At 43.6% G+C, this 143730-nt stretch overlaps 4 protein-coding genes and 3 non-coding genes across 21 annotated transcripts; 1 reads left to right on the top strand and 6 right to left on the bottom strand.

The window, feature by feature from the left end:
* Positions 1-23856: 23856 nt before the first annotated feature.
* On the top strand, positions 23857-121803 carry SPMIP11 (sperm microtubule inner protein 11). Its single transcript, XM_028165768.2, has 4 exons — positions 23857-23995; positions 119181-119303; positions 121109-121253; positions 121683-121803. Exons 1-4 carry the CDS (start codon positions 23929-23931, stop codon positions 121729-121731), a joined length of 384 nt encoding a protein of 127 aa, XP_028021569.1. The 5' UTR covers positions 23857-23928; the 3' UTR covers positions 121732-121803.
* Positions 36356-56540, bottom strand: KANSL2 (KAT8 regulatory NSL complex subunit 2). Of its 6 annotated transcripts, none has more exons than XM_057556662.1 (10): positions 56421-56491; positions 55603-55845; positions 54625-54803; positions 54002-54116; positions 49543-49710; positions 49169-49331; positions 47949-48045; positions 43848-43999; positions 38946-39065; positions 36356-38256 (listed from the first exon to the last, which is right to left on the bottom strand). In XM_057556662.1, exons 1-10 carry the CDS (start codon positions 56474-56476, stop codon positions 38125-38127), a joined length of 1425 nt encoding a protein of 474 aa, XP_057412645.1. In that variant the 5' UTR covers positions 56477-56491; the 3' UTR covers positions 36356-38124. The 6 variants fall into 6 exon arrangements, with proteins under 6 accessions (XP_057412645.1, XP_057412646.1, XP_057412641.1 ...); XM_057556663.1 differs by having other exon boundaries at positions 36361-38256; positions 55603-55861; positions 56421-56540; XM_057556658.1 differs by having other exon boundaries at positions 36369-38256; positions 43746-43999.
* LOC114237645 (small nucleolar RNA SNORA2/SNORA34 family) lies at positions 38477-38613 on the bottom strand. Its single transcript, XR_003623184.1, has one exon. It is a non-coding gene; the product is annotated as a small nucleolar RNA SNORA2/SNORA34 family (small nucleolar RNA).
* On the bottom strand, positions 40193-40324 carry LOC114237646 (small nucleolar RNA SNORA2/SNORA34 family). The gene has a single exon (XR_003623185.1). It is a non-coding gene; the product is annotated as a small nucleolar RNA SNORA2/SNORA34 family (small nucleolar RNA).
* Positions 47722-47858, bottom strand: LOC114237644 (small nucleolar RNA SNORA2/SNORA34 family). The gene has a single exon (XR_003623183.1). It is a non-coding gene; the product is annotated as a small nucleolar RNA SNORA2/SNORA34 family (small nucleolar RNA).
* CCNT1 (cyclin T1) lies at positions 65035-94642 on the bottom strand. 2 transcript variants are annotated; one of them, XM_007179264.3, is made up of 9 exons: positions 94216-94642; positions 90178-90259; positions 83766-83894; positions 81556-81616; positions 79866-79928; positions 77649-77694; positions 76317-76480; positions 76082-76152; positions 65035-66963 (listed from the first exon to the last, which is right to left on the bottom strand). In XM_007179264.3, exons 1-9 carry the CDS (start codon positions 94374-94376, stop codon positions 65557-65559), a joined length of 2184 nt encoding a protein of 727 aa, XP_007179326.1. In that variant the 5' UTR covers positions 94377-94642; the 3' UTR covers positions 65035-65556. The 2 variants fall into 2 exon arrangements, 1 of the variants encoding a protein (XP_007179326.1); XR_450755.3 differs by lacking the exon at positions 76317-76480 and having other exon boundaries at positions 66824-66963; positions 94216-94641.
* A 475-nt stretch (positions 121804-122278) lies between the features above and the next one.
* ADCY6 (adenylate cyclase 6) lies at positions 122279-142486 on the bottom strand. 9 transcript variants are annotated; one of them, XM_057556652.1, is made up of 24 exons: positions 142308-142486; positions 140308-140378; positions 139508-139555; positions 137104-137965; positions 133403-133552; positions 132887-133008; positions 132681-132792; positions 132391-132518; positions 131716-131874; positions 131496-131637; positions 131252-131380; positions 130952-130977; positions 130567-130714; positions 130245-130342; positions 129980-130067; positions 129709-129825; positions 129283-129441; positions 128808-128986; positions 127893-127928; positions 127681-127810; positions 127104-127367; positions 126083-126287; positions 125109-125233; positions 122279-124882 (listed from the first exon to the last, which is right to left on the bottom strand). In XM_057556652.1, the coding sequence occupies exons 4-24, from the start codon at positions 137959-137961 to the stop codon at positions 124757-124759; spliced, it is 3501 nt and encodes a 1166-aa protein (XP_057412635.1). In that variant the 5' UTR covers positions 137962-137965; positions 139508-139555; positions 140308-140378; positions 142308-142486; the 3' UTR covers positions 122279-124756. The 9 variants fall into 9 exon arrangements, 8 of the variants coding, with proteins under 8 accessions (XP_057412635.1, XP_057412636.1, XP_057412637.1 ...); XM_057556653.1 differs by having other exon boundaries at positions 137104-137962; XR_009009722.1 differs by lacking the exons at positions 139508-139555; positions 140308-140378 and having other exon boundaries at positions 122279-124071; positions 124532-124882.
* Positions 142487-143730: the final 1244 nt, after the last annotated feature.

Raw genomic sequence — 143730 nt, 5'->3', positions numbered from 1 at the left:
TGAATTTAGGGGTGGGATTATCTCAATTCTGTACTGAATTCAAAAAACTAAAAAGGCAAACAAGGAAATAGCGACATGTAAACTGATAAGCATTTTCTAAATAGCCAATAATTAAAGAGAAAAAATAATAATAATAAATAAATAAACAAAGGAGGGAACAAATGGATTAACAAGGTGATGAGTGGCTGAGTGAACTGAAAACAAATGACAGAATGACCAGGGAAATTAATTCACGTCCCCAAATGTTCAAAGAATGAAGAGAAACTAGACTCGTCCGGAAGAAAAAGGCCTCTCCACTGGGCTTGCCTCAGAGGGATCCCTCCCTTCCCCACCAATACACCAGGGGTCTCTATTCTTCCAGGGAGCCATGACAAATTTCTTCGGTGACAGAGAAAGGGCGTGGGGAGAGGAGGATGGGAGGGAGAGGGAGGCGAATGATGAACGGGCTCTATGGAACTTCTACATCATCCTCCCTCCCCTCCATGTGATCTCCCTCTACTTTCCTTTCAGAGTTCAGACTTGACTTTCAGTGGGAGGGCTTGAGAATCACAAATGCCCCCAAGAAGATTTTCTGTAGCAGCAACAGCATTGGACAACCTCATAGGGACCTAGAGCCCAGGGTCCTCACAGGCACAGAAAGCCCTGATCCTCAACTGCCCTGGGTGCCCTCAGCAGCCATGAAGGGGAAGGATTTAGATGCACAACTGTGTGATTGTAGACTCATCTCTGCCCAGCTCTGTCCTGGGAGTGCTGTGGTCACTCTCCATGGTGCTCAGGGTCTGACTCACAGCTGGAGGGACATGTTTTAAGACACCAACCACATTACGTCAGAGCTGAGGGAGCTCCAGGACTTCATTTTCCCTACTGCCTCATTTTGCAAATGAGAAAGCAGAAGCCCAGAGAGGGGGAGGAATTCCTCAGGGCCACACAGTGAGTGGTAGATTGGGACTGGAAGCTCACCTCCAGATGCTTCCTCAGACAAAACTCGTTCCCTTTGGGAGGCTCCCAGGTGATGCTCACTACTCAGGACAACTAACAGTCCTGAGGACCCATAGCAGCACGTAGTAGGTGCTCAGTGGACATTTGTTGACTGAATAAATGATTGTAATGGGACAAAAAAGCAAGTCTTGAGGCTGGGAGTTAATCCCCAATCCTGTCTTCAAACAGGAGGTCTTGCTCCTTTTTGGTGTGGGTGGGTGAAATGGGGCTTGAGAATGGAAGAGGTGCATCAGGAATTCTTCTGTAAACAGAGGACAACGGGGTGTGGGAAGAGGATGTAAGCAGGTACATCCCAGGAAGCGGAACACAGAGGACCCAGTGGCTGGACCCTCACCCCTGCTCTCTCAGCATCACACTATCTCCCACCCCAGACAAAGGGTGAACAGCTCACAAGTTTCCTGGAGAGGATGGTCACATGACCTCGATCTGGCCAATCATCATGCTCCATCCTTCCTGGTCACTTGGTAACTGCCATGCAGCTGCTTTGAGACTCACAAAAGCAATTCACACTGAAGGGAGGAGGGGGACCTTCCTTCACCAGCAGCACCACACCCTCTGGCTCCCCGACACCCTGCATCCCTTTCTCTTACTTTGCATGAAAATTACAGAGTCATGTTCATGTGATCACATGGGCAGTCCTCCGTTCATGGGTTGCCATCTGCTACAGGGGATGCCAAGAGCCTTTGCCCTCACCACACCTGGAGACCTGTCCTTCCTTTGGGCCTTGGGGGACCCTACTCCCCACTTGCACACCAGAGGTCTTTTCCAGAATATGCAGAGAACCTCACTCAGTTTGCAACAGGATGCATCCATCACTGTTCTTTCCACATCTCCCTTGAAACTGAGCCCCTGTATTCCTTTCTCCACATTGTGGTCCCCATGGCGGCCACAGGAGAGATCAAGCTGACGATGAATCCACAGCTCAGCACTGGAAGGCACACGTGAGGCAAGATCTGAGAGCTGGGAAGCTATGTTTACAAGGGAGCTCACTCTTCATGCTGTAGAGGCTGTAGAAGCCCCCAGGGTCTGGAAGCAGTGCTTGGACTGAAGTGAATCCATAGATGTTTTGACGGCTGGAAGTTTCTGGCCGTGGTGGGGGTGGGGCAAGGTCCCTGAGGCTCTGAAGGCCCGCTGTGTGCAGGCTCAGGGTGCACAGAGAAGAAAAGGCAGAGGTCTGCCCCAGAGGTATTCATAGACCAAATATAGATGAGCCAGACAGGCAGACAGTGCACCCTAGCGCGTGAGCTGCTTTCATGGGTGAAGGGTAGGGGCAGAGGCAGAGACCCAAATTTGATGGTGAACTAGTTAAGGACAGAAATTTTTCAACTGAGACTTGAAGGCTGTATCAGTTAGTTATGTGTTTGGCTGAAGTGACGGAAAACCCTACTGAGAGTGGCTTAAACTACATAGGTATCTTAACATTTAATGTTTAAAGACAATGTGAGAGATGGGAGGTCCAGAGGTGGTCTAGTGGCCCAACAATGTCATCAGTGACTCAGATGCCACTCACCTCTCTACTCCACCATTACCAGAATGTTGGTGTCACTCCCTCATGGATGCAGGGTGGTTGCCTCCACTCCAGCACTAACTAACTTTTCATAATTAGGGCTCAAGCCAGAAGCAAGGGGACACCTTCTTCCCTCCCCATCTCTTTATTTTCAGGAAGGAAAATCTCTCACAGAAGCCCCTGTAGACTTCCTCTAGTGTCCCATTGGCCAGAACTAGGTCATGAGTCTTTGTCCTGACCAATCACCAGCAGGGGAAGCAGTTACCATGGCTAGCTTGGACCAACCATGATTTCTCCACATTGAACATGCAAACGAAGAAGGGCAGGGTGGGCTGGGCAAAGGCTTCTGGGTGAGCAACCAACACCATGCTGCCATCAAGGGGAAATGACAAGGGAGCTGAGGGTTCAAAGACAAGGGAACAGGAGAGCAAGAGGAGCAGCACATGCAAAGGTGCAGAGGTGCAGGGAACCACCGGGAAGCTCAGGATCACTGGTGGTCCATGGCTGCAGGGACACAGCACAGGTGGGGAAGGTGGGCAGGGCCTCATATGGCATTTTCTGCCTGGAGCGGGGCAGGCCCTAGGCAATGGGGAGCTACTGAGAGGCACTGAGCAAGAAAGTGAGTGTAGGAGCACATGGAAAATCATGGTGTGCGGAGGCCCCTGTGCCTAGGAGCTGAGCAGAGCCGTTCTGGGATAAGCAATAATGTCACTAATAAACTCTGTTCAAACAGATGATTGTAACTGATGAGAGAGGACACGTGGCCTTAATTAATGGATTTGCTTGTGGCAGCTACCTTTTTCTGGATATTAGAACGCACACATTCAGCCAGTTCTTAGACAGCTCTGCTGTCACACCTGCTACACCCACACCTCTACCCTTCCACCTGCTCCCTGACTGGCCTACACACCCCAGTGTGCCCAAACAACCCAGTGCTTTGTGTTGTAATTTACATAGGGGCCCCCCACATCTGAGGGCAAGGGTGACTGGGTTCTAGTTTACAGAGGAGAAAACAGAAGCTGGATATGGGTGAGGGGCTTGCTGGTGACTTGGGGGCGGTGGGATCCCAATCCAACCTCCAGTTTATGACATCAGAGTGGGGCAGCCCCCCTACCTCCAGCCAGGTTGCTTGCTGAATGGGGAGGCCTCTTCTCTCCATGATGCTCATCCCTGCAGAGGGCACACGTGTGACCCCACAGATGTGTCATTCCTTCCTTATGACCTGGGACCGGGTACGAGGAGCGCCCTGGCCTGTGGGGATTGCAGCCCATGGGTGCACACGTGGGCAGGTGTGCCCATGACTGAGAGGACAGCACCCCCAGTTAAGGCCCCCTGATTCCGAGACAGTCACATCCCAGAACTGAGGGGTGCCCAGGGGTCAGGTGGCCAATTCCAGCCTTAAAGGGCAAACTGCTATCATCCAGGTGCTGATTTTTTAAATTAAATTACACATTTACAATCCAATAGTCAAGCCCCCTTTTCAGCAATCTTGTAGGCCTCAGCCTCAGCTTTTATTTCCCTCTGAGACCAAGTTTTTAGCTTCAGATTGAGTCCCACTGTGGACATAAATTCTGTCCCCTTCATGTCCCTTCAGTATAAGAGGCCACCCTAAACATCCCCTCCCTTCCCCTTATCAAAGCTTCCACACAGGCGGCAAGCAGGGCTCTATTAATGCAGTTCTGCAGATCTGTGAGCTAATAACGAGGCTAGGAGGGGCCTGCTCCACATGGCAGGGCAGGCAGAAGGGTGGTGTTGATTCACCTGTAAAACCTCAGCCAGCTGAAGTGTCAGGCAGCAGCAGGAGAGCGGCAGCCAAAGGGCTGAGCAGGTACAGAATAAGTGGCTTAAATATTTATTTATTTGTTTATTTATTTATTTGGCTGCATCGGGTCTTCGTTGCGGCAGCAGGGATCTTTGTTGTGGCATGTGGGATCTTTCATTGCAGCGCTCATTGTGGCACGCAGGCTCTTCCTTGTGGCATGCGGGCTTCTCTCTAGTTGTGGCATGCGGGTTTTCTCTTCTCTAGTTGTAGCACAGGGTCCAGAGCGCGCGGGCTCTGTAGTTGAGACACGCAAGCTCAGTACTTGTGGTGCATGGGCTTAGTTGCCCCGTGGCATGTGGGATCTTAGTTCCCCGACCAGGGGTCGAATCTGCGTCCCCTGCATTGGAAGGTGGATTCTTTACCACTGGACCGCCAGGCAAGTCCCAGAATAAGTGGGTTAAATGTGTTAATCCAGCAGCCTCTGGGATGGCCAGCCCTGGAGCACGACTATAAGTGTGGAAGGGGGAGAATCTCCAGTGCCTGGACTCCGCCTTCTAGAAATCGGGGTTGAGATGTGGCTTTGGAATCAGAACACTGGGGTTCAAAGCTGGCTCCACCACTTGGTTAGTTATTAAAAGCAAAATGAGCCTCAGTTTTCTCATGTGTAAAATGGGAACATTGAGACCTCTCCCTCTTAGGGTGGGGAGGGGGATTAAATGGGGCAACAGGTAGAGCACAGGAGCTGGCTGGCTGAGCATGCACCCAGGCACACTGCTGTTGCTTCTATGACTAGTCTTCCAGGGCAGGGTCGGCACACTTTTCCCATAAAGGGCCATTTTAGGCTTTGAGGGACCTGCGGTCTCTGTCACAACTACCACCCTCTGCTGTTGCAGAGCAAGCGCAGCTTCAGCAATAGCTCGTCCATGCACTCACCCCTGCTTACTGAGATATAGATTATTGGATATAATTGTCATATAACATTGTTAGTTTTAGGCGTACAGCATTTGATATATGCACATATTGTGAAATGATCACCACAATAAGTTTAGTTAATATCCATCACCGAACATAGTTACAATTTTTTTTTTCTTGTGATGAGAACTTTTAAGATCTACTCTCTTAGCAACGTTCAAATATACAACACGGTGTTGTTAACTACAGTCACCTTGCTGTACATTACATCCCGGAGACTTGTTTATCTTATCGCTGGAAGTTTATACCTTTTGACCATCTTCACCCATTTCACCCACCCACCTCAACACCCCACCTCTGGCAAGCACCAACCTGTTCTCTGTTTCTATGAGTTTGGTTTATTTTTTAGATTCCACATAAAAGTGAGATCATAAGTGTTTTTCTTTCTGTGACTTATTTCACTTAGTGTAATGCCCTCAAGGTCCATTTGTGTTGTCGAAAATGACAAGGTTTTCTTCTTTTTTTATGGCTGAATGAGATTCCATTTTATATATATACTGCATTTTCTTTATCCATTCATCTGTTGATGGACACATGTTTTTCCATATCTCGGTTTTTGTAAATAATGCTGCGGTGAACATGGGTACAGATATCTCTTTGACATAGTAATTTTATTTCCTTTGGATATATTCCTAGGAGTGGAATTACTGGATCATATTGTAGTCCTATTTTTACTTTTTTGAATAACCTCCACACTTTTTTCCACAGTGACTGCACCAATTTACATTCCCACCAATAGTGCACGAGTTTCCCTTTTCTCCACATCCTTGCCAACACTTGTTCTCATGTATTTTTGATGACAGCCATCCTGACAGGTGTGAGGTGATATCTCATTGTGGTTTTGATTTGCATTTCCCTCATGATGAGTGATGTTGAACATCTTTTCATATGTCTGTTGGCCATCTGTACGTTTTCTTTGGAAAAATGTCTATTCAATTCCTCTGCCCATTTTTGAATCAGATTGGTTGCTTTTTTGCTGTTGAGTTGTAGAAGTTCTTTATATGTTTAGTGTATTAACCCCTTATCAGACATATGATCTGAAGATACTTTCTCCCCCTCTGTTTATTGTCCCAACCTCTGCTTTCTGGATGGCAGGGGTCCAGGCACTCGGGATCCTCTGTTTTTCACAAGTGTTTCCCATAGTGGGTGGGGCTTTGTTCCAATAAAACTGTACATGGCTGTGAATCACTAGTCCCTCTTCTAGGAGGCTGGCTACGAGGAGTGCAGTGGTGGGTGGGCATGATTCCTGTGAATTCATCAGTTGGATGGCCACGTGCTCTGGAACTCACATCTCCCAGCCCAAAAGTGATGGGGCAATTTGTAAAGGGAGGGCCTTGCAAATAAATGCTGAGCAGGTGCTCTTGTTTCTTGTTGGAAGGACCTGGAAACCAAGTTGTGGGGAAGAGGGAACTCCCCCAAGTCACAAAAGCTCAGTTCAGACTTCCTGGGATGCTGAGACCTGCTGCGAGCCACTGTCACTGAGGAGGGAAAGACCTCAGGCAGGGACGGGAGGACATGCTGAATTGCATTTGCCCTGCTTGACAAGGAAAGACCTCAGGCAGGGACGGGAGGACTTGCTGAATTGCATTTGCCCTGCTTGACAAGGATCAGCTCTGTAACGTGTGGCACATGTGCTTTGCTTTGGGCACGTAAGAGCAGCAGTTCTTTGGGAAGGACTGGCTTTTTCCTCTGGTTGAGGGCCTACTGTGTGCCAAGCACAGCAGTCCTCTGAGTCAGGGTTGGAAAGCTGGGCACAGAGAGGTCATTTCGCAGGGAACATTTCCAGGTCACACAGCTGACAGGGGCGGTGCTGGAGTCTGATGCAGACCTGACACCCAGCCCACACTCTCTCTACTTTCCCAGGAGCCAGCATGATCCCACATGTCAGCGTCCCTCAGAGAGTCCCAGGTATCGGAGCTGGGAGCCTTCCCTGTCTAACAAGCCAGGACGCCATTAAGAGGGAGGATGGAGCATTTCCTGAGCCCGTGATGCCCAGAGGCTGCTGTCAGCAAGGGGCCCAGCACACACACTCTGGGCTGAGTCCTGGCTGTGTCCTTGGGTGAGTCACTGTGTCTTCCATACCTCCATTCTCCCTTCCGCGCAGGGCTGAAATCAGCAGCCACTTCGCGACATTCTGAGGAACCTACAGGAGGATCCTTGAAGCAGCGCCCAGCACACAGGGACCGCTGTGGCATCAGCTGTACTGGTCTTCTTATCTTTTCCTCTCCTCTTTGCTGAATGAGGAGGAGACCCAGCGGGGGCCGGGCTTGTCCCAATTCTCACCCCCATTCGGTGTCCAGCAGGGGGCGGTGCCGAGCTGGACTCTGTCCTCTGCCCCTCCTGGGCATCCTCACTCCCTGCACCTCGGATGCCTGGAAACTGTCTTCCAGAAGCCTCTCTGTGCCTACCCTCTGACTGCTCAGCATCCCCCCTCCCAGGGGTTATTCCAGCACCCTCTGGCCCTTGGCCCGCACATCTTCTCCGTGTTGGGTGTGAGGTGGTGCACATGCCGTGCCTCCTGGACGGTGTTGGGAGGGCCGATGCCCCAGTCCAGCCCACGGTCCCGAGAGCCAATGTGGGGAGCAGGGCTTGTCTTCATGCATTCATTCATCTGCTCAGAGACTCTTAGCACTTACTTTGCTGGGTGGTTACTGGGGACAGAGAGATGAGGTGAACGTAGGAGAGCTGGGCAGAAAGGGAACATCAGCGCAGCATGAGGAAGGGGTGAGCCCGAGCTGGTCTCATAACCCCTCTCAGCCTTGGTTTTCTCATCTTTAAAATGGGAACAGACTGTTGTTGAGGTGAACGGCACTGTCCTACGTGCCTTAGAAGTAGGAACCCTTAGGATTTCCCTGGTGGCACAGTGGTTAAGAATCCGCCTGCCAATGCAGGGGACACGGGTTCGATCCCTGGTGCAGGAAGATCCCACATGCCATGGAGCAACTAAGCCGTGCGCCACAACTACTGAGCCTGTGCTCTAGAGCCGCGAGCTGCAACTACTGAAGGCCGTGAGCCTAGAACCCGTGCTCCACAACAAGAGAAGCCACTGCAATGAGAAGCCCACCCACTGCAACAAAGAGTAGACCCCGCTCACCGCAACTAGAGAAAGCCCGCGCAGAGCAATGAAGACCCAATGCAACCAAAAATTAATTAATTAATTAATTTTTTTAAAAAAAGAAGTAGGAACCCACTTAATCCTCATGGAAATCTATGGGGTAGGTACCAGTATTAACACCCTTTCCTGCAGATGGGAAACTGAGGCACAAAGAGGTGAGGTAACCGCCCCAGATCATGGAGGCCAGGCCGTCCAGCTCCAGCAGCCAGGCTTGTGCTCAGTGCCCGTGCTGGGTGACCCTTGCCTCCCTCTACCCTGCACTGAGACCCATGGCCACAGCCTCATCTCAGTGTGATTATTCCTGGGGAGCAGGGCGGGGGTACTACTGGGGGCCAGTTTCTCTGAGCACTGCTTTCCCAGAAGGCAGGCAGCTCAAGGGACTGTGTTTTATTTACTGCTGGACACCCAGGCCCAGGCCCAGGCCAGCCACACTGCAAGGCCTGAATCAACAGGTACTGAATGAACACCTGAACATCTGCATGTACGTGCACTGTGCCCACCATTTGCTCATCTCCACGGCATGCCTGGCTGCACGGCTGTCACCTCCATCAGTCTCCCTGCTAAGGACAGTCAGGGGGGCCAGAGCTCAGCCAGGGACAGGGAGCCTCATGGGGCCTGTGGCTGCCGAAAGTCTCTCCTGGGCTGTCCAAGCCAATCCACAGGGAGGCCCAGCCAGCTTCCAGGAACTGCAATGAGGCCCCTGTTCCTGGGAGTGTTCTAATAGCTATTGAGGGGTGTTTCCTGAGGGTGACTTGGAACGCCATGGGGCACTGGAGGTCAGGCTGATTTCAACATCCATTCCAGGCCTGGGTGCTGCTGGCGGCATGGAGCCGGTCGTCAAAGACACTAACCATGGGGCCTGGGTTGTAGCAGGGCTTCCCTGCTCCCTCTCTGTGCCTCGGTGTCCTCGTCTGTAGTAGAGAATTGGTAACAGGGACCCAGGGGGGCTCACCAAGAGCTGCTCTCATCAGCAGCCCCGTCATTACAGAGAAAGGGGGCAAGGAGGCCTGCTACAGGGACAGGGTCACATCCCCTCTACTGCCCACACCTTCCGAGCCGTTGTACATGCTGTTCCACCAAACACACCTGCACCCTGTCCCCACCAGATCACATCTGGTGATGTTCTGAGGCCACCCCAGTCACCGGCTTCCCTCCCCTATTCGATGTATCCTCCCTTCTCCTTGAAGCCCTCGGCATCAACTGCCTTCTCATCTGCTGTCATTTGGTCTCTGTAGTCAGATGCCCAGGCTCCCCACAGACCCCAGAGCTCCCATCCTAGGACCAAGTATACAGCAGGTGCTCAATATATGTTTTAAGCTTCTGGGAAGGCATACTCACTCTCCTTCACAGGGGTTATTCTCTAGGGGAGGTCAACTCTAGCCCTTCAGTGTGCAGAGCAAACCTAGTCTGATGTGTACAGGGCTGCCGTGTGTGTGTGTGTGTGTGTGTGTGTGTGTGTGTGTGTGTGTGTGTGTGATGAGGGCATGGGTGGTGTCAAAGCTCCAGCTGCCACAGATCGGCTGAAGGAAAGGACAGTCCCAGAAGAGCGCCCTGTCCCCTCCATACCCTGACCGGGGTCTGGCTCCTGGGAGATGAAGCTGTCCCCTGAACATCCTTGAGGAAGCACCTGATGGGGACACGAGCATGCGGGCTGTGAAGTGACAGAGCATCCAGTCTGGACCCTGCCTTAGGGGGGTCACGCAGTCCACCCTTGGTCACGCATCTTAAACCAAGGGCCTCGAACTAGGGACCAAGAACAAATCTAGATTTTTTGGAATTAATTCTAACATTTAAAAACTATGGAAGATTTCAGACAAAAACCTACGCTTCTAGATTTATCTGTTTGTTTTCATATGAAATAAGAAGTTCTGGTCTCCTGGGTGACATTCCCCCAGGGCAAAGCTCTTCCGGGGCTGAGTGGGAGCCCCCTCTGGATGGAACTTGTGTCCCCCAGCTTGCCACCACTCCCTAAGCCTCCCCCAGGCCCAGGCTCTCCCCCTGCCTCTCCTAGCCTGGCCCCTGGAGACATCTGAGTTTGTAATCCTCACTCTAGCCCCATGGAGCTTCACTTCTTCACAAGGGACATGAGGGCCACAGCTGTGTGGAGCCTACCCTGACCCCCCAGGTGGGCAGGTTAAATGGGCTGAGAGTGCAGCCCTCAAAGGAGGGGTTCATCGCATGCCCTCCGAACGCAGCCAGGAAGGGGTGAGGCTGAGAGAGGCCCACGGCCAGGGGCTCTGGAAAGTGTCCCCTGGAAGGCCACGTCATCTGACTCTAAAGCTGCACCCTAACCTCTGCCCTTCTCACACTGCCTCATGCATCACTGCATCCACGCTTTGCACCAACCCTGGCCATGCCAGGGCCACGGTCCCAGGACCAGCACTGAGGGCAACAGTCCCCGGTCCCAGCTCCACCTCTGGCAGTTCAACCTGCTCAGTGTTGCTGTGAGGTGGCCACGGCCACACCCTTTTACAGTGAGAAACTGAGCCTCCAAAGGGAGAAGGGTAGTCAGGATCAGGGACAAATCCCGCAGAAGAACAGGGTCTTGAAGGGCAAGGGGCATTGCTAGCTGATAAGTAGAGGAAAGGGGTTCCTGGTGGAGGAGCCAGTCACGTGCAGGCCTGGAGGTGTGATGCAGCGTGGGAAACAGGTTCCCCTGTTTCCCCTGTTGTGGCAGGAGCAGCAGGATGTGAAGGAGGTGGTCCCGAGAGCCCCTAGACCCCCCTCCTCCTGCCTTGACCCAGGCCCTGGCAGCTCTGCCCCCTCTCTCTCCCCATCTCCCCCTTCCTGCTGCCCAAGGCCCAGCCACTGAGCCACCTCCTCCTCCACATCCTGCATTTCCATCTCGTCCAGTCTCCTCTCAGACACAGCAGGGAGATCCCTCTCTTGAAGTGGTGACTAAGTTTCTCACTACTGGGGGGCCCTGTCATGACATGGCTTCCAAGTTAAAAAAATTAAACTCAGACCATTAATGGTCTAAATGAGCATGAGGGTGAGAGCAGGTTTCTCTGGTTCCTGTCGATGATGAGCCCCTAGTCCTGGAGGGACGGAGAAGGTGAACTTGTTGGATGCATGACCCTTTACCCAGCCATAAATAGAAACGAAACTGAGTTATTTGTAGTGAGGTGGACAGACCTAGAGTCTGTCATACAGAGTGAAGTAAGTCAGAAAGAGAAAAACAAATACTGTATGCTAACACATATACATGGAATCTAAAAAAAAAGAAAATGGTTCTGACGAACCTATGGGCAGGACAAGAATAAAGATGCAGGCGTAGAGAATGAACTTGAGGACACGGGGAGGGGGAAGCGTAAGCTGGGACAAAGTGAGAGAGTGGCATGGACATATATACACTACCAAATGTAAAATAGATAGTTAGTGGGAAGCAGTCACATAGCAGAGGGAGATCAGCTCGGTGCTCTGTGATCACCTAGAGGGGTGGGATAGGGAAGGTGGGAGGGAGACGCAAGATGTTACATAAAAAAATTTTTTTTAATTTAAAAAAAGGAGCAGCTGCAGGTTCTCCCTGCTTGAGTGATAAACTCGAATCTGGCTCTGGGTCCTGGACACCAGCTCAGATTCTGACTCCAGGGGTGAATCTTCAACGCTCTGGGTCTCCTTTAGAAGCAGGAGCAAGTTCTCCCTGCAGGAATTGTGGATGTTGGCTTGGCTCTGGGTCTCATGCAAAAGCAAGAGTGGGTAATACCTGGAGGGTTGCTTGATCCTACTATGGCTCTGGTTCTCCTGCAGAAGCAGGAGAAGTTTCCTCCAGCCAGAGTGGTGAATCCTCATTTGGCTCCAAGTCTCCTGCCAAAGCAAGAGCAGATTCCACCTGTACGGTTGTCGAATCCTACTCTGGCTCTCGGTCTCCTGCAGGAGCAAGTGCAGGTCCTCCTTGCAGATTCGTGACTTCTAATCTGGCTCTTGGTCCTGCAATGTCAGTGCAGCTTCTTCCCGCCAGAGTGGTCAATTCCCATCCAGCTCTGGGCTTTCCACGGGAGCAGGTACAGGTTCTCCCTGCTGGAGTCGTTAATTTGAATCTGGCGCTGGGTCCTGGACAGACAGTGCAGGTTCTCTCCTCAGGATGGTGAATCATCATCACTCTGGATCTCCTTCAGAAGCAGGAGCAAGTTCTCCCTGCAGGAGAGGTGAATCCTCATCTGGCTCTGGGTCTCACTCAGGAGCAAGTGCAGGTTCTCCCTGCAGATTTATGAATTCTAATCTGGCTCTGAGTTCTCTGAAACCTGTGCAGATTCTCCCCACCAGAGTGGTGAATCCTCATCTGCCTCCAGGTCTCCTGCAGAAACAGGGACAAGTTCTACCTGTAGGGTTTTTGGATCCTACTTTGTATCTGGGTCTCCTGAAAGCGTAGGTACAATTCCTTACACCTTTTCCTAATTCCTCATCTGGTCCTGTGCCTCCTACAGGATCAGGTGCACATTTTTCCTGCCACAGGTGTTAGTCCTCATTGGTTTCTGGGTCTCATGCAGGAGCAGGTGCACTTTTATCCTGCCTGCTTGGTGAGCACTCAATTGGCTTTGGTTTCCTGAAGTAGGAGACGCAGATTCTCCCTGCAGGGGTGGTAGGTTCTTATCTTTCTCTAGGTCTCCTGCAGGAGCAGTGTAGCTTCTCCTGGTCAGATTTGTGAATTCTCATCTGGCTCTGGATTTTCCACAGGAGCAGGTGCAGGTTCTCCCTTCTGGAGTGGTTAATCCTCACTGGCTCTGTGTCTCCTCCAGAAGCAAGATTAGCTTCTACCTGTAGGGTCTGGGATTATATTCTGGCTCTGGGGCTCTTGCAGGAGCACGTGCAGATTCTCCCTGCTGCGTAGGTCAATCTCACTGACCCTAGGTCTCATGCAGGATCTTGTACAAGTTCTCCCTGCTGTATTCGTGAGTTCTAATTTGGCTCTGAGTCCTGTAAATCCCGGGCAGTTTTCCTCTGCCATAGTGATGAATCCTCATCTGTCTCTGTCTCTTTCAGAAGCAGGAGCAAGTACTCCCTGCAGGCGTTGTAGATCCTGGCCTGGCTCTGGGTTTCCTGCAGAAGCAAGGGCAGGTTCTACCTGTAGGTTTGTTGTATCCTACTCTCGCTCTGGGTCTTCTGTAGAATCAGGTGCAAGCTCTCCTTGCTGGACCGGTGAATCCTCTTCTGGCTCTTGGTCTTCTGCAGGAGCAAATGCAGGTTCTTCAGCCAGATTCATGAAATCTAATCCTGCTCTGGGTCCTGCATAGCAGGTTCAGGTTCTCCCTGCCACAGCGATTTCTCATATGGCCTGGGGTTCTGCAGGAGTAGGAGCAGGTTCTCCATGCAGAAGTGGCAAATCCTTATCTGTCTCTTGGTTTCCTACAGGACAGGTGCAGGTTTTCCTGCTAGAGTGGTCAATTCTAATCTGGCTCCGGGTCCTGCACAGCTGGTGCAGGTTTTCCTCACTAGAGTCGTGAATCCTCATCTGGCTCTGGGTCTCCTGCAGAAGCAGGAGCAATTTCTACCTGTAGGGTTTTGGGGTCCTACTCTGACTCTGGGTCTCCTACAGGAGCAGGTGCAGGTTCTCCCTAATGTAGTCCTCATTCCTCATCTGGCCCTGTGTTTCCTAAAGCAACAGGTGCACGTTTTCCTACCACTGGGCTTAATCCTCATCAGACTCTGTGTCTCCTGCAGGATCAGGCGCAAGTTCTTTCTGCAGGATTGGATAATCCTCATCTGGTTCTGGGTCTCCTGCAGAAGCAAGTGCAGTTTCTCCCGACCAGGGTGGTGAATTCTAATATGGTTCTGTGTCTCCTGCAAGAGTAGTTTTAGGTTTCATCTGCTGGTGAGGTGAATCCACCTCTGGGTCTTGGTCTCCTGCAGGAACAGGAGAAGGTTATCCCTGCTGCGGTGGTAAATCCTCCTCTGTCTGGCTCTCCTGCAGGAGCAGGTGCAGGTTTTCCTTGCAGGAGTTGTGGGTCCTCATCTGGCTCTAGATCTCCAGCAGGATCAGGTGCAGGATATTTTGGCAGGAGTGGTGAATCCAATTTGACTCTGTGTCTCCTGCAGTGGCAGGTGCAGGTCTCCCTATAGGAATTATGGATATTGACCTGGCTGTGGATCTTTCTGCAGGAACAGAAGCAGGTTCTCTCTGCCGGGGTGGAAAATCATCATCTGGCTCTGGGCCTCTTAGAGTACCAGGTGCATGTTCTCCCTGACAGAGTAGTGAATCCTCTTCTACCTCTGGGGTTCCTGCAGGAGCAGGAGCAGGTTCTCCCTTCAGGGGTGGTAAATACTCATCTTGCTGTGGATGTCCTATAGGAGCCGGTGTATGTTCTTCGTACTGGAGTGGTAAATCCCCCTCTAGCTCTGAACACCTGCAGGTGAAGGTGCAGTTTCTCCCTGCAGGAGTTGAGGATCCTGACCTAGCTCTGGGTCTCCTGCAGGAGCAGGTTCAAGTGCTCCCTGCTGGAGTGGTGAATCTTCATCTGGCCTGGGTCCTCCTCAGGAGCAGGTACAGTTTCTCCCTGCTGTAGCGATGAATCATTTTCTGGTCTGGGTCTCCTGCAGGAGCAGGTGGAGGTTCTCCCTGTAGGTGTTGTTGATCCTGACCTGGCTCTGGGTCTCCTGCAAGAGGAGGTGCAGGTTCTCACTGCAGTGTTGGAAGATACTCATCTGGCTTAGGATCTCCTGCAGGAGCAGGTGCAGCTTCTTTCTGCTGGAGTAGTGGATCCCCATCTGGCCTTTGTTCTGCTGGAGGAGCAGAAGGTAACTCTCCCTGCTGGGGTGGTAAATCCTCATCTCACTCTGGCTCTCCTGCAGGAGCAGGTGCAGGTCCTCCCTGCTGGGGTGATGAATTCTCATCTAGCTGTGGGTCTCCTGCAGGATATTCCTCAGGCTCTGGGTCTTCCTTTCTTTTTTCTCTGGCTTCTGCACCTGCACCTTACTCCTTTGAATTTATATATTCTGGAGATGGAGCCATATTTAATTCCTGTGGAAGTGCTGGAGCTGTGAGAGCGGAAAAGCTTACCCAAATGCCTGCCTTTCCATGTGCCTTTCCAAGGACAGAAATCTTCCCAGAAATTTCCATAGACATCTTAGCCCAGGAACTCACAGCAGGGTATCTTTTCTGACTGCGGTCCACCAGGTGGGTGGTCTGAAGCTAGTCTTTGCTTCTGCCTTAACACCAGCCTCTGAGGACTCCTCCCTGTGTGGCCCAGCACTCACCCCTCCCCACACACTCACATGCTCCCACCCCTGGCCTTCTTACCTTCAGACTCTGCCTCGCTGGGCTCCAGGTCCTCCAGCTGACTCAGGGGAAGGTTGACATGGTGCTCCAGGTGTGAGCCAGGTGTGCTGAGCTGCACAGAAGCCCAGGACAGGACCCTGAGGTGTAGCCTGAGTGATGTATGGGCAGGAGACCTTCCCCATTCATTTCTGGGCCCTGGTTCTGGAGAACCCTCCAGGGCTACTCTCACCCGGAGCCTGCACTGGCCCTCATCGGCAGTGTGGCTCACCAGCCCTTCACTCGGGGAGATGGATTGGATGTCCCTGTCCACCAGCTCCTCGCTGATCTCAGGGATGCGGCTCTGCAATGACAGTGACCAGCAGCCAGCCTGGCCCCGAGGTATCAGAGCTCTGCCCAGCCATCGTCACTGCTTCTTCTGCCCACTCAACCTGCTCCCAGATCAGGCACAGACCTGTGTCTGCTCAGGTATCCACCCGGGAGGAAAGAGATCCACCTAGAGGGCTTGGGATAAACCTCAGGCAGGAGGGCGCTGCCCCAGCTCTCCACATCCCACCCAGCCGGCTTTGACCTGGCACGTGGACATGACCAGCCCACCTGGCTTCTGACGCCTCATCAGCCTGCTCTTGCTTGAGGCGGACCCACCCCACAGAAACCCCCCACCTCCACACGTAAAGGGAGGGGACAGAGGGCTACCCAGGTAGGATCAGTGTGGTGACCTGGCCTGAGCTCGTCTGCCCTGGGCCTCCCTGTGTTACCTTTGGGTCCCTCTGGGCAAATGGCCATAGGTGTCTGCAACGTCGGTAAAGGCTCTCACTTCAGGACACAGCAGAACATGTCCACTTGAGCGTCTCCAGCCAAGTGAGCTGGGTAGGGGGCCTCTCTAGAATGCGGGCACCTGGTTACCCAGGCTCCAATTTCTGCTGAGCTGTGTTGCCAGGGAAGAGAGCTCACTTCCTGGGGACCCCATAAGTGGGCTCCCTCCTTGCACAGAACTCCCCAAGGGCACCTCTGGGCTGCTGACTTCTCACCCACACCCCATGCCACGTCCACGCACAGTGTCACCAACACAGCGCACCCCACAGCCCCCGGGAGGCCTGGGTGCAGCTAGGGCCCCAGCTCTGAGGACACAACTGGGTTCAGAACCGGCTGCTTCTCCTCACCAGTGATGTGACCCTGGATCAGCCACGTGCCTCTCAGGGCCTCTCCAATCCCCCCATCTGCACAGTGGAGGTCATTCTGGTGTCTACTTCTTAGGGAGGCCATCAGGTGTATAGTCCTCTAAACACCCACATTGCCTGTAAAGCCCGTAGGCTGGTACCACATGCAGCTCATGCACAGACTTAGCAAAGGAAGGCTTACATAAAGGGCTGGTGTAGCACAGAATACAACTGAAACAAACCTGGGTCTGCTCCGGGGTCTAGGGAAAGTCACTCCCCTTCTTGCCTGTTTCCCAGTCCCCACCGTGTGAGGGTTGAAATTAAATGAAATTCAGACATCGTTCCCTCTGGCATACAACCTTCCAGGTCCTCCTGTTATGTTTAGATTCAAGTCCAAGTGTCTCATTTTGGCCTATGTGGTGGGCCGTGCCCACAATGGCTCCTAGCATTCCTACCTCTGGTCACACATCCTTGTGTAATCCCCACCCCTCCAGCGTGGATGGACATTGTGACTGGGTTCTAACATGTAGACTGATTGATGAAAAGTCTGTGACTTCTACTCCTTCCCTCTCTCCTTTGTTCATTCTTTCCCTCTGTCTCTCAGTCCCTCTGTCTCTCTCTCTTTCTCCTCTACCTCCCTATGTTTCCGTCTCTCTCTCTGTCTGTCTCTCTCTCATATGTATGTATGTATTGTTAGGGCACAGGGCAGGTCACTTCAAAATATGCCTTAATGAAGGACTTCCCTGGTGGTCCAGTGGTAAAGAATCTGCCTTGCAATGCAGGGGACACGGACTCGATCCCTGGTCGGGGAACTAAGATCCCACCTGCCGCAGAGCAACTAAACCCGTGCACCACAACTACTGAGCTCGCACACCTCAACTAGAGCCCGCGAGCCGCAAACTATAGAGCTCACGCGTTCTAGAGCCTGTGTGCCACAACTGGAGAAGAGAAAAACCCACACACCACAACTAGAGAGAAGCCCGCGCACCACAGTGAAGAGCCCACTCACTGCAACGATAGATCCCACATGCCTCGACAAAGATCCCACATGCCGCAACCAAGACCCGACACAGCCGAAATAAAAATAAATAAATAATAAATCAATAAATCTTTAAAACAAATATGCCTTAATGACACATTGATTATTTTGAATTAATGTTATTTAAGAAAAGACCCATGCAACTCTTTCCTCTCTGTCTCCCTGAAAGCAGGGAATAAATCTCTCCTATGAAAGGTACACTATTTGGAGGCTGAGGCCTCTCATCTCCATCTATGAGAGCTGAGGGCTGCAAGCACGCTGGCTCCTGCAAAAATTAATTCCTTCTGGAGCCTTCTGTTGTACTACTAAGGTGCCGGTTAGCTTTGCGATGACCAAAGTCAACTCCTCACTCCGCCTATATCTGAACAAGGCCTGCGTCTGAGCTACTACAGATTCTCTGGATTTCTTGGCACATGGACCGACCCAAACCCTCCTAACCTGCCAGACCCCTTGTACAAACACCTCCACTTTGAGAGTTCTTTCACCTCATCCAGAAAATAAACAAAACTCACCCCCAGTACCCAACCAAGAAATAAACAGATATCCAGCTGGTCTCCTTCTACTTCATCCACTTCAGAGTCACTCTCTTAGATATACCTTAAGCTCAATGACTTACGCTGTCTCCCTTTCTTTGGCACAATGCCATTCCTGGATGTGCCCATCTTACACTGGCTCGACGGCACCACTCAGGTGAGCTGGAGACAGTACCCAAAAATGGCCTGATGGTAGCACCGCACGTTCAAAATGACCTACTCGCCAAACCAGCCATCAACATGGTGGCCCAGAGATCGGGGATGTTCATGTGCCTCCGATGAAATCATTACTCAGGGGACCTCAGCATCTATCATCAGTCTTCTCCATGTTCTTCTGACCTTTGCGCTTCCTCTTTTCAGCTGATACCTTGATGATTCATGGAGAAACCAGATCCTATCTGGCAAGAGCAGAATCATCTTCCCAACACTTGAGAAAAGAATAGGCCGGGGCTGGGTTCCATCTTATCCTCCTCTGCCTGCCCGGCCCAACATGTTGGAGAAAATGTGTGCCTCCTCCTGTCAGGAGGACAAGATGTAAAGGAAACCAGAATATTGTTTTGAGCTAAAGACACTTAAAAAAAAAAAAGCAAAAACAAAACAAACAAATCCCCCAAAACAGTAGGTGCAAGAAGGGTGTGCTGACCTTTCCCCTTTTCCTTCATGGAGCAGGAGATAACGTATCCATCCCCTTCCCCAACCCCCATGGAAGATGTCCTCCCTCCCTGAAAGGAGAGTGGCATTGCTATCATCAAGGGCAGAAAGTTGAGAATGAGAGAATTCTGTACAAACAGACTTTGTTCAACATAATTCTCATCATCCTTAGCCTCCCCACATAACGTAGTTCCGTTTCCACAATCACCTCTCTTTGTTCAACCCAATAGAAAAGCATTTAGGTTTTGTCACTTCTCTGGGTCTTTATCATTTCCTTAGGAGGGTATCCTGTGTCACATAAAACTTATGGGAAATAAATATGTATGCTTCTCTCCTGTACTCTGTCTTGTGTCCATTTAATTCTCAGGACCAGCTGTCAAAACTCTAAGAGGGTGGAGGTAAGAATTTGTCTCAGAGACATCTTTCTTGCTGGCATCTTTGAATTCTACCTTGTTCCTTGACTTGATTCTTCAGTATGCTGACATGCTCTCAGCCACCATCTTCAGAAGCTTTGTGAACATGGGCTGTGTCTTTCAAAATGAAGCACATTCTTACCACACAAACCAGCCCTCAAAATACTTGTTATCAGTGGACCCAAATGAGCTCATTTGGGTCCATTGCACCTGGACACTTACGGCAGCCTTATTCCCATCTGCCAGAACTTGGAAGCAACCAAGATGTCCTTCAGGAGGTGAATGGACACAAAGACTGGGATACATCATGCAACAGAATGTTCTTCGGCACTGAAAAGAAATGAGAGAGATATGGAGCCAGGGGAGACAGATGGGGTACCTTAAACGCGTATTACGCACTGACAGAAGACAATTTGGAAAGGTGGCATACCTTAGGTTACCAACTATATATGACATTCGGGAAAAGGCAAACCATGGAAAGGGTGAAAAGATCACTGGGAAAAAAAAATTTAAAAATACAAAATACAAAATAAAAAATAAATTTAAAAAAAAGATCACTGGGTTGCCAGGGGCTTGTGGTGGGGTTGAGGGGTGAGGGGTAATAAATAGGCTGAACACAGAAGATTTTTAAAGCAGTAAACTATTCAGTGTGATACATTCATGGTGAGATACGTATGTCAAAACCCATAGAACGTACAACACCAGGAGTGAACCCTAATGTAAACTCTGGACTCTGGTGATAATGATGTGTGACCAACACGCAGAATGTTGATAGGATAGTTAGGGAGCCGGAGGCTCTGAGCACCTGTGGTGGGGGGGGGATGGGGGCACCAGCAACAGCAGAGCAGAGCATATATGGGACTTCTTTGTACCCTGCTCGATTTTGCTGTGAACTCAAAACTAAATAATACAGCTTATCAAAACAAAGAAAGAAGAACTCCAATAATATCACATGGCTACTCCTCTTCGAGTCCAGTTTGTCTGGGCCACTTGAGAGCCGAACTTCAGCAGACATTGTCCTTTCAACACGCATCCTTTCAAAGTTTTATCTGAAATCCGCTTTTTATCTCATTCTACTCTCTTCTTTTTTTAAGACAGTATTTTTTTCTTCTTTTTTTTTTATTGATGTATGACTGACTGGCAACATTATATTAGTTTTCTGGTATACAATATAGTGATTCAATATTTTTATACATTACAAAATGATCACCAAGATATGTCTAGTTATCATTCGTCACCAAATAATGTTTTCACAGTATTATGGACTCTATTCCCTATGCTGTACATTACATCCCCATGACATTTGTTTTATAACTGTGAGTTTGTACCTCTTAATCTTTCTCACTATTACATTCATCCCCCCACTCCCGTCTCCTCTGGCAACCACCAGCATGTTCTTTGGATCTATGAGTCCATTTCTGTTTTGTTGTGTTTGTTCATTTGTTTTGTCTTGTAGATTCTACATATAAGTGACATCACAAGATATTTCTCTTTCTGACATATCTCACTTAGCATAATACCCTCTAGGTCCATTCATGTTGTCCCAAGATTTCATTCTCTTATATGGCTGTGACATATTCCTCTTTGTGTGTGTGTGTGTGTGTATATATGAAATCTTCTTTATCCATTGGTGTATCGATGGACACTTTGATGGCTTCCATATCTTGACTATTGTCAATAAAGCTGACATGAACATAGGGGTGCGTATTATCTTTTTGAATTTGTGATTTTGTTTCCTTCAGATAGATATCCCCCAAGTGTAATTCCTGCATCATATGGTAGTTCTAGTTTTAATTTTTTGTGGAACTTCCATGATGTTTTCCATAGTGGCTGTATCAACTAACATTTCCAATGAAAGTGCACAAGGGTTTCGTTTGCTCCACATCCTCGTCAATACTTGTTTTTTGTTGTCTTTTGAATGAAGCCATTCTTTCATGTGTGAGGTGATAATCTCATTGTGGTTTTGATGTGCCTTTCCATGATGATAAATGATGTCGACCATATTTTCATGTGTCGGTTAGCAATCTGTATATATTCTTTGGGAAAACGTTCAGTCTTCTGTCAATTTTATAATGGGGTTTTTGTTCTTTGGAGGTTGAGTTGTGTGAGTACTTGGTCTTTTTTGGATATGAACCCTTTATTAGTCATATCATTTGCAAATATTTTCTCACATTCAGTAGGGTGCCTTTTTGTTTTGTGGGTGGTTTCCTTTGCTGTTCAAAAGCTTTTCAGTTGGATGGAGTCCCATTGGTTTATTTTCCTTTTTTTTCCCTTGCTTGAGGAGAGAGATCCAAAAAAATACTGCTAAGACTCATGTCAAAGAGCATACTGCCCATGTATTCTTCTAAGAGTTTCATGGCTTCAGGTCTTGCATTGAAGTATTTGATTCATTCTGAGTTTATTTTTGTAGATGGTATGGGAAAGGAGTCCAGTTTGATTTTGTGCATGTAGCTATCCACTTTTCCCAACACCATTTATTGAAGAGGCTATCTTTTCCCCATTGTTTATTCTCACCTCCATTGTCACAGATGAATTGATCATAAAAGCATGGGTTCATTTCTGGGCTCTCTATTCTGTTCCATGGATCTATGTGGGTTTTGCGTGTGTGTGTGTGTGTGCCAATACCATACTGACTGATGATTCTAGGTTTGTAGTACAGTTTCAAATCAGGGAGCATGTTATGTCCAGGTTTGTGCCTCTTTCTTAAGGTTGTATTGACTATTCAGGTTCTTTTGTGTTTCCATACACATTTTAGAGTTCTTTGTTCTAGTTCTTTGAAAGATCCCGTTGGTATTTTGATAGGAATGACATCGAATCTCTAGATTGCCTTTGGGTGTGGAATCATTTTAACAATACAAATTCTTCCAATTCATGAGCACAGTATATCTTTCCATTTGTTTGTGTCATCTTCAATTTCTTTCATCAATGTCTTCCAGTTTTCTGAGTACAGATGTTTTACCTCCTTGGTTAGATGTATTTCTAGGTATTTTATTTTTCTTAATGTCATTGTCAATGGGATTGTTTTCTTAATTTCTCATTCTGATAGTTTTCTGTGAGTGTATAGAAACACAGCAGATTTCTGTACATTAATTTTGTATACTGTAACTTAACTGAATTTTCTTATGAGTTCTATTTGGTTTTTGGTGTTGTCTTCAGGATTTTCTTTTTTTAATATTTATTTATTTATTTGTTATTTTATTTATTTATTTATTTATTTATTTTTGCTGCGCCAGGTCCTAGCTACAGCACGCGGGATCTCCGTTGCAGCATGTGGGATCTTTAGTTGCAGCATGAGAACTTCTTAGTTTCAGCATTTGGACTCCTAGTTGCAGCATGCCTGTGAGATCTACTTCCCTGACCAGGGATTGAACCCAGGCCCCCTGCATTGGGAGCACGGAGTCTTACCCAGTGGACCTCCAGGGAAGTCCCCAGGACTATACAGACTATACTCTGTCTATACAGAGTACTATGTCATCTACAACCAGTGACAGTTTTACTTCTTCCTCTCCAATCAGATTTTTGTACTTCTTTTTTTCATCTAATTACTATGGCTAGGACTTCCTAGACCATGTTGAATGAAAGTGGTGAGAGTGGTTAGGGTTAGAGTTAGGTTTAAGCATAACTAGTCCTTTTTCCCTTCCTCCCTCTCCATCTCTCTAAGGCCCCCAGGAAGGACAGAACTAGTCCAGGGTCACCCATGACTCAGGGAGTTGAGCTGGACTATTGCTTTTCTGCCCCCCAGTCCTGGGCATATTTTTGTATACTATCTGTGTATCGTCTTTGGACAGGTTTCCATTCAGATTGTTACCTATTTTTAATGGGGTTGTTTGTGTTAGAGTTCTTTGTGTATTTTGAGACAAATCCTTTATTAGATATGTGTTTGCAAACATTTTTCTCCCAGTTTGTGACTTGTCTTTTGATTTTCTGAATAAGGTCTTTCACAGAGCAGAAATCTTTAGTTTTATGAAGTCCATGGTATCACTTGTTTTCTTTGTGGATTGCCTTTTCGTGTTGCGTGTTAAAATTCAAAGCTCATGATCTACATGACGAAACCCAAGCTTCTGTCCATTTTCTTCTATGCTTTCTTCTATAATTTTGAATAGTTTTACATTTCAAATTTGTCTATGAATAATTTTGAATGAATTTGGTGTAAGTTGTAAAGTTTGTATCTGCATTCATTTCATTCCATATAGTTTCCAATTAATTGCTCCTTAACTATTTTTGGAGAAGTTATGGGATATGTAGCTCCATTTCAGTTTGAATTTCCAAAGTTCAATGAGTTCAGCAGTTCTGCCAGCAGGGAGCACTATCTCCAGGGAACTGTGAGCTAGGCGCGGCCTGCATTTCCCGCATCAACCACAGAGGGCGCTGAGCCCGCTTCTCTGACCCGCCGTGCAGGTGCCTCCCATCGCGGACTTCGCCCTGCACGCAGCTGAAAGGAGTTCTATCTCCTCAAGCACCGCCAGGGCTTCCGCTTTGGGACTCGAAGGGCTAGCGTCTGTGCAACAGGAGTTCAGTCTCCATAGGACTCGCTGGAATTTGGGCTTCAGGACAACCTGGGGCTATGTCCATGCTGACAGGACCTGGGTTTGCTCAGGATCCGCCCAGGGAGGCACGGCCAGGAGTAAAAGGTGAGGAAAAATTGAGAAGTAAGGAAAGTGAGCAGAAGCTTCCTGTGTATGACTGACTGCTGGGGGGTGGGGGCGGGGATCCACCTTCAGATGACCCAGGAAGGGCTTGATGTGGAAAACTGGGTTTTTAATCAGGTTTCTGTGCAGTGAAGACTAGTGTCCTGTGTAGTTTTTTGGCGTGTGGTGTCCAATTTTCCCACCACTGTTAATTGTGGGGACTGCCCTTTCCACTTGGTGTGTTCTTGGCCCCTTTGTCATAAATTAACTGACCGCATCCATACAGGTTTAATTCTGGTCTCTCTGCTCTGTTCTTCTGATGCTTGCACCTGTTTTTGTGCCAATTTCACACTGTTTCGGTTATTGTAGCTTCACAGTATAGTTTGAAGTCAGGGTGCAAGATGCCTCCATCCTGTTCTCCTTTCTGAGGATCGCTTTGACCGTTTGCTGTCCTTTGTGGTTCCACGCAAATATTAGAATGATTTGCTCTATTTCTGTGAAAAATACCGTTGGAATTTTGGTAGGGATTGCATTCACTGTGTACATTGCTTTGGGTAGAATGGACATTTTTATAATATTAATTCTTCCATTCCATGAGCATGGGATATCTTTCCATTTGTTTGTGTATTCCTTAATTTCTTCATGTGTCAAAGGTCTTTCAAGTCCTTTGTTAAATTTATTTCTAGGTATTTTGTTCTTTTTGACGCAATTGTAAATTGGATTGTTTTCTTTGTCTTTCTGATGGTTCATTATTAGTGTTTAGAAATGCAGTTGATTTTTGTGTATTGATTTTGTAACTTCACTGAATTCACTTATTAGTTCTAATAGTTTTTTGGTGGAATGATGTAGAAAATTGGAATTCAAAAATCCCACTGTTTCTATCACATCCAGGTCATCCACAACACAGAAGACATAGTGGCTCCTAATATAATCTTCCCACGGTGCCCGTAAATTACAGGTGGACTCCTACATACGTGGGTGATTAGGTTCATGACTTTGTGTGAACTGGATCTGGGTAAGGCTTGGCCTTTACAAGGAGGTGTGATGTGTTCTGGCATGGTATTGACATGGTGTTTTGGAAAGTAATTTCAAACATACAGAAAATTTGCAATAGCAGTGCCAAGTACTGTTTATCTCTACTCAGATTCCCTAGCTGTCATTGCTTTACCACATTTGCCATTTCACACAAAATACTCCAGTGTGTTTTACCCAGAACAAGGACACTCTCCCAGGGAACCAGCACATAACCTCCAAATGAGGAAATTAGTATGGTTTCCACATTATAATCCAATCCACAGGCCCACTTCAACTTTCACCAGCTGCCCCAACTCTAGGGAAATGTCTTTTTCCATTCTGATCCAGTTTTCTTTTTCTGGAACCACTACTCTTACTTTCCCTCAGTTTTGCAACCTTGATGAACTTAAAGCACACAAGTTGAGTATGATCTGGCTGGCCTTTTCTGGCTGGCTTTTTTCACTTAGGATGTTTTAAGATGTTTTCAATGTTCATCCGTGTTGTAACATGTATCAGTACTTGATTCATTTTTCTCATTGTGCTTAAATGTCATAACATTTACCATTCAAACCATTTTAAGTATACTTAAAATTCTATGACATTAACCACATTCACATTGTTGTACAAATATCCTCACCATCCATGTTCAGAACTTTTTGATTTTCACTAATGAAACTCTGTAGTCATTAAACACGAATTCCCCTCAGCCCCTGGCAACTGCGTTCTACTTTCTCCCTTTGAATTTGACTTCTCTGGATACCTCATATAAGTGGAATCGTATTATTTTTGTCTTTTTGTGACAGGGCTATTTCATTTATCATAATGACTTCAAGGCTCATATACGTTGTAGCATGTGTTGGTATTTCCTTAGTTTTTATGACTGAATTACATTCCTTTGTGTATATGCCACATTTAGTTCAGTCCATTCATTCATCAATGGACACTTGGGTCGCTTCTACCTTTTGGTATTGTGATTAATGCTGCTGTTAATATGAGTGTACCCATATCTCTTCCAGTCCCTGCTTTCAATCTTTTGGGTGTATACCCTGATGTGGAACTGATGGATCATACGTTAATTCTATGTTTAAGTTTTTGAAGAACTGCCATACTGTTTTCCGCAGAGGCTGAACCATTTTATTTTATTCCTTCTATGGCGAATAATATGGCTGTTTATGGATCTACCCCATTTTTTTTTTCTTTTTGGCTGCACTGCACAGCATGTGGGATCTTAGTTCCCCAACCAGGAATCAAACCCGCGCCCCCTGCATTGGAAGCACAGAGTCTTAACCACTGGACCACCAGGGAAATCCCTGGATCTACCCCATTTTGTTTATCCATTTACCCTCTGCTGGACATTTGCGTTGTTTCTACCGCTTGGCTATTGTGAACAGTGCTGCTATCTATATATGTGTACCCGTGTTTTCAATTCTTTGGGGTATATATATATATATATATATATATATATATATATCTAGGAGTATAGTTGTTGAACCATATGCTAATTGTACATTTATGTTGTAAACATAGGTTGTACATTTTCCCATTTCCACAAGTAATTTTTAATGTTTCCAATTTCTCTACCTTGTTACCAACATTTGTTATTTTTAACTTTCTTGATTATAACCATTTTAGAATATGTGAGGGAGTTGTTGAATTGTGGTTTTAACTTGCATTTCCATCATGACTAATGATATTTGACATCTTTTTTCTGCTTGTTGACCATTTGTCTTGTGTGGAGAGCGGTCTATTGAAGTCATTTATCCATTTCTAAAATTGGGTTTTTTGTCTTTATGTTACTGAGTTGTAAAAGTTCTTGATATACTCTGGATAATGACTCATCATATTTTTAATGTGCAAATATTTTCTTTAATTCTGTGGGCTATATTTTCACTTTCTGAATTGCATCTTTTGATGCAAAAAGGTTTTTAATTTTGAGGAAATCCAATTTATTTTTTCATTGCTTGTGCTTTGCTCTCAGATCTACAAAACCATTGCTAAATCCTAAAGATTTATCCCCATGTTTTATTGGAGAGTTTATACAGTCATCCCTCAGTATCTATGGAGGATCGGTTCAAGGACAGCAGGGCATACCAAAATCTGCATATGCTCAAGTCTCTTATATAAAATGGTATAGTATTTGCATATAACCTAGGCACATCATCCTGTATGCTTTAAATCATCTCTAGATTACTTATAATAACTAATACAATGTAAATGTTATATAAATGTAAATACAATGTAAATGCTATGTAACTATTTGCTGGCACATGGCAAATTCAAGTTTTGCCTTTTGAAATTTTTGTAATTTCTTTTTTCTAATATTTTCAGTCTGGAGTTGGTTGAACCCATGGATGTGGAACCTGTGAATATAGGGTGTTGACTGTAATTTTACTTCTTACATTTAAACCTTTTATGTATTTTGAGTTACTTTTTGTATGGGTAGAAGGAAAGGGTCCAATTTCATTCCTCTGAATGTGGATAGCCAATTGCCTAGCACCGTTTGTTGAAAACACCATTCTCCCCCAATTTAATATTGTTGACTGTTGTCTAAAATCAGTTCACCATAGATGGGTGGGTTTATTTCTGGGATCTCCCTTCAATTTCATTCATCTATATGTATAGCTTTATGCCAGTCTCACAGTGTTTTGTTTACTGTTCCTTTGCACTAACATTTGAAAATGGGAAGTGTAAGCCTCCAACTTTGATTTTCTTTTCTAAGATTGTTTTGGCTCCTTGGGGTCACTTTAAATTCCATACGAATGTTAGGATCAGCTTGCGTATTTCTTCCCAAAGGCCTTTGGGAATTTTCAGAGGAATCACACTGAATGTGTAGCTTGCATTATGTACTATTGCCATCTTAACAATATTAAGTCTTTCCATCACCATGGGATGGCTTCACATTTATTTAATTTTTCTTTTATTTTTTTATCCATGTTTTATGATTTTCAACATCTAAGTATTTTTTAAACTTATTCTTTTTTATTGAAGTATATTTGCTGTACAGTATTATATGTTACAGGTGTACAATATAGTGACAATTTTTAAAGGTTATGTTCCATTTATAGTTATTATAAAATATTGGCTATATTCCCCATGTTGTACATCACAACATTACTGAGGACCAGCCCTTCCCTTGAGTGGAACCCTGATACATATAAACATGAGGCACATCTGCTCCTTCCTGTTACCTGGCATTAAAGGACTGACACAGCACTAGGAAGATGACAAATCATAAGAGAACTTGACCTAAATACAGGAGAACTCTGGGAGGGGAAGAGTCAGCAAAGAAAAGTAAAAGGAGGAAAGGGAAGGGAAGGAGGAAGAAGCGGGGCAGGGAGCAGCAAAATGGAAAGAGAAGGGGAAGCAGTAGGATAATGGAAGGGAAAAGAAAAAAGCAACAAATGGGAGAGATGAGATTGGAAAGTAATAGGAGAAGAAAAGGAGAAGAGAAGGATTTGGAAAACCTTTCCCAGATTCCTCCACTCGGGCCACGTGTTTATTTTCCTAATGAAAAGAATACAGGTTGGGTTTTTATGAATTGCATTAAAATTTTCAAGTTATTAATATGTATTCTTCTCAATATTACATTTAAGTCCATGCTTTGAGATACCCTATATACAGTGAGCACAAAGCAATAATTGAAAAAATGCAAAAGAGAACATTTTAACAGAATATAATGGTTCAAAGACAAGATAGATATCTCCATGGGCCACAAATATAAGAAAACTATTAATAAAAGCTGTGAGTAGGGCTGAAGCTGAGGGCCTGCTAGCTTCCAGGCTTAAGCAGTTAGAGGCAGCTATGCATTCAGCCCCTGCAAGTTAACAGAGACTAAAAGTTCTCCACCTGCAACCAGGACTAGAGCCAAAGTCACTCTGGAAGTGAGGGGCTGGGAACAGGTTCTCTATTTTACGAAAGAAAAATGAAAAACTTCTGCCTGCCACTGTCTGAGGCAAAAGCTTATATGGAGCACACCTAGGAACTGAGAGTGTGTGTGTGTGCTCTCCCACTAAAAATGAGTCTGAAATTCAACATTATAAAACACTTGGAAAAAACCTAACTCTACAAGAGCTAGCCAAAAAATCAGTATTTGGAAGATAAATTTATACTAGAGAATATTAAAATATTAAAAGTCTATAAATGCTTTAAAATAAATTTTTAAGCTCCTCAAAAAGACAGTGAATGAATAATTTACATACAACATAGAGAAAATCATGAAACACATGTGCAGAATTAAAACAAGCCCAGATAGATATGTAAAAGAACAAATTTGAAAACTGGAAATGAAAAATATAGCCACTAAAATGTTTAAAGACCCAAATGATGGACTAAACTCTAGACTTAACAGAGATGAAGAGAGAATTAGTGAACTGCAAGATAATGTTGAATACCTCACCCAGAACATAACACAGAGAGGCAAAGAGATAAAATATCAAAGAGCAGTACAGAGATGGAGTTTTCATGGAGAAGCTCCAACATTTGCTGATAGGAGTTACAGAAAAAACAGAATGGAGAAACTAAGGGAGAAGAGTAGCTTGAACAGATAGTGAGAATTTTCCAGAATTGAAAAGAGATATAAATTCTCATTAAAATATATCCAAAATACCATTAAATAAAATATAAATCCACACTTGGACACACAAAAGTGAAACTGTAGAATATCATAGATAAAGAAGAAGACACCTGTAATTATGTTCAGGGCAGCATTTTCTGAATAACAACAATTGAAAACAATCTAAATATTCATCAACAGAAGAATGAATACAAAACAGGTAGAAATACCGTTAAATATTGTAGTTAATGTGAGTGAGAGCAAGTATCAACATGAATAAACCTTAAAACAAATTGAATGAAAATACAAGGTACAGAATAATATGCAGAGTATTATGCCATTTGTTTAAAGTTTAAAACCATACAAAACAATACATATATTGTTGTGGGTATATACATGTATTAGAAAGACATGAAAATCTTCATAGAAATAATACACACAAATTCAAAATCCTCTGTAAAAAGAGCCTCAAGTAGAGACTATTTATTCTCCCAAACCCAGGTATATCTGGATCTAGAAGTAATCAATCTCACTCCTGGTACTTTTTTTTTAATTGAAATATAGATGATTTACAATGTTGTATTAGTTTCTGGTGTACAGCAAAGTGATTCAGTTATATACGTATATATATATAAAATATTCTTTTTCAGATTCTTTTCCATTATAGTTTATTACAAGTCATATAAGTAATGTCATATGGTATTTGTCTTTCTCTTTCTGACTTACTTCACTTAGTATGATAATCTAAACTCCTAATTTATCCCTCCCCCCGCCACCTTTCCCCTTTGGTAACCATAAGTTTGTTTTCTTTTTTTTTTTTTTTTAATTTTATATTCTTTTTTTTTTAATTTTTATTTATTTATTTATGGCTGTGTTGGGTCTTCGTTTCTGTGCAAGGGCTTTCTCTAGTTGCGGCAAGCGGGGGCCACTCTTCATCGCAGTGCACGGGCCTCTCACTATCGCAGCCTCTCTTGTTGCGGAGCACAGGCTCCAGACGCGCAGGCTCAGTAATTGTGGCTCACGGGCCCAGTTGCTCCGCGGCATGTGGGATCTTCCCAGACCAGGGCTTGAACCCGTGCCCCCTGCATTGGCAGGCAGATTCTCAACCGCTGTGCCACCAGGGAAGCCCCATAAGTTTGTTTTCTATGTGAATCTTTTTCTGTTTTGTAATAAGTTCATTTGTATAATTTTTTAGATTCCACATATAAGTAATGTCATATGGTATTTGTCTTTCTCTTTCTGACTTACTTCACTTAGTATGATAATCTCTAGGTCCATTTGTTGCTGCAAATGGCATTATTTCATTCTTTTTATGGCTAATATTCCACTGTGTATATATATACCACATCTTCTTTATCCATTCATCTGTCAATGGACATTTAGGTTGCTTCCATGTCTTGACTATTGTAAATAGTGCTGCTGATGGGGTGCACATATCTTTTCAAATTAGGGTTTTGTCCAGATGTATGCCCAGGAGTGGGATTGCTGGATCATATGGGAACTGTTTTCAGTTTTTTGAGGAAGCTCCATACTGTTCTCCATAGTAGCTGCCCCAATTTGCATTCCCACCAACAGTGTATGAGAGTTCCCTTTTCTCCACACCCTCTCCAGCATTTATAATTGGTAGACTTTTTGATGATGCCCATCCTGACTAGTGTGAGGTGGTACCTCATTGTAGTTTTGATTTGCATTTCTCTAATAATTAGTGATGTTGAGCATCTTTTCATGTGCTTATTGGCCATCTGGATATCTTCTTTGGAGAAATGTCTTTTTAGGCCTTCTGCCCATTTTTTTATTGGGTTGCTTGTTTTTCTTTTTTGTTTGTTTTGTTTTGTTTGTTATTGAGCTGTGTGAGCTATTTGCATATTTTCAAAATTAAGCTCTTGTCGGTCACATTGTTTGCAAATATTTTCTCCCAGTCCGTAGGTTGTCTTTTCATTTTGTTTATAGTTTACTTTGCTGTGCAAAAGCTACTCCTGGCACTTTAAGACCATCACTAACTCCACCTTCTTTTAAAGTCTCTTGCTTCTTTGAGGTTTACGTATTTTGGCCATATGCCTACCATCTCCCTTTGGTTACTCTCCCTCATTCCTTGAGAACACTGGAACTTACTTCATAGAATTCCTCTCCAACCCAAGATCTACTCCTACCCCAAGTGATTCAAACATCCACATGAGTGTCTTCCCCAAAACCTAGCCTCCTCAACACGATAAGCCTCACCTCTGCTCCACTGCAGTCACCCATTCCCACGGCCTCATCTTGAATCTTGCCATCACCTAGAACTGCTTCACCTCTGATATACACCTGAAACTAATATAATATTGTAAATCAACCATATTTCAATTTTAAAAATTAAGTGAACGTTTAAACTATAGAACACATCAATATGATGAAATACTACTCAGCAATAAAAGGAACCAACTACCGATACAGGCAAATTAAATTAGATGGATCTCAAGGGCATTTTGCAGAATGAAAACAATCTCAAAAGGTCACAGACTGTATGATTCTATTTACACAACATTTTTAAATTACAAAATTATAAAGGCAGAGAACAAATTAGTACTTGCCCAAAGTTAAGTATGATGGGAAGGAGAGGGTGGATGTGACAATAAAAGGGGTAGCATGAAAGAGATCTTGTGGTGATAGAACAGTTCTATATCTTGATTGCAGTGGTCGTTACACAAATCTATACATACATGTGATAAGATGAAAAAGAACTATACACACACATTGTACCAATGTCAAATTCCTGATTTTGATATTGTACTATAGTTACATAAGATGTAACCACTGGGGAGAACTGGTTAGAGTATACACAGGATCTCTCTGTACAATCTTTGAAACTTCCTGAGAAAAATCTATAATTATTTCAAAACGTAAAAGTTAAAAAAAATTTTTTTTTAAAAGAGAGAGCAGGAAAGCTGATATACATATGTTAATGTGAGACCAAATAAACAGGCATACCTCAGAGATATTGCACGTTCAGTTCCAGACCACCACATTAAAGCCAATATCACAAAAGTGAGTCACACAAATTTTTTGGTTTCCCAATGCATATAGAAGTTTAGTTTACATTATACTATAGTCTATTAAGTATGTAACCGCAGTATGTCTAAAAAAACAATGTACATACTTTAAAAATACTTTATTGCTAAAAAATGCTAACCATCATCTGAGCCTTCAGCAAGTCGTAATCTCTTTGTTGGTGGGGGGTCTCGCCTTGAAAAAGTTTGAAATATTGTGAAAATTATCAAAATGTGACACAGAGACACAAAGGGAGCAAATACTGCTGGAAAAAATGGTGCCAATAGACTTGCTTGACACGGTGTTGCCACAAACCTTTAATTTGTTTAAAAAAAAAACACACAGTATATGCAAAGTACAATAAACCAAAGTAAAATAAAATGAGATATGCCTGTACTTTTAGGCAAAAGCACTACTAGATGTAAAAATAATAGATTATTTGAGGCAGAAAGAAAGTAGGAAGAAATAATAAAGATAAGAGCACAATTATATAAAATAGAAAACAAAAATCCATTAAAAAAGGACAACTCAACCAAAAGTCTAACGAAAAACTAATGAAATTGATAAATATCTGGAGAGACTAAGAAAAAAAAGGGAGAATGCACTGATAGTCAATAACAGGAATGAAAAAAAGAGAATCACTAAATGTTATTCAGTCTTAAAATAGATAAGATTATATTATAAATAACTGTAATAAATTTGAAGATTTATGTGAAATGGGCAGATTCCTAGAAAATACATAGCTTACCAAAACCAACACAAGGAGAAACAGTAAATTTTAGTAATCATGTATCATTAGATAAATTGAATCAGGAAACAAAAGTCTTTCCACAAAGAAAACTTTAGCCTCTTATGGCTCTGTAGGCAAGTTCAACTAAATATTCAAGGAAAAAAAAATAATTCCGATCTTACACAAACTATTCCAAAGAATGTGAAAAAAGGATAGAAGCCCAACTCACTTTATGAGAGTAGCATAACCATGATAGCAAAACAAAACAATTACCAACCAATTTCACTTATAAGCCCAGATGTAAAAATCCCAAAACATACATATATAATCATATATAGAGAGAGACAGCACCTAAATCCAAGAACCTAAAAAGAATAATAAAATATGACCAGTAGGGTTTATATGAGGAATAAAAAAATATGCTTATAATTAGAAATAAATGTCTTTCAACATATTAGACATAAAAAAAGAAAAATCATAGTCATCTCAATAGACGCAGAATTCTTCCGACAAATTTCAGTATGTGATTTTTTTTTTTCAATTTAGCAAACGAGGAATAGAAAGGAAACTTGCTAACCTGATAGTATCTGCCAAAAAAAACCTGCAGCAAGTTTTTTAAGTCCATATCCTTCTGAATCCAAACCCCAGGCACATGGCCACATTTTAATGCTTTCTTTTCAAATAAATCCAAGAAGTTGAATATGGCTGGAGAGTAATGTGTAAGAGAAAGAACATTTCCTTGAGCTGACTGACATTAGATAAGTAAGGTCAGATCAGGAAGGGTCTTAAATGTCATCATACTAAAGAGCTGTTTGTTCCTGACAAGTGAGATACCACTGAAGGCTAGAGGTTGGCATAAGCAGTGGAGTGACTGGATAAAGTTTCTTTCCGAGATCATTCTGGCTGCAGTATGGATTAAAGAAGGGTAAAACTTCAGGCTGGGAAACCAGTTAGAAGGTTTTCTCTTGAGAGAAAACAAGGGGTCACAGATTCCAGTCCCTGCAGGAGCCAGACATGTAACAAAAACCAGTGAAGCAGGCAGGTTCTAAAGACAATAGGGAATGGTAGGAACTGTGAAAAATCAAAAGCACGTATCTTCTCTAAAAGGATAGCCACTATTCAGCTCCAATTAATAGTCTTCATGCAAGAATACTGCCCGGTATTGCTAGATCTTACAAATTTTCAAGAAAATTTCAATGTAATTTTTTTATTTTAAAAATTGTGCAAAACTAAACCCAATCAAATAATGGCCAAATCTGGTGCAAACGTCACCAGTTTGCAACCTGTGGTTCAAAATAAGGTAATGTCAGTAGAGATAAAGGGGACAAACTCAAGGGATATTATGAAGGAAGAATCAACCAGATAGTAATCAATCAGATGTGGGCTGTAGAGGAGAGGAAGAACAATGGATGACTGCTAGGCTTCCAGTTTAGGCACTGAGTGGATGGTATGCCATTCACTAAGTCATGAGACATAGGTAGAGGAGGCTTAAAGGACATTCAGGTAGCTATCGCTAATCGGCAGCATGAATATAGGGCTGGGGAAGGGAATAGAAGTCATTTTTCAAACTGTAGCCCTCAATTCTCTACTCATCACTCCCATCCCTACATCTTTGACTCAGCTGCATAAGTGACACCTGATCAAAGCAGGAGGGCACTAGAACCAGCAGACTAGATCCGAGGGACTTTGGTTAGATGCACTGTTCAAATGCAGCCATCCACAGGGGCTGAACAGTGAGGCCAGTTGGTATTGCCTGATGATGCCAGGATAGTGACAGTCTTCATGACCTGGGGTTACAACCAGGGTAGCCAATCATTGCAGGTTGTAGGATCTGGGCCGCCAAGCCAGTTGGGGACCCCAAAGTGTTAGGAAAATGAAAGAACAGAGAATCCAGAAAATACTGTCTCCACTTAGAGGAAGCTAGATTCAAAGATTGAAACTATGGCCTCTTGCCCACCATTATACTATCCCTGGTTGCTGGATTCTAAAGGCATCAACCTATCTTTGAAGGCATCAACCTATCTTTATCCCACCCACATACTACTGTCCACAAAGCTTCCTGTGAGAAAGGAGGAAATCTTGCCATTTGCAACAGTGGACCTTGAGGGCATATGCCAAGTGAAATAAGTGAGACAGAGAAAAATAAATACCTTATTGTCTCACTTAAATGTGGAATCTAAAAAAAAAAACCAAATTCATAGAAACAGAAAGCAGATTTGCGGTTGCCAGAGGTGAAGGGGGATGGAGCGTTGGGGATAGGGGGAATGGGTGAAGGCAGTCAAAAGGTACAAACTTCCGGTTATAAGATTAATACAGGGCTTCCCTGGTGGCGCAGTGGTTGAGAATCTGCCTGCCAATGCAGGGAACACGGGTTCGAGCCCTGGTCTGGGAGGATCCCACATGCCGCGGAGCAGCTGGGCCCGTGAGCCACAACTACTGAGCCTGCGCGTCTGGAGCCTGTGCTCCGCAACAAGAGAGGCCGCGATGGTGAGAGGCCTGCGCACCACGATGAAGAGTGGTCCCACTTGCCGCAACTAGAGAAAGCCCTCGCACAGAAACGAAGACCCAACATAGCCATAAATTAATTAATTAATTAATTTAAAAAAAAATTAATACATTCTGGGGATGTAATGTACAGTTAATTTTTTTTTTTAATATTAGTTTATCAGTTTTTCTTTTAATTAATTAATTTATTTATTTTTGGCTGTGTTGGGTCTTCGCCTCTGTGCGAGGGCTTCCTCCAGTTGCGGCAGGCAGGGGCCACTCCTCATCGCGGTGCGCGGGCCTCTCACCATCGCGGCCTCCCCCGTTGCGGAGCACAGGCTCCAGACGCACAGGCTCACCAGTTGTGGCTCACGGGCCCAGCTGCTCCGCGGCACGTGGGATCCTCCCAGACCAGGGCCCTAACCCGTGTCCCCCGCACTGGCAGGCGGACTCTCAACCACTGCACCACCAGGGAAGCCCAATTTTTAAAGATAGCTGAAGGGTGAGAAAGCCAGAAGGGTTCCTTAAAAGGGGGCCCTTATCACCTGCAGCCTAAGAGCAGACTCAGCTGAGGAGCATGCTGGGAACTTATTAAGAGTTAAACTCCAGAAAAACTGGAGTTTACAAAACGGTCACACTGGGTGATGTGGATGCTGGTGGTTTGCAGGTTACTTTTTAAAACAATGGGACGATGGGACTTCCCTGGTGGTCCAGCGGTTAGGACTCCACGCTTCCACTGCAGGTGGCACAGGTTTGATCCCTGGTTGGGGAACTAAGATCCTGCATGCCACACAGAGTGGCCAAAAATAAACAAATAAATAAAATAAACAATGGGAAGAAGAAAATAAAACAATGGGAAGAGGATATTTTAATCTCTAATCCTGTTGCAGAAGCAGGTATGTTCAAGCTGCTTAAGAAGTAATGTTTGTCTTTGTGGATACAGTGTAGAAAAGTACCAGACAAGAAAGCAGTGGAAACAACAAACTGAAAAAGAGTATACTGTAAGCCCTATTAAAGGTGATCTCAGGATGCACCTGATGGGTCTTCTGAGTCACTCCTGACCATTCCCTGGAAGTAAATATTTAAACTAAAGCCAAGGTGATGGTGGTGATGGTGTTAACTGTATAACCCTTCTCTGTTCCTCAGTTCAGTTCTTATAAAAGGTAATCTTTTGGCCTCTTGTCATATTGCATTATAGTAACAGACAACTTCTAGCATAGGCAAATTAACCCTAACTGAACGTCTGTTTTAACCCTACCCTTAGATTCATCATCAAAATAATCTTGACAGTTTATGTCTGTGGTCCAGCATCAGGCCCAATTTCTCTAGAGGTTTTATATATATATACACACATTCCTAGCCTTAGAGAATTTTGCCACAATAATCAGGCATTAATTGTGAGAAAGAAATGGGAGTGGGAGGAGGGGGCACAGAGGGTAAAAAGAAGACATTTGGGAGATATTTGCAGAAATAACATAACTCTGGGTAGGTAGGCTTTAATAAGGAAGTCCCACCCTTTCCATTTACTTCTTACAAGGCTTTTAACTTATCCTCCCAACCAAAACCAAAAGCAAATTAAGTTACTGAAAATGTATTTACTTCTTGGGATGGAAGTATATCTGTCCTGTTTTCCCTTTTCCGTCAGAGGCAGCTCCCTAAAAACCCAAAATACACACATACACACACACACACACACACACTCACTCTTTCTCAAACACAAACAAAACATGCATTCAAGTGATCGTTTTACATTTTCATAACATTTTAACATTTAATAGAAACTATGTACGATAATTTTTTATTGTATCTTACATAAGATAGCCACTACAGAAATTTACATAGGTAGAAGCAAGATGGATGGTTAAGGAGGGCCCAGTCCTGTGGGGTATTTTCTCAGAGGCTATAGGTCAGAGTTCACTGAGGGGAGGGGCTTCAGATTACCTAATTAGGTGAAAAGTGAGGAAAGGCTACAACAGGCTGCTAGACAGAGATGACCAGCCATTGGGTCCATCAACATCCCAAAACTTGGGAAACAGCATTACAAAACTCTCTCTCCCCTTAGGCACAGTCCCAAAATACTCTCTCAATCTCAGCAGCTCTTGACGGGAATCACCTGTCTCTCTTCCTTGCCTAGAGTGGGAAGACATCCACAATTTTTAGACACTGTTGGTCCCTTCCCCCAACATTTGGTTTGACTATAGCACTCAATAACCCAGAAGAAAAACAAGGTAGTCCAGGTTGTCCTTTAGTGAGAGACGGTCAGAAATACTTGTTTAAATGGGAAATACAAATCCTCCAAAGTCAACAGGTTCCCAAAACAAACTATCAACTGACAGAAGTGGGTTCTGGCTTTCCGTTTGCAGTAGCCACTCCACTCTGAGGCAGTGGTGCAGAGGCTTTCTCAGAATTTCGAGATCCCTGTGATCTGCACCCATCTCCAGCCATCTGCATCTGGCCCTGTTAAAAGAAAAGTCACTTTGGTTACAAACTCATTCACTGTGGTCTGAAGCATGAATCTGACTTATATAATGCCCATGTATAGTAGCAACAAGAACAAGACAGCAGATATAACTCTATGCAGTTGCTCTTCCCCATACTTAACTATCCCTGACCCTTGGAGTCAGAAGTCATTACTTGTAGCATTCCTGAGGCCCTCCCAATGGAAAGGAGAGCTGTGGGTTGTTTCTTCCAAATGAAATAGCCATTCTCTGCTGAGGTTCCAGAACAGCCGACAGATCACAGGAAGACAGTCTTCTGGGCCTCTGTTTGAAACCAACAGCTGTAGTATAACTGCAGGTCTTCAGTCAGGGCCATGAGTGTCCCACCCAAAGCTCAAAGAAAGAAGCCAAATCATGCGGCTTGTGCTTAACTCTATGATGAAAACAATTCCAGTGCTGAACTCTCCCTTAAAGCAACAATTTTCCTACATTCCTTGTCTCAACCTTTTCTAGTTAACTAAGTAAGTTTGTCCTGCTCGCCCAGATATGGGGAACAGGAGCTAGTAAGTGTTCTCTCTAAGGCCCATCTGGAGAACTGCCATCTGAAGCACCTTCACAGCTAGTGATGACAACCCCAATCCCCAGGAGTACATGCTAGCCATAGCCAGCAGGGGACCCTCTGCCTGGCTGGAGTTGTTCTTCACTTGCCAAAATATCCACTGGGCCTTCAGCAATTTCTTTGACAGGATGATCTTCAAGGGTTAGTGAAGGATCAAAAAGCAAGGGTGAAGGAGGGCACTGCATACCGTCACCCACAACATCCAAGTCCTAGGAAAAGAAAGAGAAAAAAGCCTATCAGCAATACCAAGGGAACCAATAAGCTAAAGCTGGCATTTTTCAGCAAACCTCAAAGAATTCTCCCTTACTTCCCTCACCCCTTGCCTACCTTTAAAACAAATAACGATTTCCCCAGAGTGTGCAACAAATGGGATAAGATTGAAAAGCACTGAGAATTTTTTCCTTGCTGCCAGATATAAAGCACAGACCACTATAGTAGCTTTAAAAAGCATATTTTTTTTAAACAGAAAAATTCAGAGGCGAAGGTAGAATAGGAGCTACCAGGGGCTGGAGATAGAGGGGAAGTGGGAGTTACAGTTTAATGAGTACAGTCTCTGCACTGACAGAAAAGTCCTGGAAATTGATAGTGGTGATGGTTGCACAATGTTTTGAATGTACTTAATACCACTGAACTGTACATTTTAAAATGGTAAATCTTACATTACAAATATCTTACCACAATAAGAAATATTTTTTAAAAGCATATACTGGGAACTCCCTGGTGGTCCAGTGGTTAGGACTCTGTGCTTTCACTGCCAAGGGCACAGGTTCAATCCCTGGTTGGGAAACTAGGATCCACGTGACCAAAAAAAAAAAAAAAAAAGCGTATACTTCTAAGACTAACTGTAGTCAACATCTAAGTTCACCAGTGATGAATCTAATATGGGCAATCAGCATAGATGCAAATTAAAATGAAATACTGCCTTAATAGATTGGACAATATGAGACCACTTGATTAATATTCTAATGACCACAAAGCAAGCCAGTGAGCAAAAGAGGAAAGGGGATGGGGGAAGAAAGAAGGAAGATGAAAAACTCAAAGTTCTTCCGAATGGCCAGGAAACATTTTGGTTAAGTCCCTATCCCCACAGAGAAAAGTCCCTGATTCTTAAACCTAACATATCCAATTGCTCTTTTAAACACCCACACACAGGGGGACTTCCCTGGTGGTCCAGTGGTTAAGACTCTGCGCTCCCAATGCAGGGGACCTGGGTTCAATCCCTGGTCAGGGAACTAGATCCCGCATGCCGCAACTAAGACCCGGCACAGCCAAATAAATAATAAAACACACACACACACACACACACACACACACACACAACATTGTATTCTACAGACTATGTTTCTTCCAACTGAACTGGCCATTCCCACAGAGGGGCTGAAGCCAACAGACCACAGGAAGACACTGCTCTTGGCTCCTGTGTGAAACCAATAGCTACAGCAAACTACTGGTCTTGATTCAGGGTCTAAAGCACTATAAAGGCTCAGACAATATGTCAAACTGACTTTCATCCCTCTGCTGTCTAAGCATCTATTGCTAAACTCTGCTTCCCAAGAGTGAAAACTACCCAAGGGTTTGTACTCTCCTGTGTCCAAGCTACTTTATAGAGGCTCTATGTTTCCAGTAATTGAGCTTCTTGAGAAAAGCTAAGTTCTGTGCTTTTAAAATAAGTCTAAGAGTTTGAAATCCTTTCCCTTTCTTTGCTGTGCTGATCACCAAAAACAAGAATCACATCCTCAAGATAATTAAGGTAAAGAAAAGAATACAATTAAAGGATGTGCTGGACTTAAAGCTGCTCAACTTAAGCAGAAACATAAGGAAAAGGATACAGTTGGCTACCTAACATCTATTTCAGATGTGTTAGAAACTTCTGTACTATCCACAGAAACCACCATGTTCTCACACTGTTAATTAAGATTGTGAACTATTTTCTCCGATTCTTTTAGTATGCACAATTATTATGCACTTGATCCTTGAACAACGCCGTGGTTAGGGGCACCGATGCCCACAGTCAGAAATCCGTGTATAAGTTCAGTCAGCCCTCTCTGTCCATGGTTTATACCCTCAGATTCAACCAACTGTGGATCATGTAGACTGTAGTAAGAATTTACTGGGAAAAAAAGCTGTGTATAAGTGCACCTGCACAGTTCAAGCCCGTGTTATTCAAGGGTCAACTGTATAAATAATTAACTTGAAATTTAAAAGAACCCATTTAAGCAGTGTGGCAAAAGGTTTCCAAGTCTCAAGATAACAGTGGTACAGAAATTTTTCAAAGAAAAACAGATACTGAAAAGGCTTTCCTCACATATTCAGTGTTGTCTTTTATAAGAATTAAAATTGGGAACAGGAACCTAAAATAAGAGAAGAAGAAAGGATCAGCAGAAATGCCTATCCTAAGAGGAATGTTTGAATCAGGACACAAAGACAGAATCTACATTTTGTTCTGATGTCAAAAACAGAGCTCAAAAAACAAACACAAAAAGAGAGCAAGCTCAAAGTAATAGGATTAAGGTATTAAATTCTTATTTGTCAAATATCCTCGGATCAAAGGACAGAAAACAGGCAAGTGTTAATAGCCAGAATGAAAGGCTGAACTTTTACCCATATAAATAGCTGATACCTGGTCCTCCCACAAGTAAAGTTACCAGAAATTATTAATAAGTATAACAGAAATGATATCTAAGAAAGAACATATGTAAGATTGCTGGGTGGAATTCATATAATTAAGAAATTATTTTTCCCCAGCAAAAGACTAAATATATCCAGAATTTATGGGAGGACAAAAACTCTTTTCTAAAACAGAATTGTTTCAACATTTTCTGGAGAATTTTTACCTCCAAAGATTAAGAATAAAACTACTTTTTAACGACCAGTGTGGTTCATCTAAAGTACATTAATACAAACATAACAGATGATCAAGTACAAATAGCTGATTATCATTTTTAAACCTCTAACAAAGGTCCATCTTAAAAACCCATGAGATTCTCAAAAATAAAGTTACTTCGCATACATTTTTTTAAAAATTCATACCATAAAATAAATATGAAAAGATCTGACAATATATTTTTAAATGTTTAAAAATTAAGATTCCTTAAATGTCACTTTTAGGCTATGATCACACCTTACAATCTCTAATATTTTGTGTTAATAATCTCCAAAGAGCAAACAAGAACATAATCTTCAAACATACTGGAACAGTCATATTTTCTTAGCTCTAGATCATCAAAAGTTTAAGAAAACACTATTTAAAACTAACGCAAAAACAGGTGAAAGGGGAAAAGCAAAAAGGTCAAAACAGCAATGGCTCTAGAAATTAACAATCAGATGAAATAAGAGTTAATAACCTAGTACATCTATGTAAAACCCATGTGCTAGTTACTACATATGTACATTAACATTTGAAGGGAATTTGGCAATGTAGTGATTAGGTTATTTTTTTAGACCCTATAAATCTGCTCGTTACTAAGTTTAAAAAAAAAAAAAGGAAAGATAGCACCTCTGGGTTTTCTTCACATGTAAAATGAAGGCAAGTGGACAAAAATCTGTATCAATCTAGGGCTATGTATTCATTTACTCTCTTCAACATAATATCATTGGAGAACTCTGGGAAGCACTGGAGTATATAATCTCTAAGGTTCTCATATTCTATGAATCTGTTTGAAAGAAACTTCTTAAAAAGCAATTATAATCAGGATTATAACAAAAATTGTTTGTTATAAATGAAGTGGCAAAAATCAAGTTCACTAATCCTACAAACACTATACAACCAAAAAAGGAGGGGGGGTAGTTAATTGGCATCAGTTTACTTTTTTGGGGGGCCACTCTGCACAGCTTGTGGGATCTTAGTTCCCCGACCAGGGACTGAACCCAGGCCACAGCAGTGAAAGTGCCAGGTCCTAACCACTGGACCACCAGGGAATTCCCTGGAATCAGTTTATCTTAGTGCCACTTTTTCAGATATTAGCCTGTCCTGATATATCTTCTTTAGTGAGCAACACTCGAGGCCACCCAAATCCTGCTTCTACCCCTAGGCAAACAATCTTGCAACCTATACTGAATTTTCCATTTAGATTTGTCACTTTAAATATGTCACAGTTATATAGTGATACAAGACACCTTTATTATGAAATTCAGAAGAATTATCTTCAGAAGAAATAATGAAGACCTTTATCCAAAAGGCTAAAGATTAAGCAAAGTGCCAAAAAAGAGATGGAACGTCAACTGATCCCTAAAGTGAATGATTAGTAGGGTAGTGCTAATTAGGGAAACGAATGCAATCAGAGATGGGTTTATGGGCTGGGACCAATCAAGGAGCAGGCTGAAAAAGGTAGAGTAGTGTACACACTTAGAAGGCTATAAGAGTAAATATTTAGGGAGATCACTGTTGTTCTGGTCCATTCACAACAGAATCTGTAATAACATATCAAAAATGAAAAACAGTATGCAGAGCTAAGTTTAGAGTCATTTTCAGGGGGAGACACATTAATCTGAAAATGAGAACTCTTATAGGGCCAAAACACAAATTTACATTGTCGAGTAGATATCAGAATTCATTTGTATTATTAAGATTCAAGTGAATTACTTACCTTGTGGATGGGCACCAAATTTTCCAGCTACACAAATCTAACCATAATCTTGACTTTCCAATTTCCCTTAGTTTACAATTTCCCTTATCATTCCCTCAGAAAAAAAAAACTTCTGTAAATTTAAACTGTCTCTAAATGAATATGTTAACATACAAATACAACCATACACATATCATTTCAAAAAAACTTATCAAAGTTGTTTTTTTTTCTTTTTTCTAAACCACAAAAGACTAACCTATTCTCACCATTAATAAATAAGGCCTTGCCTCAAGGGCCAACCAGAGCAGAGCTTCTCTAACTTACATCACTGAACTCCAGAGGTAAACTCTCAGTGGGCTGAAGCTCAGCAGCACTCAAGTACAGATCCATGGGGCCGGCTTCCAGATCGTCTGGCACAGACAGTACCTGCTCGGGCTTATACATCTGAGGAGGCAACTGGAAATGCAGTGGGCAGCAGGGATCCTCAGAGAGGCTTACAGGAACTGGTTTGTTGCAGGGTACCTCTTCAGACCCCTGGCAGCATTTGAAGAGAACCTGATTCGTGTCCTGACAAATATCTGTAGAAAAATGGTCAAGGGAAATAAAATGGATCTATCGGAGGCACAAAAAAGGAGGTGTCCGCCATGTAAAATTCAAGGTCTGGACAACACAAGATATTTGGTTACATTTGATACAGAACCAAATGCAGGTAGCAATTTTTAAAGTTACTTCTCAAATTGTCATTTACTAGCATAATTCTAGCTCTACCAGTAATGTAAAACTAGTCCCCAACCTCCATTTAAAGTAGAGACACTAATCTTGTTCTCCCTATGAGGGTCAAATGCAAAACATTTCAAAACATAGTGCTAAGCAAACAGCAGTAACAATCCTAGAAATCTGTACCTATTCAGAAGAAACATGTCATGGTAAATGCAAATAGCTTGCAGAGGCCCCTACCAACCCCTTCCAAGAGTCAAGAGATACAATGTTGCTTCTGCTGTTAAGCAGACAGGCAAAAACTTCCTCAAAACTTTTTGAACCTTGTTTCCAAAATGTTTACATGATAAATTTCTTTAAAGAAGCAGGGTGTTGGGGAAAATAGCAGCTCCAGTAATAGTAACTAGGTATCCTATCCTGACAGGAAATAAAATTAAATTTCCACCCACACCCCCTTTTTCAGTGGGGTGGTATCACTGGAGTCCTGTTATGATCCCAAAAAGAAAGGGAAGAAGAGGGCTTCCCTGGTGGCGCAGTGGTTAAGAATCCACCTGCCAATGCAGGGGACACGGGTTCGAGCCCTGGCCAGGGAAGATCCCACATGCCGCAGAGCAACTAAGCCCGTGCACCACAACTACTGAGCCTGCGCTCTAGAGCTCACATGCCACAACTACTGAAGCCCGCACACCTAGAGCCCATGCTGCGCAACAAAAGAAGCCACCGCACCGCAACGAAGAGTAGCCCCCGCTCGCCACAACCAGAGAAAGCCCGCACACAGCAACAAAGACCCAACGCAGCCAAAAAATAAAAATTTAAAAATTTAAAAAAAGAAAGGGAAGAAGAAAACAACTGCTTATGGCACATGGGAAGAAGTACTCCAGGAATGCTCCAGGAGCCCTAACAACTTCTCTTAAGGGTAGAAGCAGAAAAGGGCTATATTTCCAAGTTGGCAAAGAAGTTCTGTGGGATGAATCAACATTGAAATCATGATTAGATAACAAAATTCTGATTCAAGTCACTCTACAAAATACATTTTACTCAAGTTTTATCATTTCCTGAAATCCTAACTATATGGTTATTTTCCCTAGATTAACAGACAACTATTATTTCAAATTTGGGCCTATTTTTTAAACCAGAAAGCAAAATTTTCTGTAAACTGACTGTACCCAGGATTATGGAAGTATGGGTAATTTTTATCCCCCAAATTTTAAGGTGATTTTTTGAAGTTAAAAAATCTAATGTACATTATAAATTTAAAACCTCTTGAAGAAAAGCCATTTTTTTCAATCCATTCTTAGAACTTGATAAACTCTAAAGGAGAGTTTCTTTCATAGCATCGCCACCACTGGCATTACGGCTATCTGTGCACTGTAGAATGTTTATTAGCAGCATTCCTGGCCTCTGGCCACTAGATGTCAGTAGCACCCCCATCAGAGTTAAGACAAACAAAAATGTCTCCACACATTGCCTAATGGGGTACAAAGTGGCCCCGGCTGAGAACCACTACTCTAAAGGAACAGTATATAGCTCAAAGTAAACAAATAATTATTCAATGAAAATCAGCGCTCAAATGAACAAACATGAATCTAATGGGAACAATCAGATTTGCAATCTCTATGTGCTTAAGAAGCTCAATCTTTTTAAATTATTAAAATTTAAAATGTGAATCCATTAAATTGTTCCAATTGGAACCTTTTTCATATAATTCGAAGGATTTTCACAAGTCTCTTATTTATTTAATATCACAGTATCCTTGAAAAGCCCTCCCCCATCCTCCTCCACCCCCTTTCCTTTCAGATAGGGACAACAGACAAAGAAGGGAATGGTTGACCTACAACTAGAGTCTGGGTCCTTCACTTTCAGTCCAGTGGTGTCTCCATTAGACCAGAGTAAAGAGTTAACAGGTCACCAATGGCAGTCGCATCTTTCTCTGGGATAAGGACTTAAGGAAGGGTAAGTGACTTAGGCAACTACAGAGTGGAAAGGAAAAGAGCATAAAAGAGAAAAATAATACTTCCCTTCTCTTTTCAAATATTTTATTTTCAACTTTGCTCTTTAAAATATTAATATTCTAATAAACTATCTTGAGTATAGTGCTGTAAGTCTAAAATACTCCTTAATATCCATAAACTGGGTTTTTTGCCTTATAAAGTAATTCAAGGTCACTAAAGAAAACCTGAAAAGTACAAAGCAGAGGGAAAAAAGGCATTCATAACCCCACCATCCAAAAATAGTCACATTTCTGTTACATTCCCTCCTAGTATTAGTTCCATGTAGTTAAAACATACTCTACTGAATTCCATATTCTATTTTTGTCACTATCAAACATTTTCCTATGTCATTCATAAATTTTGTTAAATATAATGTTTAATTCCTGAACATATTCCATACTATGCTGTGTCACAATTTTCCTCTCTATTCCCCATCTCTGAAAATTTTAAGGCTCTCTCCAGTTGGAGGAATTCTGTGTAACAATATTGGTCTGTATTTGATTATCGTCTTAAAATAAATTCTCAGAGGTGACATTATCATATCAAAGAATATGAATATCATCAAACTGCTTTCTAAAAGCCTGTGCCACTTTACAGTCCCACTGGCAGTGTTTAGAAGGGCCCATTTCACCATTCCCTCACAAACTTTTGAAACTTACTCATTAAATCTCATACACAGGTAAGTGTCAAATTTATAGATTAGGGAATTCCCTGGCAGTGCAGTGGTTAGGACTCAGGGCTCACACTGCCAGGGCCCAAGTTTAACCCCTGGTCCGGGAACTAAGATCCCACAAGCCATGTGGCACAGCCAAAAAAAAAAAAAAAGTATGGATTAAAAAAACTTCCTTGTTTTATTTCTTATTTCACTTATTTATAGTAAAGGTAAATACTTTTCAACTATCAGCCACTTCTACTTTTAATCTGTCCATAGATAGCCTTTGCCCAATTATGTTTTGAGCATTTATCTTTAATTACTCTGCACAAGAATTTTATATATTAAGGACAGTAATCCTTTACCAGACATTTGTTACAATAATTAATAAATAGGTAAAATATTTAATAAGCAGAATAGAGAAAAAATCAGTTTTCCTTTCAAAAGAGCAAGAAAGTCTTCCTTCCCTTCCTATTAAAGAAAATACATTTTACTTTCCAAATATTTATATATCTTGCCAGGCAAATGAAATCCAGCAAGATTTATGCCTTTCATATAATGAAGATCACCATATTTAAACAGTGCATTTACTGTGAAAGTAACTTTCTCAATCAATGTCCACCATATAGATGCACTTTCACAATTCAATATACAGCTCAAAAAATTTTACAGCCCAGTAGTAAATGTAAGTTTCCTATTTGAATGAAGTCTAAAATACACAAGTCAGGGCCCTGACCATACAAAAGGATAATATTCAAAGAAAGCTCACATTTCAGAATCATCCGACTGTTTTTGGATCCTCAGCAATATTTTTGTAGTAATTGGATTTAACAGTATTATAATTCTAATGAATGAGTTAAATCAGGGATCTCTAATTTTTGGAATCCCAATATTAATCAACTACAAATAAGTATTAGCCCTTATCTATCACCAATGACTGAGATGTTTCTTTCTAATGAATTGACCATTACATTTCCAAAGTTCTGAAATGGCCAACAGACCATAGAAAGACACTTCTTTAGGCTCCTGCTTGAAACCAACAGCTTCAGCAAACTGCTGGCCTTGATTCAGGGCCAAAGGAAAACAAAGACCTTCAATTAACTAAACTATCACAGATCCCCACTAGCCTTCAGTCTAGCTAGCAAACTGAACAGAGCAAAAAGATACGGGTAAGGCAGTGTCTGGTCATTGGAAGAGACTGATTGGAACAACGAACATCATCCACAAAGGCCAAGCACCTCTGACTGGAACGAGTGGTATGGGCCTAAAATGGAGAAAACAGGTCAGTCAAAACAAATTATCTATGAAAACACTTACTTATATAAGAAAAGTGTATCCTTAAAGCCTAGAAACTTGAACATTTAACAAATTTATTCACCAATACTATGCAAAAGGAAAAAAAAAATTTAAACCTCATGTCCAAATAATGAGTCAACCATAATTCGAAATACAATTCCTCCATATTACAAAAGTGTGTGATACACAGCCTAATGGTTTTCAAACTATTTTGTCTTTTAGCAGAACCCTTTTTAAATCGTAATCTTACATCGAGCCTCAAAAAATAGAAAAGATAAAAAATGTAATTACTCTTTCATTTTTTAAATTTGTCTATTAATTTTATTTTTGGCTGTTTGGTCTTTGTTGCTGGCTTTCTCTAGTTGCATCGAGTGTGGGCTACTCTTTGTTGCAGTGCACGGGCTTCTCATTGCGGTGGCTCCTCTTGTTGCAGAGTATGGGCTCTAGGCTCGCAATATTCAGTAGTTGTGGCGCATGGGCTCAGTAGTAGTGGCTCACAGGCTCTAGAGTGCAGGCTCAGTAGTTGAGGCACGCGGGCTTAGTTGCTCCACAGCATGTGGTATCTTCCCAGACCAGGGCTCGAACCTGTGTCCCCTGCATCGGCAGGCGGATTCTCAAGCACTGTGCCACCAGGGAAGCCCAAAACTGGACTTACTCTTACTGACGCAGAGACCAGGGGCTTGAGGAACAAATTTAAGAATGATCACTTAACTCTGCTTGTCAACCTTACTTCCTGACATTCACTGCTCCTATTATTCTACCTATCTTTCTGCCTTCTAAAACAAGAGTCCCAATCTATTAGGCATTCTGTGCCTGTTTCTGAAGAATTTCTGAACCAAATAACTTAGAAATCTATGGCAACCCTTCAATATGCAGATGAAAATAGAGTTCAGTTATCAGTACAGGCACAGAATTGATCAGAAGGGAACTAAAACCCATGTCTCTGCACTTCCAGATAAGTGCTCTTTTCAATATACCCCACGTCCAGTAAGTTAGATTTCAGAACCAAGACTGTACAACAGTGTTTTGACAATACCCTAACTCTGTAAATAAAACAAATGTAACACCTTAGAGGTATATACAAAAATTACCTGTTGGGCAGCACCATCTGTGGCCAGCATTCTGCGCTCCTTCAGCTGCCTATGTAGTAAGGCTTCCACTCCATAGCGCTGACGATACCGCCGAAGACATTTTAGACGCTTTAAGTTCTCTCGTTCTTTGGCAAGAAGTCCCTCTGGGCCAGTCAGGAGACTACTACCTAGAACATCACAACAGTCAAGATGTTATCTGCCAAGCAACCAATCAAGGATGCGTCCCCAAACTAACAAGAAGAAAACAGGAAAATCTGCCCATACAACAGTTTCAAAAGCAAATCCTTCTCCAGTCCAGGTAACAAGACAAAAGTCTAACTACTACCAAATTCACATGTTGAACCCACAACAGCTTATTGGAACTGGCATAAAACTTGCCTAGAGCTTCATGTTCCACTTTGCGATTGTGTAAGTAACGTCGCTTCTTCTCTTTGAGTAGATGCTGAAGTCGTTTAAACTGGTCAATGTACAAGGACTGCAAACGAATAAGCTTCTCACGCATAATCAGGGCCACTTCTTCCGCTGTGTAGACACCAGCATGCCTAAAATAAAAGAGACAATTCAAAAAGGATAAGAAAGCACAACAATAAAACCCAAGCTTAGAAGGAGAAAGGAGTAAAAGGTGAGACTTAGATTTGCAACAGTCAGTCAGTGCTGAGACAATCACCTTATTAAACAGGAATGTTTTCACACAGCATTTTACCATTTAAGTTGTTACTCAAAAACAAAACAAAAAAGAAAATTCCCAAGAATGGATACTAATGTATGATATCATAATATGGGAAAGGGGAAATGTTTCATTATTTTCCCCAGTTATTTGCATTATGTTTAAATAGAGTAAAATATAAAATACTCAAAATTTTTATTAATCTACATTCTTGTTCCATTTAATAATTTAATACAGAAAAATCACTTACAGTCAGGACAGCTTAAAAGTGTTTAATTTAGTAGCATGTATCTCACTACATTTTAATTAAAGCACAAAAGATAACAAACAATTATGACTTCTAATTTAAAAATATACTCGTAGGGAAATACACTGGCGGTCCAGTGGTTAGGACTCCGTGCTCTCACTGCTGAGGGGGGCCCGGGTTCAACCCCTGGCCCAGGAACTAAGATCCCACAAGCCGCATGGCCAAAAATAAATAAATTAATTAAAATTAAAATTAAATAGAAATAAAAAATAAATAAAAATAAAAATACACTTGTATTTTAGAGTTTACACAGGCCCTCAAAACACTGGTCACCATGGCTAGTCAATGTCCTCAGCTCATTTTGACAATATTCTCAAAATATAGTACCCTGGAGTAACCCTTAATTGCCAAAGATCTAGATCCACATCAACTTTATTAAGCTTTGCCACCAACTATGAATTAACAGAACTTAAAAAAAAACTTATTCTAGTGATTAATGAGGTCACATAAGCAAATCAGTTAAATGTCAGTTTAATTAAAGACTGGTTCCTGCCTCTGATTTAACTCAAAGTTTAAGAGATTAAGTGTAAATTTAAAAGATTTTTGGTTCCATTTGTCTTATGTGATCATTATATAAACAAAGAACAAGCTAGATATATACCCTGACTTGCTATTTTCATATTTTGACTAAGTAAAAATTATTTGTTATTTAAAAGGCAATACACACAAATTACATACTAATTTTAAATCCAAAAATATGTGCTCTTTAAAATTTAACTCTTAAATCACTGAAATACACAGAATAAAATTATTAACTTTAGGACTGAAAGCAAGTAATCTCTGCCAAAAACTTTTCCTAAATATAAATAGAAGACAAAACTACTACCTGCGTATAAGAGAAGTATAACTACAAAGTACTCTGAAATAAAAATAAGTGAAAAGAAATTAAGAACCAAAACATGAAAAAAAACCCCAGCAAATTACAGAAATAACAAAATCTAAGACTATCAGAAAATGTGAAAAGGTTTTAAAAATATCTACTGTCTAAAAAAGGTGACTAGGTTATTCACATTCAGGAAAATGGGGCATGTTTGCATTAATATGTCTGTACCCCCTAAAGTACTGAGGCCTTAACCTAATACCAAGTTTGTTAAAATGAAATTAATTTCATTGTACCCTGTCAGAAGAGAATTTAAACAATGATCTGGGGACTATAATTTATAAATGGGAGGCCAGTACAATTAGAATTTACTACAAATCATTTGGGGCGGGGGTGGGAGAGGATGAGCACCCTAACTAATATGAATGCCTAGTTCATGTGACAAACGGATCATTTATTTAAAGATGGATGTCCCAGACATTCACAGCTAGTTATTAAAATCATGTACTAATTCTTCTTGCTCTGATATACACAAATATAAATCTAGGATTTATTATTAGAATTCAACTTCAAAAAAGAGAGTCACCTTATATTCTATTATTAAATAGTGTCTCTTCTTAAAGTGCATTCTCTCAAATTTCTTCATTTTGATAACAACGATGAAGACTGAATAACCTGAAATTACCTTTACCAAAACAAGTTCTGGATGCATGTAGAGGTCATATGATAAAACTTACTTTTTAAATAGGGAAAGATTTAACAATTACTCTTAAGCTAAAACTTCACCAGTGTTGGATGTTGCTGGAAACAAGCTTTTAAAGATTACTTTTTACAAAGCAATTAAGTAAATGATTATTTTGAGGAAAATCACATATATGTACCTACAGTGAGGAAAAAATATGCCAATAATAATTCTAGTTAGGATAAAATCTCTAATGACATCATCATAAACAATTCAAAAAGAACCCTTTCTGAAACAAGCAAGTGAAGATATATGCTATAAACTGTTAATGATTCAAAAATGATGACAAAAACATTGGCACCGGGACTTCCCTGGTGGCACAGTGGTTAAGAATCCACCTGCCAATGCAGGGGACTTGAGTTCGATCCCTGGTCTGGGAAGATCCCACATGCCGCGGGGCAACTAAGCCCACGCGATACAATTACTGAGCCTGCGCTCTAGAGCCCGCCAGCCACAACTACTGAAACCCGTGTGCCTAGAGCCCGGGCTCCGCAACAAGAGAAGCCACCGCAATGAGAAGCCCGCACACCACAACAAAAGTAGCCCCCACTTGACGCAACTAGAGAAAGCCCGCATGCAGCAACAAAGACCCAACGCAGCCAAAAATAAATAAATAAATAAAAATTAGTACCAAAGATGAAAATTCTTAATTAAAAGAATTTCATTAAATACTTATATTAAATATAAGATGATATGTAACCACATTAATGAATTAAATATTGTAAGCAGACAAGTAACAACTCTATTTACATCTCTAAAAATGCATATACGTATAGTACTATTTACTCCCACTGGTGGGGATCTCCAGGTATGGAGGACCAACTATGGGACTTGAGCATTCTTGCATTTTGGTACCCGAGTCAGATCCTGGAACCAATCCCCCTCAAATTATGAGGGACAACTGTATTTTAGTTGGTCAAAAATTTTTTTAAATAGTATCACTGGGAGAATTAAGGAAAGCCTTATATTTAGTTACCTAACAGTTGAGCACATCTGGGGCTTTATTTTCCCCTTTGAATTTTCCTTTTAAAGGAAACTAACATCAAGTACCTAGTTCTTTTAACATTTATACTTCTCATAAAATTAACGGGTGTTTTGGTTTATATAGCAATCTCTTGTTAAGTCAGATAAGAATGAATGTGTCCCCTAGAGACTGATCCACTCTAGATTGCTACTGACAAAATCGAGTTTCTGGACCTTCAAAACTGAGCGTTTACCACACCAAAAGACAGTCACTCTGTGACCCTACAGTGTGTACACCTCCTCAAAGAAGCAAGTTTGGCATTTCTAGAAGCACAATGGAGGAGGGGGGAAAGAAAACACATATATATTGCTTGGTATAAAGTTTCTACTGTAAAAGAATCCTGCTAGAAACAAACATTCCTTCTCAAACTACTTAGATGGACTCTCCAAACAAGTACTTCCTGAATAGCTTACTACATCAAGATTACTTAAATAGATGAAATTATTCTACTCAGAAAGTGTAATCGTAAATGACTTCTTAGAAACTTCAGAATCCAAGGAATGAAGAAAATGCTATTCTAAGAATTTGTCAAACACAGTCAAGTCTAGAAATTCATTACCCCTCCCACTATTCAGAGTTCTTCCACCTGAACTGTCAGTGAGAAGTGTCATGAGACAGAAATCAGAAAGAAAACAAAAACTAAACCCAAACCATGAGACATAGAAACATGAGACTTCTGAGTGGTAATATGTCTACAACTCCAAAGCGAACATGGGTTAAGTAAAGAGCAGAACCTTAGTAAGATATAATTAGGTTGATTACTCACTTCTGGGTTTCTAAATCAGTTTCTCTTTCTTAGGCATGAAACCAAAGGAAGCTCCTGAACACCTTTTAATTTTTCTTAAACAAATAAATTAATTAGACAGAACTTTGCAAAAAAAAGTAGTTATTCAAATATAATCACTTTATTATTCCTGAGGTTTAAGCCAAGAACTAATTCACATCAATTTTCTCTTCTCTAACTGATCTCCACCCACCTCCCACTCCTATGTCCAAGAAATCTATTTTCTCCCCTACACTTTCTCATGTGTAGAATCTGATGTCCCAAAATTTTCCCAAATTACAAGACTTCTAAAAAAAAGAATCAAATCCTACCCTGAAGCAAGATGGTGATGAACAATGACACTTTAATACGCAGAAGCTATTTATTACTGCTCACAAATAGCTATCTTCAACCCTCCTAGGTTATTAATCTACGAAACAGCATGCAGTACTACATTCCACATACTAACTACTAAAATATTTAAAAGCCCTATGTGGAGTTACAACTTACTTTAGGGGATCTTCTTGATCACTGTCTATGCTATCAGCTTCACTGTCAGGGTCACCTCTCCATGTCTGATCCACAGTAATGGGTTCCTGCTCCCCATCACTCCAGCTGTCTTCATCTGAGGCAAGGAAGGGAGAGCAGCCATTAAGACTTCCCACCTCTGTAACTCCACCACACAAAACTAGATTACTTAACACATCAACCCAAATCTTAAAATTAAAAAAGCTTAGTACAGAGGCACTGACAAACAAAAATGGCTTAAGAAAATACATCCCAAGTGTGAGTACTTATAACACAAATGAGTTAACCATGCCCTCAAAGGGACAGAAAGGCCAACTCAAAATTATTGTTTCCTGAAATTACCTTACCTAGCAAAGATGGTAAGTATAAAAACAGCATTGAAGGAAAGAGTCAAACTCAGGATAGTAAACCTAAGCACACACTACTTAAAACCAAAAAGGATGGTGAACAACATGGCAATCCTGAATTCTCACCAAATTGCCTATGAATTAACAATAATATTGTACTATCAAGTGCCACATATGTTCAAGGCACTGTGCTAAACCAAATTAACTTCTTTGTTAACTTTTTTCCTCCTCTTTCACTCTGGGAGAGAAGATCCTTACCCAGAATTCGGCTGGCTTCACTGCGGCTACTTTCTGGAGTCTGAGAACCCAGCTCTGTCTTGGCATATGAGCTCAGCTGGCATAAGAGTGTTTCACCCACAGGCCCTGTATTGGTCTTCTTCATTTGAGCATGAAGTGCAAGGGCATTCCTACGGGCATGTTCAGCACAGAAGGACACCCTAAGGAGACAAAATATTAACATTTTATACTCTGGTTTTCTCTTAAAAGAGTTCAACTATTTTCACAGACACTGATCTTTAGATCATTTTCAGGAAATTAAAATGACTATTATCTTCATTTATAAATTAAAAATGCCAGTAAAGCTAAATAATTTAACTGGCCCAAGGTCAACTCATTTGGTATTACTAATGGGAAATGCAGGTAGCATAACCTAGTAGTGCTCTATCCATCAAAGAAAACATTCCATCTCTAAAAATGCTGACATCATTTCACAACAAATCAAAGAAATCCACTTTCATCTTTCAAAATTGGTTCTGGAAGACAACATTTTACTTCAGTATCAATTCACTGTAGGTAATAAGATGTAGGACACAATTTTAAAACCAAATGATATATGCAGAATTATCTCGCCGAGTTACGTTTCTGCATGGATACTTTTGCTTAAATGATGAAAGCTATTTAGTTTTTCCCAGAAAAATACATATATATTAATACAATTTTGCATTATTACTGAAGGTTCAAGGACAGCCAAAAGAGTCGTGGAACCTAGGGTTAATAATAATCCTTATTTTACAGATAAGGGAAAAGATCCAAAGAGATAACAAACTGACCCAACTGGGAGTTGTCTCCTTCCAGTTTTCACCACTTTTTTAAATTTTCTAAGGATATACCCATAACCTCAATTTTACAAGCACGTGACATAAAAAACTTGGCAGCTACTCCCAACCCACATCATGCCACATCCTCCTCTCACTTAAAAACTGAAAGTACAAACAACAGATATCTATACATATATACCCATCTTTCTTCTCAGGCTTTGGGGCAGCACTGGGACATCTTTTTCCATTCTTCGTAGATATATAACTACACTGCTTGAAAGGTGCATTCTTGTCTTCAAGTATATGCTTAATGCAAAACTCCTGCCCCTCCAGACGAGGTTGCGAGCATGGGCGATGAGTAAACGAACAAGATAGGGGCTCCTGAGACCTGGGCACTGGGGTGATCCTCCCCCGACTGGTCGGCAAGACGTGGATCCGAATCCTGTTCATACCAAAACCTGCAGGGTCACACAAAAGATCAAAAAGCCCTTACCCTTCCCGAAAATTCCTGCCCCACGATATCTGGGCAGACTGCGCGTGGCTGACAAGACAAGCGGAAGTCACGCTCCTTAACTCCCCTCCGCCCAGGTCTCCCCAGGCGTTAGTGAATTGCCTCACCTCCACTTCCCAGTCCAAGCCCGCCCCCCACCCCGACCACCGCCAGGCTGAAAGCATCTCAAGGGCTCGCACGGCCGCGGCACGAGGGCGACGCGCCAGCGCCGGCCCCACGCGGCGCGGCAAACCCGCAGGGCCACCCGCCACCCCCGCCTCCGCGCACGCCGCCTTTGTCCCGGCCCGCCTCAGAGCTCACGGCTGGGCCCTGCCCATCCTCGGCGGCCAGTGCAAGCGCCATTTTGTCCTAAAGCTCCGGGCACCGGAGAATCTGGGTTCTGGGAGCCTAGAGGAGGAGACTGACCCTGACGCTGACTTGAGGCAGAGTAGCGGCTCGGAACGGACAGACGGGGCAAGCAGCAGCCTAACTGCAAAGGCGAAGAGCAAGCACCGCCGCCATCTTACCTTTGCAGCCGCGCCGCGCGCCTTACCGTCTGGCGGAGCCAGTCGCTTCTAACCATTCCTTTCCGGGCTCCCAACCGCTGATTGGCTACTGCGCCTACAACTCTGTGTCACCATTGGCTACCTATCGAGCCTGGGAGGGCGGGGCGCTGAGAAAAGGCGCGGCTGGGTGGCTAGAAGAGCTGTCTGTCAGTAACTCAGCTCCAGAGAGAGTGAGGCGGCGGGAGCGCCTGCTGTGGAAAGCGCTCGCTGAAAACGGATGACTTTCCATCTCCCATCACAGCTGGTGTTCAGGCCGCATTTGGCCTCTCTGCCTGTGGTCCTAGGCCGCGGCTACCTCACCACCCCTACACAGTGGGTACAAAATCGACATATAGAGGCCAAAGGATCACTGCACATTTGACTCTCATTGTTTACAGGAAAAGGCTTTAGTTTTGTGAACAGTTCACCGATGGAAACATTTTTTGAGTGTTTACTAAGTCTGGGAAATTACATATATAAACATTTAATTTTCAGAACAATCCTAAGAGGAAGAAGCTATAATCTCCATTTTACAGATAATGGAGGAACAGAATGAGCCCATATCTAGTAATTAGGGGAAGAAAGCGAATTTGAACCCCGCCCTCATTCTTTATCCCTTTTATTCCCTCTCATATAGTGAAGAGCATTGGACTGAGAATCAGGAAATATGAGTTCTAGTTGAGGCCTTGATTCTCTAAAATTCTCTACAATTCCATGCTAAATAATGCAGGTATATAGAAATGGCAGACACAATCTCAATTTTATCATCCTCTAAGGATTTTTAATTAAAAGCATCTCTCCCTTCTTTCATCTCCACCACGCCTCTGGTAGACATGAACCAACATTTTCTCCCCGTAACCCTTCTGGATCTTTTTTGCATCCCATCCTTCCCAAGCTCTCACCTGCTGTCAGTTTCATTTAAGTAAGCTATTTCTCCATTACCAATGAGCAGGTGAGCGTGGTTCAGTGGTGAGCGCAGAGAATCTACAAAGCTGGAGAACAGCAGTTTAGGCATAAGAAGTGATTAAAACCGAAATGGGTAAAGGAGAGCTTATACCTGCCGTTTCCCAGAGATAACGGCAGTCCTAGAAGGCCCTTTCATGAGATTCATTAATTTACTGAGCACCTAAATGCCAGGCACTGGGGATACAGGGAGAACAAGAACAATAAACCTGCTCTTTCGGAGTAAACATTCTAGAGTAGTTTGGGATTGTGGATGCAATACAGCCATTAAATAGCAGCTATGAGTTATATACATAAGCAAACACTCCAACCCTCAGAAGAGGTACAAAGACATTTGTTATAAACACTCTATAACTCAAAACTAGGAGAGGCAGTCACATTACAGAAAATATGGGAATTTTCAACCAAATGCAGTGGTGTCAAAAAGGAATATTAAAACTACTACAGGGAACAATGTAAAGAGGCATTAGGGACTAGATAGAGATGCAACAGAGGCTTTAATTAGAGCGTCTACTAAAGGTCTTGGGGGAAAAAAAAATCTTTCCGCTAAGCCCAAAACAGACCAAAAAATGCTATTTAGAACCACTTCTGGACTTCCCTAGTGGCGCAGTGGTTAAGAATCCGCCTGCCAATGCAGGGGACACGAGTTTGATCCCATATGCCGCGGAGCAACTAAGCCCAGGCACCACAACTACAGGGCCTGCGCTCTAGAGCCCGCCAGCCACAACTACTGAAGCCCACGCGCCTAGAGCCCGTGCTCCACAACAAGAGAAGCCACTGCAATGAGAAGCCTTCGCACTGCAACGAAGAGTAGCCCCCGCTCACTGCAACTAGAGAAAAGCCTGCGCGCAGCAACGAAGGCCCAAAGCAGCCAAAAACAAAAACAAAAAAACAAAAAAACACTTCCTTCTAAGTGGGGGGAGAGATATTAAATGGTCAAGATATTGGCAAATTCTTTGTGCTTTTTAACAAAGTAGATGGCTGTTTTTAATCCAGTGAACACTTTGCTAGCTACTGAATAGGTTAAAGTAGACCTGAGGCTGTTCGTAAGCAGCGGTTAGGAAAGATGAATTCTTAAAGGAAAGAGAATTTTTAACTCGGAGTTTTGGGGGCTAATCCCAGAGAAAAAGTGTGTTTGTGTGAGAGACAGAGAGAGAGAAGAGATAAATAAATGCCAAAATCCTGCACTTTCTATAGTCATCCTCATCTTTTTTCCTTCCAGTTTCTTGGGCCAAACACTGGGAGTCATCCTCGACTTCTCTTCCAACCTTATAGCAGATCCTACTGGCTCCAACTTCAAGATATGTAACTTCATTACCTTCAGCGTTTCCAACCTGGTCCAAGCCACTCTCATCTGTTCCCTTAATTATTGTGAGAGTCTCCTTACCCTTGACTCTATGTAGTCCATTTTTCAACAAAGAAGCCAAATGAACATTTTTTTTTTGTCCATGCCTCGCTGCTTGCAATGGTGCAGGATCTTAGTTCCCCTACCTGGGATTGAACCAAGGCCCTGGCAGTGAAAGCACCAAGTCCTGACCACTGGACTGCCAGGGAATTCCCCGCCAAATGATCATTTTAAAACCCAAGCTAGATCATGTTACTTCTCTACTCAACACTTGTCAATGGTGCTCCATTTAACTGTCTTTATAATGGCTTACAATATAATGGCCCTACTGTATCTGGCCTTTTGCTGCTTCTCTAACCACATTATCCTACTACTTACTCTCTCCTCCTCACTCAATTCTATACTAGCTACACTGGTCTCCTTGCTCTTTCTCAAACATGCTAGTATCTTCTCACCTCAGAACCTTTGCACTTGTTTCCTGGAATGATCTTACCCACAAATATTCCTGTGGCTTGCTCTCTCACCTCTTTCAGGTCTTTGCTGCACTGTGATTTCATAAGGCCTTCCTCCCTAGCCATCTTATTTCCAATTTCAACAATCCTACTTACCTACATGCACACACAAAATCCCTGTCCCTCCTTCCCTGCTTTACACTCTTACATTCAAAGTACTTATCATCTAGCATATTATGTTTTACTTGTCTCCCCTACAACTAGAATGTAAGTTCTATGAGGGCAAGATGCTTGCTTTGTTTACTGCCATATTATCATCTGTAAACAGTATATAGTACTTGGTAGATACTATTTTCTAATGAAGGGATAAATGAAAAGCAGGGAAGCGCCTGAAACTACTTTTCAGAAAAGATGAATCTAGTTTTCAATTGTAACTTGTTTTCATCACTGTGATTTTTTGGTTACCTGTTGGTTTTGAGTGTTATGTGAAATTAAGAAAAAGGGTTAAGATTCCACAATGCAAAAAAGGTAGCACAAGACATGTGACAATCCACAAATCAAATCAATTCAACAGAAGCAGGCCCCCCAAATCAATTCAGCAGAAGTAGGTGCCAGAGCTAGAGATTACAATAAATACAAGCCTCTAAGGGAATCCACAGAAGTCATAGAAAGGGCTTCAAACTTTCTACAGAAAGTTGAATGACAGAGATCAAGCCAATCTTATTGGCTCTCAAAAGTGTCAGAGAGACCAGGATGATTTACTGATCATAAGATGAAACCTAGCTCTATACCAGTTAGTTTAACAAACCTCTATAATTGGGGATCCAGCTGTTCGGAAGTTTATATTGATTTATACCGCATCTATTGCCAAGGATGACACAGTTGATATCTCTTTTAACAAAAGCAAATCACTATTTATGACTCTATAATATATTTATAATATCATCCATTCTCACATCGTTCATTTACTACTTCTCTATTCTTCCATTCAAACCAGACCAAAATTCCTAAAACATCAGCAGCTTCCACAAAAGTTTCAGGACAGGCACAGCAAACAAAAATCTTAAGTTGTCTTATTTCAGAAAATGGAAGGACGGAATGAACAGAACTCAAGACTCAAGTGATTTTTTTTTCAGAAGTGTTGAACATTCTGTTAAATTTATCTTTTGTTCCTTTTAGAGTTTTTAAACTATAGCTACTACTAACTTATTTTTTTATAATTTGAGCATTATAGCATAAAAATTCTTCCCATTTAAATGGGTAATTTGCAAGATTTACCTTCTGTGTGTGGTTTTATTATGTCCCAAGAAAAGGGTGAGTATTCCCTATCAGCTTTTCCAGGCACCACCAAGAAGGCTATTAATTTTTTCTTCCAAAAGCACTGCTGTCTATACCAACATTTCAGTTTTCAAAGAACCAAATATACAATTATGAATCATTGATAGTGCTTGCTAGATAAGCAGTACATGTTGCTATCATCTGTTAGAGCTATGTATTTTTCTGCGTGCCAGTCACCCTTCCAGGTATCCATGCGACAATACAGAATGAGGGGTTTTTCCCCTCTGCCACATCAGACTTTATACTATCAGGTTCACTGTAATGATCAAATCTTAGGTATTTCCAGTGAACTCAATTCCCATAGGATCTTGTGCAGTAAGAAAGTGCATACTATATTACCAAAACTAAAACAAAACTATTATCATATCAATCAAATGACAGTTAAAGACTAACTTGAAGACTCAGTACACATAAACAATAATCAGATGATTATTTTATCATTAACATTTATTGATGGGATGGATAAATACAGATTGAGAAACATACTTGACAGCAAGATATCAAACTGATAGCCAGACTATAAAATGTATACAACATCCTTTTTTAAATTTTTAAAAAAATTTTTTTAATGTGTTACAAAGAGCCCTTACTATAACGGTCACTTATATCTTACCATTCACATAACAGCAGTAGAGATCCCAGGGGTAGCATCCAGAACTGAGGTGCCCCAAGGAGGACAGAGGCAAGAGCAGAATAATATGCTAGGAAAGGACTCTTAAGAGCAATACAAAGAAAACAGACAAAAATATCACCACAAAATTGTACCTGAGTGACATAGATTGGTAAAGTGTTTTACATTTTTTTTCCTTCTTTGCTCTTTGGTCTGATAAGAAAACAGTTTTAGGTGTGTGGAGTAGGGTGGAGAGGTCAGTTTCAAATCCAGAAACCTAGGTTAACACTAAGTTAGTCGGCTGCATTCTTTTCTTTGGGTGCTTAACCCAGCCAGCACTTCCATCTTATAACCAATTCCAATGTGATCAACCACTAATCAGTTAAGGCCTCAGCTTTCAACTGAAGAGTTCCTGATAACCTGATGGAGACATACTTGCTCTGGCTTCAATTAGCATGCTGTCAAGTCTTTCTCTTCTTTTCATTCACCATGAATACACACTCATAAAGGGGAAGAGTAGACACCACTTTTTAGTAAACGTTCCTTTTTTGCCCTCCCTTTTCCAATGCCAAGTTCATACTAAAAACTTTAGAAACATTAAAATGGAAGGGTCTCCCACTTAAAAAATAATTCTCACTCCAGACCACTCTATCAGGCAGGATTATAGTACCATGCTTTTTATCCCACAGAGGGATAAAAAGATAAAACTGGAAAGTGTGATACAACATGAACATTTTTTAAACCACCAGGAACAAACACTCAGTTAAAAGCTGGGTGTTAACAAGCAGCAACACAAGAAATTTGGGGAGGCATCAAAGTCACTGAAAGTTTCGTGGGACTGCAGAGGGCTTATTTCTCACCATGTGAAGGGTTGCATAGACTGCTTAAATTCTCCCAAACCCAAGAGAATAATATTTGTATTCCAACTTCAAGATGTCCTAGAATCCCTTTTCTTGGTATTAGTATCAAAATAGATCATCAACAAAAGACTAATCCTTTTAACATTTAATCAGTTCCCAAGTTCCCACAGTCCTGTGTTTCTGCGGGAAACACAGATATGTTTAAAATCCAACCATACTGGGATAAGACTCCTCTAATTGCCTTTGTCCAGAAACAAGGCATAAGGGGTATGGATTTTCAGTATGGGGAATTAAGTAGCAGAGGCTTAAGTAAATCCAGCACTGATGTTACCATGATTTTATTTCTATATCCTAATCCATTGCTGTTTCCAACTGGAGATTTAAATTTTTTCTATCAATATTGGTGAAGCCAATAATACAGAACTATGTAAAAGGATACATTAAATCAAAACACTATAATCATTTAAAAAAAAAAAAAAGAGGAAGCTGAGGGTCTCAGATATGGAAACATATTGATTCAAGTGAAAAGACTAGACTAATTCCTACGTATTTTCTAAACCCAAAAAGCATAACTGATACTTCAGAAGACCAATGCAGCTTTAGATTAATGCTTCACTAGAGTTCAGCTAACAGCAACACAGGTATCTGATTAAAAGCCCTAAGGACAATTCACAGGTATTTGTTTTTGCCAACATGAGATTCAAGCAAAGTTTTAGGAATGAAATTTACAGAACTTGAGGCTCCAGGCCTGCTTACCACCACTTATCCTTGATAAGGTTAAAAGGAGGGGAAAAAAAGCCATGTTTACCAGACTAACTTTGCATGTATAAATCCTGTTTCTCACCCTTTGAAGTGGTGAGGGCAAGAGAAGACACAGCGTTTAGAAACCACACAATCTTCTGAAGCCTAAGCTTATGGAGTTTGGACAATATGCGTGCTAGCTGACAGGCACATCTGCTAACCCAAAGACAATGCAGCAAGCAGCTTCATGCAGAGCCCGTAAGAAGTTTCATGACATATGCATAGATATAAAAGTGGACACTGTAGGTATCTTAAAACAGTATCAGGAGGCACTAATATAAAAAAGTCTCTAAATTGACCTGTATCAGCAATGATCTACTAGTGCAAAGGCCAGACTATGCAGCGTAAAGCAGCTCTTAGGCTCTAGTAAGCACTTTTTCCACGGTCACTCCTGACAAAGTTCTAAGGAACTACAGACTGCCATGGAGAACTGCTGAGGCCAAGTGGATATGTATCTCTGTGGTGAGAGAGTGAATATGATTAGAAAATATGTGACATTTGATGAGAAAAACTGAAAGCTATAAAAGACATTTTCATAAATCAGTGATCATCAATTCCACAAGCTACAGATGCAAACTAAATAACCTTTTGGGAAGGTCAGAAAGGAAAGCTGACTCCGCCAAACAAAATCTAAACAAATAGCCTAAATTCAGTAAACACACCACGCATCTACCAATTACCAATTACCTAGCACAACACAGAAAGTATCAAGGAGAAAGAGGAAAATGTCATCCATAAAAGTAAAGTGACATTCCAAGTCAAAAGTATTACTGGTGCATCAATCAGCACAGAGCTCACTTTACACAGCAATGGCAGGCACTCCAGACAGTTCAAATATGCAGAAGTGCAGGACACTAATTCACCTTCAGTTAAGGCTTACTGAACAAATTCCCTCCTATATTAGGCCAGTGCATCATCAATTTCAACTGCCTCAGTTTTCTCCCCAACCTGTTCCTGGCAAGCAGCAGCACATGTACAACTCCTATCTCCCTATGACTTCCAATGAAAAAATTCAATTTATCCACAAAGAATATTTGGTGTGAAAGAAGCTGCATTAAAATCAAGAAGACAAATTCAAATTGCATCACCTTTTCCATGGCAAAAAACACCATGAAGACTGAAAAAATACAACATTAAATGATCTGTGGCTAGGTGGCATTTTCAGCTGGACAACTTCGCTTAGAATTCTTTCTAGCCCTTTGAAAGATTTCTTTCCTCAAAAATGTTCACTCCTAAAATATGGGATAATTAAGCACCCATAAGAACAGGACTCCTGATCCATTTTTCTAAAGGACTCTTAGAAATCTACAGAAGAACTTCTGCCTAGAAGCTAAAACCACCAAAGATGCACAATCTAAACATAACAGTATCTGAAGGCTACGCTTGCTCACCCTCATGGCACCAGCACTGTTAAATTCGTAAGCTCCAATCTCTGAAGTCATATAGGCTGCAAAAATTGAGGATGCAGCTGCCTCCCTTCAGATATACGGATAAAAATCAAGTCTTACGTTCATAATATAATTTAAAATACAATGTCCTAAAAATTCCCAATCACAGTTTTCATTGTTTTCAGTATCCTTTTAGCTCCATGGCTTCTCCCAGATCTATTCTCACATATGGTCTGGGCTTTTCACAGGAAGGATAGCACATCCCCCTTCCCTTCAGAGACCCTGAGACTGCTCTTACTTGAACACTTTCCCAAAGCCCAATGTGAAAAAAAGCACACCCAATTCTGTAGGGCAGAAGCCAGCCTAGCTCTCCAGCCTTCTTCCTCAACCCCACCTTTGTTCTATATCAAAAGGAAAAAGGGGGTAAAAAGGAAGTTTTTATAATGGAGTCCAGAGTCAGACCATTGGCTGCACCTGCCCAAACTAGAATTTAGAAGGCTACCCTCAACTACAACATAAAGAAAGAGAAATGTCAAATACAGGCCTCTTCCTTCCTTTATGTTTTAAAGGCCACACCGTGTTCTCTCTAGTAGACTGTTAGGAAGTAAAAATGGTGAAGTACAGGGAAGGAAAGATAAAATGTGATTTTTAAACACACACACTAAAAACACACACACCCACACTTACATACACACTTAAAGGTCGAAACACTTCAAGTGGCCAGAGCCGATCTCAGAACTCACAGCCAAAATCCTATCCTCCCATCCCCCCTACACACACACCCCCCCACCCTCCAATCCCACCCCCCAGGACTCACTGCTGTGTATCTCATACACACAGCAAAATCCCTATCCCTTCCCCAATTATATAAAAAAAACTAAACAGATAACTTACTTTCTTTAAATTATTTTTTAAAAGTCTCTTAAAAGATTTCGACGTTTAAATACTTCCTCTCTTCTGATATATTAAACACCAAAAGGATCCACAACTGTTTGATAAAACAAACCCTCCATACTTCAGTCCTGGCAAGAAGAGGGAAGATATCAACTCTAATCAACCTAATTAGGAGGTGGAGAGGCCAAGAATAGAGAAAGTATTCTGAATCCTTCACAGCTTTAACACATTCTCACCTCTCAGTAAAAACTATAATAAAATAGTTAAATTTCTGAGGCAGGAGATATAATAACCAAGGCCCTCTACCACCTTCCCACCTATGTCGCAATATAAATTTACTCCTAGTCCAACAAGGGTGACATATTTTATAAGGGAAGTAATTTTCTTAGTCCAGAATCAGTAGTTTAAAAAAAAAAAAAAAAAGATGTGTTTTTAAAGAAGTTTTTTTCTACTCGTCTTTTTCTTTTTTACTTGGGAAGGGGTGGAAGTGGTGGAGGAGGTTCTGATGGTAGAGGTGGTAGCCGGGGTTTGTCTGTATTGCCAGGTCTGGAGGACATTCCACCAGCCCGTGGATTCAGATATTCTCCATAAGAATGAACATATTCAAACGCAGGCGGCTGAGTAGGCTGAACACCTTGGGCATTGAGAAGGGAGTGAAGCATATTCACAGTATCTTGATAGTCTATGGTCTGGGTTGCATTGTGACCATTGGCCCCAGTGGAGCCTTTATCCAATTTCATGTGAGGAACTCGAGTTTTACAGCTGGGCTGTGAAAAAGTAAGGCCACTTGTGTCTGAGCTATGCCCAGGCAACTGGGCCATTGTAGGAAGAGGAGGGAAGGAGAAATTTATGGAAGAGGATTTAGTATTCTTGGCAGTCTTGGCTGAATGATCAAACACTGCCCCTCCAGTCTCTTCAGGGAAGGGCCTTTTACGAGAAGAACTGGAAGAGGAGAAAGAGCTAGACAAGCTATAGGGTTTGTGTGCTAAGGTGCTTGTCTGGCTACTATGTTTTGGATCACCTGGACGTTTGTTCCCAGTACTAGCTGGAAGCTGTGAGTGAGAGTGTTTGTGTGAGTGGTGATTATGATGATGATGATGATTAGATGGGTGAGTCTTGTGCTTTTCTTTGTGCTCGCGGCTCTTTGTGACACTGTCATCTACAGAATTGTGCTTGTCAGCTGCAGTGTGAACTTTAATGCGCATTTTTATCTCCTCTGGTTTTGAAGTGGCAGCTTTATCTCCACTTGTCACTGGGATTCTCATTTTGAGAGCTGTTTTGTCAGTCTTTTCCAGAAAAGGCCGCTCAGGGTTTTCTGAGCCCTCTATGGGCATTTTCAGAAGGACGGAAGAATGGCTATCATGGTGAGACAGGAGATTCTGGGCAGCATAGGCATACTGTGACTTGACATTGGCCTCCATGTTCTCCAGTTGCCTCTTCTGGGCAGCCAACTCTTCTGCATGCTTTGCACGGTACTCTTTCAGTGATACTTTAGCTGATGGCACACTCTTACTATTCTGCTTCTGGGAAACAAATGCATTTGAACCATCCTGTTGCAAGGAATGATCAACTCCTATAAGTGCTAAATTCTCACTAGTCCGATGACCCTGAGCAGGTTCTACCTTAAAAGGAGGGTGGGAGGACAGCCAACGCTCACTGGGCAACATCTCCACATTGCTTAAGTTACTGGTTGACTCTTCAGTGGCTGGAAGGGAAGGCACTGCACTTGTGGTAGAAGAAGCTGACATACTCATTAAACCTGCAATAGTTGTATCTGAAGAGCTCTGGGAAATCATATTAAGGATTGTCTGCTCCGAAGTGTTTTCATCTGCTCCTCGGTCATCTGCTTTTGTTTTCTTGGCAGCCTGGCATGCCTAGAATGAAGCAAATAGCATCTTTTCACTTCAGGTAATTTATCAAATGGAAAAAAACACTGAAATGAGTAGACTGTGTTTGCTGTGACATTGGGAGTTTGGGATAGCCCATAACCAGGTGGTTACTCTAACATGAGACTGATGATTATTACCATCAGGAAAGATAAGATTTTTTAAACCTTCAATCAAGCATCACAAGATCTCAAAGAGGCATCTGAACTCCCATGTTCGTTGCAGAACTTTTCACAATACCTAAGGTATGAAAGCAACCCAAGTGTCCATCAATAAATGAATGGATTAAAAAAAATGTGGTCTATATATACAATGAAATACCATTTAGCCTTAAAAAAGGAGGAAAATTCTGTGAAGACAGCAGAGTAGGAAGCACCAGGAATCTGTCCCATCTAGACAACAACTGCAAAGGCAGAATCTGTCTGACATAACTATTTTGGAACTCTGCAGTCCGCTGAAGGCTTGCAGCTGCCAGGGTAAGCCCTGGACAATAAATTGAGGTTAATTTCCCTCAGTTTCAGCTCTCAGCCCCAGTCAGCTGTGTACCTGTTCCTGGAGTCGCTTGCACACAGCTTGGGGGACCCTGGTTAGGCAAAAAGGGCTCTATTTTCCAAATATTGGAGATCTGTGGTCTGATCGCTGACTGCTGCTTTCGATCACAGAGGTACAAAGAGAAAGGTAGCTATTGTTGTTGCACCTCCCTCCACTGTTGCAATCCCCTCCCCCCTCTGGCTGAAGTGACTTCCCTGGATATAAAAGGGCCAGCCCCCTTCCTCCCCCACTTCATTTTTTGCTTTTTCTCCCTTTGGGAGCCAGATATTAGAGTAGAACATTAAAAAAAAACACTGTCCCTACAGAAATGTCCAGGAAAAAGCTCAGATAAGAACTGAGAAGACCTTAATTTTACACATCAAGCTGATCCTCAGCATATAAGTATCCTTTAAAATCAAGCCCCCACCCCAAATATACAAAAAAACAAAAAGAAAAAAAGAAAACCAAAAAAAAAAAAAAAAATCCCAGCAAACCCCAGGAAAGGGAGAGAATCTGATTTCCAGAGTTACCATGTTATTAGATTCAAATGTCCAGTCTTCAACAAAAAAATCACAAGGCACATAAAGAAACAGGAAAGTATAGCCCATTCAAAGGAAAAAAAAAAATCAACAGAAACTGTCCCTGAAAAAGACCCAATGGCAGATCTACTAGGCAAAGACATTAACTGCCTTAAAGATACTCAAGGAAATGAAGATGTCAAAAAGTCAAGAAAACAACACGTGAACAAAATGAAAGTATCAAAAAAGAGATTAAAAACTTTAAAAGAAACCAGAAAGAAATCCTGGAGCTGAAAAGTACAATAACTGAAATGAAAAATGCACTGGAGGGATTCAAAGGCAGATCTGAACAGGCAGAAGAATCAGCAAACTTGAAAACAGGACAATGGAAATTATCAAGTCTGAGGAACAGAAAGAAAAAAGACTGAAGCAAGTGAACAGAGCCTAAGGGACCTATGGGACACCATCAAATAGACCAATGTATGCACTGTGGGAATTCCAGAAAATGAAAAGAAAGAGAAAGAGGCAGAGAATATGTGAAGGTACAGCAGCTCAGAACTCTCCAAATCTGATGAAAAAACATGAATATAGATATCCAAGAAGCTCAGTCAACTCCAGGATGAACTCAAAGAGACTCACATCAAGACATATCATACTTAACCCTCCCAGACTTCAGACAGTACTACAAAGCTATCAGTAATCAGTGTGGTACTGGCACAAATTCAGACATCTGGATCAACGGAACAGAATAGAGAGCCCATAAATAAACACACATACCTACAGTCAATCTTTGACTAAGGAGGCAAGAATATACAGTCTCTTCAACAAGTGGTGTTGGGAAAGTTGGATAGCCACATGTAATTCAATGAAGTTAGAACACACCCTCACACCATACACAAAAATAAACTCAAAATGGCTTAAAGACTTAAACATAAGACATGATACCATAAAACTCCTAGAAGAGAACATAAGCAAAACATCCTCTGACATAAACGTACCAAGGTTTTCTTAGGTCAGTCTCCCAAGGCAATAGAAATAAAAGCAAAAATAAACAAATGGACCTAATCAAATACAAGCTTTTGCATAGCAAAGGAGACAGTAAACAAAACGAAAAGATAACCTAAGGACTAGGAGAAAATATTTGCAAATGATGTGACTGAGAAGGGCTTAATTTCCAAAATATAAAAACAGCTCACACAACTCAACAACAAAAAAACAAACAACCCAATCCAAACATGGGAAGAATACCTAAATATACATTTCTCCAAAGAAGACATACAGATGGCCAACAGGCACATGAAAAGATGCTCAACATCACCACTTATCAGAGAAATGCAAATAAAACTACAAAGAGGTACCACCTCATACCAGTCAGAATGGTCATCATTAAAAAGTCTACAAATAACAAATGCTAGAAAGGGTATGGAGAAAAGGGAACCCTCCTACACTGTTGGTGAGAATGTAAGATGGTGCAGCCACTATGGAAAACAGTATGGAGGTTCCTCAAAAAGCTAAAAATAGATTTGCCATATCATCCAGCAATCCCACTCCTGGGCATACATCCGGACAAAACTATAGTTCAAAAAGATACATGCACCCCAATGTTCATAGCAGCACTATTCACAATAGCCAAAACATGGAAACAACCTAAATGTCCACTGACAGATGAATGGATAAGAAGATGTGGTACATATATACAATGGAATACTACTCAGCCATTAAAAAAGAACAAAATAATGTCATTTGCAGCAACATGGATGGACCTAGAGATTATCATACTAAGTGAAGTTAAGTCAGACAAAGATAAATATCATATGATATCATTTATACGTGGAATCTAAAATATGACACAAATGAACTTATCTACAAAACAGAAACAGACTCACAGACATAAAGAACAGACTTAGGGTTGCCAAGGGGGAGGGGGATGAGGGAGGGATGGAGTGGGAGTTTGGGGTTAGCAGATGCAAACTATTATATATAGAATTGATAAACAACAAGGTCCTACTGTATAGCACAGGGAACTATATTCAATATCCTCTGATAAACTATAATGTAAAAGAAAATGAAGAAGAATGTAATATATGTATAAATGAACCACTTTGCTGTGCAGCAGAAATTAACACAACATTGTAAATCAACTATACTTCTATTTTTTTTTTTTCTTTTTTTTTTGCCACACCACACAGCTTGCAGGATCTGTTCCCTGACCAGGGATTGAACCCGGACCACGGCAGTGAAAGCGCCAAATCCTAACCACTAGACCACCAAGTAACTGCCCAACTATACTTCAATTTAAAAAAAAAAAAAAACAGATGAATGGGTAAAGAAGACGTGGTATATATATGATGGAATACAACTCAGTCATAAAAAAGAAGGAAATTTTGCCATTTGCAACAACATAGATGAATTTGGAGGGTATTAGGCTAAAATACTGTATGTTACTACTTATATGTGGAATTTAAAAAATAAAATTAATGAATATAACAAAATAGATACAGACTCACAGATATAGACAACAAATAAGTGGTTACCAGTGGGGAGAGGGAAGGGGTAAGGGGCAAGATAAGGGCAGGGGATTAAGAGGTACAAACTACTATGTATAAAATAAATAAGCTACAAGGATATACAGTACAACACAGGGAATATAACCAATATTTTATAATAAGTATAAATGGAATATAACCTTTAAAAATTGTGAATCATTTTGTTATACACCTGAAATTTATATAATATTGTACATCAACTATACCTCAATTCTTAAAATCATGGTATTAAAAAAAAAAAAAAAAAGACGTATCATACTCAAACTTTCAAAAGCCAAAGACAGAATACTGAAAGCAGCAAGAAGCAAACTGTCACATACAAGGGATCCTCAATAAGATCATGAGATTTCTAAACAGAAACTTTGGAGGCCACAAGACAGTGAGCTGATACATTCCAAGTACTAAAAGAAAAAAACTGTCAGCCAAGAATCCTATATCCAGTAAGAATGTCCTTCAAAAAAGTGAAGGAGACATTAATTATCTCCAGATAAACAAAAGCTGAGGGGATTTGTGACCACTAGACCAGCCATAGGAGGAAGGCTCAAGGGAGTCCTCCAAGACAGTAACTTCAAGCCATATGGAGAAATAAAGACCTCAATAAAAGTAAATACATGGGCAATTATAAAAGCTGGTATTGTAACAATGGTTTGTAATTGCACATTTTGCTTTCTACATGATTTAGGAGACTAACACATTCTCAGGGAAAAAAAATTAGTGTAAAACCTAGTATTACTATAACTTTGTCTTATAATTCCAAATCTTATTTTTTATATAGTATAAGAGCCTAATGCATCTAAAAGAATTATTACTTTTTGGGGGGCACACAATGTATAAATATTTAATTTTGTAACATCAACAACCAAAAGGGATGAGGATGCAGTTGTAAAGGGGACGAATTTTGTATGTTAATACAAAAAATGAATGAAAAAGGAATTTAAGTTTTTTCGCTATGAAAAATCAACTAAGCAGAAAAGACAGTATAATGCAGGAAATGAGGGACAAAAAAGCCATAAGACATATACAGTAGGCATAACTTGGAGATACTGTGGGTTCAGTTCCAGACCATCTCAATAAAGCAAATATCACAATAAAGTGAGCCACACAAATGTTTTGGTTTCCCAGTGCATATAAAAATTGTGTTTACACTACAGTCTATTAAATGTGCAATAGCATTATGTCTAAAAAAAATGGACATACCTTAATTTAAAATACCTTATTGCTAAAAAATGCTAACCATCATTTGAGCCTTCAGTGAGTTGTAGTAGTAATACTAAAGATTACTGATCACATATCACCATAACAAATATAATGATAATGAAAAAGTTCAACATACTGCCATAATTACCAACGTGTAACAGAGACACGAAGTAAGCAAATACTGTTGGGAAAATGGCGTCAACAGACTTGCTTGATGCAGGGCTGCCACAAACCTTCAATATAAAAAATGCAATATCTACAAAGTGCAATAAAACAAGGTATGCCTGTATAAAAAACAAATAGCATTAAGTGACAGAAGTAAATCTCTCCTTATCTGTAATTACTTTAAGTGTAAATGGATTAAACTCTTAAGGAAAAGACAGAGATTTGTAGAATGGATAAAAACATATGATCCAACTATATGTTATCTACAAGAGGCTGAGATCCAAAGACCCAAACAGGCTGAAAGTGAAAGGATGGAAAAAGATATACAATGCAAACAGTAACCAAAAGAGAGCATGCATGGCTATACTAATAGCAGACAAAATAGACTTGAAATCAAAAAAGACTTCAAGAGACAAAAAAGAATATTATAAAAAAAAAAAAAAAGAACATTATATATTTTAAAAGGCTAGCTACAGAAATTAGACATAGCAATTATAAACATTTACACACCTAATGACAGGCCATCAAAATATATGAGGCCAAAACCTAACAGAATTAAAGAGAAATAGACAGCTTTACAGTAATAGTTGGAGACTTCAATACCCCACTCACAATAATAGACAGATCAAGCAGAAGATAAGGAAGTAGGACTTAATAAATAAACTAACTAGATCTAACAGACATACACAGAACACTCTCCCCAAAAACAGCAGCACATACATTCTTCAAGTGCATATGGGACATTATCCAGGACAGACCATATGTTAGGCTGCAAACTTAGTCAATAGATTTTAAAAGATACCTATCACACCATGTATTTTTTCTGACCACAACAAGATAAAGTTAGAAATCAGGATCAGAAAGAAAATTGGGGGAAAAAAAATCACAAAATTGTGGAAATTAAACCAATGGATCAAAGAAATCAAAAGGGAAATTAGAAAATACTTAGAGACCAAGAAAAACAAAACACAACATATCAAACTTAAGGTATGCAGCAAAAGTGGTGCTAAGGGAGAAATTTATGGCTACAAACACTACATTAAAAAAACCAAGGACCTCCCTGGCGGTCCAATGGTTAAGACTCCACACTCCCAATGCAGGGGCTATGAGTTCAGTCCCTGGTTGAGGAACTAAGATCCTGTATGCCACACAGAGTGGCCAAAAAACTAAAAATTTAAAAAGTAAAAAGTACTTTAAAAAAACAAAAAAAACCCAAGAAATTGGGAATTCCCTAGCAGTCCAGTGGTTAGGACTCCGTGCTCTCACTGCCTGGGGGGCCTGGGTTCAATCCCTGGTCGGGGAACTAAAAATCCCACAAGCCGTGCAGTGTGGCCAAAAAAAAAAAAACAACCAAGAAACATCTCAAAATAACAAACTAACTTTATAACTTAAGGAACTAGAAAAAGAACTAAACACAAAGGTACCAGAAGGAAAGATATAATAAAGATTAGAGCAGAGATAAAATAAAGAAAACTAGAGAAAAACCAAAACAAAAATTGGTTCCTTGAGAAGATCAACAAAATTGACAAATCTTTAGCTAGACAGACTAAGAAAAAAAGAGGGAAGACTCAAACTACTAAAATCAGAAATAAAAGTGGAGACATTGCTACCATTCTAACAGAACAAACTGTATATCAACAAATTGAATAACCCAGACAAAAGGGACAAATTCCTAGAAACACAAAACCTATCAAGACTAAATCATGAAGAAACAGAAAATCTGAATAGACTTATATAGCTAGTAATAAAATTGAATCAGGACTTCCCTGGTGGCCCAGTGGTTAAGAATCCGCCTGCCAATGCAGGGGACACGGGTTTGAGCCCTGGTCCAGGAAGATCCCACATGCTGCGGAGCAACTAAGCCCATGCGCCACAACTACTGAGCCTGCACTCTAGAACCCGCGAGCCACAACTACTGAGCCCATGCACGCCTAGAGCCCATGCTCCGCAACAAGAGAAGCCACTTCAATGAGAAGCCTGCCCACCGCAACAAAGAGTAGCCCCCGCTCCCCGCAACTAGAGCAAGCCTGCGTGCAGCAATGAAGACCCAACACAGCCAAAAATAAATAAATAAATTTTAAAAAATAAATAAATAAAATTGAATCAGTAATCAAAAATCTCCAAAGGAAAAAGAGCCTTACTGGTTAATCCTATCAATCATTTAACGAAGTAATGCCACTCCTTTTCAAACTTTCCAAAAACTTGAAGAGGAGGGAACACTCCTCAACTCATTCTATGAGGCAAGCATTACCCTGATACCAAAGCTAGACGAAAACACTACGAGAAAGGAAAACTACAGGCCAATATCCCTTATAACCACTGATGCAAAAATCCTCAACAAAATACTAGCAAGATGAATTTGGCGGCATTTTTCAAAAATTACATATCATGCATGACCAAGTGGAATTTATTCCTGGAATATAAGGAGGGTTCAACATATGGAAATCAATTGATGTAATATGTCACACAAACAGAATGAAGGAAACAAATCACATGATCATCTCAATTTGTGCAGAGAAAGCATCTGACAAAATTCAACACACTTTCATGATAAAAACACTCAACAAACTAGGAACATAAAGAGGAAACTACCTCAACATAATAAAAGTCACATATAAAAAACCCACAGTGAACATCATATTCAATGGTGAAAGACTGAAAGTTTTCTTTAAGATCAGGAATAAGGAAAAGATGCTCACTTTCACCACTTCCATTCAACATTGTACTGGAAGTTCTAGCCACAGCAATCAGGCAAGAAAAAGAAACGGCATCAAATTGGAAAAGAAGAAGTAAAATTATCTCTGTTTGCAGATGACATGAGCTTATATGTAGATAACTCTAAAGACTCCACCAAAAAGAATTTATTTTTTCTGATTTTATTAGAATTAATAAATGAATTGGGCAAAGCAACAGGATACAAAGTCAACAAATAAAATTCAGTTACATTTCTCTACATGAATAAACAATCTAAAAAGGAAATTATGAAAACAATTCCATTTACAACAGCACCAAAAAGAATAAAATACTTGGGAATTAACCAAGGAAGTAAAAGACTTGTACAATGAAAACTGCAAAACACTGCTGAAAAAAATTAAGTAAAACATAACTGGAAACTCACCCATGTTCTGGATCCAAACATTAATTCAAACATTAATACTGTTAAAATGTGGGGGGACTTCCCTGGTGGTCCAGTGGTTAAGACTCCGCACTCCCAATGCAGGGGGCCCGGGTTCGATCCCTGGTCGGGGAACTAGATCCCGCATGCATGCCACAACTAAGAGTCTGCATGCTGCAACTAAGAGTCCATATGCTGCAACTAAGAAGCCTACATGCTGCAGCAAAGATCCCGTGTGCTGCAACTAAAACCCGGCGCAGCCAAAATAAATTTAAAAAAAAAAATCCTAGAATTCATATGGAATCTCAAAGGACCCTGAATAATCAAAACAATCTTAAAAATGAAGAACAAAACAGGAAGACTCACACTTCCTGATTCCAAAACTTACTACAAAGCCACAGTAATCAAAACAGTGGGGCACTGACATATAGACATATAGATGAATGGAACAGAATAGAAAGCCCAGAAATAAACCCTCACATACATGGTCAAATGATTTTTGACAAGGGTGCCAAGACCATTCAATGGGGAAAGGACAGTCTTCTCAACAAATGGTGCTAATTCCACTATTCATAAATAAGACTTTGAAAAATATCTGAAATATAACTTTAGACTGCCATCTATATAAAAACAAAATTCTAAATCCATTTAAAAGCAGGTAATGTCAAAGACAAAATTATGATACCAGTTCTAATCTCCTAACTCTCTATCTTTCCTATACCAGAAGCCAACATCCTGTTACTCAGAAAAGCCAAATTTTTCTCCTTAACACTCTCCACACAAAAAAATAACCAATGTTGCTGACCAAATGACTAAATCACAAGAGTTGCAAAACACCAAATAAATCTCACTGTCACCTACAGCAATGGATTTCTGGGCCAGAAGCCAAGCTATGAAGTTGAAATTATGACTATTGCATAACTACAAAAAGGGAAATTCCAAACCGAGGGTACATATCCATATCTGGTATTTTCACTGGTGTGGTCAAAAGAAGAAAATGGTTTGTTCTACAAACTGACAGCAGTAATTCTTACCCTCCAATTCCGAATTCGTTTGAGCCTGTTGGGGGTTCTCTCCAGAATCTGTAGAAATTCATGTGTCAGTTCTACAAATGAAATTAGAACATTTAAGAAAAACTCAGAGAGGCAGAAGTAATGAAATAAGAATAACCTCAACTAACTATATTCATCTGAAATCAAGTCACCTTTGGCCAGATATGTGACAGATCAAGAGCAAGTGCTATTCAAGGTCCCTTACTCTAAAACTTACCATCTAAAAGTTCCAAGGTCACAGTGGCGTCAACATACTCCCACCAGTGCTTCCCATCAGTTGAGACTGGGATCTCCCAGTTGGACCACTTGCAAGCCAGATGAATGCAGACACAGGCCACCACAGGAGGTGTGTACTGCAGGCTAAATGTGGTCAAATGCAGGCTGACATCAGAGGGAAGGAAACAAGAGAGTGTCATGAGCTCTCAATTCTGAACCCAAAGTTAAAACTCTCCATTACTTTAAAAAAAAAGTTTAAAAAAAAAAAGTTAAAAAAAAAAAAAATCCCACTGGAGAGCAAGAAGGGCAAGAAATATCCAGTGCTCTGATCCAGCACCCAACATGATTTTTTCCATTAACCCAGCAGCTCAGGTAACAACTTTTCTAATTTTTTTGACTACACATCATTTAATCCACACACTGATGAAGGACTAGAAAAAATAAAAACAAAAATAAAAGACTGAGTATTCAGTTTTTTTAAATAAGGATTAATTATCCTGAGAATAAGCTCAGAACTTAAGGAAAATTATAAGATTTTTGATATGTATAATCCCTAAGTCAAATACCTAAGGAAATATTCTAAAAATTATCTTGTCTCGTACCAATCATAGGTCTGGTCTCTTTAAAATAATGAATAGACAATCACTCTCTCAAGTGTGAATATATTTGAGAGTTTACTTTTTAAATTTCTCCCACCAGGCTATAAAACTGAACTTCTTATCCCTGACAGTCATTAGGAGTATCTTTGGTTTCCATGAACAACCAGTAGATTGGAGATGAGAATAAGCAAGTCATTTGGTAATACAAGTTATGTATTAATTGTTTTCTTTAAAAAGGGAAGGAGAAAGAAAAAGTATCACAACTCTTTACACATATACATGCCCATTTATCTGGGCGTGGGTAAAGAAAAAAAGAGTCTTTTAAAATATAGTTAACAGCAGAATCCTCCAAATTAGATTTTAGTCACTGTCAATGAACCCCAAGTTTAAACAAACTTTCTGAATTATGCTCTTGGATATTTTAAAGCAAAGTAACAAATGCAGAATTAAGTAGGCTATCAAACAATCAGCAATAAATAAATATATCACTTTAAAAAAATTTAAAAAGCAGCATGGAAATTTTAAGGTACACATGAAAACTGTGCAGAAAAATCAACCTTTACCATAGGATTGTCTATAACACATTGTATCAGAGTTCCTTGCCTAGATCTTTTGGCTTCTAGTTTACTAAGTGCAAGACCTGTCATCTTTCCATATACCCATCAAAAGTGACAATTATAACGCAAGTAAAGTACTATCCCAAAAATAGAAGAGAAAAATATTAAAATATAAACCTGTTGGTTGCCATGAAGTAAGAAGTTTGTGCTAAGTCCTTGCTTGCTAAAAAAAAGAAAGGGGGTGGGGGGGAGAAGGTTATTAGTTCCATTCATTCTAAACAATTATTTAGTAAGCATTTAATATTTACAAGGCAGAAAATATAGTGGTAAATGAGGAAGGCATGGTCCCTGACCACCTGATGTTTACATTCTACTGCCAAAGAAAAGAGTTTGAGTGATTTTTAATTATAATATTAATAATTATGCTGCTTCCCGACTTAGGGACTTAAGCTTTATTCTGCACACCAGGTATAAGGGGTACATGTTTAAAATGCAATTCCTGGGCATCCTCCCTAGAGTTTGACTCAACACATTTGGAGAAGAATGTAACAAACATTTTTACTTGTTAGTAACTCAGAGATCCTGATACAAGGGTTCACTGAGAAATTCTAAGCTAGGGGATGAACTAATTTGGAGGCAAGATCAGAATCCAGAAGACCCTGCTGTATCTGGAAAAAATTAGCAAATAACATAAATTATTCATATATATTACAATTTAAAAAACTCCTCCTTCGGGCTTCCCTGGTGGCACAGTGGTTAAGAATCCGCCTGCCGATGCAGGGTACACGGGTTCGAGCCCTGGTCTGGGAAGATCCCACATGCCGCAGAGCAACTAAGCCCACGCGCCACACCTACTGAGCCTGCACTCTAGAGCCCGCGAGCCACAACTCCTGAAGCCCGGGCGCCTAGAGCCCGTGCTCTGCAACAAGAGAAGCTACCGCAATGAGAAGCCCACGCACCGCAACGAAGAGTAGCCCCCGCTCACCGCAAATAGAGAAAGCCTGCGCACGGCAACAAAGACCCAACGCAGCCAAAAAAATAAAATAAATAATAAATAAACAAACAAACAAATAACAATTCCTCCTTCAAAGAAAAAAAAATGCTCTGGGTAACAAAGCAAATTTTAATCTTCCTTAGATTAAATATTAGCATTTATCCATCTCAGTGTAAACCTTTTAATGCTTTCAAAATATAAGAACTCAGGGAAAACTCTGAGTTTTCAGATGAAACACACAAATAAGGCCAATTATCAGTTAAGTCTACCGAACGAAAAATGGAATTTAAACGCACAGTGGTGACTAGATATCCTTGATACTACTATTTAAATAAGCAAGAACTAGGTTTCGTGCAATTACAGCTACTAAAGTTAAATCAGAATAAAAACCAAGTCCTGCCAAGGAATTAACAAAGATGAAAATAAGTTCAAATAAATTCTAGATGACCCTCTGGGTGGCCTTTAAGAGTGCCTAGGGGGCTTCCCTGGTGGCGCAGTGGTTGAGAATCCGCCTGCCAATGCAGGGGACACGGGTTCGAGCCCTGGTCTGGGAGGATCCCACATGCCGCGGAGCAACTAGGCCCGTGAGCCACAATTACTGAGCCTGCGCATCTGGAGCCTGTGCTCCGCAACAAGAGAGGCCACGATAGTGAGAGGCCCCCGCTTGCCACAACTAGAGAAAACCCTCGCACAGAAACGAAGACCCAACACAGCCATAAATAAATAAATAAATATTTTAAAAAAAAAAATCTATTAAGAGTGCCTAGGACGGGCTTCCCTGGTGGCGCAGTGGTTGGGAGTCCGCCTGCCAATGCAGGGGACACGGGTTCGAACCCTGGTCTGGGAAGATCCCACATGCCGCAGAGCAGCTGGGCCCGTGAGCCACAATTACTGAGCCTGCGCGTCTGGAGCCTGTGCTCCGCGGCAAGAGAGGCCGCGATAGTCAGAGGCCCGCGCACTGCGATGAAGAGTGGCCCCCACTTGCCACAACTGGAGAAAGCCCTCGCACAGAAACGAAGACCCAACACAGCCATAAATAAATAAATAAATAAAAATTTTAAAAAAAAAGAGTGCCTAGGACAATCAACCCTAGAATCAAATTAACCCCCAAGATATCCTTAAAATTGGTGTTAGATACTTATGATTTGGTGACTTTTCAGAATCTGCCCCCAGCTTTGACAAACATCCATAAGAAACTAACTCTCTTTATCTGGAGATCACCTAAAAACATTATAAGAACCCAACAGAAAAACTCCAACCACTCATTTTGATTTAAGCCAGGTAGGTTTTTTAATTTAAATTTTGGCCAAAGCAGCTGTGTTCTGTATTTGTCCAGAGCAAATCTTAGCCTCTAAATGGTAAAACAATTTAAGACAGCATCTCAAGTTGGGATTCCTTACCTCGAACAAGTTGAGTGCACTTTACCACATGTGTATGTGGGTGATCAATTGTTAGTTCAAAGCCTAAAAAAAAAAAAAGTAACTGGTTAAAAAGCTAAAGATACTCAAAATATTTTATATTTCTTTTATCTGAGTCATCATTGAAGGCCTCCCTCATTTTCTGGTCCCAAAACTGCCGTTCAGAGGCTAAGAGAGTCAGACAAAGTATGTAGCACACTCTTCTTTAAGATTATCTTCAAAGGTGCTTATATTTTGAGCTAGAAGGCACCACTCAGATAATAAAGCTAATGCAGTCTCAAGATCCCTGAACTACCAAAAACATCTAAACACAAAACATTTTCTTAGGGACAATAGAATATAATACATGGCTGGAAGAAGCAATTACTCATGTAATGATTATCTTCGAAAGCTTAACCTTGAGAAAACATTTTGAAACCTATTCCTCTCTTACCTCAGTTTTGTCCCTTTTCATCATCTCAATTACTGTAAGTACTGATCATTTTATCTAACTCTAAATGATCTTTACCAAAATTACTTAAGGAAGATCGGTATGTCTACAAAAATTTTCAATGAAGTTTCTCTTTTTGAGTATATAAATAAAAATTTTCAATGAAATTTCTCTTTTTGAGTATGTAAATACAATTTTCCAGTACAAATAAAGAAATTCTAGGGAATTCCCTGGCAGTCCAGTGGTTAGGACTTGGCACTTTCACTGCAGAGGGCCTGGGTTCAATCCCTGGTCGGGGAACTAAAATCCCACAAGTTGCGTGCCGCAGCCAAAAAATTTAAAAAATAAAAATAAAGTCTGGGACAAACCGATTTAAAAAAAAAAGAAAGAAAGAAAAAAAAATTCTATTGCAAAATTTACTTGATGCAAATTATTCTAAAAGTATAATTGATTCTTGCAAATTAGATCTTACTGGTTTCCACATTAAAATATTAATAAAAATTTACTCCACCAGAAAAATATCATTGTCCCCTAAAATATGGTTACCTTGAAGAAAACTAATTTAAAGTAAAAATTAGCAGAAACTAACTTCAGAGACAAACTTTGAAGAATTCACTGTATGTTTGTACATGCAAGAAGTACAGCCCTACCAGTAACTTTCCAACATAACTCATGAAATACTCCCCTACCTAAAGAGAAAAATGATAGCCCAAAAGAACTAGAAAATCTTTATTTTCCATATTTGCTAAGCTTTTAAAGGCAGTCTCTTTGATGAAAATAATAATAGATAATAGCAGAGCATCATCAGTTCTTTAGCCCATCAACTGCTATAGCTTGAATTCCTCCACCTCCACTCCACTGTTCTGAACACTGATTATCAATTTTAAAAACAAATGCTGTTATCTAAATATAATGACAAGCAGACTATAAAAGTCCATGGAAGGAAAAATGTTATTTAGATAGTTTCTGCCATTATTTATCAGAAAGTTAAAAACTGCCAAATCTTAAGCAAATCATGAATCCTAGAATATAAAACAAACAAACAAACAAAAAACCCCTGCTAACTGCTATTTCAAAGGTCAGCCGTGCCTGCATTCTCTCTGTGGTATAGGCCAGGGTTAAACAACCTCTAAAATGTGCAAAAACCTTCCCAAGAAATTCTCTTCCTATTTCCTATTTTGCAAATTTTAAAATCATATTATGTACATATTTCTTTAATGTTTTAAAGGAAAATAAACTTACCTAAAGTCTGCAGAATTATGCTTTCTAATATCACCAGATCTTGAACTTGTTGCAGGTAAGCCTGCAGGTGAGAAGACAAATTATTCCCCAAAAAGATACAATATATAATATATAAAGTGTATGCAAATTCTAACAACCTCCAAGGGAAACCAAAGCCTCAAAAGGCAAGGGTGGGGTTATGAGGGAGAGCAGGAACTAAAATTAACCCTTACCCCTAACAGATTCTCCTTAAAAAAAAAAAAAAAAAAAAGTGGTACAGTGAGAGATGTCACTTTATTTATAAATGGCTACAGAAAAAGCACCAGAGATCTAGTTTATTTTAGGTTCTAAAGTTCATATGATGTAGACAGAAGAAAATTTAAAATATATCTTTTTTCAACATCATCAAAATACACTGCAGAGCCTTCTCACAGTACTGTAGGCAATCTCAAACATTTGACTCCTGTTAAACCTTCTTTTTGGAGTAATGCTAGATTTTTAAAATTCATAAATGGGTTCAAAGGAAAAGGGAACAAACAAAAGATTCTTTCAGATTTGTACTGGCCATAACTGTAGCCACTATCCACATATGGCTATCGAGCACTTGAAATGTGTTGAGTGTAGAATACACACTGAATTGTGAAGACTTAGTTAAGAAATAATAATGTAAACCACTTCATTAATAATGTTTTAAAATTGATTATATGCTGAAATGACTATATTTGGGGGTTAAAGAAAATAATATATAAAATATAACATATTAAATTAATCTTAATTTTATTAAGTAAAGATTTTTATATAAAGCTTAATGAAAAGTTTAAAATTTTTAATTACGCATGTGACTTCCCCTATATTTCTATTGGACAGCACTGGTCTAGAACTCTAGGAGAATGAGATTTGAGCCAGGAGTTAAGAGACTTATGTTGCTGCTAACTTTCCACTGAACTTTATGATCTTGAATAAGTCCAGTAAGGACTTAAACTATGCTAGTTCCCCTTTCCATATAGTGAAGAAAGTATCTTCTCCTAGTCACCTCATAAGAGAGACTCAGGTGAGAAGTCATGTAAATATACTTGAAAGAAAAAAAAATAAAGTGGGGATTTTATTTTTTGTTTTATTTTGTTAAAATAAAATTTTATTTGGTCAATTCTATAGACCAATGGCAGTTAGCAGTCTCTAACATAAATGAAAGTCCAGACCAACAGCTCTTCAACAAAACTACTGGCGCAGCCCAAAGAGAAAAAGTTAAGTCAAGACACTGCTATGCAAAACACTTAATTTACATAATAAGGGGCTATTATCGAAACAAACCGCCCCCACAACCACTTTGTCCAATATGATCAGAAGAACACACAATTCCACTTAATTTGATAATGGATGACTTATGCACCCACTGTAACAGACAAATAATCTAGTAACAGAAATCCATAATTTTTCTCCAAACTCATCATTCCCCAATCACTGATTTCTAAAGCCAGGAGAGTTTCCCTTCTTTAGAAGGTCAAGGAAGGATGGAAAGGGAAAAAAAGCTATATTGTATACACATAGGATAAAGGTGTGGAAGAATATATATCTGAACTGTAATCAGCAGTATCCTCCTAGGAGAAGGAGGGGAGATGAGCTTTACCTTTGACTTTAAATGATTCTTTAGTGTTTGGGTTCTTTTATAATGAGCATACTTGTAATTTCTTAAAAAGTTAAGCACACACGCACCAGTGACAAGATTCACCTAAAAAAAATTCATTAACAAAAAATCTAAAAGAATTTTCTTCATAGTGATATTATAGTGGTTAAAAGCTGGAAATTATCTTAAGAGAAAATGGTTAAAATATATGTATGTATATGACAAAATACTATATCAATATTTAAAGGAAGCGGAGAATTGATGGGAAAATATTTGGCATACAGTAAGTGAAAAAAGCAGGTATAAAATATATACATGTGTAGCTACTCATAAAAAAGAAGCTGGAAATACTGGTTCATTTATATATCTGTGGTACAAATTACATCTAGGTAATATATTTTCTTCTTTTTCTGCATTTTCCAATTTTACCAGAATGAATACAATTAACTTTTGCCGTAAAATTTCTGTGATGTTTTTGTTAAGGAAAAAACAAACACTAAAAGTTCCTTTAACAGCCCCAATTCAGACTTCAGTAAATCAAAGTTAAAAAACTAAGTTATGATCAAAATAAATTAAGAAAAACAGATGTGTGTAATTAATCCCCTACCTCACTCCTAGTATCAGGAAGTGATTCCTGTGGATGGAGACAAGCATGTGCTACCTTGATGACGTGTTCCAATTTTTTGGGCTGCTCCTCTACTTTGGCTGCTAAAAATAAGGCTGCTGGAGCCACAGACTGGATGAAGAGAAAATAAATCACATTTATTATTTGCTTATTTCTAGAGTAAGGTAGATCTAAAAAAGAACTAAGTCTTAAACCAACTTCTTTGCTTACCTCAACTTCGTCACCTCTTGTTTATGCTTTCTCCTCCTCTACTTAAATATCTTCTCCTCTCCTATCCATTAACCACGTCCACTTCTGAAAACCAATCCTTCAACAAACTCTCATTAAAAGCTACCTATTCAAGAAACCACTAGATGTAAATAGACAGCTTTCTATTTAAAATGAGATTATTAAGTTTTATCAAAGCACTCTATATACTTTTTTTTAAAGGAGTAAACTGAAATGTCCAGAATCAGCAAATCCATGGAGACAGAAGTAGATGAGTGGTTGCCAGGGGCTGGGAGAAGAGAGGAATGGGAGTGACTGCTAAAGCATGAGGGGTTTCTTTCTGGGGTGATGTAAATGCTCTGAAATTAGATCATGGTGATGGTTGCCCAACTCTGAATATACTAAGAACCAGTGAATTGTACACCCAAAGGAGGAATTTTATTGCATGCGAATTATCTCAATTATACTTACATATGGAGATGAGCACAAATCTTTAAAAAAGAATTCAAAGTATAGTATTATATTCAACAGGTTATAAGTAGAAGGTACTTAGAGGGGGGAAAAAAAGTCAAGCCAGGGAATTCCCTGGCGGTCCAGTGGTTAGGACTTGGCACTCTCACTGCCAGGACCAGGGTTCCATCCCTGGTTGGGGAACTAAGATACTGTAAGCCTCGAAGCACGGCCAAAATAAAAAAGTCAAGCCAATCCACAAGCAGACAGAAAACTCAGACACTAAACAAGAAATTAGAGCAACAGGACATAAACATAGCCTGGTGATCTGGGAAACCTCAGGAAGCACAACATCTCTAGAATCTTAACAAGAATATTTCAATGAATCAAAGATGGCAATGGCATGAACTACAATTCACCAGGAGTTAAAGAAAGCAATAAATAATTTTATAAAAGTGAAATATCTGTTTACTGAGTAGAACTGACATGCATTCTAACACTTATTTGTATCCCTGCAGTTATCTGTTATACTTTGCTAGAACAGATTTTTCTCCACAAATTCAATTCAGAATAACAATTCTCTTCCTTCATATTTGTTGCAGTTACATATGGAGCTTGCTACATATATTGTACTAGACCTTAGGATAAACAAAGTAGTTAAGACTCCACGCTCCCAATGCAATGGGCCCAGGTTCGATCCCTGGTCGGGGAACTAGATCTCACATGGATGCCCCAACTAAGGAGGCCGCCTGCCACAACTAAGACCCAGCACAACCAAATAAATAAATAAAATAAACAAATAAATATTAAAACAACAATAATGATAATACAGGCATTAGGAAATAAAGTTTAGAGTAGGCACTAGCAGTAGAAATAAAGTAAAAAAGAAACCCAGTTTTCACCTTGGAAAACGAACAGGTTTTCAGTAAATATACATATATGTATTTGCATACAGAGAAAAAAATTCTAATGGAATATACGCCAAAACGTTAACAGGATTATCTCTGAACACCAAGTTATAGGGAAATCATTACTTTCTCCTTTAATCTGTCCTCTTTTATTTATTTATTTATTTTTTGGCTGCATTGGGTCTTTGTGGCTGCACATGGGCTTTTTTCTCTAGTTGTGGCGAGCAGGGGCTACTCTTCGTTGCGGTGCACAGGCTTCTCATTGCGGTGGCTTCTCTTGTTGTGGAGCACGGGCTCTAGGCGCGCAGGCTTCAGTAGTTGTGGTGCGGGGGCTCAGTAGTCGTGGCGCACGGGCTAGTAGTTGTGGCTCGTGGGCTTTAGAGCGCAGGCTCACTAGTTGTGGCACACAGGCTTAGTTGCTCCATGGCAATGTGGTATCTTCCAGGCCAGGGACCGAACCCATGTCCCCTGCATTGGCAGGTGGATTCTTAACCACTGCACCACCAGGGAAGTCCCTGTCCTCTTTTAATTTTATGATGACAATATATATTTATAGGGGGAGAAAAAATAGTACCACTATAAAAATTAACGGGACTTTATAACTGATTGGACACGGGAAAAGGAAAAGGACAACTCAGAGACAACACTTAAGATTTTAAGCCTACAACTTTGCTTTCAAGAGGCTAAAAATATATTTGAAAGAATCTAACTAAAATATGATATACAAACAATGGCTTACAAGGCAAGACAATATCTCAGTTAAGTGAAAGACCACAAGAGATAAATTTCAACCTCCTTTTTGTCCAATCAACCATATAAATACTCATTGCTCCTCATGGAATCATATACCAAGCTAGCTTATCAAACTATTTTCCCATCAAAGGCAGTTTCCAAGAGGAATTCCAGGTAAGAGTATAAGATTTTCTCCATTTTAAAAGAACAGGGCTTCCCTGGTGGCGCAGTGGTTGAGAATCTGCCTGCTAATGCAGGGGACACGGGTTCGAGCCCTGGTCTGGGAAGATCCCACATGCCACGGAGCAGCTGGGCCCGTGAGCCACAATTGCTGAGCCTGCGCGTCTGGAGCCTGTGCCCCGCGACGGGAGGGGCCGCGATAGAGAAAGGCCCGCGCACCGCGATGAAGAGTGGCCCCCGCTTGCCGCAACTGGAGAAAGCCCTCGCACGAACCGAAGACCCAACACAGCCAAAAATAAATAAATAAATAAATAAATAAATAAATAAATAAGAAAATCCTTAAAAAAAAAAAAAAAAAAAAGAACAATAATAATGCTAGCTAATACTTATTTGTTTGCTATATGCAGACACTTTGTAAATTAATTCATCTATATCCTATTAACTACTCTATGAGGTAGGCACTACTATTGACCCCAAAGAGATGAGAAAACTGAGGTGTATGGTAACTTGCTCAAAGGCATATAGCTGGTAGGCAGTGCAGCAAGGATCCACATCCAGACAAGTCTGACTCTAGAGCCCATCCTCTTAACCACTAAACTTGACCTTTTAAGAGTCAGCTAATGAGAGTAATATACACCCAAATTTGTCAGCTATTAAAAGACAACACCTGTATATCAAATATTATAAAATACAGAATAAATACACACACACCAAGTTGCTCACCACTACTTTTACATTCCCCCACTTGAAAACTTTTTAGACAGTACATACAGAAATTCAATTAATGAGGCTGAATTTCTTCTCAAAAAGAGAGTAACTGCAATGCCAGGATTTAAGTGAAAATAAACCAGTCATTTAATCATGTCCGCTAAAGAAATAAAATTTATTTCAATCAAAAGACAACCTCTCTACCTTCCAAGGTATTGGAAATATACTGTATCTTGTTCTGAGTGGTGGTTATGTATATACAATGCAAAAAGTAATCATGCTGCACACCTCAGACTTTTCTGCTTTACTTTATGTTATACCTCAACAAAAATTTTAAATTTTTTTTAAAAAGGCAAGAACTCTAGGCTTCAAAACACTATAAACGAAGAGTTACAACAAAACGAGAATAGTATTCACAGCACATGACATACGGCTCTGATATATAAAGAGCTCATATAAATGAGAAAATCAAAAAAAATAAAACGGGCAAAAAGAGACAACAGACTATTTTTAAGTCCAATTCTTCAATTTCACAAGAAGAACAATGACCAATAGGCATAAGAAGTTCAACTTCACTAATTGAAGAAATGTAAATTAAGAAAATAACTTAGGACTTCCACTATCTTGCTCACCACTCTATCCCCAGTGCTTGACAAGTAGTTAGAACTTAATATTTCTTGAAGTAATGTGTATTTGTTGTTAGTGAGGATGCAGAGGAAAGAACCCTCCCCCACAGTGCTAGAAATGATGTATGGTGATATAATCTTTCAGGAGAGCAAACTGACACAAAAAAATCTTTTAAATGCATACCCTTGGACACAGCAATTCCACCTCTAGGAATTTATAAAATAGTCATGTAAGTGCATGATATATGTACCAGACTATCTTATGTAAAATTATTTATAATACAATAAGCTATAAACAACCCAAATATCCGCCAATAGAGAGCTGGTAACATAAATTATAGCAACTACTCAAATAAATACTATGTGGCCACTTAAAATGAGAAACCAATAAGAAAATGTCCAATACATACATACTGTTAAGTAATAAAGGCAATTGTGTAAGAGTGGTACAGTAAGAAGTGATTTTATAGAAATACATAAATGCTGGTACTATATGCACAGAAAAATGTCTGAGACACTATTACCAAAATGTTTATCAAAGGTTACTTCTGGAGGATGGGATTACAGAAGAGCTTTCACTTTCTGCCTTACGCATTTCTGTATTGTTTTAATTTTTACCATGAGCACTTACTACCTTTGTAATAAGAAAAAATAACAAGAAAAATGTATGAGCACTTCACACTACATACTACATTTCAATGCCACAACAATGCATTAAGTCCCCTCAAATTTGAATTTGGATTCATCACAGCTAAACTCTTAGAATTAACATACTAAAGGAGTGATATTTTTCATCTATTAATTCCAGAATGTGCCTAAAATCAATTCTCTAAAGAGGACCAATAACCTCAAATTAAAAGAACCACTGGATTTTGGAAAAGGTCATAAACTCCAGAAGAATCTCTTTACTGAAAGTGCTTTAGAGGATACACAGAAAAGTGAGTCTCTGTCCCTGCTAAGATAAACGCATAGAAAATAAAACAAGATATAATTTAAAAGGTAAAAGTAGGGAAAATATACATACACACACACACACACATATGCATAGAGTGGACAAACTGACTTGAGATGTAGTTCACCCTGTATTTCAAACCTTTACCATAATAAAAGAAATGTAGAAAACTTTCATAATGGGCAAGACAACTATGGACTTCCTCTTAAAATTCCGTTCTTTATCCACTACTTTCTATTCTAGAGCTATCAGACAGCCTCATTAAATGCTTCTCTCTCTCTTATTAAGAGTGTGTTCCCTGCAATCAGAGGAGGTAGGGAGGTTAAGGGTAGGAGACAGCCCAATTGATTGAATAATCAGCAAAAATTGGGAATAGTTAATCCACACTCTAAAGATTTCCTGTGCAATTACTCCCAATACTGAGTCCACCAATATCTTACAAGAGCAATATCTAACTTTCCAGTTTCTCTTCCTATGACATAAAAATTCAAAACGTATCATCCTGGGACTTCCCTGGTGGCACAGTGGTTAAGAATCTGCCTGCCAATGCAGGGGACATGGGTTTGAGCCCTGGTCCGGAAGATCCCACATGCTGCGGAACAACTAAACCCGTGCACCACAACTACTGAGCCTGTACCCTAGAGCCCACGAGCCACAACTACTGAGCCCACGTGCCACAACTACTGAAGCCCAGGCACCTAGAGCCCGTGCTCCACAACAAGAGAAGCCATCGCAACGAGAAGCCTGCACACCGTAATGAAGAGTAGCCCCCGCTCGCCACAACTAGAGAAAGCCTGAGCGCAGCAATGAAGACCCAATGCAGCCAAAAATAAATAAATTAAAAAAAAAAAACAACTATCATCTTAAGGAAAAGTCTGAAACACCTTTCCTCAAAACGTAACCTTTTCTTAAAAAAATAATGAAATATTTGACTCACAAATCCATATGAAGTGTTCAAGTTTAGCCCTATTACCTTGTGATTTTATTAAACAAATATAAGCTTACCTGCAACCGGGATATCACTATGCACTCGCTTCCAAGTCATTTACAATAATGTTAAATAGTACCATTTCAGGTAGCAAAACTGAAAATAGCACTATTTACAATTCTGTCCAGAAAAAAAAAAATCCCTTTATTACTATTATTTTCTTTTTTCTGTCTTAAAAGTCATCCCCGAGTCATCACATAATGTACCTTCCCCTTCCAACCGGTCATTGATGGGAATTTTATCAAAGGTTTTTAGAAAATGTAAATGACTTAACACTCACTTGTTTTCCGGTGCCCATATTATTATTAACAATTTCAAAAATTACACTTAAATTAAGTGTAATGCTACTCCCCTTTAATGTTACTCTCCCAATCCAAAAACGTTAAGTTTAAATGTTCAATAATCTATTTTATTAGAGAATCCACGTACTCTAAGGATGCACTAAAGCTAAACAACTAGCTAGACACTTCACAGGAAAACTGGAAGGCTGGATTCAGAACAGCAGTGTGACACATAATGAAAGTGATCAATCATAAACTCTAAACTTCAAATCCCAGTTCAGCAGCAAAGATCAACCACAAAAGAAATATGAAGTTGAGATTAATCACAAAAGGATTACACCATATAAAAAAATTATACTTACATTTCGATGGAACTGTGTAAAGGACTGAATCATGTAGAATCGATGCATGTACACTATAGCAGTGTTGATGGTCAATTGTGAGCTAAAATGTTCAAGTTAAGGCCCCAAAACGACGGGCAGTACAATTCCCAAAACTACAACCTCTATATCCTCCCAAAAGGACCATGCAGCCAAGCACAGTGGATGCCCCTAAATGAAAATCATACTTACCTCTCAGGGGTGTGGAGAAAGGGACACCTCCTACACTGTTAGTGGAAATGAAAATTGATGCAGCCGCTGTGAAAAACAGTATGGAGTTCCTTAAAAAACTAAAAACAGGGACTTCCCTGGTGGAGTAGTGGTTAAGAATCCGCCTCCCAATGCAGAGGACACGGGTTCGAGCCCTGGTCCGGGAAGATTCCCACATGCCACGGAGCAACTAAGCCCGTGTGCCACAACTACTGAGCCCGCGCTCTAGAGCCCATGAGACACAGCTACTGAGCCCGTGCACCACAACTACTGAAGCCCGTGTGCCTAGAGCCCATGCTCCGCAACAAAAGCCACCGCAATAAGAAGCACACACACTGCAACAAAGAGTAGCCCCCACGTGCTGCAACTAGAGAAAGCCTGTGCGCAGCAACGAAGACCCAATGCAGCCAAAAATTAATTAATTAATTAAAAAAAAAAAAAAAACCTAAACATAGAGTTGCCATATGATCTAGCAAACCCACTCCTGGGCATATATTCAGAGAAAACTATAATTTAAAAAGGTACATGCAGGGTTTCCCTGGTGGCGCAGTGGTTAAGAATCCACCTGCTAATGTGGGGGACACAGGTTCGAGCCCTGGTCCGGGAAGATCCCACATGCCGTGGAGCAACAAAGCCCATGTGCCACAACTACTGATCCTGTGCTCTAGAGCCCGTGAGCCACAACTACTGAACCTGCATGCCACAACTACTGAAGCCCGCTCACCTAGAGCCCGTGCTCCGCAACAAGAGGAGCCACCACAACGAGAAGCCTGCGCACCTCAACGAAGAACAGCCCCCACTCGCCGCGACAAGAGAAAGCCCGCACGCAGCAACAAAGACCCAACACAGCCAAAAATAAATAAATAAAATAAATAAATTTTAAAAAAAAAGAAAGAAAAGGTGCATGCACCCCAACGTTCATAGCAGCACTATTTACAATAGCCAAGGCATGGAAACAACCTAAATTTCCATCAACAGATGAATGGATAAAGAAGATGTAGTGTATATATACAGAATGGAATACTACTCAGCCATAAAAAAGAATGAAATAATGCCATTTGCAGCAACATGGATGGACCCAGAGATTATCATACTAAGTCAGTCAGAAAGAGAACGACAAATACCATATGATATCACTTAAATGTGGAATCTAAAATATGACACAAGTGAACTCATTTATGAAACAGAAACAAACTCACAGACATAAAAAACAAACTTATGGTTACCAAAGGGGGAAAAGGGATAAATTAGGAGTTTGGGATTAGCAGATACAAATGACTATATATATAATAAACAACAAGGTCCTACTGTATAGCACAGGTAACTATATTCAATATCCTGTAATAAACCATAATGGAAAAGAATATGAAAAAGAATATGTAGGGAATTCCCTGGTGGCCCAGTGGTTAGGACTCAGCACTTTAACTGCTGTGGGCCTGGGTTCAATCACTGGTCGGGGAACTAAGAGCCCACAAGCCGTGTGGTGTGGCAAAAAAAAAAAAAACAAAGACTATGTATATATATGTATAACTGAATCACTTTGCTGTAAACCAGAAACTAACACAACGTTGTACATCAACTTAAAAAAAAAAAAATCATACTTTCCTCTAAGAATTAAAAAGCAAATCTGTTCATCAATTAACCTCCAATTGACACTTAACACATTGTCTTATATGTAACATATTCACTATAAAGTTGCTGAATTAATAAACAAGCAAAGCTTCTCAGCATGTGGATCAAGAAGGAATATGAACAAAACTATACAAGACCTAAACCTGTTACTTGCCTACTGAAAATCCTGCCAAGGTGATATACTTGCACAGGATATCTCTTCACATGATTTACAACACCCTCCCTGATCTTCCCCCTAGGTATGTCTCCACTTATCTCCTCACCTTCTAAGCTCCAGCAATTACCTTTTCAGTTCTACTTCTCTCTGGCACTCATAAGGTGATCCCTGGGACCAGAAACACTATGATTTGATATTCATTCAGTGAATTATTTGATACTCACTGAAAAGAAAAACTTTTTTTCTGATTTTAATTTTTAAAGAGCTGCATTTCCAGTTATTACAAAATACTGGCTACAGTCCCCTTGTTGTACAATAAATCCTTATAGCCTAACTTACAGCCAGTAGTTTGTCCCTCCCTTCTCTCCCCACTGGTAACCACTAGTCTGTTCTCTATATCTGTGAGTATGCCTTTTTGTTTTCACTAGTTTGTTGTATTTCTTAGGTTCCACATATAAATGATATCACATGATATTTGTCTTTCTCTGATTACTTCACTTAGTATGATAATCTCTAGGTACATCCATGTTGCTGCAAATGGCATTATTTCATTCTTTTTTATGGCTGAGTAGTATCCCATTGTGTATATATACCACATCTTCTTTATCCATTCATCTTTCAATGAACATTCAGGTTGCTTCCATATCTTGGCAATTATAAATAATGCTGCTATGAACACTGGGGTGCATGTGTATTTTCAAATATGTGTTTTTGTTTTTTTCAGATATATACCCAGGTGTGGAATTGCTGGGTCAAACAGCAGTTCTAGTTTTAGATTTTTGAGAAACCTCCATACTGTTTTCCACAGTGACTGCACCAAGCTACACTCCCACCAACAGTGTACAAGGGTTCCCTTGAAAAGAAAAACTTTTGAATGTCTTATCATAAAGACCTCAGAAAACAATGTGGGATATACAGAGATGAGACAATACCACGATGGCAACAACCTTAATAACACACATGTAAAAAGGAAAGTGCTAGGATGCACTGAAACAGAATTTTTAAAAAAAAAAAGGTTTAACTCAGTACTGACTGGATGCTTAGGAAACAAACTGGATACGGGCACCAAAGAGGACACCTCTTTTTAAGTGAGCACAACCTTAAGACACAAACATACAGCCAGCAACACATTTAAATGGAAGCTGCACCCAAGAATAAATTTTCACTTCCGGAGTGGAAAGAACTTTATATAGCTTTCTCTGCTATAAAATGAGGTTTTCTGACAAACAGAAACACTTAAAGGGAAAAAAAATCACTAAATCTTTGAAATATGAGGAAAACGAATATACATTAGCACTCTGAGTAACTTTAAAACCCAGTATTTTATAAAAGGTTTTTTAGAACATTAGATCTGTAGGTCTACATCCCTACAAATCTACACTGACATCCTCTGAAATGCTATAAAACTCTTAACAGTAGCTACTTTAACATGAGTGCTAAGCATTGTGTTGGGCATAGAACTCAAATTCATGAGTTATCACCCCCATTTTACAGACAAGAAAACCAAGAATTCGACAAGTTTCTTAAACAACTAGTAAGGGGAAGGAACGGATTTTAAGCCTAAGCTGGGGCATTAATTCTAGACCACTCTCTTTATAAGACCTTCAGGTATCGAAATTTCTCAAAACTCTCCTTACACACAAAGTTCAAGAGGCAGCCATCAACGGCGAAATCTCCACCAGATCCCTAGGGCATAGGAGAAAAGCAGAATCTCGAAGTCACCAGAGTAGGAGATCAGAACACACCGAAAACAGACTACTAGGCAGAGGAGTTAAAACACAAAGCGGGAAGGATACGCGTTCCCAACAAGGTTGATGGCACGGGTGAGCGAGCGGGAAATTAACTCGGCCTCGCTTCCCTCCAGCGAACGCTTAACTTCAGTTCGCCCCATCGTAGGCTCTCCTAACTAGACATCCAGTCCCTGCCCACCCTCTTCCCTTCTGTCTGACAGACCTTGAAGCCTGGACGCCCGAACAGGGCGGGACCTACTCCAAGGCCGAAGGCCTAGGCCGCAAGGATACACGTTAAGACGTTGGCCCATGTCCTGGAGCAGATTGGCTGCCTGCTGGCGATAAGAAAGTTCTTTATCTGGGTCCAGGCCAAAACGACGGGATGGGCTATTTTCCAGCTGTTCTCGAGTAAAATACCACCGTTTATTGTTGTTCTTCCTCTCTCCCTCCATAATGCTTCAACCAAAAGGCAGCGGCGGCGGCTGCAAGCACTTCCCAGCGTCACCTAAGCGGCGACACACATCCGCTGTGCGGAGGCAACTGCGACGTGACAAACTTCCGCTAGGGGAGGACGGCTAGATTGTGACACGCTTCCGCAGACGGGTTGCTAAATTAAAGAATCTACTTCCGGAACGGACCTCGGGTCAATCTGTAGCCGAGTTAACAAGCAGCAGGCGATCACGAAAAACCTTGGGTCGAGGACGCAGGCGCCAGTCATGTGACCCTTGAAAGGCAAGGTGCGGTTAGGAGTTCTCGTTCAAAAAAAAGCACGTCTCTTCCCGCGAGAACTGGGTTCAGCCTTCGCGCCCTGAGCAACGCGGAATGAGGCGTCCGCTCACGCGCCGCTGGGCGGTTACTCGGAGAACTTCGCTTGTGACGTAGGTGACGGTATAAAACGGGGCAGATCGCGAGCTTGACAGAGAAAACGTGTGACACTGTCAAAAACTGAAAAAAGTAATCAAAGGGAGTAGCCCTACCGTATATCGTAACGTAAAGCAACTGGAAAGCTCTCGCACTGTTGGTAGCAGTATAAATTACCCATTTGAAAAGCCGCGTTGCAATATGTAGCTAAAGCCTTGAAAACATTCCTTCGCCACGGTGAACCAACTTAAAGGAATAAAATGGAATTAATAGTAATAATTTAGTGCTTACCACAATGCTCACTCTTAAATATACTATCTCATTTAATTGACACAACCCCAAGAGGTAGTGATATTTTAATCCCTATTTTGCGAATGGGTGAACTCCTTCCGGGTAGAAAGCTTCCATTCCCACCCTGCGCATGCACAGATTTGTAAATTCCTGCCACCTGTCAAGATGAAGCCCAGCTGTTTGAGGGCTGTTTGATCCTAGGCAAGATACTTAACTTCTCTGTGCCTCTTGTAAATGGTGTAGTACATACGGTTTAGCTTCTGAAAAGGATTAAATGAGGATTTAATGAGTTAAAAGCATTTATATTAGTACCGGGCACGTAGAAAACATTCAGTAGATTTTCTCATAATATTTATTACATTATATTGAAGTTGACGGCAAGAACAATACCATCTTCATTTTTGCATCCCTAGCACCTACCCAGTCAGTCCTGGCCCTAGTAGTCAATAAGTGTTTGTCAAACAAATGCTCACAACAACCTACAATAGAGAAACTGAGGCTTGGGAAGATTAAGTAGTTTGTCCTACACTACACCACTTACCAGTGTAGATTTTAAAATCAAGTCTAATTCCATTGTTCTTTCCATTCTAGCAAGCTGTACTCTTGCTTTTCTGGAACAGTCAATTCACCTTGATTAAATTTGGGTAATATTAGAATCTTTTGTCTTTTATAATAAATATTTTGAGTTTTGTCATTTCTAGACATGGCTGCTCCCACTCAGTTTGATTCTAATTCATTCTCAGAAGTATTTTCTTCCCCTCCAGGCCCTCCTCTTCCATATACTGCCTATAATTAGCTTTAGCTCTGTTTTACTCTGGAAAAATTCAGGAAAAAATACTTACTTCAAGTTATAACATTAAAAAAATTATGATTTCAAACCTCTTCCATGACAGACTTTTTTCTTTTAATAGAAAAGCACGTTCTCAGTTATGTCATCATGAATTTTGTCTTTTAAACAGGCAAAATTATTTCTCCCAGATCCCTCTTGCCTATTTCTCTGACCTGTGTTTGGTTCTCCACTAAATCTCTTGGATTGATGACTCCATTTTGAATTTGCGATGGTGACTGTGTACCAGTCTTCCAAGAAAACTTTCTGGTATCTGACAGGCTTCAGGCAATGCAGCTGCTAGCCAATGGCTTGCTACCCTGCCATACAGAAGAGGGGGACCTGTGTAAATCAGAGAAAGGAAATATTCTTTGACCGAAGATGAAATTATTTGAAAGTAGGCAGCTGTGATTACATAATTGCTAAACATGAGTTTTTGATTCAGGCCTGGTTTCAAAGCCCAGCTATTCTTTTTTTTTTTTTTTTAAACTATCTCAACCACTTTTAAGTGTACGATTCAGTAGTGCCAACTATATTCACATTGTTAGGCAACAGGTATCTACAACTTTTTCTTTTTGCAAAACTGAAACTCTATACCCATTGAACAACTCCCCATTTCCCCCTACCCCCAGCCCTGACAACTCCCATTCTGCTTTCTGTTTCTTTGAGTTTGACTACTTTAGATATTTCGTATAAGTGGAATCATACAGTATTTGTCTTTCTGTGACTGGATTATTTCACTTAGTGTAATGTCCTAAAAATTCCCAGTTACTGTATTAACTAGCTGTGTGATCATAAGGGTCATCCTGAACAGAACACCATCTGACATATGGTAGGTGTTCAAAACATGCTTATTGTTTAAAATGTTAGCTTTCAGATACATTGCCCTTAAAGAACAATTGACAAAATCTTAGACCAGAGGAATTTTCCTGTCCTTTTTAAAAATTTTAAGTAGGACTCCATTCCCTGTAACTCACACTTGTAAGGCTACTTATTCTGGGTACAGGATGATATTTCATGGTTTGATCTTTTTTGTTTTGTGCTTGTGAATGTCATATTTCAGTCATGTCACACATTACCGTTTACTACTTTTAAAACAATTTCTCCCCAACATTCATATAGCCTCCAAACTAAAATATGAAAGGATGGTGTGCTATTCATAACTATCCCCAACTCCATGTTCAGTGATGTGTATATTTACATAAGTTTATTGTAAAATTTACTGATAGAAAGGATGTATAGCATGCAATTTACAAAAACTAAAATATACAATATACTTTATCGTAAATTTCTCATAGCCAACTGATTCTCACAGAATGCTTTCATTGACTTTTGCCAAACTCTTGAATCAAGAACCAACCTATGATGGCATTTGACAAATGAATACAGGCATACCTTGAAGATACTGTGGGTTCGGTTCCAGACCACCACAATAAAGCAAATATTGCAATAAAGTGAGTCACACGAATATTTTAGTTTCCCAGTCATAAGTTATGTGTACTGTAGTCTATTAAGTGTGCGATAGCATTATGTCTAGAAAACAATATACATACCTTAATTAAAAAATACTTTGTTGCTAAAAAATGCTAACCACCATCTTAATTAAAAAATACTTTGTTGCTAAAAAATGCTAACCAACCACCATCTGAGCCTTCAGTGAGTTGTAATCTTTTTGCAATAGTAGCATCACTGACCACAAATCACTATAACAAATATAATAATAATGAAAAAGAAATATTGCGAGAATTACCAAAATGTGACACAGAAACACAAAGTGAGCAAATGCTGTTGGAAAAAAGCCTGAGCCAGTAGGCTTGCTCAATGCAGTGTTGTCACAAACCTTCAATTTGTAAAACACATAGTATCTGCAAAGTGCAGTAAAGCAAAGTGCAGTAAAATGAGGGATGCCTGTATAGCTTTGATTGCTGGTTGACATTTTCATTTGCATTAATAAGATGAAAGTGAAACTGAGACTTGTGTTGGAACTTCACTTATTTGTCAGTGACTTGAGCAACATCGTTGCTGAATTGGATAATAGTTTTTGAATACTGCAAAAATATTTCAATTTTTTGTGCTTTTGACAATGTAATGGCTACAGATATGATACACGTTTAAACTTAATCTACATTATTAACATTTTCTTGATCACTTTCTTGACAATCAACAAAACAAATAAGTTAAGACCTTGTTTGTAGTATTTGCCAATTTCTATAGTGTAAACTCTCCCACCATGGTCAATTTCAAACTACCAATGTGACATCACTGATCATGAAATTGGGAAGAGATGAACATACCATCACATAGTATTTCCTCCATACAGATGCAATAGACAGGGACTTCTGGTTTCCCATCTGACATGTAAAGAGCTTGGAAATTATCACTCCTGTTCTCACAACAACAAAAAAGGTGAACGAACTGAAAATCAGTAACCCTTCTTAGATCCATCAGAGAACTGAGGTGACAGGGCAAATCTCCACCACAAAAACTAGAGAGACAGGCAAGGTCAGAACAGGCAGAATACCGAATCATGGCTTACTAGGAGCAAAAACTACTACTGGAACCAGCAACTGACAGGAATACTTAAAGGGCAGTTGACTAATTGCTGGAGACTGAACTAGATTGAAAGATTTTTTTTTTATTTAAATTATTTCTTTATTTATTTTTGGCTGTGTTGGGTCTTCGTTTCTGTGCGAGGGCTTTCTCTAGTTGTGGCAAGCGGGGGCCACTCTTCATCGCGGTGCGCGGGCCTCTCTTGTTGCAGAGCACAGGCTCCAGACGCACAGGCTCAGTAGTTGTGGCTCACGGGCCCAGTTGCTCCGCGGCATGTGGGATCTTCCCAGACCAGGGCTCAAACCCGTGTCCCCTGCATTGGCAGGCAGATTCTCAACCACTGCGCCACCAGGGAAGCCCGAAAGATTTTTTTAAAAACTCCTGGAGGCCCAGCCTAAGGGGTTGCCCACACTTTCATGACTTTTACCTCTAGGAGCCCCACAGGTCTTACTATGAAGATTGGAGAAAAATGCCTTCATCCTTCCAGCAGGGAGAGGGAAAAAGTAGCCATTCTGAAATATACCAGAGCATTCAGTTCTCCTTTACAAAGACCTTCCCTCAAGGGAAACTATTTAACAGAGCCTAACCAATGTGGGAGAAGGAAAATAACCAACTCCAGCTTCCTATAGCTGTCTTGTTTCATCTAAGAGGGAATAAAAGACAAGAAGCACCTGTGAAGGTCACAGACCAGGGACACAAGTTCACTAAAAGACTGAGACCTAATAGAATTATAGAACACTTCCCCTCCCCTGCACTTCACCAACACATCAGTTGGGCTCCTATAACAGGTGACTACATATGAAAGAACTATAAACTCAGACCCTATTTAAGAAGGAGTTTATACTTTAGCTATCACCCTCCAACCCCCACTCCCCAACCCTAAGCAACCACTAATTAAATGGTTTGATTCTTTCCTTCTAGCCTGGATCCTTTTATTTCTCTTTCTTACCTAATCGCCCTGAGTAGAATCACCCATACAATGTTGAATAAAAATGGTGAGAAACAAACAAAAAAAAGAGTTTCTAGGGCTTCCGTGGTGGTGCAGTGGTTGAGAATCCACCTGCCAATGCAGGGGACACGGGTTCGAGCCCTGGTCTGGGAAGATCCCACATGCTGTGGAGCAACTAAGCCCACGCACCACAACTGCTGAGCCTGCACTCTAGGGCCTGCATGCCACAACTACTGAGCCCACGTGCCACAACTACTGAAGCCCACGCACCTAGAGCCCGTGCTCCGCAACAAGAGAAGCCACCGCAATGAGAAGCCTGCACACCGCAATGAAGAGTGGCTTCCACTTGATGCAACTAGAGAGAGCCCATGTGCAGCGACAAAGACCCAATGCAGCCAAAAATTAATTAATCAATTTTTTTTTATCTTGATCTTTTGTTAGCACTTTTATGAGTTCAGCAGTTTTTAAAAAAAAAAATAACATGGGACTGAGTGAACTGATGAGGATGATTATAATTTTTGTGACTTTCTGTTTGAATTTAAAAAAAAAATCCCACAAGGACTCAGAGGCAAAGAATATACAAATCAATTTTCACTGCAAAGTAAAGGAGCTGTTACAGTGGAGGATTACTGGACTGAATGTCAATATTATGACATAGCATGAGTGTGTTTTGTGTTTGGTAATTGCAATCATTGTTGCTTGTGTTGTGGTCATCCATTTACAATGCTTGGTGTCAGTCCATTTATCTCTTGTAAAAATAAAATACAGTGTGTGTGTGTGTGAAAAAAAAAATCAATTTTTTTTTTAAAAAAGGAGTTTCTAGGGAAACCCAAAGACAACAGGGAAGACAAAGACAAGGACATCAGAGGAAATTTTAGCCTCTGACACCTACAGCTATAACAAACAGGAAACACAGCCTAACTCCCAGCCAGATAAACATAGAACCTCAGTTCCTTTTACCCAATATATCATGTCTCACTTTCTGTAAAAAAATTACAAGGCATGCTAAAAGGCAAAAAACACAGTCTAAAGAGACAAAGCAAGCATTAGAACCAGACTCATATATGGCAGAAACTTTGGGATTATAAAACTAGGAATTAAACTATGATTAATATGCTAAGGACTCAAATGGAAAAAGTGGACAACATGCAAGAATAAATGAGTGATGTAAGCAGAGAGATGAAAACTCTAAGAAGCAAAAGGAAAGGCTAGAAATCAAAAACACGGTAACAGAAATGAAAAATGCCTCTGATGGGCTTATCAGTACCCTGGACATGAGGAAGGAAAGAATCAGTGAGGTTGAAGATATGTCAATAGAAACTTCCCAAACTGAAAAGCAAAGAGGAAAAATGATGAAAACAGCAGAACAGAATATCTGGATACAAAGATGTAAATAAACTCGTGAACATAGATAATAGTAAAATGTAATAAAATAATTAGGAAAAGATGAGTTTTTAGTATTCACTACCTTTATTTTTTATTTTTTATTTTTTTTAATTTATTTTTTTATTTATTTATGGCTGTGTTGGGTCTTCGTTTCTGTGCAAAGGCTTTCTCTAGTTGTGGCAAGCGGGGGCCACTCCTCATCGCGGTGCGCGGGCCTCTCACGATCGCGGCCTATCTTGTTGCAGAGCACAGGCTCCAGACGCACTGGCTCAGTAATTGTGGCTCACGGGCCCAGTTGCTCTGTGGCATGTGGGATCTTCCCAGACCAGGGCTCGAACCCGTGTCCCCTGCATTGGCAGGCAGATTCTCAACCACTGCGCCACCAGGGAAGGCCACTACCTTTATTTTTAATAAATATATTTTATTCAATTGTAAGTTTAGACAAATTATCTGTAATAATAATAATAATAATAATGGGTTAACAACCAGCTTGCAAAATTCCTGAAAATTTAGCAAGTAGCTCTCAAAAGTCAGTATGAACTGGCTCAGCACACTGCTGCTTGAAATAACTTTGAAAGTACCATATTCAGATTTATTATATGCATTATATACATATTTAAGGTTCCATTATATGCAGAACACTATGCTGAGGAAATTTGCATACATTATCTCATTTAATTCTCATAACTCTATGAACTAGATATCATAGCCCTTTTTTTTAATTAAAAAACTGAAGCTTAATCAGTTCAAAGTCAGACACCTAGAGTATGGCAAAACTAAGATTTAAGCCCAGGTCAGTGCTCTTTCTACTCACTGCTTTCTGCAAATAAGACTCGGGCAAGAAAAAGGGTAACTGGCACTTGTTTCCTGTGCCACTCCAGCCCCACTGTGAACTCATAAATCCTGTGCCTCCTTAGACAAAGGGAGTGTCGGTCATAGTAATTCTTCAGGACATTACCATGGTTACCAAACAGACTCCAGTGCTCCCGCCTGAACATTCCAGAAGAGGACAGGGAGGACCCAAGATGGCCTCCTTCAACTTATATCTATTAGGATATCAAAATTCCTTTCGGAACAAGAAAAGGGACACAACTGAAGAAACAAGTAAGGGGAACATAGAATAGAGGGTTAGAAGGGCCACTTCTTAGCCATTACTTTTCCTACTTTGGGTTAGAGTTTTATCCCCCAAGACTAACAATTATACTAGTTAAAATTATGGAACAAGGAAGATATCCATTCCCTCTCCTGTCATTTAATATCCTTATTAAGACACCCAATTTGTTCAAGTGAATAAGTGTATTCTTATTCATTTGCTCATTTAGTCAACATTTATTAAGCACCAACTATGTGTCAGGCTTTATGTTGGTGACTGGCGTTACAAAGATGGATAGGATTAGACCTCTCTCTGCCATAAAGTATCTGACCATCAGATGAAGATAAGCATGCAAACAAAAAAATTTGCAGTATGGTGTATGATTCAATTAAATATGGAATGCTATGGAACCATAAAAGAGGAAGTACCTGATGCTACTGGACTTGAAATGAGAATAGGGGGATCCTTTAGAGAAGACCTCACACAGGAAATGCTTCCAGGACTGAGTATTAAAGGATGATTGGAGTTAACCAAGTAGATGACAAGGGAATACAGCACAGACAAAGGAACAGAGATTTGAGAGAGCCTTATTAAGTGAACTCCAAGTCCTTGGGTACAGATAAAGCATAGACAGGAGGTGAGAAGCAGGCCTTGAAAGCTAGGCAGGGGCCAGATAACTGAGGATACTGTTAGCCATGCTAAACCTTTTAACTTTATAGGGAACCATTGAAGGAGTTTTAGTAGGCAGTGAGTATATATCAGACCTGTATTATATCCACAATACCTAGCAGTACCTCACATAATAGAGGTTTAATAAATATATTTGTAGGGTGAGTGAATGAATAAGTGATACTGAGTGACTAAACTAATTCTAAAGGGAGGGTTTACAGGAAATGTGACAAGATTAAGGTCTTAAAAGATGAATTGCTTGAAAGCACAGAAATGAAGGAGAAAGGGTATTCCAGGCAGAATGAAGAACACATGTGAAGGAAACTAAGCGTGGGCAGGTACTGAAGCAAAAGTTGCGTTGGGGTAAAGGGAGGGGATAACTGGGAAAAAATAAAGCACAACGTTAAGATTGAGAAGGACTGATCTTGTACAGGCCTCCATTGGGCACTCTGTCCTCTTTCTAATTCCATCAAAGAAGCTCTGTTTCACGTATTCAGCTCTGTTTCACACATCCCACTAACGGACACTAGGAATCCCTTAATAGCCCTACACCAGCCCTCCCCTGCTTGCCCCCACCCAGCTGGGTCCTGGCATTATGCCACGGGGATGCTATTGTCTCCAAATTAGGAGTTCTTCACCCTCTCTCAGAGAAACACACTTGGCCTAACCCACAAATTTCCCTTGTTCCATTTTGGGTTATTATATATTGCCCTCCTGTTGTAAGAGTTGAAAATTTAGCTTTCTTATACTATACCGTGTGCTTCCCCTCTCTCATCCTAGTTTTTCCAGTATAGTTATGTCACAGTTTTAGGTTTGTGGTAAGCAAAATTCTAAGAATGACCCTCAATGAACCTTGCTCTTATATAATCCCCTCCCCTTTGAATGTGGGCGGAACCTCAGAATATGATGGATAACACTCTGGTGATTGTTACTTTACATGGAAAAAAGGACATTATGTGAGTGGGCCTAATCTAATCACACAAGCCCTTTAAAAGCAGAGTGGTTTTTTCCAGTTAACAGCAAAAGAGGAATTCAGAGATTGGAAGCATGTGCAGTTTTGAAGATGCAGGGGGCCTCCATGCCAATGTGGGTGGCAGTTAGGAGCTGAGAGTGTCCCAGCTGACAGTCAGCAAGGCATCATTCCTATAACCACAAAAACCTGAATTCTGCCAATAACCTGAATGAACCTGAAAATGGATTCTTCCCTAGAGCCTCCACATAAGACCCCAGCCCAGCCAACACCTTGATTTCAGCCTTGTTAGACTAAGCAGAGACTACCAGACTTACAGAACTGTGAGATAGTAAGTGGATGTTGTTTTTTTGTTTGGGGGGGGGGGCGGTTTACTATTTTTGGCTGCGTTGGGACTTCATTGCTGTGCGCGGGCTTTCCCTAGTTGCGGCGAGTGGGGGCTACTCTTTGTTGCGGTGCACAGGCTTCTCATTGCAGTGGCTTCTCTTGTTGCAGCGCACGGGCTCTAGGCACATGGGCTTCAGTAGTTGTGGCTCGCGGGCTCAATAGTTGTGGCTCAGTAGTTGTGGCACACAGGCTTAGCTGCTTCGTGGCATATGGGATCTTCCTGGACCAGGGCTCGAACCCACATCCCCTGCATTGGCAGGCAGATTGTTAACCACTGCGCCACCAGGGAAGCCCGTGGATGTTGTTTTAAGCCACTAAATTTGTGATCATTTGGGATGTAGCAATAGAACGTTCAAGTTTAAATCTATAGTCTTGTAGTCTTACAAATATGTAAAAATTGTTCACTGCTAAGCCAAATAATGTCACTATAATAACTTTTCCTTTTTTGTTCAGTTTTTTGTTTATCCCTAGAGTTAAGAATTGCCACCATTTTTTTTACTTGCTTAGTTCTCCAGGTAACTACTATTACTTTTTTCCACAAATTACTTCAACAGCTCTATTAAATGCCCAATGATATTTTTTCCAATCACTCAAAACACAACAAATAATCTACCAATTCCTTTTTTCCCAAACTTCCTCTCTCCTACTCCTATACTCTGCCTTCTCCTACTCCTGGCGCATAGCTCTTGTCCTGAAACTTGCTTTTGCCTCTCTCCAAAGTTTTATTCCCTATTTCCTGGATCCCATGTTTTCTTTCTTGGTTTACTCTCTCCCTTTCCTGGAATATATCCTTGAATAGTTTTCTAAGAATGTGTAAGAGGTATATTTTTGAGTGAAGAATGATTTTATTCTACCCTCACACATTTTTTTTAATGAATTTATTTATTTATTTATTTTTGGCTGCGTTGGGTCTTCGTTGCTGCGCGTGGGCTTTCCCTAGTTGCGGTGTGCGGGCTTCTCATTGCAGTGGCTTCTCTTGTTGCGGATCACGGGCTTCAGGCCTGTGGGCTTCAGTAGTTGTGGCACGCAGGCTCTAGAGCGCAGGCTCAGTAGTTGTAGCGCATGGGCTTAGTTGCTCTGCAGCATGTGGGATCTTCCTGGACCAGGGCTCAAACCCGTGTCCCCTGCATTGGCAGGCGGATTCTTAACCACCGTGCCACCAGGGAAGCCCTACCCTCACACTTGATTGTCAGTTTTTCCAGATATGGAATTCTAGGTGGAAAATCATTTTCTGAGAATTTTGAAGTTATACCTTTATTGTCCTCTAACTTCCAGTTGGATTCTTTTGTGTATGATGTATTTCTCTCCAGAAGCTTTTGATTTTCTTTTTGTTCCCTAGTGTTCTGAAATTTCATGTTGGAATTTGCTGCCGATCTTTTTTCATTCACTGTGATAGACATTCCCTGAGCTTTTTCAATCTGGAAATTTGTGCACTTCATTTCTGACAAATTTTTCTTCATTATTTCTTTATTAATTTATTCTCTATTTTCTCTCTTCTCTCCTTTTGGAATTTCCATTTGTCAGCTCTAAAACCTCCTGAACTGATCCTCTAACTTAATTAATCTTTCTCTATGCTTCCTGTGGGTTTTAAAACATTTACTCTTTGGGAGGTTCCTCAATTTTCTCTTCCAACCTTCTGTGTTAATTATCTATTGCTGTGTAACAAATTACCCTAAAATATAGAGGCTTTAAACAATGAACATTCATTACCTTATAGTTTCTGTGAATCAGGCATCCAGAAGCAGTTTAGCTAGTTGGTTCTGGCTCAGGGTTTCTCTTGTGGTTGCAGACAGGATGTCAGCAGGAGCTGCAGTCATCTCATAGCTGGAGGCCTCAGTTCCTCTCTGGCTATTGACAAGACACCTCAGTTTCTCACCACGTGGGCCTTCCAATAAGCTGCCTGAATGTTCTCACTTGGCAGCTAACTTTCCTCAGAGCAGGTGATCAGAGAGAGTGAGAGAGAGTGGAAGGAGGAAGGAAGCCGCAATGCCTTTTTATGACAGTCTCAGAAGTGACTGTGACTTCTACGTTATTCTGTTTGTTAGAAGAGAACTACTAAATCTAGCCCACACTCAAGGGGAGGGGTAATAAAGAAGCTGTGGACCTACAGGAAAATCACCATACCTTTGTATCAGAACATTTTATTTTGGTTACTATATTTTTAATTTCCAAGTGTTGTTTTTGGTCCTCTGGTTTTCCTTTTCCATATCTTCTTTTTTCTTTAGGGATATTATACTTTATTTGAAATTCTTTTCTGTTCTCTGCATTAGCTCTGTTTCCTCTGTGCCCTTTTTCCTATGAGTTTATTTTGATCTCTATTTTCCTCATTGATAACTATTGTCAAATAACTGGTGATCCTTGGCTCTCCGTTATAAGTTAAGAGTGAGGAACTAAAAAGCTGACTAGAAGCCTGGAGGGCAGGGGTAGTTATCCATTGTGGGCTTCACTGGGAGCTTTCCTCTGGATCTCTACATTTTCTCCAGGGAAGAACACTATAATTGCTTCTCTGGGGATTGGTTACATGTTTGTCTGCTAGCATACTGGGATCAAGACAGGAGAAGGGGGCACTGAGTCTCACCTTTGAGGATCTCGATTTTCACTTAATCATCGTATTTTTAGTCTTGCACCATATGCCGTCCCTCACAGTAAATCTTGTGCAGGAGTGCAGTGCCTCCAAGATTCAGTTCCTCCAGAGAACTCTCTTTTTCCCCAGTTTTATTGAGATATAATTGACGTATAACATTGTGTAAGTTTAAGGTGTACGATATGTTGATTTGATATGCTTAAAATATATTGCAAGATGATAACTACCATAGTATTAGCTCTAATACCTCCATCACGTCACGTAATTGCCATTTCTTTTTTGTGGTAAGAACATTCAAGATCTACTCTCTCAGTACCTTTCAAGTATATAATGCAGTATAATTACCTATAATCACCATGCTGTACATTAGATCCCCAGAACTTATTCATCTTATAACTGGAAGTTTATACCCTTTGGCCAGCATCTCATCTCCTCACCCCCCAACCACCATTCTACTCTCTGTTTCTGAGTTCCGCTTTTTTAGATTGCACGTCTAAGTGAGATCATACAGTATTTGTCTTCTTCTGTCTGACTTATCTTACTTAGCATAATGCCCTCAAGGTTCATCCATGTTGTTGCAAATGACAGGATTTCCTTCTTTCTCATGACTGAATAATATTTCATGGCATATATATATATATATATGTGTATATATATATATATATATATATATATATATACATCACATCTTCTTTATCCATTCATCCATTGACAGACACTTAGGTTTCCATATCTTGGCTATTGTGAATAATGCTGCAATGAACATGAGAGTGAAGATATCTCTTCAAGATCCTGTTTTCACTTCCTTTGGATATATAGCCAGAAGTGGGATTGCTGGACAGAGAAATCTTTTATCTCCTTGTTGGGGCATAGTGGTTTGCCTGGTTGTGCCACATGCTCTGTAGACAGAGTTTCAGTGACCACCTTCCTGTTCTCGGACCTAGTCTCTACTCCTACCTTCTGTGGTACCTGCTACATTCTAAGGTTTGAGCCTCCCAAATGAATTAGCTCAATTCTAGGTGTATCCTCCACTGCAGACACTTAAGTTAAAACTTTTCCTATTCTGATAAATTCGTTACTATCCCTCTATCTACTTTCCATTTTTCAAAAGATATTTCCACTGAAATATATCATCTTGCTATTGTATCCTTGCTCTCTCTCTCTTTGACCTTGAAGGTTAATGCCATTATTGTTGTTGTTATTTTGATGTGATTTTAGCAAATTTAGGAGGGAAAGGAAATAAACTTTATGGTTAATTAACCATCTTTAAAATGTATTTTCATGATATAATTTCAAAATTATAGAGGGCTTCCCTGGTGGTGCAATGGTTGAGAATCCGCCTGCCAATGCAGGGGACACAGGTTCGAGCCCTGGTCGGGGAAGATCCCACATGCCACGGAGCAACTAAGCCTGTGCGCCACAACTACTGAGCCTGCGCTCTAGAGCCTGCCCGCCACAACTATTGAAGCCCACGCACCTAGAGCCCATGCCTTGCAACAAGAGAAGCCACCGCAACTAGAGAAAGACCCAACGCAGCCAAAAATAAATTAATTAATTTTTTTTTAATTATAGAAAAGTTGTAAGACTGGTACAAAAGAAATTCCCTATACCCTTTACCCAAATTAGTCAATTGTTAATATTTGGCCACATTTGCTTGCTCTCTCTCTCTCCATATATATATAATTTATATATTTACATATCTATATATAAACATCTATTTTTTTCTCAGCTAGTTGAGAATAAGCTGCTCATATTATATCCTTTACTCTCAAATATTTCAGTTTGTATTTCCTAAGAATAAGAACATTTTCTTAGATAACAACCCACAGTATAGGTATCAAACTCAGCAATTTTAACACTGATACAATACTATTTAATTATCTATAGTCTATATTCCAATTTTGCCAATTGTCCCATTAATGTCCTTTAGAACAAAATTTTTCCTTCTAGGATACAATTAAGGATAAGACTGATCATAGAAATAGAAATAATTGGTTAATCAATTATTTGGTTGGTTAATTAACCAATTAAATTGGTTAATTAATTATTGATTAATCAATCAATCCAATAAGGATTGCATTTAGTTGGTATGCCTCTTTAGCCTCCTTTAATCTGGAACAATTCCTCTGATGCTTTGTTTCATGACAGTGACAATTTTAACAGTACAGGCAAGATATTTTATAGAATTTTTCTTAATTTGGGTTTGTCTGATGTTTCTCAAGAATAGATTAGGTTTAAATATTTTTGGCAGGACTAAGCAATACTATGTCTTCAATACATCACATCAGGAGGCTTGTGATGTCATTTTGTCCCATTATTGGTGATGTTAACTTTGACCATTTGATTAAGGTGGTGTTTTCCAGTTTTCTCCACTGTCAAGTTACTATTTTTTTTTTTAATAAATTTATTTATTTATTTATTTATTTATTTTTGGCTGTGTTGGGTCTTCGTTTCTGTGCGAGGGCTTTCTCTAGTTGTGGCAAGCGGGGGCCACTCTTCATCGCGGTGCGCGGGCCTCTCACTGTCGCGGCCTCTCTTGTTGCGAAGCACAGGCTTCAGACGCGCAGGCTCAGTAGTTGTGGCTCACGGGCTTAGTTGCTCCGTGGCATGTGGGATCTTCCCAGACCAGGGCTCGAACCCGTGTCCCCTGCATTGGCAGGCAGATTCTCAACCACTGCGCCACCAGGGAAGCCCCTCAAGTTACTATTTTTGTTTTGTAATTAGTAATAATTTCCAGGAAGATACTTTGAAAAAATGTAAATACCTTATTCTTCATCAAACTTTCGCTTACTAGTTTTAGTATTTAATGATGGTTCAATTATTTCTATGATAGTTGCAAAATGGTAATTTTTTAAATCACATCCATTTTAATTCAAAGTGTAATTTTTTAAAGTTTGAGTTTTTCCAAAGCATTCAATTTCATTTTTATACAAACCACTGCTCTTTTTCTTAATATCTCATAAATTTATTTAATGCTTGCTTGATACATTTTATGTAGAAAGGTTGGGACTGTTTGCTTTGGGTGCCCCTGGTAAATCTCATGGAGGCACTCACTGCTCTTTTTTCAAAAATACATATTCCACTAGTTTAAATAATATATCATTAAATTGCAATATTGCAATTACAGAATAAACCTGGCATACATTGTTTGGGGAGAAAAACCACAGTTGACTCTTGGTATGCACACAGTTCAACTGGTGGGAGCATAAGTGTGCAGGTATACTCGAGAGTAGCTCTTGGCTGCAACTGGAGTGTTGCAGGCATTTTTTAATATGTTTTTCAGAGGAAATGGAGAACATTAATTAATCTAGCAAGTCTATTCAATGGAGTTTCTTTTTTTAATATTTATTATTTATTTATTTATTATTTATTTACTTATTTAGGCTGTGCTGGATGTTATTTGCGGCATGCGGGATCTTTAGTTGCAACATGAGGGATCTTCATTGTGGCATGAGGGATCTTCATTGTGGCATGTGAGCTCTTAGTTGCAGCATGCATGTGGGATCTAGTTCCCCAACCAGGGATTGAACCTGGGCCCCCTGCATTGGGAGCCCAGAGTCTTACCCACTGGACCACCAGGGAAGTACCCTCAATGGAGCTTCTTTAGAAGAGCTTCTAATGCTAACACATATATATGGCATCTAAGGAAAAAAAAAAAAAAAAAAAAGGTCATGAAGAACCTAGTGGCAAGACGGGAATAAAGATACAGACCTACTAGAGAATGGACTTGAGGATATGGGGAGGGGGAGGGGTGAGATCTGACAGGGTGAGAGAGTATCATGGACATATATACACTACCAAATGTAAAATAGCTAGCTAGTGGGAAGCAGCTGCATAGCACAGGGAGATCAGCTCGGTGCTTTGTGACCACCTAGAGGGGTGGGATAGGGAGGGTGGGAGGGAGGGAGATGCAAGAGGGAAGAGATATGGGAACATATGTATATGTATAACTGATTCACTTTGTTATAAAGCAGAAACTAACACACCATTGTAAAGCAATTATACTCCAATAAAGATGTTTTAAAAAAAAAAAAGAGCTTCTACTATATATATAATATTGAGCTATTCACACTTAATAGTCTAAAATACATCAAGAAACTAGGGCACCTTGGACTTCCCTGGTGGTCCAGTGGTTAAGACTCTGCGTTCCCAACGTAGGGGTCACGGGTTCGATCCCTGGTGGGGAACTAGGATCCCGCATGCTGCACAGTACGGCCAAAAATAACAAAAAACAAAAAGAAACTAGGGTACCTTAAAGGATTACTGATAAAAATATAGATAAGTGTCCTGGACCAAGTTGGAGATTCCTGACTATTTGCCAAATTCAGTATGTGAGTTAGGATGCAGGGGAGGAATAAATGTGAGATCCCTTTCCAGACACATTTTAGATGCTTAGAATTCCTTGTAGTGAAATATCACCCAAATGAAACTAACATAATATTTTATGTAAACTATATTTCAATTTTTTTAAAAAAAGAAATACCTCCCAAAGATAAAGATATCTGGTAGAAATTGACAAGATATCCTAAAATTCATATGGAAATATATAGAACCCAGAATAACCAAAGCAATCTTGAAGAATAACAATGTTGGAGGACATACTTCCCAATTTCATGTCTTCTACAAAGCTGCTATAATCAAGACCGTGTTATATTGGCATAAGAAGTGCCATATAGATCAGTGAAATAGAACTGAGAGTCCAGAAATAAACCCTTAATTTATGGTCGGTTGATTTTCAACAAGAATGCCAAGACAATTCAATGGGAGAGAATAGTTGTTTCAACAAATTGTGCTGCAAAAACTGGATAATCACATGCAAAAGAATGAAATTGGACCCCACCTCACACCATATACAAAAATTTACTCAAAATGGACCACAGACATAAATGTAAGAGCTAAAACTTTAAAACTCTTAGAAGAAAAATCTTCATGACCTTGGGATGAGGCAGTGGTTTCTAAGAAATGACAACAAAAGCATAAGTGACAGAAGGAAAGATAGATAAATTGGATTTCATCAAAATTTTAAACTTTTGTGCTTCAAAGTTCACTATCAAGTAAGTGAAAAGAGGTTTTTTTTCTAAATGTTTGGATTACAAGACAGATTTAAAATAAATAAGTATAGGGACTTCCCTTGTGGCACAGGGGTTAAGAATCCGCCTGCAGGGGACACGGGTTCAATCCCTGGTCCGGGAAGATCCCACATGCTGCGGAGCAACTAAGCCCGTACGCCACAACTGCTGAGCCCGTGTGCCACAACTGCTGAAGCCTGTGCACCCTAGAGCCCATGCTCCACAACAAGAGAAGCCAACGCAATGAGAAGCCCACACATCTCAACAAACAGTAGCCCCCGCTCGCCACAACTAGAGAAAGCCCGCACACAGCAATGAAGACCCAATGCAACCAAAAATAAAATTAAAAATTAAAAAAAAAAAGAAGAAAACACTTTGTAAATTAATTTGGAAAACTTTCCTCATAGGACATAGCCCCAGAAGCCTAAGAGTAAAGATTGACAATTTTTCCTAGATAAAAGTTATAATTCTGTATCAAAAGACATCAAAAAGTTAAAAGGCAAGAAAGAGACTTAAGAGGGGAATTCCCTGGCAGTCCAGGGGTTAGGACTCTGTGCTTTCATTGCCAAGGACCCGGGTTTGATCCCTGGTCTGGGAACTAAGATCCCACAAGCCGTGCGGCACAGCCAAAAATATAAATAAATAAAGGAGAGACTAAGGGAAAATATTTGCCATATACAGGTGTTTGTGTGTGTGTATACCTGGACACTCCTCTTGGTCCAGGAGTGTCAGAATTTCAGAAAAATTCCCTTATCTGGCCCTTTGCTGAGACAACTCCCTTGCCTTGTTATATGAAAACCCTAGGTCAAGCTAGACATCATCCTAACACAAATCTACACTCAGGGCATTGCCCACTGACAGGTGTCTCAGAGGCAAATCGATGGGGGTGGGTGGTTAAGAGTGCTTATGCTTATTCTTGGCTTGAAACAAATGACCTCTCCCTGCCAGACTCTCTAGTGACTGCCCTCCAGCCACAGACACGATGACCTCCAAGCTCCACACATCCAAAGGGCCTCACTCCATCTTCCTCCACTGCTGCCTTTATCATTACTTCTCCCAGAGGAATTCACTAATGAGTCCTCCAAGTTGCTCTTACTTCCAAATGAATCTCTTCAAAGAAAAAGTAAATCTCAAATCTTTGGTAAAAGCCGAGCATATATCACTTGTATTCTCATTTTCTGGATCGTGTCAAAGGGATCCCATAGGTGGTTTTCCCCACCCTGATTGGAATGTCCTCTGCTCAGTCTCCTAGTTCTCCTGACCTCTCCTAGCTGCCTATTTGGTGACCCGCTATTAGGAGACAGCTGGAGATGCCATTCTTAGCCTCCAGCAGAGGGCACTGTAGTTCTGGCTTTTCAAACAGGAGCATGAATGGCACAATTCAGCCAAGAGTGAACTGGCCAAAACCTCTGAGCCCCTCTGCCTTTCTAAATGGATAAACATACTGAAGTTACAGAAATGTATTTTGGAAACACTCATATGTCTCATAGCTGCTATAGACCATCATCCCCATCCACCTGAAACCAGAAGGGAGAAGGTACTCAAGCTACTCACAGCTACAATCTGCCAAAGCCTAGGGAGTGGGCACCTCCAAGGTGGATGACTGTGTCTGTATTGCAGCAGATAGACCACTTTTTCCACAGGGGCTTGGCATTTCCCCACTGGTTTTCCTCACTGAGACTGATCTAATCCACCGATGACTGGCCCACCAGGTTCCAGTCCTCTCTGCTCCCTCGATGCTGGCCATAGGAAACGATATTCCACAGTTCAGTGAATCTCAGGGAGGCAGGGATCTGCCTCTAGAACAAGGTAATATCATGTCTCTCTCCCAACTCAAGGGTTCTCCAAGTGGAGCAGACACCCTTGACAGGGCCCCATTGAGCTGTACACAGGGGAGCCCATTAAGAGGCTAGTTCTATCAGCTCATGTTTTTCCTTAGTCCTTGGTCTTTCCTGGAAGACCTGATGAGATGATTTCAAGAGCCAGTTTAATGTGGTGGTTAAGAACATGGGCTCTGGAGCCAAACTGCTTGGGTTAAACTCAGGTCTCTGCCATATGCTAGTTATGTGACCTTGGGCAAATCACTAAACTTCTCTGGGCCTCTGTTTCTCCATTTACAAAATAAGATAGTAACAGTACCTACCTTTTATAGTTGTGCTGAGCACATTCACTAATTATTAGCCCTTTTTATTGTTGTTATCTCTAGAAGATCCATGTAGTCCATTTCACATCAGCAGTCTGCAACCGGCACTAAGCCTCTCTGTTATCTCGTGCCCCCTCCACCTCCCCTGTGTTCAGAATCCTGAACAAGTGCACCACTTTGAAGAAGATATTTTTGGAGGCAAAGGAACTGTCCCCATATGTAAAATGTGCCCTGGGAATTGGTCTGGTTCCCTGGGTTTATGCTCTTGTCCACTTCCTCCCAAAGCACTGACTATTTCCTTATCTCAGGAAAGACAATAAGTGCAAGATAGCCTTCAAAACATACTTTAGCCAATTTCAATCCATGTTAATGCGCCAGTCAGCTTTGAGGGATTAATGCCCCACATCTGATATGACCTCTTAGACAGGAGTCATATTTTACGTACAGTACCACAACATTTTCTCTCAAACTGATCTTGTATAAATTTCTAGTCAGGGTGGTATTACTCTGCTTGCAGTGACACCAACTTCAAGACAACTGCAAGTAATGTCTGTTAGATATTATCACCACTATGTACTCAGAATCTGGAACAGACAGGCAAATACCCTAACCTGAAAGTCAGAATTCTGGGAGCCACTGAGGTAGACCCATTCTAAAAATTCTTCAGCCTGAAAACATTGTGGCCAATCAGCCCCAGTTCCAGCTAACAGAGGCAATGGGCAAAGTAGTGGAAAACTAAGATTTTGTGATCATCCCAGTGGCCCTGGGAAGCTTATACTATTGAGAAATCTGCAACATAAATTTGGAAAAGTAGAAGATCCACTCAAGTACTTTTGCACTACCCCATATGTCCTTCATGGTCCATTCAAAGCATTAAATCTGGTCTTATGGCAACTCCTAATTTATGGCCTGGCTCTAGAAGAAAGCGGCAGGGTCCTTCATATCTATTTATCACAAAAAACATATGGAGTATAGTATTAAGTGGGTGGATGAAGAACCTCTGTTATACCATCTACCAACAAAATGATGGATTCATCTACCTTGCCATGGTGGAGTTATAAAGAGTTCATTGCATCCCTCTACCCAGAATATGCCCTTTCACAAGTAGCTGTGGCATGATTCTCACCTACCCCTCACCACCCTTCACCTCACGTGGCTTCCAAAACTTGGCAGCTTGCAGAAGCTATGAGTTACCAAAAATATCTTCCAGCTCGCCAAATACTGATCCGAGGAATATGCCAACTGGTGCTTGATTCAAGAGGAAGGCATCCAAGTGGGTGATACTGTCCAAGCACACAGTAACCCATACAGGAAGCTGGGAGACTACTACTTGGAAACTGAGATAATAGAGAGCATCATCTGGCTGTACCCTAAAGAACAGTCTGAGGCCTCGGGACCCGATAAAGAGCTCCCACTGTCACCTGCACCCAGACCAATAATTACTTGTAGCCCAGGTCCCACTGCCTACTAGGAACGTGCTCTTGCTCCTTCTCCTCCATCTACACTTACTTGGCCATAGACATTCTGACACCCTCACTTAGTCCAAAGTCAAACGACCAAACTCAAATGACACTGCTTCTAGGAAATGGCCCCTCATTGCTATAACCTGTGATGAAGTAAATTCAGCCCCTGGTTCAGTCCAGGCTTCCACCTGCCCAAGCCCTCAACTGTCAAGGGAGGGGATTCAAACAGTGTCCCACTCTGATAGTGTCATTGTCTCAGAGAATGTTAAAGGAGATTTCCACTGGAGTGCAAAAGGGAGTGTGGAGGGACAGATGACGACGAATGTGCGGGGCCAGGCAGGATGAAGGGGAAAAGCAGGAGCTGGGGAAGGACTATAAAACGGGGGTGTGGGGAGAGACTTCCCTGGTGGTGCAGTGGTTAGGAATCCGCCTGCCAATGCAGGGGACACGGGTTCGAGCCCTGGTCCAGGAAGATCCCACATGCCGCGGGGCAACTAAGCCCGCAAGCCACAACTACTGAAGCCCGCGCGCCACACCTACTGAGCCTGCGCTCTAGAGCCTGCAAGCCACAACTACTGAAGCCCGCGCGCCTAGAGCCTCTGCTCCGCAACAAAAGAAGCCACTGCAGTGAGAAGCCCGCGCACCGCAACGAAGACCCAATGCAGCCAAAAATTTTATTTATTTATTTATTTATTTATTTATTTATTAAAACCGAGGGGGCATCCCCACCATACACCAGAGGTGAGTCAGCAATCTCAACAATTTCAAGAGAGAATGGCAAATTTTGACCCAGTTCCTGACAAGCTCAGGATTCTGAGATGCAAGCCAAATCTAGCCTATTTAAGCAGAACATGAATTTATTAAAAGAATATTGGGGCTTCCCTGGTGGCGCAGTGGTTGAGAATCTGCCTGCCAATGCAGGGGACACGGGTTCGAGCCCTGGTCTGGGAAGATCCCACATGCCGCAGAGCAACTAGGCCCGTGAGCCACAACTACTGAGCCTGCGCGTCTGGAGCCTGTGCTCCGCAACAAGAGAGGCTGCGATAGTGAGAAGCCCGCGCACCGCGATGAAGAGTGGCCCCCACTTGCCGCAACTAGAGAAAGCCCTCGCACAGAAACGAAGACACAACACAGCCATAAATAAATAAATAAATAAATTAATTAATTAATTTAAAAAAAAAAAGAATATTGGTGGGATTACATCAAACTAGAAAGCTTCTGCACAGCAAAGGAAACAATCAGCAAAATGAAAAGGCAACCTATAGTATGGGGGAAAATACTTGCAAACCATATATTTGATAAAGGGTTAATATCCAAAATATATAAGGAATTCCTATAACTCAATAGCAAAAAAAAAAAAAAAAATCCAACTAAAAAATGGGCAGAGGATCTGAAAAGACATTTCTCCAAAGAAGACACACAAATGGCCAACAGGTATATGAAAAGATGCTCAACATCTAATCATGAGGGAAATGCAAATTAAAACCGCAATGTCACCTCACACCTGTTAAAGTGGCTATAATCAAAAAAACCCACAAAAGATAACAAGCATTGGTGAGGAAAAAAGGGAACCCATGTGCACTGTGGTGGGAATGCAAATGGGTGCAGCCACTATAGAAAACAGTAAGGTGATTTCTCAAGAAATTAATAGAACTACCATATGATCCAGCAATCCCACTTCTGATATATATATCCTGAAAGGAATTGAAATCACGATCTCAAAGAGATACCTGCACTCTCATATTCGTTGCAGCATTATTCACAACAGCCAAGATATGGAAGCAACATAAATGTCCATCAATGCATGAATGGGTTTTTTATTTATTTTATTTTTTAAAATTTTATTATTTTTAAAAATATTTGTTTATTTGGCTGCGCCAGGTCTTAGTTGCGGCACGCGGGGTCTTCGTTGCTGTATGCGAGATTCTCGTTGTGGCATGCGGGATCTTTTTTAGTTGTGGCATGCAGGCTCTTAGTTGCAGTGTGAGGGATCTAGTTCCCTGACCAGGTAATCAAACCCTGGCCCCCTGCATTGGGAGGGCAGAGTCTTAACCACTGGACCATCAGGGAAGTCCCTGAATTTTTAAAATGTGGTATATGCATACAATGGAATATTATTCAGCCTTAAAAAAAAAAAAAGGAAATCCTGCCATTTGCAACAACATGGATGAATCTGGAAGACATTATGCTAAGTGAAATAAGCCAGACACAGGACAAATACTACACGATACCACTTGTATGAGGAATCTAAAATAATCAAACTCATAGAAGCAGAGAATAAAACGGTGGTTGCCAGAGGCTGGGGGGGAGGAAGAAACAGGGAGGTAGTAATCAAAGGGTACAAAATTTCAGTTATGCAAGATGAATAAGTCCTAGAGATCTACTGTACAGCACACAGCCTACAGTTAATACTGTGTTATATACTTAAAACTTCGCTAAGAGGTTAGAGCTTATGTTAGATGTTCTTGTCAAAAAAATAATAATAACAACAACAATAAACAAAGAGGGTGGGAGGAGATTTTTGGAGGTGATGTATATGTTTGTGGCATAGATTGTGGTGATGGTCTCACAGGTGTATACTTATCTCCAAACTCATTAAGTTGTATATATTAAATATATACAACTTTTTCTATGTCTGTTATACAATGAAGTAGTTTATAAAAAAGGAATATTGGGAAACACATAAAAATTGTAGAAGGAACAGAGAACAAAGCTTGGCAGAGGGTAACCAGAAACAATGTTCAGAATCATGCTGCAGACCTGGCTGGGCACAGACACCACCGCATTCGATGCTGTGGTGGGCACTGCTGGCACCAAGGACGCTGGGCCCCGGATACCGCTGCTCGAAACAAGATACAGCTTCACTGCCCCAACTTCCATCAATAGAAAAAGACTTTACATGGTCCCAGCTTCTTTGCAACCCCAATCTTTGATTCAAAATCTGAAGATGTGTTGATTGGCCTACCAAAACTCTTTGCCCATGGCCTCGCTACACGAGAGGCTGGGTATCTTAGTCCATTCAGGCTGCTATAACAAAATACCATAGACTGGGTGGCTTACAAACAACAGAAATTTATTTCTCACATTTCAGGAGGCTGGAAGTCCAGGATCAGGATGCCAGGTGAGGGCCCTCTTCCAGGTTGCAGACTTCTTATTGTTTCCTCACATGGCAGAAGGGACAAGGAAGCTCTCTCAGGTCTCTTTTACAAGGGTACTAATTCCATTCATGAGGGCTCTGCCCTCATGAATCACATCCCAAAGGCCCCACCTCCAAATACCATTACCTTGGGCATTAAGTTTTCATCATGTGAATTTGGGGGGGATGGGAACATACAGACCATAGCACTGGGTAAGGAAGGTCTGGTTTTTTCAGTCACTGTAAGATACAGATTTTGCCTCAGAGGAGATTCCTGAACCCCCATAAGAATGCTAAGTCTACACTACCCTACTCTACACTGCCTTTCCAGCTGCTGGCCCTGTCCCTCTCCACTTTACCCAGCATCAGTCCAGCTCTAAATCAACAGCAAGCTGAGACCTCTCTAGCGCTTCTAACGCACTTGATATCTTGCTGCCCGAAATGCTCTTCCTGATACTACTATGTCCCATGAATCCCTTCTTATCCTCCAACACTTAGCTTAAACATAATTTCCCCTATTAGACCAACTGAAGCTCTGCAAATATGCCAATCTCAGGAAAGGAATATCCATCCAGACAAGGGGCCTTTTTCACCTATGCTAACCCTAAGTATTTGTCAATATCCCGAATCTAGCAGGAGGCCACTCAAAACCCAGGATTCAGGGAGGAGCAAGAGAGTAGTGAGGAAGGTCTGATCACTGTTCTCCCTCCCTCCCCTCTGTCACAGGCATTTTGATTTGACTCCTGAGATCCTGAGAATTGGATGTGAGTGGCTTGGAGAGATCCCTGCCCTATGCCTGGTTGGCATGGAGACCAGAGACTCCGAAAGTCAAATAACCCCATTTGCTAAGTACTCAGGGCAAGTCTGCTCTCATTTCAGACCAGAAAGAACCAGAGCCCACTAGGCTTCCCCCTATTATCTCAGAAGATGGGAATCATTCCGTGCACCAGAATAGCCACACAAGGTACCAAGAAGCTGTACGGAAGGTGTTGTTAAAGACATGTAAGTATCTTGGATTTGTCACATGCCAGGGGCAGAAAAGATGTGTCTGATTTCCTAAAGAATGGCTGGGCTGTGGTGGGGCATTGTTATAGAGCAGAGGATGGGGGCAAAAAGAGCCAAGAAGAGACTGAGAAGAGGAGAAAGTAGACTTGAATGGTGGGGTAAGCAAGATAAAATAAAAACTGAATCAGACTTGGAAGCAGAAGATCCAGGTATGAGTACTATTTCTGTCTCTTTTAAGTGTCTCACCTTGGGCAATCACTTATCCTTTTTTAACCTGCTTCCTCATTCATTTAAAAAAACAGAAAATGCCTACTCTACCAATCTTACAGAATTGTTGTGAGGATCAAAGCTTTGGAATTTGAACTGAGTTTAAACTCCAAACAAGCCGTGTGACCTTGGGCAAATTCCTTTAACCACTTAATCTCTCTGCATCATCTGAAAATCATAATAATACTGTAGCATTTTTTGTGAAAGTTAGATAAAATGTACATTTAAAAAAGCACCTAGGACAACCTGATACATGCAAATACTGAGGAATCTCCAGGGAATTCTGCTATGTAAAGAAAGCCAATCCCAAAAGAGATTCCATACTGTATGATGCCATTTATATAACATTCTTAAAATGACAATATTATAGAACTGAAGAGCACATTATTGATCACCAAGGGGTGGAGGGAGGAGGATGTGGCTATAAAAGGGCAACTCCAGGATCCTGTGGTGGTAGAATGTTCTGTATCAATATGTTAATACCCTGGTTGTAATAAAGTGCTACAATTTTGCAAGATGTTACCAAGGTGGGGGCTGGGAGGACATGGCTAAAGGGTACACAAGATCTCTGTTTTTCCCCTTCTTACAACTGTATGTGAATCTATCATTATCTCAAAATTAAAGTTTAATTTAAAAAAACAAATACTTTCAGAAATTAAAAAAGATACGCATGAAGAGGAATATCTGTTATTTCTACTAGCAAAACTTTTTAAAAGCTTTTTATCAATTAACAGGAAAACAACTAAGTGAAAAATATAACATCTACTCAATATATATTAGGGATTTTTAAAAAAATAATGATTATAGAGACAATACAGCCAGAATATTAGGCTATAATTTTATGTTTTAAAAATATACAAATTTTATACACTGGTATAATTAGATTTATCCAAATAAATAAAGAGTGAAAATCCAAAAAAAAAGAAAATCTAGGTAAGTCTGGTATTATTTCAAAATTTTAAAAACACCTAATACCTAATACAACATTTAGAACATAACAGGTACTTGATAAATGATATTAGTAATATCCAAACATGAGGTAGTATCACTGCTAAATTTCAGAGAATTACCTGAAATGAGCAAAGAAGGAAAAAAAAGAACCAGTAGACTCACCTTGCACATTTTCCAAGTGGGTTGGGTGGTTAGAACTCTGTGCTCTCACTGCCGAGGGCCCGGGTTCAATCCCTGGTCAGGGAACTAAGATCCCACAAGCCGCGTAGCACGGCCAAAGAAAGAAAGAAAACAAACCAAGTGGGTTGACCACTTGTTTTTCCACCACCTTAGCACTTGGGGAAAGCTCTCTTGGAGATGGGCTTATAGTAGAGGCAGGAAGAACCAAGACTGATTCCACTGACCATGAAGGGTGCGAGATGCTGGAATCCAGAAGTGGAACTCAGTGTGGTGACCACATTTCCAGGACTTCTCAGCACCTGATCAGGCCCAGTTGCTAGGCTGGGCTTGTGATGCCCTGAGGCACAAAAGGGAGCAGACGACTCTAAGCAATTGGATAACCTGCCCTTCCCCCAACCATTCAGTCCCCAATCAGGTCTTCAGAGTCCCCCTGACTGATGCTCAGAACTTCAGCTTCTGGCGGTCCCACAATCCAGGAGTGCGCCCAGAGGAAACCATGCCATGGATCCGGAGCCCCTGCCACTGCCTCATCAAAAGCCCAATGACCAGGTTAGGCTGGAAGGGTGAGGGTGGGGAGATCAAGGAAAGTATTCCTCCCTCCCCTCACTGAAATCCTTGGAGACTCTTTCATTTCTAGTCAGAGTTGGGAAATGGAATAGGAAGTTTGGGTCTTACCAGGGACAACTGGCCCCAGAATCTGGGCAGTGGTGGCATTCAAAGGAACTAAAGATTGGTCTGTGTCTTTGCGTTTTGCCTTATGGATATGACTTCTGAATAGATACCAGTATCTACAGCACTCCTGTGGGAGGCCTGGGGTGTTTCGGCTCCCTTCATTGCCACCTCGCACCCCTCTAACCACCATCCATTGGCAGTAGCCCCACTTCTTCATCACTACGTCTGCCCATTCTAGGTTTAAGCACCCCCCGCCCCCATCCAGCCTAACCTGGCTGAATCTGAGACCCTATCTCTCTTTTCCAGGTTTACGGATCACTCTATTCTCAATGACAGAAACTTCAGTCTGTATTGAGCAGGAAGTGTTTGCAGAAGGACAAGATAAACTCTGGATGGAGGGCAAAGAGGGACAGAGGGAGGTGTCCTGGTTCCAATGGCTGACTAATGGGAGGAGGCGATTGAGAACATGGAATAAACAGATTGCACTAGAAGTGACTTGTGTGCCCTGGAAGTGAGGGGGAGGGAAATTATTCCAATACCCAAATTCCCGTGAGATCAGGACTGTGAGAGATTCCTGAAGCAGCCAGAACTTGGTGTTTGGTTTGGGAGGGGCCAGGGCACTGGGAAGACCACCACAGGGGGTCCTGAGCTCACGCATGGCAGGGGTCAGAGTAACAAGTCTCGGAAGACACCCTGCTCCTCGGGATGCTGACAGGCCTTAGAGTAGTCATGCTCTGTGAAGACGCTGCAGTTTCACCTTGGCAAGGAGGAAACCAGAGGAAGCCCTGTGACCACAGACGAGCGAAGTCCGCAGAGCCCCCAGACTGGGGCCTGCCTCCTACCCCAGGCTCTGCCACTTCTGACCCAACCCAGGGCCCAGAACAGCTGCAGAGAACAGGGAATTTTACAAAGAGCTTGATTTTTATTGATATTTAAATATATTAAATATTTCACTGAAATACATGGTATACACACCCTCCCCCCCTACACACACACACTGGTTACATTATAAAACCAAAGTCCATGGGCCTCCCATCCACTGACTCCCCCCCGCAACTGGCGAGGAGGGGGCAACGTCAGCCCGGGGGAAGCACACGGCTGGCACTGCGGTACAGGGAGCCAGGGTGTGGACAGGCCCCTGCCACCTGGCAAGAAGCAGAGACAAGTCACCCAAGACTGCAGTCCTCCCACTCTGGTCTCCTTACAGCCTCATCGCTGCCCCAGGACCCCATGCAGAACCTTCCTGTCCAGGGATGTGGCTGACGGAAGGGGAGTTGACTTTCTGTCTGGACCAACTAGTCTTTTCCCCTTCTCCTGCCTTGGCTAATGAAGTGACTGATGGCCCATTTGGTTGATGCATGAAGATCCCCCAAAGCAGGCAGTACGAGCCAGAAACCAGGCTTCTGCAAGGAGCTAGAGTCAGAAAGGACATGAGAAAGGGCAAGAGTACCACCTGCCCCTTCCAATCCCCAAACCCAGCAACTCTGGGACCCTCTCTCCTCTGCCTCTCTAACGCCTCAAAGACAATGCGATCTTCAAGCAAAATCCTGGCTAATGCCTCTGGCTTAAATAGGTACAGACAGAGAAACCAAGGCACCAACTAATTCAGTCCAGAGACAAGGAGGTTGCAGGGAAGAGGGTAAAAGGCAGGCAGGGATAGGAAGGGAATCTAGGGTCCAGCCCTCCTAACCCTCCTGCCAGCTCTTGCAGGCTTCGTGGGGACTGGGGAGCCCGGAGCACGCTAGGTTCAAGCTGAAGGCTGGGGAAGGCTGAGGTCCAGGTTCCCCTCCCCTAGCCCTTAGTACCAGAATCTGGGTCCTCAGGGGGATCCCATGCTACCCCAGCCCCAAAGCATACCACATCCCAGGACACCAGCTGGGGAGCCCAGGAAACTCCTGAGCCTCTGCCCACCAAACCCCAGACAGTTCAAGTGCAAGGAGCACTGTGGGCTTCAAGCAGGCGCTTGGGTCCCTGCCCCAGGCAGGGAGACAGTCATGCTGCACACGTGGCCCCCAAACGGCACTTAGGGATTTGGCACAAAAAGGACTCCTCTCCCCAGGGCCACCCTCTTGCTACCACACCCCATCCCACTCCTGTGCAACAGGGGCCTCTCTCTCCATCCCTTGAAATCAGGAATCCTGCCTTATTCCCAGAAGACAGAAGCCACAGGAAAGAGGCAACCCAGGGTGGAGAGCCAAGGAACAGGAGCACAAAGACACACAGACCAGGAAAACAGACACACACACACACACACAGACCACCATGCACGCACGGTTACACACACACACAGACCACCGTGCACGCACGGTTACACACACACACACACACAGACCACCGTGCACGCACGGTTACACAGACACACAGGCCCTCCCCAGTGCCAGAGGCTTGGGAGGACAGATTTGGGGTCAGGGTCATCTTCCTCCATGCCCTGGCCCTTTTCTATTTGGCAACAGAAGGGGTAGAGATGCTCCGTGCCCCCTCGCAGCAGACAGCAAGAGAGCGCTGGGGCAGAGGGGCCTGATCCTGACCCTTGGATCAGAGCCTGGCATCACCCCCGTCCCTGGCCGGCCTGCTCTCTTTGGCACCTGCAGGCGAACATCCAGCTCCTGATCTTCTGACATCCCCACGCACACGCTTGCTCTCCGGCTGGGCATTTTCACAGTACCAATGAGACCAGATGCCCCTTTCCCTGGAGCTGTGCAGGAAACGGGGCTAATCTGAGCTGTCAGAAGTCCCTTTGTTCCCCTTTGGGGACAGATCATGGGACTAGGATTTGGCAAATGGAAACATTCCCCTGAAATATGGACAGAGCTGGGTCCCCAGAACATCTCCCTCCCGTGCCCTGTGTCTGTGAGGGAGACCTGGCTGGGGTGGGGAGTGCCCAGGACCCATGCTGGGGATGCAGGCATAGCAAAGGAAGGCAAGGATGGAATAGGCACTCTTCAAGCCTGCCCCAGTCTTTATACAAAATATTCCCAGGAAAAAGAGGGAAAGGAAGGGCCCAGCCCTGAGCCTAGTGCCCAGACAGACAGGGAAAGGGCGGGCGTGGCAAGCTGCCATTTTAACCTCTCAGGCAGGAGACATCCCCCTGCCTCTGCTGCTGCCCCCTCCCCTGCTCCCAAAAGCTGGGAAAAAGGAGAGAAAACAGCCCCTACCCCAGTTAAGAAAGAAAGCCACTTGCATAATCCTCTTGGTATCCCCTCATTCACCAGCCTGAGGGCAGACGAGCATGGTCCACGTACAGCCTGCTGGGGTGTTCCCTTTTGTGGTCAGCAGGGTCTGGAGGCTCAGCGGCCCCTGTCACAGCCTCCCCCAGCGAGCACAGAGTCCACTCAAATGCCCACCTTGGTCCTTTCAGCCGAATTTGTAGCTGGGCCCTGCTAACTGCTGGGGCCCCCATTGAGGAAGTAGGTGGTCATCTCCCCCTTGCCCTTCACCTTGACCACCCCTCGACACTCCAGCTGGTAGCCCTTGGCCGCTAGAACCTGGTACAGGTCCGTGGTCACCTGGGGAGGTGGGGTGGGAGGGGAACCTGCTTAGCCCAGGATCCTTCCTGCTGCATTTGCAGGAGTCCAGGGGTTCTCTGCTCATGCTAGCTCCCCTCCCCCAACCCCGACTCCACCAACCAGAGAACAGCGCCACCCTTCCCCTGTCCTAGCTGACTGCAGAGAGGGCCCTGCGGAAGCCCTCTGGACCCATACCCCTCCCAGCCTCTGCTCACATCCCCCTCACCTGGATTCGGTCGGGGACCCCCGTGCTGTCCATGCGGCTAGAGACATTCACTGTGTTCCCCCAGATGTCATACTGCGGCTTCCGAGCCCCAATGACGCCTGCCACAACTGGGCCCATGTTCAGCCCTGGGGTAGGTGGGGACAGCAGTAAGCAATCGAGAGCACTGGCTGTTCCACAGTCAGCCCAGGGAGGCACCCACCTCCGGGCACCTTTAGAAGGACCCAGAGAAGAAACTGGAAAAGGGACAAGCCTCCTAGTCGTAAAGAATGGAAGATGCAGGCATATCAGCTGAGGAGCTCCCCTGAGTCAAGACGGCTCTGCTAGAACAGCAGCTAATCTACCGATGCGCGCTCTGTGCCAACCACTCTGTAAGCGTTTCACACTATCTCATCCTCTCAACAGCCCCAAAAGACAGGTATCATCATCCCCACTTTACAGAAAAGATACCTGAAGTTTAGAGAAGTTAGACAACTTGCTAAATAAGCCAGTTAAGTGGAACAGCCAGAATTTAAAGCAGACAGTCTGACTCCAGAACCCATGCTATTAACCATTCCCATCCACCAGTTCATCTGCGAGGAAGTGCCTCTTATCAGACTGGCCACAGAAAAGGACACGGGTACTGGAGTGTAGCTAAACCTGGTCTTGAATCCCAGTTCAGCCGTTTACTAGCTGTACGACCTTGGCTGAGTGATTTACTCTCTCTGAGAGTCCATCTCTTTATCTGTAAAAGGGGATAATAATGTGAGGATTGATATGTGTTTTTTTAAAAAAAAAACCCTGGGACAGTGCTTAGCACAGAGCAGGCCTTCAATAAATGATCTCTGTTCTTACTATCAGACAATAGAGGAGGTGGGAGAAAAGGAAAGCCCCACAGGACTCCTCATGGGGAATACGAGACGCCATCCCCAGCCTGCGGCCTCAGCTTCACCCAGAAACGGCCCTGGGAAAACCTGCCATCAGCCGGGCCCTCTCACCGATCTTCATCTGGAAATTGTTGAAGGAGTGCTCATTGATGTGCTTCATCTGCTCCATGAGCCGCATGGCGTAGTCGGCAAGGGCAGTGATGTGGGAGCGGCCCACCTGATCATAGGTGCTGGCATTCAGCCCAGAAGCAGCCATGTAGGTGCTACCAATCGTCTTGATCTTCTCCAGCTGCCGGAACCGCTCCTCGCTGATGATCTGGACCGCACAGAGGGACCTGGCTGTCAAGGCAGACAGGCCAAACCCAGCCCTGCCTCAAGCCTCAATCCTTGCCATGCCCTGGCCCCCTTCTCCACTTCCCTGGCTCAACACTCCCCTCCTTTCGGCAAGTGAGCCCCGCTTCCAGCTGCGGCTCTCAGTGCAGGACTAAGGAGCCGGGAAAACAGCCTCCCTCACCGGGCAGCCGTCAAAACCCAAGCCAGGACTTGAGCACACAGCTCCAGGTCAACTTCGACAGCTCGCTACAGCACCCAAAACCACAGGAGGGATATCAGGCATCAATTATTCCAACCCTCACCTTTGGGGAAACTGAGTCCCAGGCTGAGGAAGTGCCTTCCCTCCAGAATAGGGAACAACCCACTCCTGACCTGGATGTTCAGGTCACTTCTTCATATTTTGCTTCCATTTTCTCTATTCAGGGGATCATCTTGCTGACTTGGCCTCATGGGGCCATAGTCTACAGATTACCGGCTTCGTCTTCAATGACCCCCACCTGCTACCTATCCTGGCCCCTCCACAGATCCTCACATCCTCCTCTGCTCCCCAACAATGATGACCCTGCCCCACTGGGGCTGAGCTTGCTGCCTGTGACACCTTCGTGAGCACCTGTCCCTGACTCCACTGTACCTACCTTTACTCCTACCCCTGACATCTCTGGGTCCCATCAGATCTCCCTTCCTCCTCCCAGTACCAACCATCCCCTCCAATCCTGGCCTTCTTATCCAAAGCTCTCCCCACTCCTCTGGTCCCCAAGTCCCCCCACCCTCTGCCAGCACCAGCCGACTGGACAAGTACCTCATCGAAGTCAGCGATGATCTCGTTGAGCAGCCGCAGGCACTCGACACCCTCATTGTTTGCCTCTAGCTCCACGTAGAACTCAGAGAAGTTGGCAATGGAGGCAAACATGACGGCCACACACTCACATGACTGATAGTAGAGCTCATCATTCCGGCGCTCCCGGGCGAGGAAGTGGGCAGCCACGTCCTTGGGCAGAATGTTATGTAGCAGCCGCCGGTTGTATGCCTGGAGCTCCTCCATCTCCTCCTTCTCCCCTGTTGCCTGTGGACACCACACCCATCACCCACTGCCCAACATTCATAAGGCATGGGTGCAGCGGCCAACACCTGGAGATGGGCATCAGAGGGGAACCACGTGGAGAAGAAAGGCATGGACAGATGATGCCTAAAGAACAGGCAAGGAAGTAGAGGGGGCAGGGACAGGATGAGGCGGGGGATAGGGGACGGGCACAGAGAAGGCATGGAGCCAGGGTGGGCTCGGGGCAGCCTGAGCCCTGGCCAGCCTAAGAGATGCCTGGCGTGGCCCAGGCTCTGCCCCTAGGATCTTCCCTCACCCCAGAGGCCCACCCAGTCACCTGCAGTTTCCAGAGGAAGTCCAGGCGGGCAGTTGATTCCACCTGCTGGGCATGCAGATACAGCGCCAGTGCAAACACCAGCAGAATCACGGGGGTCATATATTTGAGTGCCACCCTCCCTGCGGCTGAGCTGAGGGAAGCAGAGGCAAGCTCAGTGTCTGAAGGAGGCATATGGCAGCCCCACCCTTTGCTGCCCTAGAGCCCTCACTCACCAGTCCAGCCCACTGAAGGTCTCGTTGGAAGAAGCCCTGGCAGGAAGACACAAGAGACAAAGTCATCGGTTCTTCCTGGGTTGCCAGGTCGGGGCATGGAAGGGGAGACGGAAACTGCATTTACTGAGCACCATAAATCAGGCACTAGGCCAAGGTTTTTGCTTCTATTAACTCATTAAGAGCAGAGGTTCCACTCCTGGCTCCTCTACTCACCAGCTATGTGACCTGGAACAAGTTGCTTAACTCTCTAAGCCTCGGCTTCCTCATCAATCAAAGAGTGATCAGATCTAAATAATGCACGCAAAAGGCTTGGCAGAGCGCTTGGCATCAGCAAGCCTTCGATAAATGTTAGTTATAATAATCTTTACAACTACCTTGTGATATAGATGGCATTGCCGTTTTACGGATGAGGAAATTGAGGCTCAGAGAAGTTAATTCACCGATCCAAAGACACACAGCTAATAAGTGGCAGAGTAGGGATTCAAACAGCAGACTCCAGAGGCTTTTTCCACCGCACCATATATTTCTACCACATATCCCACGGGGTGAGGTTTTGCAGAGGAAAAGCCAGTGTGTTGTCCCAGGCAAAGCCCTCAGGCAGGAGTCAGAGTTTTGGTTCCTTTCCTAGCCAGGGCTCTACCACCAAGCAGCTGTGTGACCTACAGGTAGTTAAGAGTGGATATGAAAGCAAAATGCAAATGCAAGAGGGAATTTTTTTTTAATGTCTACCCTAAAGACCAAGGGATTTCCCAGGACTGGGGTTTCCCTGAGGTGACTGTTGGGGGTCATGTGCTGCCTCCTTTCCCCCAACATGTGAGGGGTGAGTGGTAGCATTCCAAGGGCACAGGGGGCTCACAGTGACCCAGCAGGGTCAAGAGGCTCCTGGGGGATTAAAGGGGCTGAGGATAAACTCACAAGCCATGGACGCCAAGCAGTAGGTCATAGTTGTCAAAGATGGTGGCCGGGGGACCCAGCAGAAGCAGCACCAAATAGATGAGCCCCAGAACAAAGATCATGGCCAGCTTCCCGATGCTACTGATGTGCAGGAAGACGGAGCTGGCCAAGAGACTCAGCAACATGTTCCCGACGAAGTACTGGGGAGCAACGGCAGAGGCAGTGTTGGGTGAAGGCAGAGGCCATGGCGCTCCCATGCAGGGAGAACGCTGCACGCCCCCACCTGACCCAAGCTCCCCTCCACAACCTCAAACCCAAACCTCCTTCACCCTCCACACACCCCTAAAGCACACCAGGGCCCCGGGCTGCTCCTGGAGTTGGAGACTCTGGTGAGATCCTGGGTCCCCAGTGCCCATCATCAGGGTTGGCACAGAAGGGTCGATAAACGGAACTGATCAGGACCCCCCCCCACCCCTTCCGAGCACCACTTGGACACCTCAGGGAAGCTGCAACTGGGTGCGGTGCCCTCACACAGGGGAGCATCCAGGCCCAGTGAGTAATTGAGCTGCTGCAGGTGGCAGGCGGTGATGTCAGCAGGCGTTAAATTCAGCATCCGGGCTGCGCAAGTCCGTATGGGGGTGTGGTTACAGGTGAACTGCAAAAGTTGGGGGAGGTATATCAGGGTAACCGGGGAGGGGAGGGGTTACAAGGGCCATGCCTTATAACCCAGGGGCCCTACACCCCAGGGGCCCAACTTCTCACTGAGGGATGACAAGAGGTAGGGGGAGCAAGGAGAGAGGACAGGGGTTAACCTCACCCTTGCTTTGGGCAGGATATGTGTCTCATTCCTCTCTGTACCCCCAGCACCCAGAACAGTGCTTGGAACAGAGGAGGGGCAGAAAAATTCCCACTGGAACTTTACCATGTTGGCGATGGCAGAGGTGAACACAAGCAGGACGGAAAAGATGCCAACCGCAGTGCTGTGTGCCCGCGAGCGGACGATGCTGCGAGACAGACGTCGCAGGGCCGCAGGGAACAGCTGCCGGGAGGCGGGAGACAGAGAGACGGAGGCCACGTCAGCCAACGGGTAAGGTCACCCAGGGATGGGGCCCAATGGCAGAGGCTCGGCCTTCTCCTCCCTCCCCGCCCTTGGCCTGGCCTCCCCCACCAGCCCTGGAAGGCCCCCCACGTACAGAGCCACAGGAGTACACGGCGCAGGTCAGCACGGTGACCAGCAACAGCAGGAAGGTACTGGCATAGATCCCAAGCATCAGGGCTGAGCTGGGGCGGAAGAGAGCCAGGGAAAATGTTACTCTGGAAGATCTGGACATCCTCGTCCCACTCCCTGGGCAGGCAGGCTGTGGGCCCCAGGGACCGTGTGCTTGCGAGGATGTTTAGGAAGGTTGTGGGAAGTGGTAGCGGGACGAGAAGCCAGGCGAGGAGGGACAGGGCTCTCACGGTGGGAAGACGAGGAGCTGGATGAAGCAGATGAAGCAGAAGACCAACAAGGCACAGGCCACGTAGGCTCCGAAGCGGGGGTCCACCTTTCGCGAGTACTGAGGGAGAGGAGACTGAGCTGGGCGCTGGCTCCGCCCTGGGGAAGGCAGGGCACTACCAGTTGGCCCAGTTGATATGAATCCCCACTGTGCCCTGTGGTCACCTCCCCACTCCCCAGAAACCTCTCCCCATTCCCCAGAAACCTCACCTGTGCTCAGACTTCCCTGCCGGGACCTCCCCTCCTCCCCCAGCCCTCCTCCTTCTGCCCTTGCATCCCCCAAACCTTCTTTTCAAGATCCTCTCTCTGGAAGGTGAGCAGGAACCGGCGCACGTGGTCCTTGCGCAGCTGATCGATGCTGCGGGCATCGATGGCACGGCCCAGGAACTCGTCTACCTCATCCTCAGGGTTCAGGGCGTCCTGGGCACCCCGGCTGAGGGCAGGGGACATGGCTTCACCAGGTGCCTGAGCACTGCCATGTGACAGGCGATGAGAAGGGAGGGGCACTGGAAGCACTCAAAGAAGGAGTGTGAGCGGGGTGGGTGGCACCTGCTCCCGTAAGACACATCTAAGGTCCAGGGAAGAGGGGGATCTCGGCTCCCCGCAACCCCGCCCCAGGGTGCAAGTGCCTTCGCCCAGCCCTTCTTCCCTACTCAACAACCTGACTTACTTGTCTTTGCTGGAATCATCAATGCCCTGGAGAAAGGGACAGAGTGTGCGAGTGAGGTGAAGGGCAGGCGACCTTCACCTCTACAATCCCTTCCCCACCCTCAGCACTGCACTGCGGGCTCTCCCCACAGACTCTGGGGGGATTGGGACCCCTGGGGTGAAATCATCCCTCCTATCCCCAATTCCAGAAACTACAGAGACGGCAGCCATGACAAGGAAGGCAGCAGAGGCAAGGAGGACACAGAGTGCTGAGGGAGACAGGAAAGCAAGGCCCCAGGTCCCGGCGCCGTGGGCCCCTCACCATCTGCCGGAAAGCCTTGGAGTCCTTGGTCCGGGAGAAGGTGCGGTCGGGCACCCAGCGTGGCATCAGCCCCTCCATGGAGTTGGCCCGCGCCCGCTGCAGCTTGGCCAGCATGGCCTTCTCCTCTTTCTGTGTGGGCAGCGTGGGCACAGGCTGGGAAGAGTGGCCCGGAGAAGGCCTCTGCCAGCTCCCCCCATCTGCCCCTGTCCCCGTCTGCCCACTGCCGCCCCACCCCGGCCCTGACCCGTTTCTGGCTGGCTCCCAGGATGAGGAAGGTCTCAATGTGCTGCTCCTTGAGGTAGGCGTTGCGCTCCCCGCCGCGGCCCGGCTCCACCTCATAGTCCCCGTTCAGGTACTGCAGCGTGGCCCGAGTGATGTGGATGCGGCTGCGCGGGCGGGACAGGAGGGTGAGAGCCCTGCTCTGCCCAGGGCTCCCACCCCTCGCCCCCTGGACGCAGGCTCACCCGGCCCGGCCCCCGGCCTCCATGTGATTGGCCAGAGTCACGTCATTGGACCACACATCGAACTGCCATTTCCGCAGGCCAAGGACGCCGCAGTGCACGCGCCCACTGTGGATGCCCACGCGCATGTTCACGTTCACACCTGTCACCTCGCGCACCAGCCTGGGAGGAGGCGGCCAGGCTTAGCCCCCGGCACAGTCCTCCCCACTCCCAGCCCAGAGCCCAGGCCCTGTGCTCGCCTTGGAGCCAAGTGGGCAAGGACAGACCCAGTCGCAGGGCACACGGCACACCCTCAGCAGGACACGGGCAAGAGGCTGCATGGGGCCCAAGGACAAATGTTTGGGAACCCTGCTCACCAGCAGGGGCCCAGCAGCATCTTATGGGACTGACTAGGAGAGGAGGAATCACTACCCTCCCTTTGGGCCTACTCAGCTGGCATTTTCTCCAGCCCAAATCCCCCTCACCCTGGCTCCTCCTACCCCATCCCAGCTGGCTGGACTCTAAGGTGCACATGGGTCTTCACACAGGCTGAAGAAAGATCCTTTCCCCTCCCCAGTGATGGATCTCCAAGACAGGGAGACAGCCAAGACTGAGAAAAAGTCCTGAGGACACATCAAAGGGTAGGAGCAGGCTGGGGCACCCTCAGTTCCAGGAAGCCTGGGAGGGGACGGTGCTCACGAGATGGCCTCGATCATGTCCACCCCCATCTCCACGCAGCAGTGGGCATGGTCTGCCCGGGCCTCCGGCAGCCCTGACACACAATAGTAACAGTCCCCTAAGATCTTGATCCTCAGGCAGTGATTTTCCTAAAGGAGAAAGAGTGGGGGCAGAGTCACCTTTACTCCAGCCCAGCCTGCCTGGCCCACTACCCTCACTGCAGATTCCATCGGCCTCCATCCCCCAAGGCCGCTGCCAATGAGGCTTGCCCTCACCCCGTCGGCCCCACCCCCAAGCCCTAGCACCCTCACCGCAGCCAGCTTGTCAAACCGGGCAAAGAGCTCGTTCAGGGTCATGACCAGCTCCTGCGCCGTGCACTGGGATGCCAGGCTGGTGAAGCCTTCAATGTCCGCAAACAGGATGCTGAGGACGATGGCAGAAGATGGAAGGGCCATGTGGCCCTCAAAGACTCCCAGAACCCGCACCTCTCCCGGCATCCTCCCCACCCCCACCCTACCTGACATTGTCATGCTTCTGGATGTAGATCTTGTGAAACATCATGTCTTCTTTCTTTGTGTTGATGTCTTCTTTCATCTCCATGGCAACATGCTGGGGCAACACAGACAGCAGCAGCCGCTCCTAGACCAGTGGTTTCAACAGAGGACCACTATCTTCTTGGCCTCACATTTTAATCCTTCCTGGTCCCTCCACATCCCCAAAACCCTCTCAGACCTCTCTGGAGACCTGAGCTTCCCTTCTGGACCGTGGCCTGACCCTCCCCCATTAGAGTCCTCAGCAGACATACATCCCGGCCTTCTCTGACTACACCCCACTCAACCCCTCAGATGCACTCCATCTACTCCCTCCCACCCTCAGACAGGACAGGAACCCCAGTGTCAAAGGGCCTCTGTGATGCACAATCAGGGGGAACCATTCACACTATTCCATGGAGTTGCATGAGATGGTGGATCCAATCTGCAAGCTATTTGCAGGTGAGATGGGGGAAGGCCGTGATCAGGGGGGGCAGCCCCACCTGCTGCCGATTCTCATGCTGCAGGTGCAGCCGGGCCTGGATGTAACCACGGGTCTCCTGAAAGGCCTGGCGCTGAGACACCTCAGCCGGGTAGTGTGTGCAGATGCCAATGACATTGGTGCAGAGGAACAGCAGCATGTTGGCACCGAGCTGCAGAGGGGTGGCAGAGGCAAATGGTGACCACCCCCAACACACACAGGTGCAACTAGCTAGGCTCTCTGTAGATGCACTGTTTGGGGGAGGAAGCCAGGATCCTGTGCCCTGTCTTTCCCAAGCTGTCCCCACCCCTGCAATACCTCCCCATCCCCACAGGACTCCAGCTCCCTGCCTGGATCACTCCATGGCTAGAAATGTGATCTTCTCACAGCTCCTGGAAGCAGAAGCACCAACCAGAGCCAGGTAGGTCACAGGCCTGGGCCCAGCACACTATGATGCCCTGCCCCACAAACACCCCAAACAGAAGACAAATGATGCTCCTTCTGCATGTGGTTCTCCTTACAGGATGACACCCAGGAGACCTGAGCTCTACATCTTCCTGTGAGTGCCCAGGACAAGTCACCTCATCTCTAGGGGCCTGTATGCTCATCTAGAACCTGGAGAGGGAGAATAAGATCTCCAAGGTCCCTCCCTGCCCTGACATAAATTAATATAATAATAATTCTACTATTATTATTACTGGAGCTAACTTGTTGGCTGCCTACTAATGTGCCTAGATTCTACAGGTGTCCTCTATATGTTAACGAATGTATTTCTTACAACTCTATGAAATCAGTAGCACTATCTCATTTGAAAGGTGAGAGACTCAGGCACAGAGAAGCTATGTAACTTGCCCAAGATCACACAGCTGGTAGTAGCCAGTGTGGGACTTGAGTCCAGGAGAGTCAGACTCCAAAGCTGTGTCCTAACCCTACTGTAAACTACCTTCCAGGTTCCCAGGATTCCTACTCACTCCACTCACCTAAGCTCTTGAGGCCCAGCCTCAGAACCCAGGCTTGGGAATCATCAACTCTACGGACACAAAGAACCCTTCGGAACTGGGATGGGGTGCCACCATGCCTGGCCACCCCCAGCACTCGGCCCAGCCGGGCCCCATACCCTAGCGCCCCGATCCTAGGATGTTCCGCCCTCAGTCAGCAGCAGCAGCACTGACTGGAGAGCAAGTCTAAGGGAAGCCGACCTCAGTGCTTCTGGAAGTTCAGGGGTTAACCTGGAACTTGTGGCTCCACCCCAGAGTTGGCTGGGGCAGGGCTCTGGTTTGGGGAGAAGGGAGGGCAAGAGCACCAATTGGAAGCCAGGAGTTCTGGGCTCTGCCCGGAACCAGAACTAGTCCTGCAAACTTGGGCATGTCACTCAATCTCTGGGACCTTGGTTTCATTTTCCTTGGGTAAGATGGAGGGGTCTGGCTAACCCCCAGCCATCTCCAGCTCCCGTCCTCTAGGATTGGCCTCCCAGCTTCCCTTCTCAGTCCAGCTCACAAGGCCCCCCCTCCCAGCAGCAGGGGTGAAGAGGGGGGGTACACTATCTCCCCCAGGGGTTTCTAAGAATAGCCCCCAGTGGGGGAGAAGGAAAGGGGGGCAAACCAGGCAACTTCCCTTCCTGGCCCCAGGAGCCCAAGAGGAAAATGTGAGTCATGGTGGAGGGAAGGGAAAGGGGGACAAGAGACCGAAATAGATCTGTACACAGACCCCTATCCGACTGTGAGAAAAAATGGATGTCAGGGCACTGTAGGAGACTCCGGGCTGGGCTGGGGCACTGGGTGAAATTGCTCAGTGTGTCTGAGTGAGCGGGTCATAGGAGGATGAAGGGGCTGGATCCGGGAAGGGGCTGACCAAGGAGCCTAGAAAGGAGGCCACAGCCCCATCCAACCCAGAAACCTGTAAGCCAGCTGGGTGCAGAGAACCTGTACGCCAACTGGATGTAGAATCTAGGCATGTTCTCAGCTCAGAGAAGTGGTATGGGCTGCCCTGGCCCCAAGGACTGGCACAGGGCAGGGGCAGCTTTCTTCACTCGCCCACTGGGTGAGGCTGCAGCTGGGTGCCCCGGAGAGGCCGGAGACTGGTATAGTCCTGGCCTCCATGGGACTGCGCCTCCCCGGTCAGGCCCTGGGCTTGGCTCTGGGCACCATGCCAGCTGAGAGCAGGGAAGAGACACCCACCTACCCCAGCCAGCCAGAGAGGATGGGGGAAGGGAGGCACCACCTCCAAGCTCCTCCTTCCCCAAGAGGGCAGTCCAGCTCCAAAGCCCAGTGTGACAGCTACCCTGGAGAAAAACTGGGGGCTAGCAGTGGCAGAAGGACCCTGGCCCTTTAAGAGATCTGACAGTGCCCTGCGGGTATGTGCTCCACAAACAAACTGGCTATAAGGTTACTCTTAAAAAGGTACATTCTGTTCCACAGGCTGGGCAGGGAAGGGCATCATGCCAGAGCACCCAGCTTCGCACCCTGGGAGCCCCAGGCAACTTCCTCTTTGTAGGTGGGGCTAGGGTGGGCTACAGGCCACAAGCCCTGGGCAAGGCAGAGGCTGGCTCCCCCAAACCTTGAGTGAGACAGAGGACAGCACCATCTACATCAGGGTGCCAATGGAGGGATCACGAGGTGTGCCGGCTGGGGGGCTGTGCCTACAGCCGCCCCTAAAGGATCAGCTGGGCAAAAGCCCCTGTCCCTGGTCAGGGAGATGACACGAGACAGCCAACTCCACCGGCTCACATCTCTCTGCAAGGGACATCCGGAAGTCCCTTCACTGGGAACCATCCATTAGAGCATCCCCGCAGCTCCCTGCCTCCAGGTGAGAGCGCTACCCTGTCGGGTTTTACTCCACTCAGAGAGGGTGGGGCCCTGAGAGCAACATCATGAGGTAAGTACTATTTTTATCCCAGTTCTACAGACTGGGAAACGAAGGCTGGGAGAGGCAAGGTTAACTGTCTACGATCTCACAGAGAAGAATGCAGCCCACTGGACAACCAGGGCTACCTGCAGCCAAGCCTCTGCGACAGCCTCACCTCACACACCACTCCAAAGCCAGAGGCGGAAGCCCACAGGGGCAGAGAGCCTCAAGGCAGGCTGCCAGAGCCCTGGTGCCCAGTGGGAAGAGGGCAGGATGCGGTCGGAGCCTAAAGCCCCTCTCGTCAACAGTCCAGCCCCAAACTACTCCCGGCCCAGGACAGAACTGACCCACTCATCACCTTCCCGATCCTCCCGGGGCTGGTCTCCGTCCAGGAGAGGCAACTCCTCCCTTGCTAACTCCACCCAAAACCTACTCGATCCCTCCAGATCACCACCTAGAGCTGCCCTGCAGGGAAGGCACCAGGCCCTGAGTCTCAAGTGTCAACTTGGGGCCAGAGAAGCCAAAGTCTGGATATAGCCTACCCAGCCCTCTCAGCCCTGCCCCAACCCTGGGGCTAAATGTCGCCTGCCCACCTCCAGCCTTACTTTGGGGCTCTACAGATTATGCTATTTCAAGAGCCTCAGGCTAAAGAGCTGTAGACTGTGGCCCACGGGGACAGAGCACAGGCTTTAGGTTCTGGAGCCTTCCCTTCCCTTAGCAGTGCCTTCTGCCCCAGATCCCAAATGAAGACCCACCCCTCCTCCCAAATACAGCCAGACGTCCCTCACCCGTGTCCACCCATGACTCTCCCACCCTCGATTAGCAGACCCCTTCTCATTCCCGGACTGTGCCCCCACGCCTACCTCCCCGACCACCCACCTGCTTCCAGAGGAAGGCATCACCACGGTTGAGCTGCCAGGCCAAGATCAAGTGCAGGGTGGAGAGGCCCAGGCCACTGAAGACAGCGGCCCGCATGCGGATGGGGAGGAGCGTGTAGGTGATGTAGACGAAGAACACGGGGCACCAGAGGCCTACAGAAGGGCTGTGGGGGCTGGCTGCCAGGGCGCCGCCGACCTGCACCGCTGCCAGGATGCCCAGCACCACGTAGCTCACCAGCCACATGGAGTCCTGGCGGAAGCTGTGTCGGTTGCACACCACCATGAGCGCCACGAAGAGGATGGCGGCGCAGGCCAGCAGCGCCACGTAGGCAGGCTGAGGGTGGGCAGGCGCCGCGTGGAAGGCCAGCAGCACGGCCGTGAGCAGCACGAGCACCGCCATCAGCAGTGTCAGGCTGCTCTGGTTCATCTGGAAGAAGTACCTCTGGTACAAGCGCTCCAGCTTGGCCGAGCGGAACTGCTTCGACTGGAACACCTGCACCAGCCGGCGCCAGCAAGCTCGCCTGCTCCTGGCGGCCGCGTCGGGGGCCCCCTCAGCGGCCCCGACTGCCACGGTCGCCTCAGGGTCCTCGAAGCCCAGGGCCACGGCCCGCAGCCCCAGCTCCAGGCCCTTGCCTGGGCCACCCCTCCGGATGAAGGCCTCATCCTGCCAGGGGCACCGAGGCGTGGCTGCGGGGGTCGGGCTGGGTGGCTGTGCACCTTGAAAGCAGCTCATATAACGGGGTGTGCAGAAGCCGCTGGAGCGAGTCCCGCGGCGGGGACGCTTCTGCCCATTGCGCTCGCCCCAGGCTGTTTTCCGTTCATCCACTTTGGGGACCAGGAGGCCACTAAACCATGACATCCTGCTGGGAGGAAAGGAATGAGGTGGTGTTAATACCACCGTCACTGCCGCCACCAGCAGCTTTCATTAACCGAGTGCTGCCCGTTACCAAGCTGAGCACCTCAGACACATCCTCCTCCTGAAATGACTCTGAGGAAGACCAGGGCATCCCCATCCACCAGGTGAGGAAACTGAGGCAGAGGGAGGTGAAGTCACTTGCCCGAGATCAAGCAGCCACTCAAGTGTGAGAACCAAAATTCTAACCCAGATCTGTCTGACTCCAAAGCAATTCATTTAAACATTCACCTCTTCCCTAAAAGGCACTGATTTCTTGGTGGTTACAGACCCACTCGAGTGCCTGTCAATGAGAAAAGCCGCCCAGTTCAGGAGAGAGAGGGCACAGCCCAAGCAGCGGCAAGCACCACCCCGCACTGGGAGACTGTTGCCACTGGTGTCCCAGTGGAACCTGATCCTCTGATTTTTCAACAGAAGCTTAATTTTTAAAAATGGAGGCTTTAACATGACATCTCCTGACTTTTAAATGCTGGCAAGTAATTCACGTTTTTCAACACTGCAAGCCAAATAAATCACATCTACGGAATGAATTCAGCCTGTGAGCTGCCAATCGGTGACCTCTGTACCACAGGGAATCTCTTTCCACATCCGTCCCCATCACACTCACACACTGTGCACACTTCACCGAGTTAAATTCAACTCCTCCCTCTGGTTACAGCTTAAACATAACTTCCTCAGGAAGATGTCCCAGCTCCCCCACCCAGACTAAGTTTGGTCCCCTGCTCACTCTCCATACATTTCCTCCATGGTACCGATCACCATTATCATTAAATCATCCCTTGTTTAATGTGTGACTCTGCTCCTCTGACTATAAATGTTAGGAGGGAAGGGATGATATCTATTTTGCTCAGAGCTTTATCCCCACCCCAGGTACCCCAAGTACTGAGCCTGGCTCATAGTAGGAACTCAACCAATTTATAAGTTGAAAAGAGAGAAAGAAACCAAGCTCAAGAGCATTGGTATGGAGAAGCTAACGTGAAATAATAATAACGATATGATTCTTCATCTTTCTCACTGCACTCCAGTCCTCTTAACCTCTTTGCTGTTCCCCAACACACCATGCATGGGACAGCCTGGGACCTTGGTGCTTGCTGTTCCCTCTGCCTAGAATAAGAGCTCCTCCAGGTCACAGCTCAAATGTCCCCTTATCAGTGAGCTTTCCCTGACCACTCTATTAAAATAGCAACCCCCTTTCCTGGAGCTCCCTATCTCTCTTCTGAGCTTTATGCTTAATTTTTCTCCACAGCTCTTATCAGCAGCTGCCATTCTATATATTTTTCTTATTTGTTCATTGTCTGTCTCTCCTAACTGGAATGTCAACTTCATGAGGGCAAGGATTTTGGCCTGCTTTGCTCACTGCTACATCTGCAACACCTCGTAGGGTCTAAATAAATGTTCGTTGAGTAGATAGGTGGGTAGGTGGGTGGATGGATGGATAACACTCCCATGCACTTTCCCTCTGCTTGAAACTTTTCGAGGTCCTTTCACATACCTAAGTCCATCTGATCTTCACCAAAACCCTGTGAGGCTGGTCCTGTGGCTATGTGGGGCACAGGACAGATTTGACAGCAAAAAAAAAAAAAAAAAGAAGAAGAAGAAAAAGAACTGAGGTCCACAGTGGTTTTATACAGCTGGCCCAAGTTCTAGAGATCACAAGTAATCAAGTCAGCCCCAAATCTCACGTCTCCAGGAGGGAAGTGTCTTGACCTGGGGGAGGGGGGGTAACTCCATGACAACACCCTCAATGTGTCTCCCAGCTGAGCCCAGCTCAGGAGAAGGCGAGGGTGAGAGCACTGCCACCCATGGATGCCTGCGTCCCCACCAAGGCCACCCTCCTCCATGCCCACGGGGCACCCTGAGGGGCTCCTCGTACTTAAACCTGCAGAGCTAGCAGCACTGACATTTGTACTCACTAGGGGACAAGGGGGAGAATACCCAGAGCTTGCCCCAGGTGGCCACAGGACCAGACGCTCAAGCCACAGAAGCAGTGCTCCAAGCAGACACCCAGGGGCCCACAAAGCAAAAGGCGAACTGGGGACCTCTCTGCACATGGGAAACCCCCATCTCCGGTACACCCTCCACCAAGTTCTCTTGGCATCCCTTCTCCTACATCCCACGGAGCAGCAGGCCCTTCAACCCCTTAACATCACCAACGGCACCATCTGGAGGGACAGATCAAAAATCCAAGACTTTTGGTCAGGCTGACATTTGGCAAAGGTCACCAAACAAAGTCTGGCTCTTCAAAACACTTCATTAGAAACAAGATCTTTGGAGTGAGACCACGTTTCAAACCTTATTGTGATTCTTTGCTAGGGTCGCGGCCTTGGACAAGTTACTTCACCTCTCTATGTCACTTTCTTCATCTGTAAAATGGGAACAATAAGAGTTGCGAGGAAAGAAAGTAACAGCACCCGTCAGGCATGTAGTCCACACTCAATAAACATTAGCTCTTCTCCTCACCCTACACCACTTTGAACCCAAAACCCTGCCAGTGTCCAAGAGATGGAAGGACAGCAAAATTGTGAGCAAAAACCCACACCTCCCCAGCCAGTCAGACGCCTGGCCCTATCAGTCCCTGTGTCCTCGGCTGTCAGTCCCCAGAGCTGCGTGAGACAGAGCCCAGAGTAAGCAGGTTTCCCACCGCCCCCCATGACATTTTGCTTCAGCCTCCTCCCCCTCGCCAGTCCCCTGACCTGTCCTCACCGCCCCCCCCACCCCACTGGCCAGACCTCTGGTCCCAAAAGACCTGTTTCTGGCCATGCTCCCAGCCCCCTGGAAGCACAGCCTAGCATGTGGCTCGTACCCACAGAGGAAGGCGTGTACACTGTCCAGGGGAATGCATGACCCTCCCAAGAACACCCTGACCCCACAAGTGGATAGCTTCAGAGATCTGTAATTGTCCAACCAACTGCAACCATCCCACCCTGAGCTCCATTCCAGGCACTGCCCATCTTGGAGAACTTACTCCTGGCACCCCACGCCAGGCTGGTATGGCAGGGAACAGGGCAGGGCACTGTTCAAAGCCACAAAACTTCCCTATATGGGGCCCCAACCCTCCTTGTCCAGGAACCCATCACTACGAACCACAGACCACCTCCTTCCTCCCCAGAGATAGGCTCCTGAGCTTGTGCCTCCGAGCCCCTCCTTCCCTGGGTCCTGGTTTCTTTGGTCTCTCTCACAGATCTGCTACTCCAGGCACCACCAGCTCCCATGGATGGAGTCATGTCCATTCAGCCTGGCAGACCGAGGCCCAGTGTCTCCCAGACCCCAGGTCCCTCCCGAACCTGGATCCTCCAGCCTGAGACCCAGAGTCTGAAGCAGGCCAGGGCCCAGCCCCAAGGATGGCTCTGCACGCTGCTTCGCCCAAATCCTCTTCCTGGTCACCTCTTGTTCCCAGGAGGTGGCAAAAGGAAGCTCCAGAGGATTTAAAAGGACTTCAGAAAGTTCATGGAAGAAGGCACTGCCCAGGCAGGGCACTTCAGTGCCAGCACCGCCCACCAGGCTGGGACGTGGGCCTCAATTCCAGGCCTGTCCAGATGTAGAGAAACCTCCCCAGGGCCTGTATCTGGAGGTCCAGCAACCCTTCTCCTCCCTTCCCCAGCCCTTGGTCTCCCTAAAGACTGCACTGAGGTCCCACCTCCACCCCAACCATGCAAACCCCACCAGGGTCCTCCAGTCACAGGGGTACTCCGGTAAGCAAAGGGTATAGGAAAAGAGTCCACCGCCTGATGCCACCTCTAGCTTTTCAGTCAGGCCCCAGAGCCTGTTCTGAATAAAGTCTGCCCACCCTGCCCACCCTGCAGCGGGTCTGGACACCAGCCCTTTCATTCCCAAGGTCTGGGGTGAGGGGAGGAGGACTCCTGCAGACAGAGGGCATCCCTCCCTCCGCCCAGGCTGCCTCCCCTTCCCCGAAGCACAACCACACTCTACCTCAGACTCGGAGGCTCACCCACAGCCCAGCTGCAAAAACCTCAGGACAGCCCCTCCCCCAGTACATGCCTCTCCCCCTCTTCCCAGCAAGCCGGGAACTCGCCCCGGGTGGAGGAAGGGAAGCACAGGGCAGGGAGTGAGGGTGGGAGCCTTGAGCCCCGGACCCAGGACTCCTCGATCCCCCATCTCCTCCCGGACTTCCCTCCGCCAGCCTCGACGGCCTCGGGCTCCCCCCGCGCCGGCTTCCGCGCCCGGACACAAAACTCCCGGGAGCCGCGCGGGAGTCTGCCAGCCACACGGAGACCCGAGCGCCGAGCGCCGGGCGCCGCCGCCTCCCCAGACGCTTCTCCGCGCGGTCTTACCTGCCGGCCGGGGTCGGCGCCTCCCCGGGGCCTCCGCCCCGCCGCAGCCGCGGGCTCCGGCCGGCGGGCCGGCCGTCCCGCGGTCCTGCTCCGTGCCCGCGCGTCCCGGCCGTCCCTCCCGCCGTCCGCAGTCCACCCGGCCCTCGCCCCCTCCCTTGTTGTCCAGCGCAGCCGCCCTCTACCCCGGATCCAGAAGTCCCCTCCCCGCCGGCTCCCGGACTCCCCGCCTTAAAGGCACAAGCTCCTTTTGTCTGGACACCCCCTCCCCCTCCCCGGACGCCGGGCAGGGTGGCCGGCTCCCCTTCGGAGGAACGGGGTAGGGGTGGGGGAGACCGAAGAATGGAACCCCTCCCTCCGCGCGCCCCCTCCTCTCCTCCGGCCGCTCCCTCCCCCAGTCTTGGGAAAACAAGCGGCTACTGTTCTGGGATCAAGACCCCGGGAAGGAGCGGGCCGTCCAGCCCGCTCCCCCTTCCCTCCACCCCCGGGCTGCGTCCTCCAGCATTCTCTTCCCACCCTCACCCCAGGGGTCCCCAAAGGCGCCGGGCAAACCCACCCTCTAGCAGCGATTACCACCCCCCTCCCGCCCAGCACACCGAGGGTCTGCTTCCTTCCTGGCGGGGTCCCCTAAGCTGAACCGGTGCCCAGCACCCACTCCTCACACCCCCCTCCCCTCCTCCCTCCCCCAGCCCCCACCCTGCCATTCCCGCCCCGCCTGCCACGGCCCTGCTCCCCCCCCCACCCAAGAGGGAACTCAGTTTAATAATTAATTAAGATTTCATTCCACAAGGCGCCAGGTGTGTGCGGCCTGCTTCCCCACACACCGCTTTTTCCCTCCTCCCCCAACCCTCCGGGGCGCTGGCCCCAAGCAAACCTCCTGCACCCTGAGCGCAGAAGGGGGACTGAGGGAAGGGGCACTCTCCACGCTGCCCACCGGCCCCTCTCTCTCTGGGGAGCTCCTCAGCACCTGCCCACGTGTAGAGTCCCTCCCTGTCTCCCCCCCCCCCCCCCCCCCCCCCCCCCCGGCACCATTTACCCAAAGGGTTGTGCTTCCCTGCGGAGTGTGGAGGGTGGAGAGAGGGTGCATTGCTAGGGTACTGAGAAATTGTTTGGGGCTTTTACTTCCCACGTTTTCAAGCACGGAGCTGCGGCCCAAGTTACCTGGGTGATGGGAAAATCTCGTGGAAGCTGCTTTAACCCTTTGAGGGTTAGAAAGATGGTGTAGCCAGAAAGGAGGAGAAGGTTAATAAACTCACCCAGGATGCAAGTGATTCTGACTTTAGAGGGGATGCCAGTCCTCCAGAGCTGGGAAGAGGGCAGCTTGTCTGGCTTCCCTTGGAGGCGGGCTCCCTGTTGCCTCATCCAGACCTGTAGCTCCTCCTTCCTTTGGCAGCCCCTTCCCCACCCAAGGTCCCACAGCCTAGAT

This window comes from Balaenoptera acutorostrata, chromosome 11 (assembly GCF_949987535.1).
Source record: "Balaenoptera acutorostrata chromosome 11, mBalAcu1.1, whole genome shotgun sequence".
Lineage (NCBI taxonomy): Eukaryota > Metazoa > Chordata > Mammalia > Artiodactyla > Balaenopteridae > Balaenoptera > Balaenoptera acutorostrata.
Note: the sequence above shows the minus strand (reverse complement) of the source record. Positions and strands in the feature narration are given on the sequence as shown.

What these genes read in the sequence shown, in the direction of transcription:
- SPMIP11 (XM_028165768.2), top strand. Translation starts at nt 23,929, where the DNA reads ATGTCCATGCTGACAGGACCTGGGTTTGCTCAGGATCCGCCCAGGGAG. An exon ending in GGCACGGCCAGGAGTAAAAG is followed by an intron (nt 23,996 to 119,180) that starts GTGAGGAAAAAT and finishes CTCTCATTTCAG; the next exon opens with ACCAGAAAGAACCAGAGCCC. An exon ending in ATCAAAAGCCCAATGACCAG is followed by an intron (nt 121,254 to 121,682) that starts GTTAGGCTGGAA and finishes TCTCTTTTCCAG; the next exon opens with GTTTACGGATCACTCTATTC.
- KANSL2 (XM_057556658.1), bottom strand. Translation starts at nt 56,476, where the DNA reads ATGGTTAGAAGCGACTGGCTCCGCCAGACGGTAAGGCGCGCGGCGCGG. An exon ending in AAGCCTGAGAAGAAAGATGG is followed by an intron (nt 54,804 to 55,602) that starts GTATATATGTAT and finishes TTGTCTCCTTAG; the next exon opens with GGTGTCCTTCTGTGCTGAAC. An exon ending in TGAAGCCAGCCGAATTCTGG is followed by an intron (nt 54,117 to 54,624) that starts GTAAGGATCTTC and finishes TCCTTGCCTCAG; the next exon opens with ATGAAGACAGCTGGAGTGAT.
- CCNT1 (XM_007179264.3), bottom strand. Translation starts at nt 94,376, where the DNA reads ATGGAGGGAGAGAGGAAGAACAACAATAAACGGTGGTATTTTACTCGA. An exon ending in CATAATTCTGCAGACTTTAG is followed by an intron (nt 79,929 to 81,555) that starts GTAAGTTTATTT and finishes TTTTTTTTTTAG; the next exon opens with GCTTTGAACTAACAATTGAT. An exon ending in GTGCACTCAACTTGTTCGAG is followed by an intron (nt 77,695 to 79,865) that starts GTAAGGAATCCC and finishes TCTTTTTTTTAG; the next exon opens with CAAGCAAGGACTTAGCACAA.
- ADCY6 (XM_057556652.1), bottom strand. Translation starts at nt 137,961, where the DNA reads ATGTCATGGTTTAGTGGCCTCCTGGTCCCCAAAGTGGATGAACGGAAA. An exon ending in AGCATGAGAATCGGCAGCAG is followed by an intron (nt 133,009 to 133,402) that starts GTGGGGCTGCCC and finishes CCACTGGTCTAG; the next exon opens with GAGCGGCTGCTGCTGTCTGT. An exon ending in GAGAGGATCTTGAAAAGAAG is followed by an intron (nt 130,343 to 130,566) that starts GTTTGGGGGATG and finishes CCTCTCCCTCAG; the next exon opens with TACTCGCGAAAGGTGGACCC.